Source organism: Dendrobates tinctorius, unplaced genomic scaffold (genome assembly GCF_039654945.1).
Source record: "Dendrobates tinctorius isolate UK_male_01 unplaced genomic scaffold, ASM3965494v1 ptg000163l, whole genome shotgun sequence".
NCBI lineage: Eukaryota > Metazoa > Chordata > Amphibia > Anura > Dendrobatidae > Dendrobates > Dendrobates tinctorius.
Window position 1 is genome coordinate 2728957 of NW_027361830.1, and position 144179 is coordinate 2873135.

The window sequence follows — 144179 nt, forward strand, 5'->3', positions numbered from 1 at the left end:
TAGATACTTCATGAATACTTAAGTGTGATCACCATACTGTGAATAGTTTTGTGGCTGATAAAGAGCACAGATGAGTTAATGCAGATAAAGGCATAATGAGAAAGATTTCTGCCAGACAAATTCAATGGATTAAAAGAGCAGCTGTTAAAATACTATTAGAAAGCAGCAAACAGGCATTTGATGCTGCTGGTGCCTATGGAGTCCCGCAAACCTGAATGCATAAAATGCTCCAGAGGCTTGCAGTTGTGAATATACCTACGTTTTGGCGACCCCTAAACAGCGCTTACAAGCAGAAATGGTTTCAGTGGGCTCAGACACACATGAAACCTAATTTTAAAAGAGTCTTGGATGTTTCAAATGGACAGAGTAGTGGATGGTGGGTGGATGGCCACAATGTCTCAACAAGGCTGTGATGTCAGCAAGGACGTGACAGAGTCATGTTTTGCCCTGGAATCATGGGGAGAGAGCTGGTAGGCCCCGTTTGGGTCACTACAGGTGTGACAATTGACTGCAGAAAAGTATATAGAGTTTTGATGGACCACCTTCTTCTATGGTACAAAAAGAATAACTGTGTCATCCGTAGTAAACTCATCTTCATTCATGACAGTCAACCATCTCATGCTGCAAATAATACCTCTGAGTCATTGGCTGCTATGTGCATAAAAGGAGAGAAACTAATCCTGTGGCCACCATCCTCCCCTGAACTCAACCCTAGAGAACTTTTAAGAATTCTCAAGCAAAAGATCTATGAGGGTGGGAGACAGTTCACTTCAAAGCAGCAGCTCAATGAATGTAAGAATTGAGAATGTGATATCAAGGAAGGGATCCCATGTTATTATATAACTTGGCCTATTAAGATGTTTATGATTGAAAAAGCTGTTGATTCCAGTAAACTTATTACCCTCACTCACAAAACACTCCATGGCTCAGCACCACCCTACATCTCCTCCCTCGTCTCAGTCAACCACCCTACCCGTGCCCTCCGTTCTGATAATGACCTGAGGTTAGCATCCTCAATAATCAGAACCTCCCACTACTGTCTCCAAGACTTTTCACACGTTGCGCCAATTCTTTGGAATGCACTACCCAGGCTAATATGATTAAACCTGGGATTGAAGCTTGAGGAAGATAATTTGCACATTCCCGGTGCCTTCTGGGAAAAGCGAAGAGTCTCCCTAAGCAAGAGGATCGTTGGATACAGCCGGGACCAGCTGCTTGGAAAGCATTGCCGAACCGCGCGCCTTACGGTATGCAAATTTTTACCTCTAGGACATTATTGCAAGAAAGCTTGCCTGATTGAGTAGATTACACAAGAAGGAAGACACGCAGCAAGTCAGCAGGATCTAGGAGCAGCATGGCAGATGTGACAACCTACATGCTGAGCTGCAACATGTGCTACATGTTCACAGATCGACCAGAAGAAGAATCCAACTTCACCTGCCAGAAGTGTAGATTAGTGGCCCTTTTAGAAGAAAAGGTGCGTGGTCTGGAAAAAAGAATTGCAACTTTGAAACTCAAAGAAAGTGAAGACTTCCTAGACAGAACAGAAGAATCTCTACTGGTCACAGAAGGTGAAGAAAGTGTCAGAGAACCTCCAAAAGCAGACGAGTGGAAGCATGTGACCAAAAGAAGCAAGAAGACCATAGAGACATCACCAACCACACAACTGACAAACCGATACCAAGGCCTTGTGGAGGATGACTATGGTATACCTAATGAGGCACAACCAGCAAGCAAAGAAGAAAAGGGCACATAGCAACACCCAGAAGTGACAACAAAAAGTACAGCCAAGAAGCAAAGAAGAGTGGTAGTGGTGGGAGACTCACTACTGAGAGGCACAGAAACAGCCATCTGGAGACCAGATACAGCCGCAAGAGAAGTATGCTGCCTCCCAGGTGCGAAGATCAAGTATGTGACCGATAGGATACCAAAGCTCATCAGTTCCAAGGACGTCCACCCATTTCTTCTGATACATGTTGGCACCAATGACACGGCAAGGAAGGACCTACCGACAATCTGCAAGGACTTTGAAGAGTTGGGGAAGAAAGTAAAGGAACTGGATGCACAGGTAGTTTTTTCTTCTATCCTTCCAGTAGACAGGCATGGCACCAGGAGATGGAACAGGATCCTTGATGCGAACAATTGGCTAAGACGATGGTGCAGACAACAAGGATTCAGATTCCTGGACCACGGTGTGAATTATCTGTACGATGGACTCCTCGCCAGAGACGGACTACACCTCAACAAACCTGGGAAACACAAATTCGCCAGAAGACTCACTACACTCAGAAGGAGAGCGTTAAACTAGAAGAAGAGGGGATGGGAAGAAAATCGTTAGACATGAACATGAAACCAGATATTATACTGATGAATGATATGAGGTGTGGCAAAGAAGATCCAAGACAACATACTCAGAAGGGAGGTAAGAAAATTTCTAAAACAATCAACAGGGAGGAAATTGGAACAAAGCAAAATTCTCTAAAATGCATGCTCGCAAATGCCAGAAGCCTGACAAACAAGATGGAAGAACTAGAAGCAGAAATATCTACAGGTAACTTTGACATAGTGGGAATAACCGAGACATGGTTAGATGAAAGCTATGACTGGGCAGTTAACTTACAGGGTTACAGTCTGTTTAGAAATGATCGTAAAAATCGGAGTGGAGGAGGGTTTTGTCTTTATGTAAAGTCTTGTCTAAAGTCCACTTTAAGGGAAGATATTAGCGAAGGGAATGAGGATGTCGAGTCCATATGGGTCGAAATACATGGAGGGAAAAATAGTAACAAAATTCTCTTTAGGGTCTGTTACAAACCCCCAAATATAACAGAAATCATGGAAAGCTTACTACTAAGGCAGATAGATGAACCTGCAACCCATAATGAGGTCCTTGTTATGGGGGACTTTAACTGCCCGGATATTAACTGGGAAACAGAGACCTGCGAAACCCATAAAGGCAATAGGTTTCTGCTAATAGTCAAGAATAATTATCTTTTACAACTGGTGCAGAATCCAACCAGAGGAGCAGCACTTTTAGACCTAATACTATCTAACAGACCTAACAGAATAACAAATCTGCAGGTTGTTGGGCATCAAGGAAATAGCGACCACAATATTGTACCGTTTCACTTGTCTTTCGCTAGTGGGACATGTCAGGGAGTCACAAAAACACTGAACTTTAGGAAGGCAAAGTTTGACCAGCTTAGAGATGCCCTTAATCTGGTTGACTGGGACAATGTCCTGAGAAATAAGAATACAGAAAATAAATGGGAAATGTTTAAGAACATCCTTAATAGGCACTGTAAGCGTTTTATACCTTGTGGGAATAAAAGGACAAGAAATAGGAAAAACCCAATGTGGCTAAACAAAAAAGTAAGAGGGGCAATTAACAGTAAAAAAGAAAGCATTTAAACTACTAAAGCAGGATGGCACCGTTGAAGCTCTAAAAAACTATAAGGAGAAAAATTATTTATCTAAAAAAATAATTAAAGCTGCCAAAAAGGAAACAGAGAAGCACATTGCTAAGGAGAGTAAAACTAATCCCAAGCTGTTCTTCAACTATATCAATAGTAAAAGAATCAAAAGTGAAAGTGTAGGCCCATTAAAAAATTGTGAGGAAAGTATGGTTGTAGATGATGAGGAAAAAGCTAATATATTAACACCTTCTTCTCCACGGTATTCACAGTGGAAAATGAAATGCTATAGTAAGGGTCACCAATCTAACCCAAGAAGAGGTGCAAAACCGGCTAAATATGGCTACTTTCACACTTACTTTTTTTGCGCTGTGTGTGCAGTGCAAACGCGCATAAAAAATGCATCATGCGTTTTTATGCATTTTCTTGTTTTTTTGCGCATGGTTTTTACAAACGAAGCATGCATTTTTTGCTCTGACGTGCGCATGACCATGCGCACGTCAGCGCACCCATAGACTATAATGTGTTTTTGGGTGAATTTTGTGCGCATTGCGTGCGCATGCATTTTTTTGAGACAGGTTGGACGCAGAAAAAATGCAACAGTATGCATTTTGTGCGCCCGAGCGCACACTACAAAAAAACGCATGCGCATACAAACACGTACAAATGCATGACTATGCGCATCCATGTTAGGTATAGGAGGAAAAACACATGCACATTTATGCGCAAAAACGCAGCGCAAAAAAACGCAAGTGTGAAACCAGCCTAAGATTAAAATAGATAAATCTCCGGGTCCGGGTGGCATACACCCACGAGTACTAAGAGAACTAAGTAATGTAATAGACAAACCATTATTTCTTATATTTAGAGACTCTATAGCGACGGGGTCTGTTCCACAGGACTGGCGCATAGCAAATGTGGTACCAATATTCAAAAAGGGCTCTAAAAGTGAAGCTGGAAATTATAGGCCAGTAAGTCTAACCTCTATTGTTGGTAAAATATTTGAAGGGTTAATGAGGGATGTTATTCTGGATTATCTCAATGAGAATAACTGTTTAACGCCATATCAGCATGGGTTTATAAGGAATCGCTCCTGTCAAACCAATCTAATACATTTTTATGAAGAGGTAAGCTATAGACTGGACCAAGGTGAGTCATTGGATGTGGTGTATCTTGATTTTTCCAAAGCGTTTGATACCGTGCCACACAAGAGGTTGGTACACAAAATGAGAATGCTGGGTCTGGGGGAAAATGTGTGTAAATGGGTAAGTAACTGGTTTAGTGATAGAAAGCAGAGGGTGGTTATAAATGGTATATTCTCTAACTGGGTCGCTGTGACTAGTGGAGTAACGCAGGGGTCGGTGATGGGACCTATTCTCTTCAACATATTTATTAACAATCTGTTAGAAGGTTTGCACAGTAAAATATTGATATTTGCAGATGATACAAAACTATGCAAAGCAGTCAATACAACAGAAGATAGAATTCTGCTACAGATGGATCTGGATAAGTTGGGAACTTGGGCCGAAAGGTGGCAGGTGCAGTTTAACAATGATAAATTTAAGGTTATACACATGGGAAGAAGGAATCAATATCACCATTACACACTGAACCGTAAACCACTGGGTAAATCTGACAAATGTGAAGGACTTGGGGATCCTAGTTAATGATAAACTTACCTGGAGCAACCAGTGCCAGGCAGCGGCTGCCAAGGCAAACAGGATCATGGGGTGCATTAAAAGAGGTCTGGATACACATGATGAGAGCATTATACTGCCTCTGTACAAATCTCTGGTTAGACGGCACATGGAATACTGTGTACAGTTTTGGGCACCGGTGCTCAGGAAGGATATAATGGAACTAGAGCAGGTACAAAGGAGGGCAACAAAATTAATGAAGGGGATGGGGGAATTACAATACCCAGAGAGATTAGCAAAATTAGGAATATTTAGTCTAGAGAAAAGACGACTGAGGGACGATCTAATAACCATGTATAAGTATATAAGGGGACAATACAAATATCTCTCTGATGATCTGTTTATACCAAGGAAGGTGACGGTCACAAGGGGGCATTCTCTATGTCTGGAGGAGAAAAGGTTTTTCCATCAACATAGAAGAGGATTCTTTACTGTTAGAGCAGGGAGAATCTGGAATTCCCTGCCTGAGGAGGTGGTGATGGCGAACTCAGTCGAAGGGGTCAAGAGAGGCCTGGATGTCTTCCTGGAGCATAACAATATTGTATCTTACAGTTAGTGTTAGGTTCTTTAGAAGGACGTAGATCTGGGGATTTATTCTGACAGAATTTTATAGGCTGAACTGGATTGACTAATGTCTTTTTTCGGCCTTACTAACTATGCTACTATGTAATCCCCAATCCCCACAGTTTTAAGCATGCCTTAAAAACGCATTTGTTCAGACAGGCCTACCATCTCAACGCATTAATCTAACTATCCCTGTGTTGCCCATTCAAAATCTTTTCCATAACTAGGTTCCTCGTATCATATTCTCACATGCTTTATGCATTTAATAGCCCTCTGTATCTGTATTGTTACATACTTAGGCTGATAACTGGTTCATGCAGCATTACATGAACACCCGATTCTTACACTTTGGCTGGTCCAAACAACGAAAGCAATTGTTACCATCTACCTTTCGTGTCTCCCCTTTTCTTCATAGACTGTAAGCTTGCGAGCAAGGTCCTCATTCCTCTTGGTATCTGTTTTGATCTATGTGTTTATTGTTATGCTGTAATGTCTATTGTATTAACAAGTCCCCTCTAAAATGTAAAGTGCTGTGGAATATGTAGATGCTATAGAAATAAAATTATTATTATTAATGTGACTTCTTAATACTGCAAATTCAACAAATTACCATTTTCAGTTTTTTTCTACAACCTATAAAATGTTTGGAAACTGTTGTGCATAATAATTAGGAACAGTGCATGTTACATTTTTTTAATACTGTTCTCACTGGGAGGTTTGTCCAATTAAATTTGTTTCATACTGTAGCAGTTGACTTGAACATTGTACTGACTCATTTGCATTGATCGATCATTTAAATGAATATAATTTATACAATGTGATTTTCTGGATTTTATTTTTGATATTCTATCTCTCAGTGTTAAAAATTAACCTACCCTTAAAATTATAGACTATTCATGTCTTTGTCAGTGGGCAAACTTACAAAATCAGCAAGGGATCAAATAATTATTTCCTTCACTGTATATGGAAAATGCTGTATATTGTTAATCTATATAACAAATTAAATTTTTAGTGGTCAAACAACTCTTTTGAAGGGAACCTATAGCCAGATCAGAAACCCTACCTGACGGCATCTATGGCTACTCGTTTGCTTAGCCGACATGGAATGACAGACATATGAAATCTTGCCAGGTTGGCTAATCAAAAAAAGAGCTGCGAATGCCAGAAGTTTGAAGGCGGTTCTTATGGCTTCCATCCAGGTCCTAGAGATTACTGACCTGTGACTCTATTTGCAGTAACTCTGCTATTTACTATACCATATATACAGACCTATTTAATATTTAAGTAGAACTATTTTATACAGACATGGAGAAATTTCAAATACTTCTTTGACATCCAGAGGTATAATTAATATAAGTATAAACATAAATGACACTGCAAATTAATAAAATATTCTCCAGTATTGAATCACCACTTTCCATTAATTATTTTTTCAATGCATTTCTATGAAAGCAATTACAATACTGTGAGATATTAAACTGGTATTTAATGGCATTGCTGTAAGAAATAATTAGTTGTATTGTATGCTATAGTTGGTGCTTTGATCCCAGCTATCACAAGCAAATTATATACAAGTCTGCCATGGACACCCATCATTAGCATTGTAGCTAAAGAAGTAATCTCAGATTCTCTGTAGATTTTTATTTTACAATATCATGTTCTAGATAATGGACAATTATTAGAAAATACAGTTCACCCGTATACTGATTGTATCCTGTAAAGAACATCCTAATATTTTTGGGATAGTACATTTCAAGAGACATTCCATGGCATGGTATAGCATGGTGCTATGGTGGTGGTTAAACGTCACAGAGCAGACAATGAGCTGTCAAAGGGACTGGTCGAATGGCATGTAGATTAGCAAGTACCAAGATAGCAGGGTATGCTCTATAGGGGGTTTTACACATAGCGATATCGCTATAACGTCACCGATTTTGTGATGTTATAGCGATATCGCTAGCGATATCGCTATGTGTGATACTTACCTCCGACCAGCTCCCCCACTGTCCATCGCTGAATATCCGGCTCTATTTCTCGTCGGGCGCTTCCTGCTGGGGCTTCCTGCTGGCGCCGACGAGCGACGCGTGGAGGCGGACGGGAGGACGTCAGGATCGCTGTGTGTGAAAGGTGAGTATCGTGCGCTGCGTCGCAGCTGCATCGCTGTAAGGTCTGCCTGTGTGACAGCTCACTAGCGATCATTTAGCGATGCACCAGTGATCCTGACCGGGTCGATCGCTGGTCGGATCGCTGGTGCATCGCTAAATGTAAAGGGGCCTTAAGACTGGTAGACAATTGGAGCAGGAAACACCAGAAGACACAGAGCCTGGAGTGTAGACAAATTGCTGTATAGACAATACAGGACTTCCATCAAACAAATGGTTATAAACAAAGTAATCCTATTACCAGATAAATGGGCCCTGGCTGGAATGTAAGCAGCAGTAAAGAAGAGGCAAGCTGAAAACTTGTTTATAGAGAAGATACATATTTTTATAGCAATGTTTGTATTGTGAAAAGCACCTGAGAATAGTTTCTTATGCTTACAGCAGATGAAGGGTTAATCAGCATGTCCAAACCAAAAGTAAATGCAATTAGTTAGAAAACAATATAACCAATTAACAGGCCTAGAATTCAGGCACTTCCAAATGACAAAATCCTACAAAAAATGGAAGCATATGCCAAGTTTTCAGAAAAAATTAAACACATTTTATTAAACATTCATGAAACAATACACTTAAAATGGTGGGGATACAAGACAAAAAAGCAGCGAGCACAGAATATAGCAATCTAGTCAAAAAATATTAGATAAATAAACATATGAGTTTAGACTCTATATAGAAAATTAATAGATCGAAAAAACAGTAATTAGTACTCAAAATATTCCAAGGGAAAATAAATTAGCTAGTAGCCATTATTATCTTATTTAAACTCATAGCGGACCCTTGACTCCTCTTAAGCCAACCTATTATTAATCATGCTGTTCATAAATCAATATTGGACTGCTCTATTTGACTGATTGGTGCAAAATGCAGAAAAAGTGCCAAAGTGCATATAATAGATTAAATGCCCCAATTATAAGAAAGTAAAACTGCAAAGTGCAAGTATGGGGTATTGACCACTCATATTCTCATAACCTAGTAAAGTGCTCAGTGCTTTAATTCAGATTCAAACAACAAAGTGAAAAACCTGTTAAATAATAAAGTGCTAGGAATGATGGTTATAGATATGAAGGCACGAAGGCTAATTTGCAGTTCATTATGTTCCAAGCCAGAAATGCAAGTGATACTGCGTTATGGTTAAATGCCCCAGCATGGAAACAGACAATGATTATAGCAGAGAGCAAGCGACCAATAAAAACTCCCTTAATGTAAATTACTAAAGTGCTATGTGCTTTGTTGTTTGAATCTGCATTAATGCACTAAGCACTTTACAAGGTTATAAGAATATGAGTGTTATGAGAATATGATTGCCATCTGAAAGAAATTACCGGTGTGACAAACTGTAAAGCACACGGCAACTGTTTACACAATTTTCTGAATACTCAGAAACACACAGCTATCTGGGTCAGCCTTTAAATGCCTAGGGTGGTGATGTCACAGGAGTTTGCCTGGCAACTTGAGAAACCCAATATGACCACACCAAATGTTTGTGGCCACAGGGGAAGAGATTAGGGCAGCACCGTGGCTCAGTGGTTAGCACTGCAGCGCTGGGGTCCTGGGTTCAATCCCACCAAGGACAACATCTGCAAGGAGTTTGTATGTTCTCCCCGTGTTTGGGTTGGTTTTCCTCCATGTTCTCTGGTTCCCTACCACACTCCAAAGACATACTGATAGGGAATTTAGATTGTGAGCCCCATCGGGGACAGCTATGATAATGTGTGCAAAACTGTAAAGCGCTGTGGAAAATGTTAGCGCTATATAAAAATAAAGATTATTATTGTTAGGTCTCCTTTGAGACGAGTCAGATGAGTCACAGAGTAAATATATAGAGGGCCTGAAGGGTGGCTGAACAGTCCATTAGTAACACTGCCAAGGAAACTTTGTACTAAATGTGTGTGGATCATACTCTTGAGTAGAGATGAGTGAATTTGTTCAGATTTTGTCCCCAAATCTGATTTTGAGATATTCAAGCCATATTTGAACACTGTTCATGCAGAATGTTTGTCTTATGATCGATTCCGAACATATTCAGTAATTTCTACTCCCATTGACTCTAATGGCGTTCGGCTGTGTTCAAAGAATATTGCAAAAACAAAATCCGAGTCCGATCGTATTCGGATCCGAATTCTAACAAATTCGCTCATCTCTACTCTTGAGAGCAGGGTCTGGTTCAAGAAGCAGAGCACTTGAGAGAAGATTCTCAGATAAAGAGACAGTCTCTTAATAGCGGGGCATGTGTTAGATAATGTTACAAAGAGCAAGAATATACAAATTTATATATGTTTGATTAGTTTGTTTTATTTTGCAATGTTAAAGCATTCCCCCATGAATATATTATGAAACTAAACAGCAAATTGTGTCTCTTAGAGTCAAATTAACTCAAATGCATTATAGACCACTGTATCTGCACATGTTCAGTCAAGTTGAACTACCTGAATTAAATTGGTCTACAATAATCTTCTATTTGCCCTAGACCTGCTATGTAGAGATGTCACCTTCTATTACTTAATAAAGAACGCCACCCATTCAGTCAATACAAGCAAAAAACATTGTTATAAAGTACATATTTTATAACAGTGTTCCTCTAATGTACAGCAGATTTTAAAAATAAGACAGTATACCTTAAAGCTGTTGTTCTGGCATGTGATATTGATGTATCACCCATCGATATTAGATAGGTGGGAATGAAATGCCTGACAAACCTAATGATCTCCAATCTACAGCTCCAATGGCAACTGGACATAAAAATTGTACTAGCCTGAATAACTCACCTCTGTTCAATGTGCAGTTGACAATAGCGGGGGCTCTACAGATCAGCTTCCCCACTGATCTCATGTAAATTGCCGTGTGTATCCTAAGGATAGCTCATCATTATAAACCCAGACAACAATTTTGAGGAAAATGTTTAAACTTAGCAGGATTACGTAAAATGAACATCCTTAAACTGCTAAGCGTGATTTTTTGTATTAGTTCAATTACGTGTTTGATACAATTCTATACATGTACTCTTTCTACAATCATGTACACTCCCACCGGCATTATGTGTTTTATGTTTATTTTTTAATCATACCAGTCTAAAAGAAAAAATATCAGAATATTAAACAACGTAAAACTTTTCAGATACCTGTAAGGTTCCTTCATTGTGAAAAACAATTAGCTAAGGTTAAGAGATATGGTGACAACCTTCCACAAGTCACACAGCTGTAACTTGCGGTGGCAGGTGTGTTCTCTATTATCTTGACACGTGCAGGACTACAAGGTAGGGCCAGTAGCTATTCAGTAAAGTCAGTAAATGTTGGGCTTCATTACTTCTTCATTATGTTTGCCTAGTCGTCAGGATTAACATCCCAGCGATGTGCAGCGTATTTGCAGCTATTCTTGAATGCATATCAACCATAAATGTTGTGTTTTGTTAGACTCATAAAGTCCTGAAATAGAAGCAAGATGATGTTAGAATAGAAACCCTAAAATCTCCAACCCTGAAATGCCAAGCAAATATTGTCATTATGTATTTGCAATGGCTGACAAAATGAAATCTACATTTGTTTTAACAAGTAACAATAAGCACAGTTTTATGGAAGTTGTGTAGCATGTATAGGAAACATTAGTTACTTGTTTAAAGAAAACCTGGTATCTATTTTTACCTTAATCTACTGGTATATAGGAAAAATTAATTTAATGCCAAGTAAATTCATACCTTTCTTGTAGAAATCCATTTTGCTGTTTTAGAGAAATCCATAGTTGAAAATGTATGCCAATGACTTTCATGCGCAGTGGGAGTGGGCGCTGCACTTACAGCTCTCCTGCTTCTGTCTGATAGGCCAGTCATGTTTCAGTGAGTTGCTAGTCAGGGATAGGAGACAAGTTGTGAGGAAGTAAAAAGCAGGGAAGCAGGAGAACTGCAAGTGCAGCGCCCACCCACTGCACATTTCAGCAGCCAAACGGATTTCAATAAGAAAGAAAAGGATTTAATCTCCATTAAAGTACCTTTGCACACATACCATTACTGTAGATTAGGGCATATAATCCTGGTAACGGATTCTCTTTAAAATGCAAGTCAATTTGCAATTCATAGTACAAAAAGAGCATTCACAGTCAGGGCCCAATTTATTGTACATACTGTCTGGGAACTAAACTGTAATACACCCCATTAGGGACCCTTAAACTTGCTAATAATCATCGTTTGCTTGTTTCTAAGCAATCTCCCTCCTATTCAGGGTTAAGAATCAAACTTGTTTATGTTTGATCATCAATTGTGATTTCATACCATTGTCATATTGTATGTATGTATTGTCTGTTGTGATGCTTAGTGCCACCAAATACTGCATGGTTATTAAAAAACAGTGTCTCTCTGTCACTGGGGTAGGTTATAGTTGGGGTTATAGCTAGGGTTAGGGTTGGGCTATAGTTAGATGTTGGGCTATTGTTAGGGTTGTGATGAGGTTAGGGTTGTGGTATTGGGGTTAGGGTGGTGTTGTGGTTAGGGTGATGGTTAGGACTGGGATTAGGGTTAGGGGTGTGTTAAGGATAGGGTTGGGGTTAGGGCGGTGTTAAGGTTGGAGTTAGAATTGGGGGTTTCCAATGTTTAGGTACATCAGGGGGTCTCCAAACGTGACATGGCGCCAGCCATTGATTCCAGTCAATTTTGCATTCAAAAAGTCAAATGGTGCTCCCTCCCTTCTGAGCCCTGGCTTTCCCCCATATACGGGGTATCGGCGTACTCAGGAGAAATTGCACAACAAATTTTTTGGTCCATTTTCTCCTGATACCCTTGTGAAAATAAAAAAAGTTTGGCTCCAAAGTAAATTTTTTGTGAAAAAAATAAAATGTTCATTTTTTCCTTCCACATTGCTTTAGTTCTCATGAAGCACCTGAAGGGTTAATAAACTTCTTGAATATGGTTTTGTGCACCTTGAGTGGTGAAGTTTTTAGAATGGTGTCACTTTTGGGTATTTTCTGTCAAATGAGCCCCTCAAACTCATTTCAAATGTGAGGTGATCCCTGAAAAAAATGGTTTTGAAAATTTTGTTGGAAAAAGTAGAAATCGCTGGTCAACTTTTAACCCTTATAACAATCTAACAAAAAAGTTATGTCTTTGAAATTGTGCTGATGTAAAGTAGAGAAGTGGGAAATACTATTTATTAACTATTTTGTGCGATATGACTCTCTGATTTAAGGGCATAAAAATTAAAAGTTTGAAAATTGAAAAATTTTCAAAATTATAGCCAAATTTCATTTTTTTTCTATAAATAAATGCAAGTTACATGGATGAAATTTTACCACTAACATGAAGTACAATATGTCACAAAAAAACAGTTGCAGAATCAGTGGGATCTGTTGAAGCGTCCTAGAGCTATAACCTTATAAAGTGACAGTGGTCAGAATTGTAAAAATTGGCCTGGTCACTAAGTACCAAATTGGCTCTGTCACTAAGGGGTTAAGGGTCACAAAGTCAATGATTTGGATTGGCAATCACAAATCCCTGATCTCAATCCTATTGAAAATGTATGGGCAAAGCTGAAAAGTCAGGTGAGAGCAAGGCGACCTACAAACCTGGATCAGTAACATCAGTTTTGTCAAGAGGAATGAGCCCATATTCCAACCAACTATTGTGAGAAGCTTGTGGAAGTATATCCCAAACATTTGACCCAAGTCATTCAGTTTAAGAGCAATGGTACCAAATACTAATGACTGTATATAAACTTTTGACTTTGCAGTAATTAATAAAGATGCTTTAAAACATTCTCTTTCTCATTGTTTTGGAATTTGACAAATATTAATAATTATCGTAATCCAAAATGACCTAAAATGGGTAAGGTTTATTCTGACTTCATGTCAAATATTGAGAAAAACATGCATATGTGTCTTTTTATATAGTGTATGTAAACTTCTGGTTTCAACAGTATCTATAGCGCCATTTAATATGACATGCTATCCTCTATTATGTATAGCAATGTATTATATATAGCACTGTACATAAGGCAAAAAAAATTGTACACAATGCTTTCTCTGTCTTTTTGTATCTGCAGATGTGCACCAGCGCACCTATGTGTTGATCACATGACCTATCACATGACCTTTCAAAAAACTAGTAATAATGTGACACATCACATGATGCATGGGTAGCAGGCACATTTTCACACATACAGGTTCATTTACACATGTGTAATGGAGCACACTGATAAACAGACATGCTTTCATACACAGGTGCAATCAATTACACTTTATCCGCGCACATACAGAAACACATATAAATACGTACCATATTTTTAAGACTATATGACACACTTTTGGGGTTGTGTCATATTGTCCGAATGCAGCTTACCAGGGGGTTGCGGTGGTGGAGTGAGATCACAGGAGGCAGGATTCCATCCTCAGGAAAGTTGGTGCCGCAGAAGTGGTGCAATGCTGCGGGCCCGGTGTCAGCAGTGAGGCAGAGTGGATAGCATTGCTTTCCCAGTGGCCATTTTCGTGAAGCAGTGTGCTGCCGGAGAGGGCACATGTGCAGACTTGAATCTTGGCATGTTCATCATCCTAAAGACAGACTGTTTGTGCTTCAGGGTGGCCTCTGGGCAGGTCTTTTCTTTGTTTCTCTGGCTTAGAGCAGGTAGATAAGACTCTGCTCACAGTCCTGCCCCAGAGCACAAGCATCTCATTAGCTGAAAACTTCTAACATTGATTACACAACACCCATAAGATGGATTTCTTGACCCAGGTATCATTTTAATCAGTATAACAGTGGCAACCTGACAGTGTCTGTAGTTTACTTAGCAATATCCTGCTGACAGGTTCTCTTTAAAGTCAATAAGTAGAAGTGTCTTCATAATGATGAGCGAGTATGCTGTTTGTTAGGAAATCCCCATATCTCCATATGAATTCAGGCTGCCTAGCAGCCGCAAATCATGCAGCTGCAGTGACACAAACTAAATCTCCGAGCACGCCCAAAATACTCAGAGAACACCTGAGCATGCTCGGAAAACTCGAGTAACGAGCATACTCGCTCATCACTAGTCTCATACTATGATTCTGGCAATTGATATCTCTCTCCATAATATATGTATAATAAATTATGATTAGTGATGAGTGAGTATGCTCGTTGCTCGGGTTTTCCCGAGCATGCTAGGGTGATCTCCGAGTATTTGGAAGTGCTCGGAGAATTAGTTTCTGTTGCCGCAGCTGCATGATTTGCAGCCACTTGACAGCCTGAATACATGTGGGAATTCCCTAACAAACAGGCAATCCACACATGTCATCCACAGGCTGTCAAGTGACTGCAAATCATGCAGCTGTGGCGACAGAAACTAGATCTTCGAGCACTTCCAAATACTCGGAGACCACCCGAGCATGCTCGGGAAAACCCGAGCAACAAGCATACTCGCTCATCACTAATTATGAAGAGTTGGTCTATAGATAATTGTGAGGAACATTTCACCAGATTATAGCATTTGCAAGCACCATTGCAACGTAAGACCATACAATTAGAGACTGATTGTGTTGTGAAGGACTGAATTATTTCAACTAGTCATTATGTTCATCTTAATATCCTAGGCAAGAAATGTGGTAATGTGAAGTCATCACAATCAAGTCAGTCAATACTTTTAGATTACAGTAATTGGTCCAATGGTGGCCATATACTTTTGTACTCCAAGAAAATGAAACTAGCTGCATCTTAGTAAAGCGGGAGTCACACATAGCAATCTCGCTAGCGATATCGCTGCTGAGTCACAACTTTTGTGACACAACAGCGATCTCGCCAGCGAGATCGCTGTGTGTGACAGCGATCAGCGACCGGCCCCCTGCCGGTATCGCTGATCGCTGCAAGAAACCTCTGGACATATTTTTCGTCGCTGGTCTCCCGCTGGCCAGCACGCATCGCTGCATGTGACAGGCGGGAGAACAGCGATCAGCTGCAAAAAATAATAAAAAACTAAAAAAAATATTGTTATTCTCACCTTCCGACGTCCCGCACAGCCATCCTGCCTCTCTCCACGCTCCGGTCCCAGTAATCCTTTGCACGAATGACCGCGAGACGTCGCGCTGCCGCAAGACCGTGGCATTCTCGCAGTCATTCTCGCAAAGGATTACTGGGACCGGAGCGTGGAGAGAGGCAGGATGGCTGCCTGGGACGTCAAAAGGTGAGAATAACAATATTTTTTATTTTAATTCTATTTTTTTATAGGGATATGGCATCAGCGCTAACGAACACAGCGATGCCGGGCGCTCGGCATCGCTGTGCTGATCGCTGGTGAAGCTGTCTGTTTGACAGCTCACCAGCGATCACATAGCGACTTACCAGCGATCCTGACACGTTGATAGCGTTGTCGGGATCGCTGGTAAGTTGCTATGTGTGACTCCAGCTTTACAAACTTAAGACAAGGAGGACTAGTATTTGCTTGATCTCTTCAAGTTAACATCTTCAATTGTTAAAATTTGAAATTAGCTACATGTGAAATTAGGAGAATCTCTACTGCACAGGGTATTCACTCCTGTCTCCTCATTATCAGTAATTGATGATTTGCCATTTCCTCTTTTCAGGGTGCTTTCACACTTGTATGGATCCATTTATAGAAGTCAATGCCTAGATTTGATGGTAAAGGGAATGAAATTATTAGTGGAAAATTCTTTCTGTCCTTTTAAAATCTACTCTTAGATTTGGCTTCAAAAACTGCTGAAACATTTAACTAAGGTTAGAATACTTACATGTGATTGCCAATTATTGTAGCATGTATGTCTTTTAATTCAGAAGTTTATGAGAAAATGTGCCTTTCCTTGAAGAATGATTTGGTCCTTTTCGCATTGCTTGTGCGCTACGCTATTCTGAACAACTATCAGTTAAGGATCACCGTAAACAGGTCTCCATCTAAATATACAACATTCACATCATTCATGCAGTATTCTCTTCCTTTCCTCTTTGAAGGGTACATTTTACTTGACCTCTCTCATCACATCACATCACTCTTGAGACAACATCCTCAATTACTAGTAAACTGCCCCGCAGTCATATCTGCCTTACTTGTGGAAGTAGTCTCCATTGTCTCCAGTGAGAAGTGTGATTTACTCTTAGATAGCATTTGTATTGTACTAACCAGTACCTCCTGTCTCCTTTCTAAGCTGTCCATGTTACAATAGATAGCAGAGGAACAAGCAGACAAAGGCGACTGTCTTCCGAAACATCCTTAGATAGTGACATTACCATTGACATAATTGTTGCATGGCAATAAAGGAAATCCGTGGCTTTACCCCAGCAACTCTTCACCTTATATAAGAATTACGGGGCATTTACACTGCAAGATAATTGTGAATGAGATGACTACTATATTATCTGTATGAACCGGCTGCCGATGGATGAGCGTTTTGCTTATTCATTGGGTGAAATTATCGTTTGTAAAGGTATATCGAATGGCAGTTGATTTGATCCTCTAGTCGGTCTGTATAAACAGACTCTTACTTTAGATTACATTTGTCTTGTGAGGAACAAATGTAATTCATACTTGTAAAGAATATTGCAAAAAGTGCATATATTGACGAAGAATCCATAATTTCTCTACAAAAATGTAAAATGGTTATCTAGGATCAATTAAAAAATATGCCATGTTGGAAAGAGTCATGAAATATTTTAAAAGTATTTTTTACCTGGTAATTCCTCTTTACTCTGTAGCTCCTTGGAAGACTGCTAATTTGACTGCATCAATAACATCTCTATGACACACATGACCCCCTTAGCCAATCATTGGCCTCATCTTTATCACATGGCTGAGGCCAGTGATTGGCTGCTGTCACCAAGGAAACTATGACAGACTAAAGAACCGAAGCAGCAGCACTATAATGATATGGGATTTAACAGGTAAGTAGAGGTTATTTCATTTAACATATTTAAAAACCATTGGCTAATTTTTGCCGAATTTGAAAAGCCACTTTAACTTGGTGAAAATGTAGCTACCAATAGGAGGACTAAGCCAGAAGGATAACTGTCTACCCCAAAACACCGAACCATGATCCCTTCCTATCATATAATGTTTGCTTATGTGGTGAAAAGGTCCACTGGACCCATTCAGACACCATAATAATAATAATAATAATAATACATTTTATTTTTATAGCGCCGACATATTCCGCAGCACTTTACATTTCAGAGGGGATTTGTACAGACAATAGACATTACAGCATAACAATAATCACATACAGTAGATTATAACAAATACCAAGAGGAGTGAGGGCCCTGCTCGCAAGCTTACAGTCTATGAGGAAAGAGGTAGACACGAAAGGTGGGTGGTAACAGTTGCCCTGATTGTATGGACCAGCCATAATGTTAAGTGTGTAACAGTACAGACACAGAGGGCTAATGGATGCATAAAGCATGTGGGAACATGATGCTGGGAACCTGGTTATGGTAAAATTTTTGGCTCTGCCACACAGGGATAGGTTAGGTTAATGTGTTGAGGCGATAGGCCAGTCTGAATAAATGCGTTTTCAGGACACGCTTAAAATTGTGGGGATTGGGGACTAATCGTATTGACCTGGGAAGTGCATTCCAAAGAATTGGCGCGGCACGTGTAAAGTCTTGGAGACGGGAGTGGGAGGTTCTGACTATTGAGGATACTAACCTCAGGTCATCAGCAGAACGGAGGGCGCGGGTAGGGTGGTATACTGAAACAAGGGAGGAGATGTAGGGTGGTGCTGAGCCATGGAGGGCTTTGTGGGTGAGGGTAATAAGTTTATACTGAATTCTGGAGTGGATGGGTAGCCAGTGTAATGACTGGCACAAGGTAGAGGCATCGGTGTAACGATTGGTGAGGAATATGATCCTGGCTGCAGCATTCAAGACAGATTGGAGAGGGGAGAGTTTTGTAAGAGGGAGACCGATTAGAAGAGAGTTACAATAGTCGAGACGAGAATGAATAAGAGAAACAGTAAGAGTTTTTGCAGAGTCAAAAGTAAGAAAAGGTCGAATTCTAGAAAATATGTGACGAACAGCCCACGGCCGTTCGTCCACTTACGGGCGACGACTAACGGGGGTCCCGCTGCCACCAAAACGCGACGGACAGCGGACCCTGTGTCACCACTATGTCACGATCCCACCACTGACACCGGTGTATCAGCGGACGGAGGGACGTGACACAATGCCGGCACACGGCTATCACAGGCGCAGTGGGGCTTATCTTAGTTATCCCACCACTGGCACCATGTGACAAAAATATCCAGCAAGCTAATCTCGCTCTACAATTTGCCGCAGGGGGAGTTTAATTTGGATGCCCCACCACTGCTATCAATCTTCCAAGTACTGCGGGGATTTGTGTATATCCCACTTTCTCAGTTCCACCTTGGAACTCGCAGCTCTCCGGCGCCCCCCTTACCCTCAGGTCAGTCAGGGAACTGCACCTAGGATAATTGGTCGCCGGACGGGCTGCCTGTTGTGAACCGGCAATTAGGCTTCTGCAGTAAGGGAATTATCAATGCTGTGGCCGCAGACCCTTATTCAGCAATATAAGACCCTTCTGTACTGCCAGCAAGCCGTAATAGCCGTACACAACGCGCTGCCACCAGTCACGGTTACTTAATTCACAGTGTTAAATTAAGAGGGTCCGTGGCAAACCCCTTGAATTAGTAGTGATTATCTATCAAAGGCGTATAGTTCGAGTCTTAGAGCATAGAGACAGATCTAAATAATTATTTCATTTATTTTCCGAAAGAGGACAGTGATTACAGATAAAAGTTGCTATAAAATTGAGACATAAAATATGTACAGTACAGGTATAAAATAAAAGTGGAGAAAACAAAGAGATTACACTCACAGTTCCATATTGTTCCTTAGGCAGACCATGCGGCTAAGGTGGGTGGAGGCGGAGCTGCACTTCTCCGCTCATCTGAGTTCTTGTCAGCACGGATTCTGCAGCTGTTCTGAGCTGGTTTGCCCAGGAAATGCCTTATAGACTTTCCTATGTGACATCACAGAGAGGTGCATTCTGGGTTGATCCCACCTCTCTTATCCAAGTTATGTTTTGGCTACAAAACTTAGATTAGCTATAACTTTATGGGAGAAGCTGGTATGGACTCATCAGTGGTATCATGTTTCCCAGCGTAATGAGCCTATCAAGAAAACATCAAACATCTATGCGATATGACCATCCATTTGGGAGCAAATCCTATCTCCTGTTCTGGACAGGGTAGAACTTCGAAACATACGCGGTCTCGAAGCTGGGACCGCTCAGGTTACAAAAATATGATTTTCATATCTCTAGGGTATTTGGTTCTTATGGTATAGTCTCTCATAGTTTTATTCGTTTCAAACAAAGAAGTTTAGTTCCCGCACTTTTTTCTCTTTCAGCTGAGAGAAGCCAAATGGTGTGAGGAAGATGGTCTAGCTAATTAACATTCCTGCTCTTCCAGAGGAAGTGGCAGGGTTGGTAAAACCTGGGGGGAAGGAATTCCTACTACTGACAGTTTACAATGTCCTAGGATGGAGGATTTGTTAGCACATTGCAACAGAAAACATATCTTCGGGCATTGTACATCACACCTCCCCCCTTAAGAGGGCGCTAAGGAGGCATTACCTCTCGGTAATCTGCCATGCGCACCTCAGCGTAGGTGGGTCATGGTTTGGTGGGATCCACTGAAGAACAAATATGTGTTGTCTCACCAATTATCCAGTATTGCTCAAACCAGTTTAATACAATATACTGTACAGTATATATATATATATATATATATATACTCTCCTCAATATTGAAATTGCAGTACTGAGAAGGAAAAAGTGGTGGAATTATTGAAAGCATGAGATTGATAGATATGTTAATGATATGTTAATGATATGCAAATACTTGAAAAATAGAGGCATTTTTGAAACTTTTTGATTTAGTCAATACTAACCGCTTAGTGACCGATAATTCTTCTTTTTACTGACCTGCGATATAAGAGACTAGCATTACCCGATGGCTGACAATCCAGCAGCTGTCAGCTGTACACTATACCTAAAAACTTGCTGCATCAGCCACGATCAGTGTTGGCACTGACTATGGTCATTTAACCCCTTAAATACTTCTGTCAATAGTGAATACAGTATCTAGATGGTTAACAGTGTGGGGCTTCCTCTTTAACCCCATTGGCTCCCTGAGATCTTGATCATGTGGTCCTCATGTTTACCATGGCATTCATGGCCAAATAAAGACTTTAGAGTCTGCCCGTTATAGCAGCCTGTTCAAAATGTATCAAAATTTAGGTAATAAAAATAAGCTATTAATTCCCATTATGCCACTTTGAATTAATTTCTTAAAAGCACCTGAAGGGTTAGTGAACTCACAGAAAGCAATTTTGAATACGTTGAGGGGTGTGATTTTTAAAATGGTATTACTTTTGGGGGTTTCCCATATATAGGACCCCCAAAGTGACTTCGAAACTGAACAGGTCCCTAAAAAAAGTTTTGGAAATTTCCTTGTGAAAATGAAAAAATACTGATACATTTTTAACCCCTTAGTGACAGAGCCAATTTGCAGCTTAATGATCAGGCCAATTTTTAATTTCTGACTACTGTCATTTTATGAGGTTATAACTCTGGAACGCTTTAACGGATGCCGCTGATTCTTAGATTTTTTTTGTGACATATTGAACTTCATGTTAGTGGTAAAATGTCCTCAATTTGACTTACAATTATTTATGAAAAAAATGGAAATATGGCAAAAAATTGTAAAATCTCACAATTTTCACATTTTTAAAGGGAATCTGTCACCACTAGTGTTGAGCTTTCCGATACTGCAATATCGGGTATCGGCCGATATTCGCGGTATCGGAATTCCGATACTGAGTTCCGATACTTTTAGTATATCAAATACCGGAATCGGAAGTTCTCATAATGCAATGAGCCAGTTTGATTTTATTCAGTCAATGAGGATCCTAAGAAGTGTGGGCACATCCTGTTAGAGCATGTTAGGCATGTAACTACTGGCATGGCTGTGATTGGCTGCTGAAATGATGTCATGATGCACTATAAAAGCCGCCGCCGCCATTTTGGGTTCACTATGCTGTGAATTCAGTTAGGGATAGGACTCTGCTGTTCTGAGGGACAGTGTGACCTAGCGATTAGCTATACTGTATTGTGCTTTACCCAGGCTACTTTATCAACCACTGTAGTTTTCTTTTGCCTTGCAGTGCTGTTCACGGCTGACTGCGAGGTCTCTGTGTTTGAGTGCAGCTCACGCTGTAGTGTGTTCTGCAGCCAGCCACCCCCAGTTGTAGTCCACTCAGAGTGCGTCACTGCCTCATACATTGTCCTTTTTTGCATTAGTGCTGCTCATTTTTCCAGATTTCTCCTATTAGTGTGGTTCCATCCGTATCCAGCTAGAATATTTGCAAACACTATATAGGAGTAGATAGAGGAGCCTTTCTGCTGGCTTGTGCCCTGCAGCCCCAGCCAGATTAGTATTAGCCTATTTTTTGGAGCCTCATCTATTGCATTGTAGGTTACCTTCCTGCATTGTAATAGCTACAAAAAGTTTGTGATACTATCGGTTTTACATCTTTGGGCACATCCAGTGTCTTTTTAGGAAAAAAAAAAGTTAATAAAGTTCACCAAAGAATCCACTTTACAGTTGTGTAGGCCACATTAGCTCATATTAAAGTCTAGTCCACACTTAATTAGTGTTTCTTATACCTGTTAGCAGCTGTTCAGGAATAAGCACACTAAGCCCTTAGTACTTTTCTGCCTATCTTTATCAGTCTACCAAGATGAAGAAGGCAGGGAGTAAGGCACGTTGGCGTGGAGTTTCTGCAGGGAGAGGACGTGGGGATTCTGTGCCTGCTGCGGGCTCCAGTGACTCAGCATCCCCCTGTTTTACCAGGGAACAGTCCTTTATGCGCAGCTTTGTAGGAGCTCGCCGTACCCCACTGCTGCGGGACGAACAAATTGAAGCCGTTGTCGGATGGATGGCAGCTAATGCATTGACTTCAATTAGTTCCAGAGCACTGAAGAGCACCCATCTGTCTCTTCACCACCTGCCAAATTGCCCAGGTAGTCAGAGAGCCCTGGACAGGAGCCATTTCTACTTCTGTTCTCTGAATCTGTTGGCTTGGAAAGAGGGGGCCAGCCAAGCAGCATTCGAGAATTTGAAGAAGAGGTAGTATGCAGTGATGCGCACAGCTTTGTCTCTCTGAATCTGAAGAGGCGGATGGGCCAGTGCCTATGGTCAGCACACCTCAGTACGCATCTGATGATGAGACTCAGGTGCCACTTTCTGGTGCGTACTGTTCTGTCGAGACTACCCAGGAGAAGCAGTCATTTGAAGAGGGTAGTGTAGATGGTGAGGTCCTTAACCCATCATGGCGTGAGGTACAGGAAGGTGGTGGGAGCAGCTCTGAGGAAGAGATTCCCCGAACTACCAAAAAAGGAGGGAGAGGGAGGGTGCAGACTCGGTTGCCTGTAGCCTCCACTTCAGCACCCATTAGGAGCATGCCTCTTCCAAAACCCAAAACGGGCGCTCCCAAGACTTGCAGTGCCTGTTCCTTTTTTGACACAGTTGCAGATGACATTTGCTTCGTCAAATGCAAGCTGTGTAATCAGAAAGTGAAAAGAGAGAAAAGTGTCAGCAACCTCAATACCACAAATATGTGGAAACATGTGCGGACCAAGCACATGGTGGAGTTACAAAGACACACTGAAGACCTAGGCCAACCTACACCGCCACCTACCACCTCTTCAGCTCATGTTGTAGCCTCTTCCTCCAGCTCACACACAGCTGGTTCGGCTTCCTCACAGGATCGCCATGGAAAAACCTCTGGCACTGTTGTACAGAGACACAGTGTCATTCCACCCACAGCACCAGGTTCCCTGTCATCCTCACACTCTCAGGCCAGTCTACAGCCATCGGTAGCACAGGCATGGGAGAAAAGGCGCCCATACTCGGCAAACCACCCCCGAGCACAGGCTCTGAATGCTGGCATTACAAAACTACTGTCCCTTGAAATGCTCTCATTCAGACTGGTGGAGACTGACACCTTCCGTAACTTCATGGCATTGGCAGTCCCACAATACAATGTGCCCAGCCGCTTTTATTTCAGCAGGCAAGCCGTCCCTGCCCTGCAAAAGCATGTGGAGGGAAAAATTAAACATGCGCTACTAAACGCCATCAGTAGCAAGGTCCACCTGACCACCGATGCGTGGACCAGTAACCATGGACAGGGACGATATCTTTCCCTCACTGCCCATTGGGTAAATGTTGTGGAGCAGGGTACAGATCTTGAGAGTGGCGCTGTACATGTTCTGCCAACTCCAAGGATTGCAGGAATCCTGTCTGTACACATTGACTCCTCCTCATACTCCAGTTCCTCTGAATCAGCGCTGCAGGAGCCGTCACAGTCCACCTCCTCATGGACCCGTGAACGCTTACCTGTTATGATCGATATGAGCACAGCCATGGCCAAACGTCAACAGGCCGTATTGAAATTAATTTCTTTGGGGAATCGAAGCCACACAGCGCAGGAGCTCTGGAATGCCATCAAGCAGGAGAGCAACATGTGGTTTGTGCCAGCGAATTTCCAGCCAGGCTTGGTAGTGTGTGACAATGGCCGAAATCTGGTGGCAGCTCTGGGCCTAGGCAACCTCACTCATATCCCAAGTCTGGCACATGTGCTCAACTTGGTTGTGCAGAGTTTTTTGAGGGACTATCCGGATCTTGATGTACTGCTGCACAAGGTTCGCATAGAGTGCACTCACTTGCGGCGTTCCAGCATGGCAAGATTGCGCATTGCAGCTCTGCAGCGTCGATTCTGCCATCCGGAACATCGCATCATATGTGACCTACCCACAAGGTGGAATTCAACGGTACATATGTTGGAGAGGTTGTGTGAGCAGCAGGCAGCAGTAATGGAGTACCAGCTGCATCAGGCGCAAACAAGTCGCACTGCGTGCCGTTCACACTTCACCACCACTGAGTGGGCCTCTATGAAGGACATCTGCCACGTTTTGCGTGCCTTCTAAGATTCCACGCGGATGGCGAGTGCAGATGATGCACTAGTCAGCATGACTATCCCCCTTATCTGCCTGCTTGAAAAAACACTGCAAGCACTAAGTGAGGAGGTTGTGGAAGAGGTGGAGGATGAGGAGTCACAAATGCCATCTGCTTCTGGACAGTCTGCGCAGCGTGGTTCCTCACAAAGGCCTAGGTAGGGGACACTTTGTGAGGAGGATGAGGAGGAGTCAATGGAGGAGGAAGACATCTGTCCAGAGGAGGGAGGTACATAATTCTCTAGTAGTCAGTATGTAGAGCGAGGGTGGGGTGATGCAGAGTAGGCAGAGATGATGCCTCAAGCAGGGGACAGCATTTCTTGGCCAGTTGGCAGTCTGCAGCACATGGTTGATTTCATGCTGCAGTGCCTGAGAAACGACCGCCGCATCGCCCACATTCTCAACACGGCTGATTATTGGGTGCACACCCTCCTAGATCCTCACTACCGGGACAACTTACAAAGCCTCATAACACCGTTGAACCGGGAGCGTAAAATACGGGAGTACCAAGACACACTGGTGCATTCCATCATGTTCTCCATTCCACCCGAGAGCAGTGCTGCTAGTGCTTTACAAAGCAGCTCATTGTGTCGAGGCAGTGGAGGAAGCTCTGCACAAAGAGGGAGCAGAAGCAGCGCCTCAGCACAAGGCAAGACCAGTATGGCCCAAATGTGGCAAAGTTTTGTGTCCCGCCACAAATGTCTACATCATCACAGACGGCTCCAGTCAGCAGGAGGCAACGTTTCGGTCAGATGGTGACAGACTACATGTCTTGCCCTCTCAGTGTTCTCCCACACGGCTCTTCCCCCTTCAAGTTTTGGGTCTCTAAGCTTAATACATGGCCAGAGCTTAACCAGTATGCATTGGAGGTGCTGGCTTGCCCTGCTGCTAGTGTATTATCGGAACGCGTCTTTAGTGCCGCAGGTGGTGTACTAACAGACCGTCGCATGCGACTATCTTTCGATAACGTTGACCGGCTTACTTTTCTGAAAATGAACAAGGCCTGGATCTCGAAGGAATTTGCCAGTCCTCTTCCATATTAAATAAATGGTTGGCAACAGTATCCAGGTCTCCTGTTGTGTTCATGTTTCTACCACCTGAACTGTAATCCCTGGGCTCCAACACCGCCAGTTGCTGCTCATAAGTGCAATCTGCACAGTCAACACATGCTCCAGTGTTATTGGGGTTCAGTAATGCCAGCTGATCCCCTGCTGTGTGTCCGGCAATTTCTCCTGCTCTGTCCACATTCACACTACTGCAGATATTAATCTTGCTCCAATTAGGCCTCTGCCTCCACTCTGTTTCTATTATTTACCCTGGGCTCCAACACCACCAGTTGCTGTTCAGAAGTGCCGTCTGCACAGTCAACACATGCTCCAGTGTTATTGGGGTTCAGTAACATCAGCTGATCCCCTGCTGTGTGTCCGGCAATTTCTCCTGCTCTGTCCACATTCACACTACTACAGATATTAAACTTGCTCCAATTAGGCCTCTGGCTACACTCTGTTTCTACTGTAATCCCTGGGCTCCAACACCGCCAGTTGCTGCTCAGAAGTGTCTTTGGCACGGGTACTCCCTCCTGCCCAGCCTGGTTCTGGGTAGTGTCAACGTCACTTTGCCTCCAATACATTGTACTGTCGTGTTGCATTCGGGTTAGCCGACTCTATGGTGCCTGCAGTTTAGGTGCTTCCTATATGGGCTGCGGGTTCTGGCAATGAAGACTGGTTCCGTAGTGCCAATAGTACAAACTCCCCCTGTAGGACTGTGGGTTTCGGTAACTCCGGCCAGCTCGCGGCCTTGCAACTTTTTTTTTTTCATGTGTACCTTCTGCTGCCTATCTGAGTTCCAGTACCATTAGCTGGTTCTTTGGAAGTCAATCTTGAATATGTCCCCCTGGGTTCCAGTTACGTCAGCTGGTTCCAGGCAGAGCCTTTGGCTTAGGTGCCTCCTTCTCGGTATCCGAGTTCCACCAACGTCGGCTGGTCCTTGGTAGTGCTTTCTGGCACACGTACCTCCTGCTTAGTAACCGGGTTCCAGTACCATCAGCTGGTCCTCGGTAGTTCCATTGGCTCTTGTACCTTTGGTTACCCATCCAGGCTCCAGTACCGTCAGCTGGTTCTCAGCAGTTCCTCAGCCTTCTTGTACCTTCTGCTACATTTCCAAGTTCAAGCTTTTTGAAATGGTTTTTGGTAATCACTCTGGATCTCCCTGAAGACCACCCCGAAGAAGACAAAGACCCTGAAGACGACCCCGAAGAAGACAACGACCCTGAAAACGACGACCCTGGAGACGACAACCCTGAAGACCACCCCGAAGAAGACCAAGAAGATGACCCTGAAGATGATGATGAAGGAGAAAGTGTGGGAGAAGTAAAAAAGAAGGTGAAGAGCATGGAAGTAGTGAAACATAAATATCTGACAAAATATAAAAAGCTTAACATAGTCAATATCTTTGTAACTCCGTACTTCTTAAAAAAAAATTAATTCCTGCTATTCCATTTGATTGGGCTAAACCTCTATGCCTAATGTCTCCTCCACCTCCCCCAATACATTCTACATTATTCTTAGTTGTTTTCCTTCATGTAGAATTAACCTACAAGGAAAGTAAGGGTTTATTTTCGTTCCAATATTTGTGTCCCATTGACTTGCATTGGTTTCCGGTATCGGAATCGGCGATATCCGATATTTTTGGAGTATCGGTCCGATCCAATCCGATCCGATATTTCCCGATATTGGAAGGTATCGCTCAACACTAGTCACCTCTTTTTTGGCATATCATGTAAAAATATCATTTAATTTAGTGTCAGCTCTGCATTAAACAAGTACTTTTTATACCCCTTGACTCCCCACCAATGATACATAAATACCCTTTTTATTCCTCCCGCGGTGTATGTAAATAAGCTTGGTCCAGTCCGATGGGCGGGACTTATTGTCCGTCTCCACACCCCCTCCTCATCTTGCTGTTGGTATTAGTTTCTGTGAATATCACAGATAGCATACAGTTACCGTGCGTGCACAGTCAAATAGGCTTTTGCCCGTTCCGGGCCATAGAACACCATGGCATATGCCGGCGCATGCGCAATACTGTTTTTTGGCTTTGCCCACAGGTGGGCAAAGCATACTGTGCGTGCGGGAGGGACCAGTTGTATGTTCATGCGTGGTAACTCTACACGAATGCAGGAATTACCTGAAAGGAATGCGTAGAGCAAGCCAGGAAGGGGGAGAGATGGAGAATAAGCCCCGCCCATCGGATCGGACCAAGCATATTTACATACACCGTGGGAGGAATAAAAACAGCATTAATGTATCATTGATGGGGAGTCAAGGGGTATAAAAAGAACTTGTATAATGCAGAGCTGACATTAAATTGAACAATATTTTTACATGATATGCCAAAAAAGTGGTGACAGATTCCCTTTAATTTTTATCCACTTAAATCGGAGAGATATGTCACACAAAATAGTTAATCCCAGCACACCCCTAACCCTAATCCCATCCCTAACAAAAAAAACACAAACTTAATCCTAACACATCCCTAACCCTAATCCCAACTGTAACCCTAATCCCAACCGAAACCCTAATCTCAACCCTAACTCTAATCCAAACCCTAGCCCCAACTCTGGCCCCAAACCTAACACTAACTTTAGCCCAAAACCTAACCCTGACTTTATCCCCAACCCTAACCCTAACTTTAGCCCAACTCACTTTAGCCCAACTCTAACCCTATTGGGAAAATGGAAATAAATACATTTTTTTAATTTTATTTTTCCCTAACTAAGGGGGTGAAAAGGGGGGGTTGATTTACTATTTTGTTTATTTTGATCACTGTGATAGGGTCTATCACAGTGATCAAAATGAACCAATAGGAAAAATCTCCTATTGTTGCAGGGTGCCAGCTGGCAGATCTCAGCAGGCACAATGTGCATACGCCTGCCATTTTCTTACCAGAAGAAGATGCTGGGTGCCATGGGGGGATGCAGGAGGACTCATGGACACTGGGAGGTACCAGGGGGATCGGGAACCCTATTTCTCTCTCCTCTGATGTGCGATCACATCAGAAAATAGAGAAATTAAATGGCAAATCGGATTTTTTTTGTGGTCATCGTTATACCGTTAATAACAGTGATCGCAACCCCAGGGTCAGTAAAAACCGACCCGAATCATATTCTATGGGGTCTCGGCTACCGCCGGCAGCCAAGACCCTGGAGAAATTCTGACTTGGGGGGGGTGCTATACACTTTTTCCTCAGTGGTTTAAGTTCCATTATACATATTTTTATAAATAAAGGCAAAACATATCAACCTAATCTTTCCATTATCATAAAGTATGATGTGTCACAAAAAAACCTTAAAGTCAATGGGATATGTTGAAGCATTCCATAGTTATTACTACATAAAGTGACACTGGTTAGATTTACAAAAAATTGACCCGGTCACTAAGGGGTTAAGTGTTGAGGATTGAGGATTGAGCACCACGCACAGAAATACACACGCTTAAGGCCCCTTTGCATTTAGCGATGCACCAGTGATCCGACCACGATACGACCCGGTCAGGATCGCTGATGCATCGCTAAATGGTCGCTAGTGAGCTGCCAAACAGGCAGATCTCACTAGCGATGTAGCAACGCAGCAGCGGTCGTTACTTACCTTTCACACGCAGCGATGCTGACGTCCTCCCGCCCGCGTCCACACGTCGCTCGTCGGTGCCAGCAGGAAGCGCCCGACGAGAAATGGACCCGGCCGATCTCGCGCGATCAGCGACAGACAGCGGGGGAGCCGGTTGGAGGTAAGTATCACACACAGTGATATCGCTAGCAATATCGCTGCTGCGTCACAAAATCGGTGATGCTTCAGTAATATTGCTAGCGATATCGCTATGTGTAAAACCCCCTTTACTCACCTTGACATGCTATCAATGAGATTATTAATGTCCAGTGATGATGCAGGTTATGGTAGGATATTTAGACCATGCAAGCTACAAGTGCATTCAGCATGGCAGAGCATTCCTCAGATAACCTCCTAATAACATTAATTAATAGAGTGTGAGAGAGAAAGAAAGAGATAAATAGAGAGCAAGAAAAGTGGATTTGCATGAATTTAGGATGTGCAGATATTTTCATCCCTTCCATAAATAACAAAGTGTAGCTAAACAATAATCAGTATATAGGTATGATGTTTATAGCATGTATTCCAATCATTGTCCACTCTCTATATACCTCTCTGAACATGACCAACTTTGTAAATATTTAGTATTGCTCAATACATCTGATAATAATCTGTGGGAGAGGTAACATCTATTAATTTAGAGCAGTAATTATCATGATTTGGCATTTCTGAGTAAGAGTAACACATTACACAGTCTAAATATGAAAACTTACTGTATGTTTGATTAAAATTGACTGAGCATACATTAACATTAACAATATCAATAGAGGTATCTGTAAATATACATTTTCATCTATAATAGATTTGACTACGATAGACTTGCGTTATATAAGAAATGGTATTTGTGATATTCATCAATAGTTCGTTGGTTTCAACAAATATAGATATTAATGGGCAAGGTTTCTGATTGAGATTCTTTGAAAATAACTGAGAGCACAACCTCCATCAATACAGAATATATTCATGGGCATGACCTTCTGGGGTCATCATACAACACAGAACCAGACCCCAATCAGAGGACAATAAAACATTCAGACTCCTTATCTATGAACTGTTCCAATATCTATGTTTATCCCTCTCCCATAATGACAATTCTGCCTCATGTCACTTGTCTTATCTGTTGCGTTATTGCTGTGCTGTTTTGTGTATAAATATGTGATTCTTCAGATGTTGTATTAGTCTAGCCTGATGAATAGACTTGAGTAGTCTCAAAAGCTTGCAATGTATTACCATTTTTTCAGTTAGCCATTAAAAGGTATCAACCACTGAGGACTCTCAATTCTAAATATTCTTCTATCTACTGGCAAACGTGGTACAAAAATATATATCTTTCCTGTACTGTGAGCATTATACATCATTACGATTCAGCAGTCTGCAGATAGTGACTGCAGACTTCTCTTGAGACCAAACAATCCCTTTAAAGCTTGCTGGCTATATACATTCAATATGTCAGCAGAATAGCTATCTCCCCAATAAACATATTCAACTATCCTCACAGACATTGGATTTTTACTGAAAAAGTAAAATGTCTGTTGCGGATTTTAGTGTTTCTTACATTAGTGCTGCTAAAGAATTTGCACAACTGAGCACTAAATCATACTTAAATGCAAATTTTTACAACAAATATTATATACTAGATTATGGCCCGATGCTATCGCATCGGGAGGATGCGATAGCATCACACCTCTTGCCATGTTAACCCTCAACACACACACTCCTCAACACACACTCCTCTCACCTTTCACCATCTCCACTCACGTCCACTCACTCCTTCACTCCACATACGACCCCTTCTCTCACTCCGTCTCTCATACTCACGCCGTCATCGCCGCTGCTCCACGATCCCCGACATCTTCTTCCGCCGGCGCCATCCTGGATCCAGACGTCCTTCCACGCCGGCGACATGTTCTTGCAGCGACGCCATCTTGAGTATCGTGAAATCCCGAACATATTCTAAACTGCATCTACAGGTAATCTTATACACAACTCCAACCGATCTGCATTTGATAAACTGTTGTATAGGAAACATGAACAACATTTTTGAAAGGTCATCTTTAAATACTATATTCCCACTTGCATGACATTGTTATTGCTTGTGCACACTGGAGTGTAGCTGTTAATGAGTTGCTTCGCTCACACTTCCTTTGGACAAACCATGGATGTCTGAATGAAGTGTGAGAACTGCAACCCTTTTGCAGCCACATTGGCTGCAGTGTTAACTTTTCATAATAATAACATCCAATTCCTGGAAGAACTATTGCCGACATCACTGGAACGGCAACAGAGGGGGGAGGTGAGTGTCTGTTATTATTCTACAGGAATCTAATATTTAAGAAAGGTTTGTCTAATTGGTGGACGGCCCTTTTATCCATATGGCAAACACTGTAGAGCAAAAAAAAAAATAATGAAAAGCAATCAATACATCATATGTTCATGAAAATGATACCAATGAAAACTATAACTTGGCATAAAAAGACACAAGCTCTCACAGAGGTTCATCAATGGAAAAATAAAAAGAACATGGATCTTAGAAGATGGTGACACAAACCAAAAATATTTTTTTAAGATATTTCTGATTTTTTTTAACTGCTAAAAGTTAATTTTTTTTACTAATTTAATATCACAGTAATCGAACATACCTGAAGAATCATATTGCCAAGCTATTTGCTAGACAAGTTTAAAAATGCTGTTGCGTGTTTTAATTTTTTTTCACCATCCTAACATTTTACTATTTTACCCCACTTGGAAATATTTTCATTTTTTTTCAGTAAACAATATGATAACTAGGGATGAGCGGACCCATTGATGTTCGGGTTCATCAAGTTTGGCCGAACTTGACACTGGACCCCGAAACACATATAAGTCAAAGGGACCCGTACTTCAGTGCTGTAAAATGGCTTTAAAATAGTCAGACTAAAGGTTAGGGGGCTGAAAAGCACAGTAAAATGTGGGTAAGAGAAGGACAATTGCCCTGCAAACAAAGGTGGATAGGGATATGATTTAAAGGGGTTGTATCACCATAGCAATCATGGTAAAATAGGAAGTACTTGAAAAACATAACAATTTTAACAGTGTCTCCACAGAGACTGAGGATTGCTACAGCTAGTTCAGTTAAAAATTTCACCCACAGAGTATAGGGCAGAATAGCCCCCACAGAAGCTGATTAAAAATTTCACCTACAGAGCATATCACCTTTTTCCAGCGACTCCAAAATTATAGCTTCAGTAGCGTACATTACAGCAGATGCTGATGAAAAGCTTTTAGCATGATTTTGTATTGAGCTGTCGGTCCACCCCGAGGCTTACTACCAGTATTTCATTTAAAAATGTCACCCACAGTGTAAGGATTCCCAAGGGTGAACCCACTGGACCGCGGCAACGATCCTCCCGTGGGTGAGTGGGCCAGGTGGACCACCCCCTTTACAGGGAGCATTAGGGACAGGCCCAGGGGAAACTATTACCGCAGCAGCCGGTACCCGGGGCGAACACAGGAGACACAGCTGGGTACTAGAGAGGCAGATGGAAGGGCGTGCAAGACAGAAACCATGGAAGACGGAGAGGACGGAGACAAAGGCTGGCATGACTGGAACACAGAAACATGGGCTGGAAGGAGACACAGGCTGGCATGGCTGGAACACAGAAACACGGGCTGGACGGAGGCACAGGCTGGACAGAGACACAGGCTGGAGGGAGAGGTGAGACACAGGAACTCAGGCTAGCGGTAGACATGGGCAGGGAAGCATTGGGAGAGACAAAAATGGAGAACGTTAATCAGAGCGGAGGTGATAGGAAGCAAGGAAGAGCGGCAGGAAGGACGGAGGTGACAGACAGGCGTGGGGCCAGGATCAATCACTTAGCACAAGTGACGATCAGGCAGAGCCAGGAGGAAAGGGCGGCCTGATAAGGGAAAGTGCGGCGGTGTTTCCAGGTAAGGGTCCTCCAGGTCATGGACTGAGCCGGGAGGAGCGGCCAGTCTCACAGAGTGCGGTGTGCGCGTGCGCGGTAAGGCCAGCTGTGTGTGTGCACCCCCGACAGGAAGCAGACGCTGCTGCAGGAGGTAGAGAGAGGACGGGGATGCGCTGGACCCGGTGAGTATGACGGGACATGGGTGGCAGTGGTGCGCGAGGCAGCGAGGCAGGCAGCGGCGTGACAGTACCCCCTTCCTTACGCGCCCCCCTCCCAAGACTGGAAAGAAATCTTGCCAAAACCCGAGGAGCCTGGATGTTTTCCCGAGGCTCCCAAGATCTCTCCTCCGGGCCAAAACCCTTCCAATCCACCAGGAAAAAGGTTTTCCCTCTTAGCCTTTTCATGGCGAGAATGTCTTTAACCTCAAAGATATCATCAGCGGAAATAGGCGTGGGGAACGAGTAGTAGAGGCATGGAATTGGTTGAGAACCACTGGTTTTAGAAGAGAAACATGGAACGAATTGGGGATCCAGAGCGAGGCAGGGAGCTTTAGCTTGTAAGAGACGTCATTGATGCGAGACAAGACCTCGAAGGGTCCAAAGTACCGGGGGCCCAATTTGTGCAGAGGAATCTTCAGGCGGATGAATTTCGAAGATAACCACACTCTGTCGCCAGGATGCTAGAGAGGTGGGTCCAAGCGCCTTTTGTCTTCGTGCTTTTTCATCCTTACATGTGCTTGTTCGAGAGCGGTCTTGGTCTCCTGTCAGATCCTGGAGAACTCCCTAGACAGAAGATCAGCGGCCAGCACCCCCGAGACAGGAGGGACCAGCAGAGGTACGCCTGGATGTTGCCCGTATACGATAAAGAAGGGAGACTTGGAAGAAGATTCGCTGGCGTGATTGTTATATGCGAATTCAGCCCATGGGAGTAAGTCTGACCAGTCATTCTGGTGAGTGTTGGAGAAGTGACGGAGGTAATTCACCAAAATTTGGTTAGTACGCTCTGCTTGGCCATTGGTCTGAGGGTGATAGGCGGAGAAGAAATCCAGCCTGATATTCATGGATCTGCAGAGTGCCCTCCAGAACCGGGATGTGAACTGAATTCCCCTGTCCTAGACGATATGTTGAGGGAGACCATGAAGACGAAAAATATGATGGATGAAAACCTTTGCCAGTTCGGGTGCAAAGGGTAAGCCGGGAAGAGAGATGAAATGAGCCATCTTGGAGAATCTATCCACAGCGACGAAGATGACGGTGCAGCCCGAAGAGCGAGGCAGATCAGTAATGAAATCCATAGCAACATGCTGCCAGGGAGCCGAAGGGACTGGAAGCAGATGCAAGAGACCAGAAGGTAACTGCCTGGAAACTTTGTTCTTGGCACAGGAGGGGCAAGAAGCTAAAAACTTCGAACATCTTGAAAAAGCATGGGCCACCAGTAGTAAAAGGACACGAGAAGGAGAGTCTTTTTGAAGCCAACATGACCTGCAATTTTGGAGGCATGACCCCAGCGCAAGGTCTTACCCGGAGGTAGAGTAGACAGACTGAGGGGTGCCACCGTGATGATCTTGGAAGGGTCCATGATGTGCATGGGCTCCTCCTCTGTATCACCAACAAGAAAGGATCTGGACAACGCATCAGCCTTGAGGTTCTTACTACCCGGATGGAAGTGAAGTTCAAAATCGAAACGGGTGAAAAATAGGGACCATCTAGCTTGCCGGGGATTAAGCCTCTGTGCCGATCGGATGTATGTTAAATTTTTATGGTCCGTGTAGATCTTAAAGGGGTGCACAGCTCCCTCCAATAGATACCGCCATTCCTCCAATGCCAGTTTGATGGCCAACAGCTTCCTGTCACCAATGGCATAATTCCATTCCGAGGTGGAGAATGTCTTTGAGAAAAAGCCGCAGGTGACAAGTCGCCAAGAGGAAGATCTCTGCGAGAGTACAGCTCCGGCCCCGATGGCAGAGGCATCCACTTCCAAAATAAAAGGTTTGTTAGTCTCTGGGCGATGGAGGACGGGAGCTGAGGCAAAGGCTTGTTTTAGGGTAAGGAAGGCTTTTTCGGCTTCCGAGGACCAGATGTGAGGGTTGGCCCCCTTACGAATCAGAGAGGAGATTGGAGCAGTCAAAGAAGAAAAGTGAGGGGTGAACTGCCGGTGAATTGCCTTGACTCCATGAGGTTGTGGCCAGTTGAGCACGGCGGACACCTTCTCTGGGTCCATACATAAGCTAGAATCCGAGATGATGTACCCCAGGAATGGAAGAGACGTCTGTTCAAAGGCGCACTTCTCGAGCTTAGTATACAGGCGGTTCTGCCGCAGGCACAACAAAACTTGACGGGCGTTCTTTCTATGGGTAGACAAGTTCGGGGAAAAGACTAGAATATCGTCCAGATACACCACCACACAGGAGTACAGAAGGTCTCGGAAAATATCATTCACAAATTCCTGGAATGCTGCGGGGGCATTGCACAAACCGAATGGCATGACCAAATATTCATAGTGACCGTCTCTGGTGTTAAAAGCAGTCTTCCACTCATCTTCGGAATCGATACGGCTGGGATTGTAGGCCCCACAGAGATCCAGTTTGGTGAAGATTCGTGTCCCCCGCAGCCGATCGAACAACTCCGGAATGATAGGGAGCGGATACTTGTTCTTGATTGTGATATCATTGAGGCCCCGGTAGTCGATGCAGAGACGAAGAGAATCGTCCTTCTTCTTGACGAAGAAGAAGCCCGCGCCTGCGGGTGAAGATTTCCGAATAAAGCCCCTGGCCAAATTCTCCTGGACGTACTCGGTCATGGCTTGGGACTCGAGAGGATTCAGAGGGTAAATTCAACCCCTGGGTGGAGTAGTGCCTGGATCGACTGGGCAATCATAGGGACGATGCGGGGGCAGGCACTCTGCCTCCTTCTTGTTGAAAACGTCCGCGAAGGACCAGTAGGCCGAAGGCAAGCTCTCAGGCACCACAGGAGACTGAGAAGATTCGACAGGCCGAACAGGAAGGAGGCACGTGGACTGACAGGTTTGACCCCATTGAAGAATGTCACCAGATTGCCCATCGAGTACGGGTTTGTGAGTCCTTAAACAAGGAAGACCTAAGAGAAGCATATGGGATAATGATGGCAGTACGAAGAAGGCTATCTTCTCCTGATGCAGGGCTTCGATCTGTAACTCCACCTCTTCGGTGACCAAGGTAACGGTCTCCCACAGGGGAGCGCTGTCGACCGAAGCTAACTGCTGAGGAGTCTCCAAGGACCTGACAGGTATCCACAATTTTTTGACCGCCTCGAGTTGGATGAAGTTCCCAGCTGCTCCAGAATCTATATAGGCCACCTCAGAGGAGCAGCTGGAACCTAGATTCAATAAGACAGAGAGGGTCAAGGGTGGAGAGGTATCACTAACACCTAGGGAGGCCTCTCTTACCTGTCCTAGGTGGAGGCGTTTCCCGGCCTCACTAGACAAGAGCGCAGAAGATGAGAGGAGCTGCCACAGTAGAGACAGAGACCTTGAGCGAGCCTCTCTTGACGGCGCTGCTCAGCCGGTTTAAGGCGGTCCACCTGCATAGGTTCAGATGCCGAGGTTGCGGAGGTAGAGGTGAATCGTGAGCGGGGGGGACTGCGTGTCGCTGGAGATGAGCAGAGAGGCCTTCGTTCCCTGGCGGCCTCGCGGGAGCGCTCCTGGAAACGCAAGTCAATGCGAGTTGCCAGGGAAATGAGATTCTCCAGGGACGCAGGTGTTCCATCCCATCTCGGAGGACAGGGTGCAGAACTGAATAGCATACTGGCCCACAGAAAGAGTACCCTGGTGGAGATTAAAGAGGGACTTAGTGGTGGAGGTTAGGCAGCCAGGTTCATCAAAAACCTTGCGAAAGGTCTCCAGAAAAGTGAAAAGCCGGGAGACCAAAGGATCGTCTCACTCCCAAAGAGGATTCACCCAGGCCAACGCTTCGCCCTCCAAATGGGATACCACAAAGGCCACCTTAGCCCGGTCGGTGGGGTACTGTTGAGGTAGCAACTCAAAATGCAACTGGCATTGGTTCAAGAACCCCCGACACAATTTGGGGTCTCCGCTATACCGCGGAGGTTTAGCTAAATGAAGCGGTGGGTGTGGAATGGAGGCCTGACCCGGAGCTGCGGCGGCGGACTGGAGAGAGAGAAGGCAGAAGCTTGTAGTATGATTTTGGATCAAGCTGGGGGTACGCCATGAGGATTGCAACTGTCAGTCCAGTTAAAAACTTCATCCACAGAACATGGTGAAGAGTACCCCCAGAAAAGTAGCCTACAAATTTCACCCACAGAGCATGAGGCAGAGTCCACTGCAGAATGTTATTAAAAATTTAACCCACAGAGCATGGGGCAGAGTGCACCCATAGAAGCAGCTTACCAAATTTCACCTACAGAGCATGGTGCAGAGCACCCCCACAGAATCCTATTAAAAATTTATCCCACAGAGCATGGGTCACACTACCCTCACAGAAGCAGCTTAACAATTTTACCCACAGAGCATGGGACAGAGTACCCCCACAGAATCTTATTAAACATTTTACCCACTGAGCATGGGACAACGTACCCCCACAGGAGCAGCTTACAGATTTCACCCACAGAGCATGGGGCACAATACCCCTACAAAATCTTATTAAAAATGTTACCCACAGACAATGGGGCACAATACCACCACAGAAGCAGCTTACAAATTTCACCCACAGAGTATGGGGCAGTGAACTTCCACAGAAGCTGATTAAAAATTTCACCCCCAAATAATGGGGCACTGTACCACCACAAGCAGGGTTGCAGAGTACACATAGCAGTTTAAAGGCCGAGTACTCCCATAGGCAAGGGTGCAGAGTACACACAGCAGCTTTTGGCACAGTACTCCTACAAGCAGGGTTGCAGAGTACACACAGCGGCTTTTGGCACAGTATTCCCACAGGTGAGGTTGTAGAGTACACTCAGCAACTTTTTGCAGAGTCCACAGTCAGATTCTGTCCCTCATTCCAGTTGCATCCTGTCCCTAACCTAATAAGAGTAGAATGGCGGCAGCACTCATGATCCTGCCTTTATACAGGCAGGGTCACGTGGGGCATCAGTTAATCACAGCCATGCCAAGCTTTGGAAGTGCCCACAGTCTAAAAGCTTGTTGATTGGCTGCACTACTGCAGCCTTTCAACAAGCTTTATTAGTCTGGCTAACCCGAACAGGAAACCAGACATTCATTAAAAAATACGTGTTCGGGGTCCAGTACCGGACACTAGAACTCTACCGTTTGGGTTTGCTCATCCCTAAGGATAACATATTATATGATAAAATTAATCAAATAATTCAAAATTAAGAGTTGTTACACAAAAAACAAGCCCTGATATGGCTATATCAACAGTAAAATAAAAATGTAGGGGAGGAAGACTGAAGCACAAAAATAAAAATTGGAAACTGGAACTACAGGAGATAATGGGGACTAATTATGCTTGTTAGCCTAAAAATGAGCAAGAAGAAGAATATATGCTTTTACATTCATGTGTTGCTATAATTTATACTTGCTAAGTGTAAATTATGATATAAACTATATGAAAAAATAGTGGCTAATCCTTTGCATTTGTGAAGGTGGAGCAGATAATGAATGAGATCAAGGGTGGAGATTTAATCAGGTCTACAAAATTTTAAAGGTTGTAAAAATACATGTTGAAAATGTATAAATTCTTGTGTGTATGGTAAAGTGGAATGGTTTTGGACCTTTTAATCATACAGATTATGGAAGTCTGGCTATTTGCTGACTAAGGATAATAAAAGGAACATAATGGCACTTCTCATACAATTCCCTGTGTTATGGCAAGGAATCTTCTCCACAGGTGAGGTAATCTGACTTACCTTTTATGATCCTGGGTAAAACATGCATTTATCTGGTCTGACAAGCAGCAAATACATTTAAAGCACTTAGGATATGTTTGTAAAACATGGACGAATCTCCTTGATAATAAAAGTATTCTTTACTGTGTGTACAGGATAAATGTGATCTGTATTACTAGCTTGTTAACTTCTGAGAATGGCATATGTTTATCTTCTTCTATTCCACCCAAAACTGAAAAAGTCAAGTAAAATTATTCAGAAATAAAAGTGTTGCTCATTCTATCACCAACGGATAATTCTTATATTATGGCACAAAGAAGAAACAAGAAATGGAAAAACCAGTTCCAATAATATAATGTCATAACAAATATGACCAAAAAAATGTAATGTTCTTATCTTATGACTACAATAGAAGACTACAAGGTTGACCATTGCTGTTGAATTATCCGGTATGGAGGCGAGCAAATCTTCAGCATTTTTAGGGGTTTACATGATCCTTAGAGTAACAGAACCTTTTGTTAGGACCAATCTCTTGCCTTATTATATTTTCTGAACATCATACTGTATAATTCAAACAGACTAAAGAACAAAGATATTGTCCCACAGCAATACCGAAATGTGTCATATAGCAAACCTGCTAGAAACACTAACACTTAGCAATATGTTGAAATATTACAAGATAAGACTACCACTTTAAGGCTTTTTATTGGTCATCCACTTTGACCATTTCACTCTTAAAGTGACCATTAAAATCATTATCAATATATTGTATATATACTGTATAAGTGTCACTAATTGTTGAGAACTTGAAGGTATTGCATGCCTAAATTATGACTCTGGCAATAGCTCTCCCTAGGCCACAATAACACGTCTCAACTGAGAGAATTATTTTGATTGAAATGTCCATCAGATCATTGTGAACAACTGTAAAGGACTCTGAAAGGTTTCAACTAATCAATGGCTGCTGATTGGCTGCAGCTGTCACAAGAAAAAGCATACCCCACACTGCCTGGAGACTCAGCGCCAACGACATCAATTATGATTTTATTTTTGTTTTACTGTTAGGAACAGCGGAACGCACTAAATAAAAATAAATAATAAAGTGCATTCGCCGCTCGGGGTCCACCGTGCAGTAGATGTAAACACTGCTGCTAAGTAGTAACAGACGAGCAATATGGCGGAAATGCGCACGCGGGTTGAACGTCACCCAAGTGCGCTAAGCAATCTCTGTTTGCTCACAGAGATGTCAGCAGACCCACAAAAGGCTGAGCCTGTTAGTGTCACAGGTCTCAGGTAAATGCACACACGGTATCTGGTCACAGGAGCAGGACCCAAGACAGAGGAGCTGCGTCCGTCTAGACCTACCGTGCATGCGGCATTGCTACTGCGGACGACAAAGAGGGCTGCAACTGCAGTGCGGCGTAGGACACTGCTGCTGGTTGACAAAGCAAGGAAGCAGGCGCAATGTCGGACGCTAGCACTGTGAATGATGCTGTAGTGGCTTGAGGCTTGCCACGTGCTGGCGCTGACTCTAATCTAAGTCCCTGTACACATTCGTAATATCAGAGGGAGGGGATCTTAATGAGTCATTCACAGGTTCATACATCCATCATCATTCACACAGTAGCAACTAGAGACTATACTAGCGCGTGGGCGAACGGTCATGCGCGCTTTTTATAGCCGGGACCTTCCGAAAGCTTCCAGATCTCGAAGATGGACCAATGAGATCTGGAGCAGGACTGGGGCACATGACTTCCGATCTCCAATGGGAGATCGTCTCGTGAGCATGCCCTGTAGGAGAACAGAGGGACTTAGTCTCTGGAGCAATCTGCTGCAAAGTAATCTCCTCTGCGGTAGATAAACAGCAGGAGACCGCAGAATGTGAGGCTCTGGATTCCTGCAGAGCAGATGCAGAAACCTGACGCCTAACATTACCCCCCCTCCTAGGGCCCCCTCCCCTCTGAGCCTTCCAATCCACCACCTTGTGCCCATCAGAGGCATAGGCCTCAGACTTGTCCGAAGGCAAGTCTGATGTCCCGGCAGGTGACACGGAAAACCGGAACTCGTGGAAGGTATCAGAGGCGGCAAGATTGCCAGGTTTAAGAAGGGACACGTGGGAGACAATGGGAGCGGAAAAATCGCCAGGAGCAGAAGTTGAAGTGGAACGCCGCAGTGTGTCGGCAGGAGTCATCACTCTCTGTTTAAGGAAGCTATTCGAGCACAAGAGGCACATGCCCGAATATACTTTTTAGTGTCCCGAGCCCTGTGTGGCCACCAATAAGACCCTGCCAGGAGTTTTGTGGTCTGCATGTAGCCACAGTGACCACCGGCCCAGTACGCGTATGCCCACGCGGGAACCTTCGGCCAAAGGAGAGGGGGCACAAAGGTCTTGCCCGGCGGCACCGAGTTTGGCCACTGCGGGGCCCCGTTATCCTGGGGAACAGAGTGCTGACAGTGGTGACCGTGAGTGGCGCTTAGTGCCGGACGCGCCTCGAGACTGGCGCGCAACACCTCCGTGGGCTCTGGGAGTAAACACTCTGGCTCGGGTAATTCCGGAGGTTCAAAAAAGTTGGGAGCTGACGTAACCTTCCGTCTGGTTTGAGCACGCTACAGCCCTCGCTCCGAAAAACGGAGATCAATGCAGGTGGCAATGGCAATCAGCTCCTCAATGTCAGAGACACCGCACTACACTTGCTCATAGAGCCAGTGCGCGTGTCCTGAGTACAGAAGCAGTGCTAAGAGTTACCTGGGGAGCAGGGCAGCAGAGGTGACAAGCTAATAGTGTCAGGGTCCAGTCAGCGCTGGAAAGTAAAGAGGCACGGGACCTGCGGACACTGACAATGAACAAGCTTGCACGGGACCTATGGTCACATGACTGCAAGGGGGCGTGGCTTAGCGTCCTGCTTTCAGATATGACAGTACAACTCAGAGTCAGGCAAAACGGAGGTCACAACAGTACGGGCAAACGGAGTACAGGAGGGACAAACAGACGGGAGGTCAGACAAAGCCAAAGGTCATACACAGGATTACAGTACAGTACCAGGGATGAGACAGAGCAGATAATCAGGGCCAAGCAGAGATCAAAACCAAACAGACATAGGAGGTACCAGGCAGAATCCAAAGCGATATCCAGGGAACAGACCGAGTCATACACAGAGAATCAAGCAACCAGAACACAGCACTAACACACTCAGGGGTCACCACACAATGCCAAGGGCGAAAGTATAACTGACAGGGATGGGAGCGTCCTGAAGCTATAAGAAGCCTCCCCAGAACCAGGGAGAGGCCACAATCATAGCCCCAGGTGTGCAGGTAAGCCTGCATCAGGATCACAACCTTTAACCCCAGAAATGCCAGTCATCAGCACTGGTTCCAAACATTAACCCCACGTGTGCGAGTCAAACCCGCACTGAGATCATGACAGTACCCCCCTCTCAACGGGGGGCCTCTGGACCCCCAGGCTTGCCCGGGTACTTAGCATGGAAAGCCCGTACCAGGCAATCAGCATGCATCAACCGGGCCGGTACCCAGGACCTGTCCTCCGGTCCATACCCCTTCCAATGAACCAGGTACTGTACCGACCGCCGTACCAACCTGGAATCTACGATATGACCAACCTCATACTCCACCTGCCCCTCGACCAAAACAGGAGAAGCAGCAGACTCTGAGTCTCCCCGGACTGCTTCAAAAGGTTTCAGTAGAGATTTGTGGAAGACGTTAGGGATCTTGAAAGAGGGTGGAAGGCACAGCCTATACGCCACTGGATTGATTTTTTCCACAATCTTGTACGGGCCAATGGTCACGTGACTGCAAGGGGGCGTGGCTTAGCGTCCTGCTTTCAGATATGACAGTACAACTCAGAGTCAGGCAAAACGGAGGTCACAACAGTACGGGCAAACGGAGTACAGGAGGGACAAACAGACGGGAGGTCAGACAAAGCCAAAGGTCATACACAGGATCACAGTACAGTACCAGGGATGAGACAGAGCGGATAATCAGGGCCAAGCAGAGATCAAAACCAAACAGACATAGGAGGTACCAGGCAGAATCCAAAGCGATATCCAGGGAACAGACCGAGTCATACACAGAGAATCAAGCAACCAGAACACAGCACTAACACACTCAGGGGTCACCACACAATGCCAAGGGCGAAAGTATAACTGACAGGGATGGGAGCGTCCTGAAGCTATAAGAAGCCTCCCCAGAACCAGGGAGAGGCCACAATCATAGCTCCAGGTGTGCAGGTAAGCCTGCATCAGGATCACAACCTTTAACCCCAGAAATGCCAGTCATCAGCACTGGTTCCAAACATTAACCCCACGTGTGCGAGTCAAACCCGCACTGAGATCATGACACTCCAGACTTACAGGCTCCTCTCTGGTAGACAGAGCATCCTTAACATGCTCCGCTAAACCTCTCCAAAACACAGGGATGAGGGCTTTATCAGACCACTCCAGCTCGGAAGCCAGTGTCCGAAAACGAACGGCATACTGGCTGCCCGAGAGAGATCCCTGAGTTAATGCAAGTAGCTGAAGAGAGGTATCGTGCGTGACCCGTGGTCCCAGGAAGACCAGCTTGATAGATGTTAAGAACTGAGCAGCAGTCCGAATCTCTGGGTCACCACGCTCCTATAGTGGCGTAGCCCACTCCAACGCCCTGCCCGACACAAGGGAAACAATAAACCCCACCTTTGCCCATTCCGTAGGGAATCGCGCAGCCAGTAACTCCAGCTGGATAGAGCACTGGCTCACGAAACCCTTACAAGAGGCAACATCGCCAGAACATCTATCGGGCAACGGGAGGCGGGAAACCGTCGGCAAAGGGGAGGACGTGGACATACGTGAAACCGCCTGTGCAATTGCCTGTATAGCAGCCTCAGTAGACTTCGCAGCTGAGATAGCACTCTCAAGAGTAGCCAACCAGCCCTCTAGCTGCTGAATGTACTGTAGGAGTTGCTGCTGATCTGCCATTACTAGCCAGACCCTGGCGCGAGTATAAAGTTAGGAACGGTGGAACGCACTAAATAAAGATAAATAATAAAGTGCGTTCGCCGCTCGGGGTCCACCATGCAGTAGGTGTAAACACTGCTGCTAAGTAGTGACAGATGAGCAATATGGCGGAAATGCGCACGTGGGTTGAACGTCACCCAAGTGCGCTAAGCAATCTCTGTTTGCTCACAGAGATATCAGCAGAGGTAAACACAAAAGGCTGAGCCTGTTAGTGTCACAGGTCTCAGGTAAATACACACACTGTTGTGAGTTCATTTTTCCCTTCACCAGTGAGGTCTGATGAACTCCCTCTTCTGGCGAAGGAAGGTAGTGAGGCTGATTACCAAACAGCTGAGCAGGTAGATGATGACTGGGTCACAGGAACTGATGACTGGATATAAGGCAGCCGACGCCCTGCTGCCTTGCTGGTGATCTTCCTGCTGGATTCTTGGAGACCAGTCTGATTTCTGCTTCTCAAAGCTAAGTTTTGCTCTGCCTTTTGTACACTTTAATTCTGCTTTTGTTTGCCTTGTTTTTTGGAGTTCAGCCAACCCCGGCCGGGGGTGAGCTGAATTCCATTTTTGTCTCTGATCTGTTGATCTTGTCACGCCGTGCTCACCTGGGGGCGGGACCTCGGTCCCGACGTCATCTCTTCCGGAGCTGCGGTCACTCCGGGGGTCCCGTAGGGTGCGCACACGCAGCTCTCGTCCCTGGGCCTCCTCCTACATGTCACGTTTGCGCTTGCGTGCTCCTGTCAGTGCTGTATAGGGCTCGGTCCTCTCTATGGTAATGGAGGACCTGACCCGGAACCTGTAGTGGTCATGTGCTTTCTGGCTAGGTCCTGACCCGGAACCAGTAGTAGTCATGTGCTATATCAGATGACCTCCCCCTAGGGGAGGCGCCTGATTATTGTTGTGCTTCCTGGCTTGGTCTGCCGTGTCCCTGCCTGGCTGTGCGCTGTACTCAGGTCCTCTGCCTTGCACTCTGTTGTGCCTCTTGGCACACGCTCTGAATCTGCACTCTGCTTTGTACTTGGTTGTGCCTCCTGGCACACGCTCTGACCCTGTGTTCTGTCTCGTACTCGGTTGTGCCTCCTGGCACATGCTCTGACACTGTACTCTGTCTCATACTCGGTTGTGCCTCCTGGCACACGCTCTTACCCTGTACTCTGTCTTATACTCAGTCGTGCCTCCTGGCACACACTCCGATTCCGTGCTCTGTCTTATACTCAGTTGTGCCTCCGGGCACACACTCTGATCCTGTACTCAGTCTCTTACTCTGTTACACCTCCTGGCACACCTGCTGCCTGACTCAGTGCTCTGACGTGCTCCTTGCACGCTTCCTGCTTCACTCACACCCGGACGAACGAAGTCTCTGTATACCACGTGTTCCCGTGTCCACACTTTACACATTCCTGCAGACATCCACACCCACTCGTGTCTCCTGTGAGCCGGCCGCCTGGTGCCAGCAGTCGTGGTGCCTCACCCCCTGGGGCTTGCCCCTGACACTCCCTGTAAAGGAAGGTAGTGAGGCTGATTACCAAACAGCTGAGCAGGTAGATGATGACTGGGTCACAGGAACTGATGACTGGATATAAGGCAGCCGACGCCCTGCTGCCTTGCTGGTGATCTTCCTGCTGGATTCTTGGAGACCAGTCTGATTTCTGCTTCTCAAAGCTAAGTTTTGCTCTGCCTTTTGTACACTTTAGTTCTGCTTTTGTTTGCCTTGTTTTTTGGAGTTCAGCCATCCCAGGCCGGGGGTGAGCCGAATTCCATTTTTGTCTCTGATCTGTTGACCTCTGGCTCTGTCTTCAGAATATACCTGAGTGCTGATATAGTCTTTTTGAAGCCTAGCGACTTCAGGGTCTGTTTTTCCTATCAGTCGGTTGGTTCATTTTTGGATAGGCTTTTTGCGGATTGCAGACAGCAGCTTTTCTATCCTGTCCTATTTAGTTAGCTTGGGCCCCATCATTTGCTTAACCTGTCTTTCTATCTGTGTTAGTGTTTTTCATCTTGCTTCACAGTCATTATATGTTGGGGGCTGCCTATTGCTTTGTGGTCTGCTCTGGGGCAGTTTAGATTTCCCCTTTCTGTCTTTAGGCTAATTTAGTTCTCCGGCTGTGATTGAGGGGTCTAGGGCACCGTAGGAACCCCCCACGGCTACTGCTAGTTGTTGTGGATAGGTTCAGGGGTCTGCAATCCGATAGCTTCCAACTTCTCTGGTTTTCTGGACTTAGCTATTATTTTTGTTTTTTCCTCCTTCGGTGACTCATCCATAACAACACACGGTATCTGGTCACAGGAGCAGGACCCAAGATAGAGGAGCTGCGTCCGTCTAGACCTACCGTGCGTGCGGCGTCGCTACTGTGGACGCCAAAGAGGGCTACAACTGCAGTGCGGCGTACGACACTGCCGCTGGTCGACAAAGCAAGGAAGCAGGCGCAATGTCGGACGCTAGCACTGTGGATGATGCTGTAGTGGCTTGAGGCTTGCCACACGCTGGCGCTGCCTCTAATCTAAGTCCCTGTACACATTCGTAATATCAGAGGGAGGGGATCTTAACCCTCCGTCAGGCGCAATATAGATTCTCCTCAGTTCATGCGCAATGTGCCTGACAAGCACAGGTCAGAAAACCACCTATAGTAGCTACATATTTCAATTTCAGGACTATAGAAGTAGTCAGTGACCTTCATAGGATGCAAAAAAAAACATTTATTAACCATAAACTTATTAAAACTAAAAGTACCACTTTTCGGTAGTACCGCCAAATAGGCTCCAGTTATCTTTACTTAACTATTGCTTAAATATAAAATTATGGAAAAAAACTTAAAGGATATTGCAGATGTTACTTAATTATTTTCTACTCATCTTCAGTGGTTTCAATTGCAGCAGAAGATCATCGAAACGGAGGCAACGGATCAGGACTTTGAATCGTTTCAGATTCATCACAAGGCTGAATTTTTCGAAGCCATCACCGTCTGTCCCCCACAGCTCCTCCAAACTTTGCCTATTTGCTCTGAAAGCACCAGCTAGGTATAACAAGCCAATAAATGCCTTGAGTTCAATCACATCAGTGTTTTTGATGTCCCTCTCTCTGGAGAATTGCTCTTTGATTGTGTCAATATACTGGTTAGTGAACCGAACAATAGTTTCCAACATGCTATCTGTAATTAGATTACTCCAACATTCCACTGCAGTTTTAGCTTTTCTAGCACTTCCAATAACTCCAGGAAGGTGTGTAATAATATTGTGGGATTCTCTGCGCTGTTTGTTCTTGGGTGCCTTTTTGTTCCACTTTGTATTTTTATCTTTGCCCAAATAATAAGCTAGATCTGTGTCTGTTTCCTCTGTATCAGTGTCATCACCATCCTGCTCTGTTCCAGAATCAGTGTTACATTCTGCTACCTCATCTTCAGATGAAATGTCACTAGATTCCTCTAAATCCTCAGTTACTGCTGGTTCTTCCTCATCATCTTCTAACAAAAAAATCTTCATTTCTTCTAAATGAAGGGGTTTAGATGAATCATACTATTTTCTGGCCATTGCAGCAGAAAATCTGAAGCAAGAGAGAAAGAGTATGTGTTAGGGCGCAATGTGCCTTAGAAGCCACCCTCCTTTTGTCTAAGAAAACAGTACTTATGTACACTAACTTAGCATTAATTCTTCATAAAACAAGCTAAATACACAATCGTGATGAATAAAAAAAGAAAATACTAACCTTTCAATTTGTGTTGAAATCAGGCGCAATGTGCCTGAGAAGCCAAAGTGTTGATATCTGCTCACTAGAAGGTCTGCTGAGTCACTGTGATATCAGGTTTCACAGAGCCTGAGATACAGTCATATGTAAAAGTTTGGGCACCCCTATTAATGTTAACCTTTTTTCTTTATAACAATTTTGTTTTTTGTAACAGCTATTTCAGTTTTATATATCTAATAACTGATGGACTCAGTTATATTTCTAGATTCAAATGAGGTTTATTGTACTAACAGAAAATGTGCAATCTGCATTTAAACAAAATTTGACCGGTGCAAAAGTATGGGCACCCTTATCATTTTCTTGATTTGAACACTCCTAACTACTTTTTACTGACTTCCTGAAGCACTAAATTGGTTTTGTAACCTCATTGAGCTTTGATCTTCATAGCCAGGTGTATCAAATCATGAGAAAAGGTATTTAAAGTGGCCACTTGCAAGTAGTTCTCCTATTTGATTCTCCTATGAAGAGTGGCATCATGGGCTCCTCAAAACAACTCTCAAATGATCTGAAAACAAAGATTATTCAACATAGCTTTTCAGGGGAAGGATACAAAAAGTTGTCTCAGAGATTTAACCTGTCAGTTTCCACTGTGAGGAACATAGTAAGGAAATGGAAGAACACAGGTACAGTTCTTGTTAAGCCCAGAAGTGGCAGGCCAAGAAAAATATCAGAAAGGCAGAGAAGAAGAATGGTGAGAACAGTCAAGGACAATCCACAGACCACCTCCAAAGACCTGCAGCATCATAATGCTGCAGATGGTGTCACTGTGCATCGGTCAACAATACAGCGCATGTATAACGCCTTTTTGTATGACCAAACAACTCAATCTTTGTTTCATCAGTCCACAGGACCTTCTTCCAAAATGTAACTGGCTTGTCCAAATGTGCTTTTGCATACCTCAGGCGACTCTGTTTGTGGCGTGCTTGCAGAAACGGCTTCTTTCGCATCACTCTCCGATACAGCTTCTCCTTGTGCAAAGTGCGCTGTATTGTTGACCGATGCACAGTGACACCATCTGCAGCAAGATGATGCTGCAGGTCTTTGGAGGTGGTCTGTGGATTGTCCTTGACTGTTCTCACCATTCTTCTTCTCTGCCTTTCTGATATTTTTCTTGGCCTGCCACTTCTGGGCTTAACAAGAACTGTACCTGTGTTCTTCCATTTCCTTACTATGTTCCTCACAGTGGAAACTGACAGGTTAAATCTCTGAGACAACTTTTTGTATCCTTCCCCTGAAAAGCTATGTTGAATAATCTTTGTTTTCAGATCATTTGAGAGTTGTTTTGAGGAGCCCATGATGCCACTCTTCATAGGAGAATTAAATAGGAGAACTACTTGCAAGTGGCCACTTTAAATACCTTTTCTCATGATTTGATACACCTGGCTATGAAGATCAAAGCTCAATGAGGTTACAAAACCAATTTAGTGCTTCAGGAAGTCAGTAAAAAGTAGTTAGGAGTGTTCAAATCAAGAAAATGATAAGGGTGCCCATACTTTTGCACCGGTGAAATTTTGTTTAAATGCAGATTGCACATTTTCTGTTAGTACAATAAACCTCATTTGAATCCAGAAATATAACTGAGTCCATCAGTTATTAGATATATGAAACTGAAATACCTGTTGCAAAAACCAAAATTGTTATAAAGAAAAAAGGTTAACATTAATAGGGGTGCCCAAACTTTTACATATGACTGTAACTAGGAGGGGTGGGGTTTTCTGATAAGTGGGCAAGGAGAGAGAAGTGAAACTAATTACTGTGTGCCTGTCAGATCTATTGCGCCTGACGGAGGGTTAATGAGTCATTCGCAGGTTCATACATCCATCATCATTCACACAGTAGCAACTAGAGATTATACTAGTGCATGGGCGAACGGTCATGCGCGCTTTTTATAGCCGGGACCTTCCGGAAGCTTCCAGATCTCGGAGGTGGACCAATGAGATCTGGAGCAGTACCTGGGCACATGACTCCCATTCTCCAATTGGAGATCGTCTCGTGAGCATGCCCAGTAGGAGAACAGAGGGACTTAAGGGCATGTCACTCTAAGAGATATCGCTAGCAATATCGCTATAACTAGTAACGTTATAGCGATATTGCTAGCGATATCGCTGTGTCTGATACTTACCTACGACCCGATCCCCCGCTGGTTATCGCTGATTGCGCGAGAACGTTCAGGACCGTTTCTCGTCGTCAGCTTCCTGCGGCGCTTCCTGCTGTGACGACGAGCGACGCGTGGAGCCGGGCGGGAGGACGCAGGATCGCCTGGTGTGACAGGTAAGTAGCGACCCCCGTCCCCAGCAATGTCGCTAGTGAGATCTGCCTATGTGGCAGCTCACTAGCGACCACTTAGCGATGTACCAGTGATCCTGACCGCATCATATCGCTGGTCGGGATCGCTGGTACATCGCTAAGTGTGACAGTACCTTTAGTCTCTGGAGCGATCTGCGGCAAAGTAATCTCCTCTGCGGTAGATAGACAGCAGGAGACCGCAGAATGTGAGGCTCTGGATTCCTGCAGAGTAGATGCAGAATCCTGACGCCTAACATTTACAATGAGCAATTTAACTGTTAAGAAAGGGTTTTCAATAGTGCACAACCCCATTAAATCCATAAAGCATTCCTCTATAGTTTAAAAGAATATTCAATATAATTGACACAGAAGCTTGCTCATTTCATAAAGCGGTTGTACATTACTCTGATAATCCCTTCTCAATCTCTGTTTCCCCCAGTAATATAATAACACTTCTCACCTCTGGCTCCAGCGTCATTCTACCAGTGTTGGCAATGGCTCTCTCGAGGATCATGTGACATCGCTATGTTACATGATCCCTGAGGCCGATCAACGGCTCCTTCACTATCTACGCCTTTGGACCAATGTCATATATCCAGAGGAAGGGAGAGGGCAGCAGCTCTGACTTCCAAGAGATGTATGTGATTTGTTGCTATATCACACAATCCCTGGGAGAACCAGTGCCAACACCACTGGAACGGTGCCAGAACCGTAGGTGAGGATAGGTCTTATTATTTTACTGGGGGAAACATAGGGATTGAAAGTGGTTAAGAACCCCTTTAAAAAGTTTGGTCTACTAAGAACAATTATCACTTATCCACACCATAAGTATTGGATATATGGTCACTAGCACTTCCACTGATCACAATAAATGGGGAGCAGTGAATTCTTTTTGAATGGATCCATGGTAAAGTTTGTGCACTCCATTCAATGGCTATGGGACTGATGGAGTTGGCTGGATACAGGGATTGGCTGTCTGCCAAAGAAAATGAATAGCGTAGCGCCAACTCCTTTAAGTGAGGGGAGCTTATAACTATGGTTCATTTATTGGATGACACAACTACATGCAGTAATTGAGCTTGGGTGAGGCATCGTAAAGATACCCTGATTTAATTAGATTTCCTAGTGGCACTGAATCTCTGCGTAGCATCCTGAATGTGTGTGTGGTCATACATGTGGTCAGCCATTTCCTCAGAGTGCTCACTACAGCATAGTTGAGAATGTTTCATAAAGTGATTGAATTACATAATATAATTATAACACTAAATTCCTAATTAAGAAAAAAAACAAACAGGGAAAATATTGCTTCGTAAACAATTGTTTCAGGCATGAGGAAGTATAATCCCTTATTACATGATGTAATGTTATGTAATTTACTTGTGACTAAGCAAAGAAAGATTGTAAATTATCTCGAGATCAACAAAAAGGTATTATTAGGGATTACTTACTTCCAACCGTATTGTTATGTGATTGAGTAATGCTGATTTTTGGTGTGTCTGCATCTGTTTTTTATGTGCTACAATTTTGAGATACATACCTTGAATTAACCACTATTGATGACACCGCATCGGTCTGCTCCGTACTGCACTCAAGATGAATAATCAACCAAATTTAATCTCCTGTATAATACTGTAATCATGAACCTTTATTATTAGGCACTGGAAAATAAAGAATGGACCATCTGCTGCTGTACTTTTAGAGAGCACATCGGCAAAGGAAGGGGATTCTTTACTGTAACTCTCTGGCAGAGGAAGATGTAATGGTTAATTCTTTGAAATACATAAATAGAGCTTCATTTAATATAATATTACACGATTTACAGTATGTATCAGATTATTAAAGACAAGTCATTGATCCAAGGATTTATTCCAAATTTCCATATTTACAGTAGAGTCCAGGGAATCATTTTTCTGTCCTAATTAGTGACAGTTGGTCACTTTTTTTTACTCCCTCTGGATCAACATTCCAGAATAGTTAAAGTATTATCTTATAATAATGAATAAAAGAATGATTTTGTATGGACAACCAATCTTCGTGTATTTTGTTAGGGAATACGAAGGCAATGGAAGAATAGAAATGGATTGCCCACACATTATATGAATGGTTTCTTCAGGAACTGCTGAGTTGTTCTTTTAGAGATCAGGATGATATAGAGCAGGAGGAGCTGATCAGATTGATATGCATTTTTTTGGAAACATTTGAGTTTTATTCATTTAAATCCTTAGTATGTGTATGCATATGAGTCCAGGGGGCGGTCCTAATCAGTGATTGACAGTTTTCCCTATATAGTTGTGCATCTAAAGATAAAATCATAAAAAAACAGGGATTTCAATGAATAAAATACAAGTTTGACTGAATATTCCAATAGTATTAATATTCCAGAAAGTTTTGGAAATCCAAATGTCCACCAGCTAGCATGTACCTCTCCTTTTGGCAGTTTGGGGACCTAGATTCTGCTTCCAGTTTCTTTTTATGTTATCTTCAAAATAATGGAGTGTCGATGATAATTAAAGGGTTAAACTACAAATCTGTTGTCATTCTGTGTGACTTGCGAATCCTCACAGCATGTGCGCTGCGCGCTGTGAGGATTCTTTGGTGCCGAGGCCAGGAATGGGCAGTCATGTGACCACAAATATGTGATCTGCATACTGCCAGCCACATTCTGACTAGACTGTTTCCAGCATCGCTCAATAAACTTTGCATTGAGCGAGGTCACACCCATGTAGTCGAAATGTAGTCGGGAGTATGTGTATTGCATAAAGTGACTGCCGACTGGTAGTTTAAGACCAGACAATCCCTTTAAGTAATATGGGTCATTCAATGTAATAAAGAACTAAAGTACAACTCCATTCAGTGAAACAGCTGGGGTCCCAGAAGATAAACCCCACTAATCATAATTAGAGTTGAGCGACTTGACACTATAAGCTGCACATAAAAGAATATTTCAGCTTTAAATTCTTAGGGTAAGCAAGTCAATGGGGAATAAAAGTCGGCATTGAGTGGATGAATGTCATCCGCTCAATGCCAACTTTTATTTCCCATTGACTTGCATTGGGGACGGGTTTTGGACGAAACTCCGACTTTTTTTGCCCTAGTCGGACCAGTTTCATCTGAAACAAATTTTGTTTCATGAAACCCGATCCGACCAAAGTCGCTCAACTCTAATCATAACTATGTGGCACATGAAAGTAATATACCCTAAGAATTTAAAGCTGAAATATTCTTTTATGTGCAGCTTATAGTGTCAAGTCAACCGCCAGTCATCAGTCAATTATGCATAATAACAAAATATCCAATACTAATTTCATGACAAATTAGGACCAGTTCGATAAGCAGAGTGTGGCTCTTGGCTTTATCATTGTACTCACTCCTTTGTTGGAAACAGTATGTTAAGCAGATGTGAGTGGCCTCTGGCTCTTTACACTTTCTTAATGAGCTGCTCGTCACATTAGTGTAGTAATGTAAGAGGATGTACTGTCTTTATGTGGAGGTGTAAAGTTATATTGGAGCTAATGAAGTACAGTTTTGCAATTTAACACACCATTAAACACAATTTGAAACCACAACTATACATAGTGTATTCAATAGCCATTTCAGAAGTGTCAGTGCACTGATAAATGTCACTCTGAGTAAATTAGACCTTTAGGGTATTTGTGTTTGTCTTCCCTTCCGTGTCCTCTAGGTCAGATTTCCTTAGTTTGGTAGTAAAAAAGAAATATTTATAAAGGCCATTTTATTTTCTCTGTTCTTGCATTGTAAAAACACAAACATGAGAACAAAAGGCCTATTCCTGGCACAATAAAAGCTGCTTACTATGTGTATCATTACATGTACAAATGCTCAGTGTTCTTATTTGCTTGCCATTTGTGAATTATTTTAAGTGTGGGTTTGAGTTTAAGTTTATAAAACTGGGTTTGCCACATTTTTCACCCCCAAAAATGGTACAAAAGCAAACATAGTACGTCAATTGCTGATCACAAAGCAAATATACATTCAAGTAATTTTTACTGAAAGTTTAAGATCAGACATGCTTAAAAACTTTTCCGTGCCCCTACATTCACAGATATTATGAGTAGAGATTAGAGGACCATTCCAATGCAAATCAACCTATACTTAAATTCCCTGAAATTTGCATGTCCCTGCAAATGTAATAAATTTGCAATTCTATTTGATAGGATTGCAAAAAAAATACCCGATGCTATTTCACCTTTTTGAGATTACAGCAGCCAGACAGCAGGCTAATTGTGTCTGGCGCAACTGTATATGCTTTCCCATAATGCTTTAAAGCTATTACATCACATGGTCTAGCGCGACCAATCAAGGGGACTATCAAAGGAACTATAAAAGATGACTGCAGGGAAATCAGTGGCCATTTTAGGATTTTTAAGCTTAAGATAGGAGGTCAGAGTAATGAACATATTGAATACGGGAATAGTTGTCTCAGTCTGTGAAAAATGATCAAACGTGATAAGGAGGTGCTGTACCTGTTGTTAGAATCTGTCCTGTTTGTGACTATCCTCCATTTTCTTGTAGTGTTCTGGCTGCTGGTCTTTTTCCTCTGGTGCTTGGTTTGTCTTGGGTCAGGTGATTGTTTCACCCTTTATTAACCTGCACCTGTCTCCCATTCCTTGCTGGACAACAGTGTTAATCAGCTTGAGTTCTGGCTTGGAGCTTTACTTTGCCTTCTGTGCTTTTAATAGGTGCAGTGCTGGGATCTCTGGTTCTGCTAGTCTTAGTTTTTGTTTTCAGGTTGTTTCTACAGCCTTCTCTTTGTTTTCTTCTAGGAGGAGACACGTTTTTGTACCCAGTCCTTAGATCTTTCAGGGACCCCTTTCCCCCTATCTATAGGTCTTCACTTGAGATTAACTTAGGATCGTCGGTGGGTCTATTCGCAGGAATGGGTCTCCCACACCATCATAGGGTATCAGCCTAGTCATAGTGCAGGGTCAGTTTTCCCCCTTCTACCCTATTCCTGTGATGCAGAAACGTAACAGTTTGTCCAGCCTGAGAAAGTATAAAAAAAAACCACCCTGCCGGATTTCTGCAAAATTAACAGTGTTCAGGATCTCGCTCAACACCTGCAACGGTTAACGTTGTAAGTTTCCAGCTTACTACAGCACGTGAGTAATTGCCCAGGAGTCCACCCTGAAGAGGCTAAGGAGGGTTTGCCTGAATGTTTTTCTGGTAAACGACAGGAATTTTTTAAATTTAAAAATGCATGTTTACTTTATTTTCGGCTTAGATCCAGGTCTTCAGGGGCTGAATTACAGCATGTGGGGATTATTATGTCCTTATTGTGAGGGGAGCTGCAAGTTTGGGCATTTTCATTGCATCCAGATGTTTGGTGTCAGTAGAAACATTTTTTTTCTGCTATGGGGTTAATATATGACTATCCGGATCGGGTCGCTACAGCCGAGGCTAAACTCAGACGGCTGAAACAGGGTTCTGGTGACATTGAGGGATATTGTACCCAGTTCAGACAATGATCTGCAGAAGTCAGCTGGAATGATCCAGCACTCAAAAGTTAGTTTTTAGCAGGTCTGAATTGCAGGGTTAAAGACTTACTCATTGCATATCCTGCACCTGCTACACTTGAGGCTGCCATGCAGTTAGCCATCAGGGTGGATAGAAGATTGAGAGAAAGGCAGAATGAGGAGAAGGCTTCAATTCTGCTGGGTCCTGTCTCTCAAGAGACCCCCGTGGACTATGGGGAACAGATGCAACTTGAGGCGATGTCCTCTCGTTCCCAGGAAAGGGAGAGAAGGTTCTCTGAGGGGTTATGACTTTATTGTGGTAAGACTGGCCATTTTATCAAGCAATGTGAAGGTCGCATAAATCAGGAAAAGAAAAAAAAAGGGGTCAGAATAACCCTCCTTCGTATTGCATTTTTACGCTCCGCAGGAGTTTCTTTTTCTGGTAGTTCTATGTGTCATGGTCATACTACGGATTTTCAAGTGATGGTGGACTGTTGGTCTGCACTGAATTTGATTGATCAACAATTTCTAGACAAGTATAAGATTGAGTCTGTACCTTTATCATCCCCTTTTTCAGTAGTGGCGATTGATAACACTTCGCTAGAGCATGTGTGTGAATTCACTTTCTGGCCTACCTCTGGTTACTAGTGAAGGTAGTGGAGCTGGTCATATTGACAGAGGGGTCGCGAGTTCTCTTTCTGGGCTCCCTCTAGTGGTTACAGGAGGTAATGGAGCTGATCTAATTAACAGAGGTCTGCCACCTGATAATGAGGAGGACGATTGGACATCTGGAGTTTCTGATTGGACTTAAGTCAGCCGACTCCCTCTATCCCTGCTGGTGATTTTTACTGCCACTTGAGGTCTTAGTTCGAGCTCAGTCCCTGCATGCTCAAACTAAGTTTTCTTTTGCTATTGTTCACCTTTGATTTGGTTTTGTCTATTCAGTTTTGTGTGGTCAGCCAGTCCCGGCTGGGGCTGTGCTGAATTTCCATCCTCATGTTACTGCTTGTGCCAGTTTGTTTTTGTCCCTTACTAGACTGGTCTCTTTTTTGCTATGCTCTCAGAATATGCAAGAGTGCTGATATAGTGGGCAAAGTCTAGTGACTTCAGTATTTTTCTATCAGACGTGTTGGGCATTTTTTGCAGGTTTTTTTGCATGATTGCAGACAGTGTCTTTCCTTTCCTGTCCTGTCTAGTTAGTGTGGGCCCCATCATTTGCTCAGCCTATTTTCCTACCTGTGTTTGTGTTTTCATCTTGTCTCACCGTCAATATATGTTTGGGGGCTATCTATTCCTTTGGGGTCTGCTCTGGGGCAGTTTAGATTTCCCCTTTCTTGCTTTAGGCTTATTTAGTTCTCCGGCTCTGTCGAGGCGTCTAGAATCATCGTAGGTACGCTCCACGGTTACTGCTAGTTGTGTGGATAGGATCAGGGGTCTGCAATCTGCTTAGTTACCAACCACTCTGGTTTTCTGTGGCTTAGCTTGGTCTTGCTTTCCTTCTCGGTGACCTAATCATAACAAGCATGGGTGCGTTTCTCAAAAGGTCACCCGGTTTCCACTCACTGTGAATATGGAGTACCAGGAATCTTTAGATTTGTTTGTACTTGATAAATTGCCTTTTCCAGTCGTCCTGGGGTTATCCTGGTTAAAAATGCAAAATCCTGTACTGGACTAGTCATCAAATACTATAAGATCCTGGGGTCAGGGGTGTTATGGGAAATGTTGTGATGTACACATCACTGCTGTGGTGAAAAATGAGCTACCTGAAGCCATTCAGGAGTTCTGGAAAGTATTTTCTGAAGTTGAGTCACAAGCTCTACCACTGCATAGAGATTACGATTGCGCTAAATCCCTAAGATTTGTTTATTTAATCTGACGATCCTCAAGAGGGAGGCCTTAAAGGAATACCTGCAGACTAGTCTTGCTGCAGGTCATTTAAGACCCTCCAAGTCCTCTGTGGCTGTGGGATTTTTTTTGTCAAAAAGAAAGATGGGGTCTTAGGCCGTGTCTGGATTTCAGGGAGATTAATAAGATAACTTTGTGCAATCCTTACCCCTTGCCACTAATTCCAGATTTGTTTAACCAATAAGTTGGAGCCAAGTGGTTCTCTAAGATTGATCTCTGTGGGGCATATAATTTGCTGCGGATTAAAGAAGGCGATAAATGGAAGGCAGCCTTTAATACCCCAGAAGGTCATTTTGAGTGTTTAGTAATGCCTTTCGGCCTTACAAATGCTCTGATGTTCTTTCAAAATTTCATCAATGACATTCTGAGGCCGTTGATCGGTAGGAGTGTTATCTTTTATTTGAATGATATTTTTATCTACTCGCCCGATCTGGAGTCGCATTGGCAGAGTCCGCGAGGTTCTGCAGATTCTGAGAGAAATCACACTCTTTGCTAAACTGGAGAAATGCGAGTTTGCGGTACAGAAAATTAGCTATTTGGGGTACATTGTTTCCAGTGATGGGTTTGAGATGAACCCGGTGAAGGGTCAGGTGGTATTGGAGTGGCCTAGACCTGAATACTTGAAGTCAATTCAGAGATTCTTGGGGTTTTGCTAATTATTACAGAAAATTCATAAACAATTTTTCTATTATCGCCAAACCCCTTACTGATCTGACAAGGAAGGGTGCCAATACTGTCCAATGGTCCCCTGAGGCTGTTAAGGCCTTGAGCATCTCAAGGAGAAGTTTAGCTCTGCTCCTGTTTTGATCCAGACAGACGAGACTAAGCCCTTTTTGGTAGAGGTGGATGCCTCGTCAGTAGGAGTGGGGGCTGTTCTGTCACAGGAGGGAGAGAATGGGGTACATCCCTGTGCATTCTTTTCTAAGAAATTTTCAGAGGTGGAGCTCAACTACGATGTTGGGAACAGAGAATTGCTGGCTGTTAAGCTTGCGTTTGAGCATTGGCAACATTTTTTGGAGGGCGCTAGACATCCTATACAAGTCTTTACTGATCATAAGAATCTGATCTATCTGGATGCTGGTAAACGCTTGAATGCTCGTCAAGCCAGGTGGGCATTGTTTTTTCCCGGTTCCATTTCTCTGTGACATATATCCCTGGGACAAAGAATGTTAAAGCTGATGCTTTGTCTCAAAGTTTCTCCCCAGCGGTTAATACTGAAAAGGAGGAATCTATTCTGCAGAAAGGGGTGGCAGTGGCAGCTTTAGGTTCTGAGTTGGAAAATAGCATTCTTAAAGCCCAGGATGCGGCACCAACTAACACTCCATATGGGAACTTATTTGTGCCTAAAGCCCTGAGGAGAGCTTTGCTTACGGAATGTCATGAGTCGTGTTTGGCGGGTCATCCAGGGATTGCCGAGACTAGAAAGGCGATCGGTCGGAGTTTCTGGTGGCCGGGGTAGTTAAGAGAAATTGTCAAGTGGGTGCGTCAGTGAACCATGTGCGCTAGGTCTAAGGCTTCTCATGCACCAGCGGCCAGGTTGCTGTGCCCTTTAGAGGTTCCTAGTTCCCCATGGATGCATCTTGCAATGGATTTTATCACTGACCTGCCAGTCTCTGAGGGTTTTTCTGTCATCTGGGTTGTGGTGGACCGGTTTAGTAAGATATGTCATCTGGTCCCGTTCAAAAAATTACCCTGCGCTAAGACACTTGCCAGGGCATTTGTGAAAGAGATTGTCAGACTCCATGGTGTCCCCACGGACATTGTCTCCGTTAGAGGACCACAGTTTGTGGCTCGATTTTGGTGTGCCTTTTGTGACAGACTTAAGGTTCATTTGTCGTTTTCGTCGGGTTATTATCCGGAGTCCAATGGACAGACCAAGAGGAAGAACCAGGACTTTGAGCAGCTTTTGAGATGTTTTGTAGCAGATAATCAGGAGATGTGGTCGGAATATCTACCATTAGTTTGCGCTCAATAATCATACGTCTTCTTCGGCTGGGTGTTCTCCTTTTTTTGTTGTACTGGGAAGCATCCATCTTTCAGTCCTTTTTCTAGGATTGGGGTAGCGATGCCTGAGGAGGAGAGTTTTTCTGGAGATTTGGAAAGGGTTTGGACCAGTGTGTGCCATAATCTGAATCAGGCTAATAGGAGGTCTAAGAAATATTTTGACAAGAGAAGAAGGGACGCAAGGTTTGTTGTTGAGGACATGGTTTGGTTGTCCTCTAGGAATCTGCTTTTAAAGATCACTTCTAAAAAATTGGGGCCTAAGTTTGTAGGACCCTTCAAAGTGGTTCAGATTGTCAATTCGGCAGCGGTCAGATTGGACATTAATTCGTCCTGGAAAATTAATTCAGTTTTTCATGTATCTTTGCTGAAGAAAATTGACACGTCGGATAAGGTGGCTATGCTGTCTGCTCCTCCAATTGATGAGGACTGTGAGTTTGAGATTTCACGCATTCTTGATTCCAGGTGGCACAGAGGAGGCTTACAGTATCTTGTGTCCTGGAAGGGTTTCCGTCCTGAGGACAACTCCTGGGTGAAAGCTGTGGATGTCTCAGCCTCAAGATTAATTAAGGCTTTTCACAGGAGATTTCCGAATAAGGGTCAGCCTAGAGGATCCGGGGGATCTTCGTTAAAGTGGAGGTACTGTTAGAATCTGTTCTGTTTGTGACTATCCGCCATTTTTTTGTACTGTTCTGGCTGCTGGTCTTTTTCCTATGGTGCTGGATTTGTCTGGGTCAGGTGATTGTATCACCCTTTATTAACCTGCACCTGTCTCCTATTCCTTGCTGGACAATAGTGTTAATCAGCATGAGTTCTGTCTTGGAGCTTGGCTTTGCCTTCTGTGTGGTTAATTAGTGCAGTGCTGGGATCTCTGGTTCTGCTAGTCTTAGTTTCTGTTTTCAGTTTGTTTCTGCAGCCTTCTCTTTGTTTTCTTCTAGGAGGTGACACGTTTTTGTACCCAGTCCTTAGATCTTTCAGGAATCCCCTTCCCCCTATCTATAGGTCTTCACTTGAGATTAACCTAGGATCATCGGTGGGTCTATTCGCAGGAATGGGTCGCCCACTCCATCGTTGGGTATCAGCCTAGATGTAGTGCAGGGTCAGTTTTCCCCCTTCTACCCTATTCCTGTGCTGCAGAAATGTAACACCTGTATAGTCAGTGTGACAGGACCCTAAAAACAGCTTTTTTTAACACACTGCAAACAAGGAGGGACATTTTAAATCCCCTCTGTACTAATTTTGTTTCTAAAGAACAATCTTAAAACCAATACTTGCATGTCAGAGAAAGTATACTTCCTGGATTGTGTAATGGACAAACCATTTTTGTTCCTTTTCTCTCTTTTTTAAAAGACAAAAGAAAAATCTCCACATTTCAAATATTTAAACACAACTGTCTAATCTCATAAAGAGTGCTTGTTGAAAAATGTATACATATATATATTTTGCACATTTAGGCTGGCTTCACATTTGCATTCAGGAGGGCTGCAGATGGCTGCCTACTTCCTCCATTCTTCCTCCCTGAAGCTCCGCTTATGCTCCACCTACTTCTGTATGAGTCCTGCATTTCCTTGCGTACCTATCGTTAACATTGGGTATGCAGGGACATATGGTGTATGCGGATGCGTCCGTATTCTGTGATTTGACGTGTGCGGCAATCGCACGAAAACGCAAAATTTTGCGTTGATCCTTCCCGTGTTTATTGCCACCTCTCCTTCAACAGGACAGGAGAAGTGGTACTGTGCAGTGTATATTTACAGAATAATACAGGTACTGAGAATTACACCTGGTATGCAGGACAGGAGAAGTGGTACTGTGCAGTGGATATATACAGAATAATAAAGATACTGAGAGTTACACCCAGTATGCAATACAGGTGAAGTGGTACTGTGCAGCGTATTTACTGTAAATGCAGAATAATACAGATAATGATAATTACACTCAGTATACAGCACAGGAGAGGTGATACTGTGCAGTACGTATACAGTATACAGAATAATAAAGATCTAGAGAATTACACCCAGTATACAGGACAGGAGAAGTGGTACTGTGCAGTGTACATATAAAAAATAATAAAGATACTGAGAGTTACACCCAGTACACAGGACAGGAGAAGTGGTACTGTGCAGTGTACATATAAAAAATAATAAAGATACTGAGAGTTACACCCAGTACACAGGACAGGAGAAGTGGTACTGTGCAGTGTATGTATACAAAATAATAAAGATACTGAGCGTTACATCCAGTATACAGGACAGGAGAAGTGGTACTGTGCAGTGTATATATGCAGAATAATAAAGATACTGAGCGTTACACCCAGTATACAGGACAGGAGAAGTGGTACTGTGCAGTGTATATACAGAATAATAAAGATACTGAGAGTTACACCCAGTATACAGTACAGGTGAAGTGGTACTGTGCAGCGTATTTACTGTATATGCAGAATAATACAGATAATGATAATTACACTCAGTGTACAGCACAGGAGAGGTGATACTGTGCAGTACATATACAGTATACAAAATAATAAAGATATAGATGATTACACCCAGTATGCAGGACAGGAGAAGTGGTACTGTGCAGTGTACATATAAAAAATTATAAAGATACTGAGAGTTACACCCAGTACACAGGACAGGAGAAGTGGTACTGTGCAGTGTACATATAAAAAATAAAGATACTGAGAGTTACACCCAGTATACAGGACAGGAGAAGTGGTACTGTGCAGTGGATATATACAGAATAATAAAGATACTGAGAGTTACACCCAGTATGCAATACAGGTGAAGTGGTACTGTGCAGCGTATTTACTGTAAATGCAGAATAATACAGATAATGATAATTACACTCAGTATACAGCACAGGAGAGGTGATACTGTGCAGTACGTATACAGTATACAGAATAATAAAGATCTAGAGAATTACACCCAGTATACAGGACAGGAGAAGTGGTACTGTGCAGTGTACATATAAAAAATAATAAAGATACTGAGAGTTACACCCAGTACACAGGACAGGAGAAGTGGTACTGTGCAGTGTACATATAAAAAATAATAAAGATACTGAGAGTTACACCCAGTACACAGGACAGGAGAAGTGGTACTGTGCAGTGTATGTATACAAAATAATAAAGATACTGAGCGTTACATCCAGTATACAGGACAGGAGAAGTGGTACTGTGCAGTGTATATATGCAGAATAATAAAGATACTGAGCGTTACACCCAGTATACAGGACAGGAGAAGTGGTACTGTGCAGTGTATATACAGAATAATAAAGATACTGAGAGTTACACCCAGTATACAGTACAGGTGAAGTGGTACTGTGCAGCGTATTTACTGTATATGCAGAATAATACAGATAATGATAATTACACTCAGTGTACAGCACAGGAGAGGTGATACTGTGCAGTACATATACAGTATACAAAATAATAAAGATATAGATGATTACACCCAGTATGCAGGACAGGAGAAGTGGTACTGTGCAGTGTACATATAAAAAATTATAAAGATACTGAGAGTTACACCCAGTACACAGGACAGGAGAAGTGGTACTGTGCAGTGTACATATAAAAAATAAAGATACTGAGAGTTACACCCAGTATACAGGACAGGAGAAGTGGTACTGTGCAGTGGATATATACAGAATAATAAAGATACTGAGAGTTACACCCAGTATGCAATACAGGTGAAGTGGTACTGTGCAGCGTATTTACTGTAAATGCAGAATAATACAGATAATGATAATTACACTCAGTATACAGCACAGGAGAGGTGATACTGTGCAGTACGTATACAGTATACAGAATAATAAAGATCTAGAGAATTACACCCAGTATACAGGACAGGAGAAGTGGTACTGTGCAGTGTACATATAAAAAATAATAAAGATACTGAGAGTTACACCCAGTACACAGGACAGGAGAAGTGGTACTGTGCAGTGTACATATAAAAAATAATAAAGATACTGAGAGTTACACCCAGTACACAGGACAGGAGAAGTGGTACTGTGCAGTGTATGTATACAAAATAATAAAGATACTGAGCGTTACATCCAGTATACAGGACAGAAGAAGTGGTACTGTGCAGTGTATATATGCAGAATAATAAAGATACTGAGCGTTACACCCAGTATACAGGACAGGAGAAGTGGTACTGTGTAGTGTATATACAGAATAATAAAGATACTGAGAGTTATACCCAGTATACAGTACAGGTGAAGTGGTACTGTGCAGCGCATTTACTGTATATGCAGAATAATACAGATAATGATAATTACACTCAGTATACAGCACAGGAGAGGTGATACTGTGCAGTACATATACAGTATACAAAATAATAAAGATATAGAGAATTACACCCAGTATGCAGGACAGGAGAAGTGGTACTGTGCAGTGTACATATAAAAAATTATAAAGATACTGAGAGTTACACCCAGTACACAGGACAGGAGAAGTGGTACTGTGCAGTGTACATATAAAAAATAAAGATACTGAGAGTTACACCCAGTATACAGGACAGGAGAAGTGGTACTGTGCGGTGTATGTATACAGAATAATAAAGATACTGAGCGTTACACCCAGTATACAGGACAGGAGAAGTGGTACTGTGCTGTGTATATACAGAATAATAAAGATACTGAGAATTGCACCCAGTTTACAGGACTGGAGAAGTGGTACTGTGCAGTGTGTGTGTATATATATACAATATATATATATATACATATATATATACAGTATATACACAGAATAATACAGGTAATGAGAATTAAACTCATTATGCCACCCAGGAGAAGTGGTACTGTGCAGTGTATAGATACAGAAAAATACAGATCTGAGAATTAGGCTGGAGTCACACACAACCATTAAAAAAACGGTCCCATTTTAATGGTCCGAAATCGCACAAAGGTATCTTAACCATTGATCCGTTTTTTATGCCATTTTTCTTAATTGATGCGATTTTAATCGCATGTAAGGATCCGTTTGACATCCGTCTGGCGAGATTTTCTCGCAGGGTAGCTAAATGGACATATAATGGAGCCCAATGACAGGTTTCCCCACACAAAGAATGAATAGATCTAGACACATATAATACATATATATATATACACATGTCATAGAGACACATTTATACATATATTTGACATTCATACAGTTCATCATAGCAGAATAGCTGCAGAAACATTTTCTGGCTTTTGTATAATTATTCTCTTGCCCGACATGAAATGACACATGGTTTACATATAGTTAACCATTTCATTTCATGTTTTTTTTTGGTATGTCTATCACTATTAATTAGATGAGGGTTTGTGGGTAAAATTTGGGACTTGTAGGGGTTAATTTAAGGGGTTAATTCGTTGTATGAAATTACGGGGACTCCCTGCAGCCTCAGTGACTCAGTAACTAGAGTTGAGCGACTTTTGGTTTTTTAGGGTTGCGTTTCGTTTCGCGAAACCCGACTTTTCCAAAAGTCGGGTCGAGCAAGATCGTCCGATTATAGGGAAAAGTCGGGGTCGTCCCAAAACACGAAACCCAATGTAAGTCAATGGGGAATAAAAGTCGGCAGTGAGAGGAGGACAGGAAACACACCTACAGTGCCCATTTGAATGCCAAAAGCATCAATTCTTCTTACTTAAGCTTGTCAACCTTAATTAACTTCATAATACAAGTTACGCACTGAAAAATGGGGGTTATTTGGCTAAAGTTGTGAGGGGGTAGGGCTGGCTCCAGGTTTTCATGTGCCCTGGGCGAAAGAGCGCCCCTTTAACACATACCACAACTCATCATGCTCCGATACGGCAGAGAAATAGCGGTATAGTACAATGAAAAATACTTCACTTTTTACATCTCATGACGAGGCCCATCTATTTCTCCATACAGAATCATTGGTCCCATATAATGTTTGAAACAGTATATGATGAGCTCCACATAATGCTACAGTATATGTTGGTCCCCATGGATGAAGCTCCACTGTCTTATGGGCCCAAATAATGCTCCAAACATAATGGGCCCCATTTCTACTGCTCTAGTGTATAATGGGCCCTGTAAATGCTGCTCCAGTGTCTGATGTCCACCTTTGGAATGTTCCAGTGTATGGTGGGCACCATCTATCATTCTCCAGAGTATAGTGCTCCCCAAAAATTGCTGTCCCAACATTGAAAACAATCAAATAAGTCTCCTCGCTAGGGAATCCCTGTACTTGTCTGGACTCCTCGTCGTCCCCATCTTCCATCTCACTGCACAGTATTTCAACTTTGCAAGTGATGTGATCCTGAGCAAGCAGGGGGGGGCCCACTCGTTGGCGACGGCACTGGCACAGGGCCCCTGATAGTACGGTGGTGTGTCTGATGGCGGGTGGGCCGAACCTGCACTTTCATCTGCAGCTTCCTCTTTGTCACCGTGTAAGATGGAACTGTATATGGGAAGGGTAACCTGAGTTTCATCAGGGTCAGATTCAGGCCGAGTAGCGTGCGAGGGGAATGTAGTGGTCTGGGTCAATGTACCAGCAGATTCATCGAGCAGTGGCTGGGCATCAGTGCACTTGTGTCGCCCCCAGGAGTACGGTCGCCACAGTGGCATTACCTTCTTCCTAGGGAGTGTGATGTCATGCTTGGGAGCAACGAACGATCTCTCTAGCAGGTTAACTGATTGGGCGGCGTTATTCCCACGAGTCATGACCCTCCAAACAGCGTTCATGAAGGCAAAGTGTTTGTTTTACGTGGGCAGTATGGTTGCAAAGCTGAACCTTAAAGGAATGTCCAGAAGGGCACCACCAGGAGTGGAGCCTACGGTTAAATTCGACTCCACCTGGGAAACCTCAACCATGCCAGCTACAGAACAGATGCACACATTGCAAGCTTAATTCCGTTAACGAACGAGACTCCGTCATGCCCCGCGGTCCGAGTCCGGCTTACTAGAGGGACACGTGAGGCTCTGGCACATGAGATTGGCCAATAACTGGTGTGTCATGCCATTACATGTCCGTGGCTGCATGTGCGCTACACTGAAAAGGCCAGCGTTTGTCGCTTACAGGTGCAGATAACCCGCTGAACAACGTTAGTGATGGGGATCACTGATGACAATTATTACCCGCGAACAATGATTTCCCAGTAAGTGCAGGTCAACCGCAGTTCCGGAATTAGGCCTAACCGTCATTCCTGAAAATATGAAAAACTTACGTGTCCAAACCACAGGTGCTGTAGCTTGCTTAACAGCTCGCCAGCCGTTCTCACGCTCAGTATGGATTGCACGTGATTGCACAAAGGTTAGAAAGGGTACAGTATCCCCGGATAACATGTATGGATAGCGTACACATTCAAAATATATGTCTATACATCAGGAGGCAGGCTCAGACGGTGTTAGGCCCAGTATGGCTTGCACGTGATTGCACAAAGGTTAGAAAGGGTACCGTATCCCCGGATAACATGTATGGATAGCGTACACATTCAAAATATATGTCTATACATCAGGAGGCAGGCTCAGACGGTGTTAGGCCCAGTATGGATTGCACGTGATTGCACAAAGGTTAGAAAGGGTACCGTATCCCTGGATAACATGTATGGATAGCATACACATTCAAAATATATGTCTGTACATCAGGAGGCAGGCTCAGACGGTGTTGGCCCAGTATGGATTGCACGTGATTGCACAAAGGTTAGAAAGGGTACCGTATCCCTGGATAACATGTATGGATAGCGTACACATTCAAAATATATGTCTGTACATCAGGAGGCAGGCTCAGACGGTGTTAGGCCCAGTATGGATTGCACGTGATTGCACAAAGGTTAGAAAGGGTACCGTATCCCTGGATAACATGTATGGATAGCGTACACATTCAAAATATATGTCTGTACATCAGGAGGCAGGCTCAGACGGTGTTAGGCCCAGTATGGATTGCACGTGATTGCACAGAGGTTAGAAAGGGTACCGTATCCCCGGATAACATGTATGGATAGCGTACACATTCAAAATATATGTCTATACATCAGGAGGCAGGCTCAGACGGTGTTAGGCCCAGTATGGATTGCACGTGATTGCACAAAGGTTAGAAAGGGTACCGTATCCCCGGATAACATGTATGGATAGCGTACACATTCAAAATATATGTCTATACATCAGGAGGCAGGCTCAGACGGTGTTAGGCCCAGTATGGATTGCACGTGATTGCACAAAGGTTAGAAAGGGTACCGTATCCCCGGATAACATGTATGGATAGCGTACACATTCAAAATATATGTCTATACATCAGGAGGCAGACTCAGATGGTGTTAGGCCCAGTATGGATTGCACGTGATTGCACAAAGGTTAGAAAGGGTACCGTATCCCCGGATAACATGTATGGATAGCGTACACATTCAAAATATATGTCTATACATCAGGAGGCAGGCTCAGATGGTGTTAGGCCCAGTATGGATTGCACGTGATTGCACAAAGGTTAGAAAGGGTACCGTATCCCCGGATAACATGTATGGATAGCGTACACATTCAAAATATATGTCTGTACATCAGGAGGCAGGCTCAGACGGTGTTAGGCCCAGTATGGATTGCACGTGATTGCACAAAGGTTAGAAAGGGTACCGTATCCCCGGATAACATGTATGGATAGCATACACATTCAAAATATATGTCTATACATCAGGAGGCAGGCTCAGACGGTGTTAGGCCCAGTATGGATTGCATGTGATTGCACAAAGGTTAGAAAGGGTACCGTATCCCTGGATAACATGTATGGATAGCGTACACATTCAAAATATATGTCTGTACATCAGGAGGCAGGCTCAGACGGTGTTAGGCCCAGTATGGATTGCACGTGATTGCACAAAGGTTAGAAAGGGTACCGTATCCCTGGATAACATGTATGGATAGCGTACACATTCAAAATATATGTCTATACATCAGGAGGCAGGCTCAGACGGTTGTTAGGCCCAGTATGGATTGCACGTGATTGCACAAAGGTTAGAAAGGGTACCGTATCCCCGGATAACATGTATGGATAGCGTACACATTCAAAATATATGTCTATACATCAGGAGGCAGACTCAGACGGTGTTAGGCCCAGTATGGATTGCACGTGATTGCACAAAGGTTAGAAAGGGTACCGTATCCCTGGATAACATGTATGGATAGCGTACACATTCAAAATATATGTCTGTTAATCAGGAGGCAGGCTCAGACGGTGTTAGGCCCAGTATGGATTGCACGTGATTGCACAAAGGTTAGAAAGGGTACCGTATCCCCGGATAACATGTATGGATAGCGTACACATTCAAAATATATGTCTGTACATCAGGAGGCAGGCTCAGACGGTGTTAGGCCCAGTATGGATTGCACGTGATTGCACAAAGGTTAGAAAGGGTACCGTATCCCCGGATAACATGTATGGATAGCGTACACATTCAAAATATATGTCTGTACATCAGGAGGCAGGCTCAGACGGTGTCAGGCACAGTATGGATTTGACGGCCCAGATTACACAGCGGAGGAGCAGGGAGAGATAAAGATTGCAAATGCTGGGGCCCTGCCCAAGCAAGGGGGGCCCACTCGTGGGCGTCGGTACTGGCACTGGGCCCCTCATAGTACGGCGGTGTGTCTGACGGCGGGTGTGCACCACCACCGTCAGAGACACTTGATTGCACTATGAGGGACCCTGTGCCAGTGCCCGCACCCAAGAGTCGGCCTACCCACCTGTCCAGGGCAACGGCACTCGCACGGTGTCGTGCGCTAGGTGGTGACCCCGGCCATGGGGGGGAAGCAGCACAGTTAGGGAGTTTTAGAAAGTGGCATATGTTGATGTTGGACATTCAGCTGATGCAAAAGGCGAAATAGGTGAAGTCCCAGGAAGAGGTGGACCAAAGCAAGCCATTTTTCTGTCACCCTATGTGTCATCAGGGGAAGGTGGGACAAAATCCTTGGAAACCCATGCGTGGTTCATTTTAATGAAGGTTAGAGCATCCACATTTTGGGTTGACAGACGGGTCCTTTTTTCTGTCAGGATTGATCCAGCTGCACTGAAGACTCTTTCCGATAGCACACTTGCAGCTGGGCAAGCGAGCTCCTGTAAGGCATATTGGGCCAATTCAGGCCAGGTGTCCAGTTTAGCGGCCCAATAGTCAAAGGGGAATGACTTGTGTGGGAGAACATCGATATGGGAGGAAAAGTAGTTTGTAACCATAGTTGACAACTGCTGTCTCTTGTCACTTTCTATCGATGCAGTATTACCAGTTGTGTGAGCGGTATTTGAAAAATCAGTCCACAACATTGTCATGAAACCCCTGTCTCCAACGCCACTTCTGCTGTGTGCACCACGAACACCTCTGCCAAGCTGCCCCCGGCCCGTACGGCTCGTGTGAGAACCATCACCGCTGCTGTGTGCTGGGAATGCCTCAAGCAACCGATTTACCAGAGTTGCTTGTTTATTAGCCAATATTAGGTCAAGGTTCTCCTGTGGCATGATGTTTTGTAATTTGCCTTTATAGCGTGGATCCAGGATGCTGGCCAACCAGTAGTCGTCATCGTTCATCATTTTGGCAATGCGTGGGTCCCTTTTTAGGATCTGCAAGGCATAATCTGACATGTGGGCCAATGTTCCCTGTGTCAATGATGCACTGCGAGTGCTGGGTGGAGGAGCTCTTTCTGGCAAATCTACATCCCTCCAGTCACGCACAAACTCTGTACCAGACCTTGCCACGCCAACATTTTCACTTGCCCCACGAGATGCATCCTCCTCCCCTAAGTAATCATCCCCATCATCCTCCTCCTCCTCTTCTTCCTCCACCTCTTCCTCCACCTCGTCCAGGAGAGGTCCCTGAGCAGACAATGGCTGAATGTCATCAAGGATTCCCTCCTCCTCTTCCTCCTCATCAACATTGGCTGCAGACGCCTGCTCCTTAAGGTGCGTCAAAGTTTGCATGCGCAGACGCATAAGTGGGATGCTCATGCTTAGGATGGCGTCGTCTGCGCTTACCAGCCGTGTGCATTCCTCAAAACACTGAAGGACTTTACAGAGGTCTTTCAGCTTCGACCACTGCACACCTGTCAACTCCATGTCTGCTCTCAAAGTGCCTGGCCGTGTATCCTCCCACAAATGCATTATGGCCTGCCTCTGCTTGCACAGCCGCTCCACCATGTGCAGGGTGGAGTTCCACCTTGTTGCAATGTCGATAATGAGGCGGTGGTTGGGAAGGTGGAGCAATCGCTGCAGCTTCTGCATACGAACGGAGTGTACAGGCGACCGGCGGATGTGCGCACACAGTCTTCGCACCTTCTGGAGCAGGGCTGTTAACTCCGGATAATTTTTGAGGAAGCACTGCACCACCAGGTTCAAGGTGTGAGCCAAGCAAGGTATATGGCTGAGTTTTGAAAGGGCTATGGCTGCCACAAAATTACGGCCGTTATCACTAACTACCTTGCCTGCCTCAAGATGTACACTGCCCAGCCATGACTCAGTTTGTCGCTTCAAGTACTCGGCCAGCACCTCGGCGGTGTGGCTGTTGCCCAAACACATCATCTGCAACACAGCCTGCTGACGCTTTCCACTAGCTGCTCGATAGGGGGACACATCGTGTGCAACAGTGGCAGCTGCAGATGGAGTGTTCGTACGACTGCGCTCTGTGGACGAGCTTTCGCTTCTGGAGGAGGAGGAGGAGGAGGAGGGTCGAACGCCTACAGCCAACTGTTTCCTATACCATGGGCTAGGCAGCACTGTCCCACCACCACTGTCCCCTGTGGACCCTGCATCCACCACATTAACCCAGTGCGCAGTGATGTACACGTAACGGCCCTGGCAATGCCGACTGGACCATGCATCAGTTGTGAGGTGCACCTTTCCGCTCACTGACTGCTTGAGTGCATGGACAATGTGGTCTTTCACATGATGGTGGAGGGCTGGGATGGCTTTGCGAGAGAAGAAGTGGTGACTGGGTAGGTCATAGCGTGGTATTGCATAGGCCATGAGTTCGCGGAAAGCTGTGCTTTCCACCAACCGAAAGGGCATCATCTCAAACGAGATTAGTTTGGCAATGTGGGCGTTCAAACCCAGTGTACGCGGATGAGAGACTGAGTACTTTCTTGACCTACTCATAGTGTCTGGGAGGGTGAACTGGACTTGAGAGCTGCATATGGTGGAAGTAGCGGTGGACAGGGCGGACTGATAGAGGGTTGATGATGGTGATGGAGTTGGTGTTCTTTCTGATGGCCTAGAATCAGTCTTTCGTTGATATAGCAGTGGGATTCCCTGACTGCTGTGGCCTTGCAACGACACCTCAACATTTGCTGCTGTGCTAACCGGTGGGCTTACAGTGGGGGAAACAATGTAGCGTTGCTGACTACCTTCGTTGTGATCAGTTGCACATGTGGCACTTGAGGTTTGGTGTTGTGTCCACGCTTGCAAGTGCATGCTGGTTAAATGTCTAAGCATGCAACTGGTATTCAAATTTTTCAGATTTTTCCCTCGGCTAAAGGTCTTTGCGCACTTCTTACAGATAACCTTGGCCTGATCATGAGGATTTCGGTCAAAAAAGTACCACACTGCACTCTTCCTACTTTGGCAGACATTTTGCGGCCTAGCACGCTGTGATCTTTTGACCCTCTGGACAAGCTGTCCAGCAACTCTTTTGATGTTTGGAACCTGTCTTTGGAGTGCTCCGGGCCTGCCAGATAACAGCTGTTGCGATGTCGATGTCTGCTGTGGATGCTCCTCATCTGAGCTATTGGAAGCAGCACCCTCATCCCCCAATGGATGCCAATCTGGGTCAACAACTGGGTCATCCATCACCTCCTCTTCTATGTCATGTGTACCTTCCTCTGTGTCACCGTGTATGGTGGTATAGTGTGCGGGAAGGGGCACCTGAGTCTCATCAGGGTCAGAATCTGGCTCTGTACACTGCGAGGACAATGTAGTGCTCTGAGTGAATGTACCAGCAGAATCATCCTTCAGCGGCTGTGCATCAGTGCACTCCATGTCAGATTCATCTTGGCCTGGGTAATTCACCATTTGACTTGATAATCCAGGCATGGTATGTGAAAACAGCTCCATGGAGTAATCAGTAGTATGGCCTGCGTCATCCTTCAATCTTGGTTGGGGTGAAGGACACAAGGAAAGATGTGGTTCATGAACATGAGCCTCCAATGACGACTCAGTGCTTTTACTTTTTACAACTGAAGAAGAGGAGGCGATAGAGCTGGAGGCTGAGTCAGCAATGTAAGACAAAACTTTTTCCTGATGCTCTGGCTTTAAAAGCGGTTTGCCAACTCCTAGAAAACTAAGCGTTCGAGGCCTTATGTAGCCAGACGATGACGCAGGCTCAACACCTCCTGCATTCGGTCCTATTTTGCTCTTGCCACTACCATCAGATCCACCACCAACACCATCATTACCAGCTGCCAACCCCCGCCCAATTCCACGGCCTCTTCCACCAGCTTTCCTCATTTTTGGTAGAAATGTAGACAAAATCCAACAAACTATATAGTAATGTAAAACAAGGTACAAGGTGTCTATAGGACAGGGGAGATTTTGAATTTCTGCAGACACTTGTGGACACTGGACACTTTTGGATTGTGTGAGGCCCACTGATATCTGAGCGCTATGTGACAGGCTCGATGGCACAGCTGTGACAAAAGTGACTAGAGGATAAGGGAGATTTTGAATTTCTGCACACACTTGTGGACACTGGACACTTTTGGATTGTGTGAGGCCCACTGATATCTGAGCGCTATGTGACAGGCTCGATGGCACAGCTGTGACCAAAGTGACTAGAGGATAAAGGAGATTTTGAATTTCTGCACACACTTGTGGACACTGGACACTTTTGGATTGTGTGAGGCCCAATGAATATCTGAGCGCTATGTGACAGGCTCGATGGCACAGCTGTGACCAAAGTGACTAGAGGATAAAGGAGATTTTGAATTTCTGCACACACTTGTGGACACTGGACACTTTTGGATTGTGTGAGGCCCAATGAATATCTGAGCGCTATGTGACAGGCTCGATGGCACAGCTGTGACAAAAGTGACGAGAGGATAAGGGAGATTTTGAATTTCTGCAGACACTTGTGGACACTGGACACTTTTGGATTGTGTGAGGCCCACTGATATCTGAGCGCTATGTGACAGGCTCGATGGCACAGCTGTGACCAAAGTGACTAGAGGATAAGGGAGATTTTGAATTTCTGCACACACTTGTGGACACTGGACACTTTTGGATTGTGTGAGGCCCAATGAATATCTGAGCGCTATGTGACAGGCTCGATGGCACAGCTGTGACCAAAGTGACTAGAGGATAAGGGAGATTTTGAATTTCTGCACACACTTGTGGACACTGGACACTTTTGGATTGTGTGAGGCCCACTGATATCTGAGCGCTATGTCACAGGCTCGATGGCACAGCTGTGACAAAAGTGACTAGAGGATAAGGGAGATTTTGAATTTCTGCACACACTTGTGGACACTGGACACTTTTGGATTGTGTGAGGCCCACTGATATCTGAGCGCTATGTGACAGGCTCGATGGCACAGCTGTGACCAAAGTGACTAGAGGATAAAGGAGATTTTGAATTTCTGCACACACTTGTGGACACTGGACACTTTTGGATTGTGTGAGGCCCAATGAATATCTGAGCGCTATGTGACAGGCTCGATAGCACAGCTGTGACCAAAGTGACTAGAGGATAAAGGAGATTTTGAATTTCTGCACACACTTGTGGACACTGGACACTTTTGGATTGTGTGAGGCCCAATGAATATCTGAGCGCTATGTAACAGGCTCGATGGCACAGCTGTGACCAAAGTGACTAGAGGATAAAGGAGATTTTGAATTTCTGCACACACTTGTGGACACTGGACACTTTTGGATTGTGTGAGGCCCACTGATATCTGAGCGCTATGTGACAGGCTCGATGGCACAGCTGTGACAAAAGTGACGAGAGGATAAGGGAGATTTTGAATTTCTGCACACACTTGTGGACACTGGACACTTTTGGATTGTGTGAGGCCCACTGATATCTGAGCGCTATGTCACAGGCTCGATGGCACAGCTGTGACAAAAGTGACTAGAGGATAAGGGAGATTGGATTGCTTTTAAAAAAGCAGTTTGCAGAGCAGTGGGTAAACAGCAATGCCAGCCTGTCAGGAAGCCTTAAAAGGCAGCCCAACAACCAACACCACTGATACACCACAATATAGCCTCCCCTTGCACTGCACACACAGTGACTGGTGTGTGGTGCAGGCCAAATCGCTAGCAGCAGAAGCAGTTTTTTTTTCTTCTCAGCAGGACAAAAAAAAAAAAATGGGATTGCTTTTAAAAAAGCAGTTTGCGGAGCAGTGGGTAAACAGCAATGCAGGAATGTCAGGAAGCCTTAGAAGGCAGCCAACAACCAACACCACTGATACACCACTATATAGCCTCCCCTTGCACTGCACACACAGTGACTGGTGTGTTGTACAGGCCAAATCGCTAGCAGCAGAAGCAGTTTTTTTTTCTTCTCAGCAGGACAAAAAAAAAATTGGGATTGCTTTTAAAAGAGCAGTTTGCGGAGCAGTGGGTAAACAGCAATGCAGGAATGTCAGGAAGCCTTAGAAGGCAGCCCAACAACCAACACCACTGATACACCACTATATAGCCTCCCCTTGCACTGCACACACAGTGACTGGTGTGTTGTGCAGGCCAAATCGCTAGCAGCAGAAGCAGTTTTTTTGTCTTCTTCCCTGCCTAACGCTCTCCCTACAAAATCAGCAGCAACCTCTCCCTATACTGATATCGGCAGAAGTAAGATGGCGGTCGGCGTGCACGCCCTTTTATACCCCCTGTGACGCCCACCAAAGCAAGCCAATCACTTGCATGCCCTTCTGAAAGATGGTGGTGACCCCTGCCTATGTCATCACGTTGCCCACAGTGTCCATGGATCCTGATTGGCTGAAAAAGAGCGCAAAACAAACTTTTGAAACGCGACTTTGGCGCGTAAGTCGCCGACCTCGTGGCCGACCTCATCCTAGGGTCGGGTTTCGTTTCATGAAACCCGACTTTGCCAAAAGTCGGCGACTTTTGAAATTTTTCGACCCGTTTCGCTCAACTCTATCAGTAACTATATGTAAACCATGTGTCATTTCATGTCGGGCAGGAGAATAATTATACAAAAGCCGGCAAATGTTTCTGCAGTTATTCTGCTATGATGAACTGTATGAATTTGTAATTTATATTAATGTGTCTCTATGACATGTATACAATATATATACTGTATATATATATATATGTGTGTCTAGATCTATTCATTCTTTATTTAACCGGTCTCTGTGATTTTACTGTATTGGAAGAATTGCCGGCTTTTGCTAGAGGACACCGGGTGCGATTTTATCGCAACTCACACGTCTAGTCCGTTTTTAGTCCCATTTTTTCTTGCCCCCATAGACTTGTATTGTCGAATCCGATCCGAAAATCGGTGACAATTGCAGCATGCTGCGATTGTCTCGGTCGGAGGATCGGATCCGATCAAAAATCGCATGATGGGAGCTGCCCCATAGAATAACATTGGAACGAATGCAATGCAATTTTTTATCGCATTGCTTTCGTCCGATTTAAACGCCAGTGTGACCCCGGCCTTACACTCAGTATACAGCACAGGAGAAGTGTTAGGGTATGTGCACACGTTGCGGATTCGTCTGCGGATCCACAGCGGATTTGGCCCTGCGGATCCGCAGCAGTTTTCCATGGGATGTACAGTTCCATGTTATGCTATGGAAAACAAAAACCGATGTGCACATGCTGCGGAAAATTCCACGCGGAAACGCAGCAATTTATTTTCCGCAGCATGTCAATGCTTTTACACCTATTCCATTATAGGAATAATTGGGCTCTAAAGCGAATTGTGAGAGAAGATCGCAAGACCACGGCTCCGAAAATCACTGCTGAGCTCAATGAACACCTATAGAACCCAGTTTCCATTTCCACGAAAACTGTTCGTCGGGAGCTGCACAAATCTGGATACCGTGGAAGAGCTCCAATTAGAAAACCGCTGCTCTCAATGACAAATGTTTCCAAGCATTTAGAGTGGTGTAGAAACCTCCAGAATTGGTCCCTCGAGCAGTGGAAGCATGTGATATTCTCAGACGAATCATCGTTTACCCTATTTCCAACCTCCGGCCAAGTGTACGTTTGGAGACAGCCGAAAGAAGCATTCCATCCAGACTGCCTTCTCCCAACCGTAAAACATGGTGGAGGTTCTGTGATTATCTGGGGTGCTATTTCGTTGAGATCCGCTGGGCCAATAATATCCCTTCATGGAAGAATTAACAGCCGAGATTATTTAGGCATTTTGGGCGACCAAGAGCATCCTATGGTTCAAGCACTGTTCCCGGAGGGGAACGCCATCTTTCAGGATGATAATGCACCAATTCATACAACTAGAATTGTTAAAGCATGGCAAGAGGAACATTCTTTTGAAGTTGAGCATCTCATCTGGCCCCCACAATCCCCAGACCTCAACATTATTGAGCATTTATGGTCGATTTTAGAGATTCAAGTTAGACGTCGCTCAAAGAACTGGAGGGTGTTTTAACTGTAGAATGGGCTAAAATTCCTTTGAAAACAATTCACACCTTGTATGAATCCATACCTTGGAGAATTGAGGCTGTAATAGCCGCAAAAGGTGGACCTACACCATATTAAACTAACTTTTGTTGATGTTTCCAGGTGTTTCCATTATTTTGTCCAACCCCTGTATATATATATATATTCTCATTATTTACATTTTAAAACTACAAAAAGGAAAATGGGCCAAGGCAAAAGTTTTGGCACCCTGCATGGTTTGGTTCTAGTAGCACCCTCTTTTGTAAGTATCGGACCTTGTAAATGCTTTTAGTAGCCAGTAGAGTTGAGCGATACCGTCCGATACTTCAAAGTATCGTATCGGATGGTATCGGCCGATCTTTAAAAAAAGTATCGGTATCGCCGATTCCGATACCGGAAGTCCCATTCAAGTCTATGGGACTTCCGGTATCGGAATAAGAAAAACCCTTTCCTGCCCTTGTACAGCCTCTCTGGGGTCTGTACGGGCCTTTCGGGGGGCTGTGCCGGCCTGCCAGGGGGTCTGTGCAGGCTCCGGTGGTCTGTGCCGGCCTGCCGGTGGTCTGTGCAGGCTCCGGGGGGCTGTGCCGGCCTGCCGGGGGGCTGTGCCGGCCTGCCGGGGGGCTGTGCCGGCCTGCCGGGGGGCTGTGCAGGCTCCGGGGGGCTGTGCCGGCCTGCCGGGGGGCTGTGCCGGCCTGCCGGTGGTCTGTGCAGGCTCCGGGGGTCTGTGCAGGCATCGTCCGATGGGACTACAAGTCCCATCGGGCGATGCCTGCTACCATGACAGTGATTGACACATTAGCCAATGATGGGACAGTAGTAGTCCCATCATCCGGCTAATGTGTTAAATGTAAAAAAAAAAAAAAAAAAAAAAAATTACATGCTACATACATACAACATGCATACTACATACATGCTACATTCATACTACATACTACATACATACTACATGCATGCTACATACATACTACATGCATGCTACATACATACTACATGCATGCTACATGCATGCTACATACATACTACATGCTACATACATACCACATATATACTACATACATACAATACATTCATACAATACATACATAGACATACAGTACATATAACATAGAGTAACATACTTACCAATACTTGTCACATTGTTCCCCGAAGCCATTGTCGTCTACGGAATAAATATTAACATAACAAACCACAAAAATACTCACCCACGATCCGAAGCAGTCCACGAGTGTGTCCCACGACGATCTTGGGTAGAGAACTGCAGCATCAGCTGTTGCTGCCGTTCTCTACGGGCTGCAGGAATCCAATGACGGAAGGTAGGTATCCTTCCGCACTGTATTCCTCCGCCACTTAAAAAAAAAAAAAGTCCCTAGTCTCACTTTATGCCACAGCAATGGCATAAAGTGAGACTAGGGACTTTTTTTTTTTTAAGTGGCGGAGGAATACAGTGCGGAAGGATACCTACCTTCCGTCATTGGATTCCTGCAGCCCGTAGAGAACGGCAGCATCATCTGATGCTGCAGTTCTCTACCCAAGATCGTCGTGGGACACACTCGTGGACTGCTTCGGATCGTGGGTGAGTATTTTTGTGGTTTGTTATGTTAATATTTATCCCGGAAAAGACAATGGCTTCGGGGAACAATGTGACAAGTATTGGTAAGTATGTTACTCTATGTTATATGTACTGTATGTCTATGTATGTATTGTATGAATGTATTGTATGTATGTAGTATATATGTGGTATGTATGTAGCATGTAGTATGTATGTAGCATGCATGTAGCATGCATGTAGTATGTATGTAGCATGCATGTAGTATGTATGTAGCATGCATGTAGTATGTATGTAGTATGTATGTAGCATGCAGCATGTATGTAGTATATATGTAGTATGTATGTAGCATGTAGTATGTATGTAGCATGCATGTAGTATATATGTAGTATGTATGTAGCATGCATGTAGTATGTATGTAGTATGTATGTAGCATGCATGTAGTATGTATGTAGTATGTATGTAGCATGCAGTATGTATGTAGCATGTATGTAGTATGTATGTAGTATATATGTAGTATGTATGTAGCATGCATGTAGTATGTATGTAGTATGTATGTAGTATGTATGTAGTATGTATGTAGCATGCATGTAGTATGTATGTAGTATGTATGTAGCATGCAGTATGTATGTAGCATGTATGTAGTATGTATGTAGTATGTATGTAGCATGCAGTATGTATGTAGCATGCATGTAGTATGTATGTAGTATGTATGTAGCATGCAGTATGTATGTAGCATGTATGTAGTATGTATGTAGTATGTATGTAGCATGCAGTATGTATGTAGCATGTATGTAGTATGTATGTAGTATGTATGTAGTATGTATGTAGCATGCATGTAGTATGTATGTAGTATGTATGTAGCATGCAGTATGTATGTAGCATGTATGTAGTATGTATGTAGTATATATGTAGTATGTATGTAGCATGCATGTAGTATGTATGTAGTATGTATGTAGCATGCAGTATGTATGTAGCATGTATGTAGTATGTATGTAGTATATATGTAGTATGTATGTAGCATGCATGTAGTATGTATGTAGCATGCATGTAGTATGTATGTAGTATTTTTTTTTTTTTTTTTTTTTTAACATTTAACACATTAGCCGGATGATGGGACTACTACTGTCCCATCATTGGCTAATGTGTCAATCACTGTCATGGTAGCAGGCATCGCCCGATGGGACTTGTAGTCCCATCGGACGATGCTTGCACAGACCCCCGGACATCAGCACAGCCCCCCGGCAGGCCGGCACAGCCCCCCGGCAGGCCGGTACAGACCCCCACAGGGTGCACAGACCACCGGCAGGCCGGCACAGCCCCCCGGCAGGCCGGTACAGACCCCGGACAGTCCACACAGCCCCCCGACAGGCCGGCACAGCCCCCCGGCAGGCCGGCAGAGACCCCCGGAAGGCCCGAAATGACGGCGCATCATGATGCGCACACACCGCGCATCATGATGACGTCAGGCCGTCAATCAACTGAACTTCCGATTCCGATGCCGAATTCCGATATTGAAAAAATATCGGAAGTCGGTATCGGAATTCCGATACAGCAAGTATCGGCCGATACCCGATACTTGCGGTATCGGAATGCTCAACACTAGTAGCCAGCCAAGAGGTTTTTTTTTAATTCTTGTTTGAGGGATTATAATCAATTCTTCCTGGGAAAATTATCCCAGTTCTGTGAGATTCCTGGGTTGTCTTGCATGCACTGCTATTTTGATGTCTAGCCACAGATGATGTTCAGATCGGGGACTGTGAGGGTCATTGTAAAACCTTCAGTTTGCGCCTTTTGAGGTAGACTATTGTGGATTTTGACATGTGTTTAAGATCATCATTAGAGATGAGCAAAATTGTTTGGAAAACGTTCGCCAATCTCAAATTCAGCACGAATGTGGCACATTCGGATTTGTGTTTAGTTCCTGGGGCATTTCTGCTTAAAGTTAGCAAACTTCGGTCAAAGATCGGTAAATGATCGCGTTCCCTCTAATGGTTTTGTTTTGACGCTGTCTGGGATAGTGGTGCTGTATGATGAGCATGAGGACGTGTTTTATGAGGGGAAGTGGTGTGTATAAGTCAGAGGAACGGCGGAGTGTAATTTTTTTAAATAACTGAATGTATGTACATTCCAGCCAATAAGGGCACAGAAACCATTCAAAACATCATGACACAAGAGCTTCTGTGATTGGCTGCCAAAATCAGATGTCCCTCTTCATATAAAAAGCGGACATCTTGTTTTGCTGGCACCATTTTCTCAGTGTAACAGCACAAAGAGGCCACTCCTGCTGTGCTGCAAGTGAACTTGTCATTTAGTTAGATAGGATCTTGTGTGAAATGTATCTTCCAGCATCTAACTAGTTTGTGCTGATAGTGTTGTGCAGGTGTGACACCCCAGAGTCTGGTTGTCACAGTGACATTACCTCCCTCTAATGGGTAAAGTCATGCTTGGAGGCAGAAAGGGACCCCCATGCCAGGCAGCATAAATTTAATCACAATTTCCTGCTGCAGGTCAGAAAAGGGAGATGCCTTATAAATTCTGGCCAGCAGAGGGGGTTGGTGAGTCACCTAGAAATCAGCTGAGGGAGTTGTCATGGAAACGAAGCAGCTGTGAGGAGAAATGATAATGACAGTTAAACGTGAGGACGTGAGGTAAAAGAGATCTTTCTGGAAGATCCTGTCAGTTCAAGACAGGCAGCTGATCTGTGAAAAGGGAAAGGACAAGAGCAGAGACAGAGAGACTCTGGGGAAGCTAAAATACTGCATATAGCAGACCCCTGAGCAAAACACTAATAAAGAGAAAAGGGACATCAGAGTCCTAGGCTGACAGAAACTGTACGCCCTGATAGCCGAATCTGAAAGTACAGGGGATTGTAAATTCCTGTGCACGTTGAACACCTGAGGGCACGTCAGCGGATAAGGAGCCCGGGGCCGACGATGAAGAGAACGGTACCCGTAGATTAGGCTCATGCTGACAGCCGTACAGGTTAGTGAAACCATCACGAATAGAGGGTCGCAGCATAGTTATATACAGCGGAGACCCACACACAAAGCGCAGAAAGGAAGGTCCTAAATCCCCACCTGGCAAGTTGGATCCCCTGAATGCCTCCAGGCGAGCCGAACTCATTCCATCACCTGTATGTGGTACTGCGGACTGCAATCTATTACCAGTAAAAGGTAAAGAAGCTGCACCTCTCTGTGTCTTTCTCTCATTTCTCTGCACCCCAACATTCACAGCCATTTTTACTATTTATTTAACATCTTTGCCCTGGGACTACAGCCCTACCTGTGGAGGGCTACAACATCATAGCTGTGCCCAACATCCATCCCAGAGAAGCAACACCGCAGCGCTGGTCACCTCTGACTAGAATACCACAGGTGGCATCACGTATTTCATCATCTATTAACTTTATTTTCATTTTTACCACATAAATACCACACAACTTTCCCCTATTTAATTACTGGATGCCTCTGGGCCACAGACCGGGTCGCCGCCGCCGTGACACAGTCCCCCATTGAAGTCAACGGGCCCGGTACCGAGTACCCCCAGACCCCGCGGGGTGCTCCACAGGCAGGAGGCCACATTTCCTACTCAAAATCGTTTGGGCTAAAACTGTGTTGCAGTCCAGAGTCAGTTGACCCCATTTGCTGATCAAAATTGTTAGGCCTAATATTGGAGTTCAGCCAGAAGGCCTTATTTGCAAATCTAACTCATTTGGAAAAACATTTAAGGATATGAAACTTCTTTATAAAGGGCTAAAAAATTTTTATTGTAAATTATTAAAAATACATATATATAAAACCAATATCATAATGCTCAGAAAGAATGGGAGAAACAAGTATAGGAAACAAAAGGGAGGTTACACCTGGATAGCATAGCATATGATACACTGTATAGTCCATAAGAAATCAGTTAAATACAAATAAGCATTGTGCCTGAAAAAAACATAGTGTCCATGTGGCAAATCAGTAGAGGTGCTAAGGAAAGCGTCAAAAAGTCATAGTGACAATCCTGAATAGCACCAACATATATACCACACATTTAGGACAAAAAGTAAAGGTAACGATACCCACAGTGTATTTAATCAGGGACTCACCACAGCTGACACGCGTTTCACAATTAAATACTTTGTCCAGGTTGGACTCCAAGTTGTGTCTCCTCTCCATCTGGTGGGTTGCCTGTTGTGGAAGGGGTGTTAGAGGCCCATTATACTATTTCTACTCTGTGTAAATTGATGTCACTTTAGTGGTATGTGACAATAATTTTTTGAAATGTGGAGACTCCAAGTTTGGTAACCATGTCGTGGGTTGCCTGTTGTGAAAGGGGTCCGATTGTACTGTTTCTACTTTGTGGAAATTGATGTCACTTTAGTGGTGTGTGACAATAATATTTTGAAATGTGGAGACTCCAAGTTGGGTCTTCATCTGGTTGGTTGCCTGTTGTGGAAGGTGTTAGAAATTGATGCCACTTTAGTGGTGTGTGGCAATAATTGGTTGCAATTTTTGCACTTCAAGTTCGGTCTCCTTCATGTGTATTGCCTGTAGGAGTAGGGCTCCCAGACTGGCAGGCCTGCACTTACTTTCAGCCAACTACCTGTGTTACTATCCTTATATACCAGCCTGATATTTGTGCCAATTAAATGTGGCTGGGAGAAAAAACAGTTTTAGCTGTTGCAAGAGGTAAGAGGGCTCCCAGCAAAGAAGGCTTATTCTGTACCACTCCCTTACCCACCTCATCTTTATTAAAAAGGTCTAAATGCTGGCCCAGACCCTGATATCTCATGCATGGCCTATGGCTGACTTCTTCTGTGCCATTATAAAATGTTCTACTGTGGGTGAATTGATCAGTCAACTACCTGTGTTACTGTCCTTAAATTTTTCTAAGATTATTGCTCTAACAAGCTGATATCTGGGCCACTTGAGTGTGGCTGAGCTAAAAAACAGTGTAAGGTGTTGCATGAGGTATCAAGGCTCCCAGGAAAGCAGGCTTACACAGGTCCCTCACCTACCTCCTCTTAATTGAAACTTCAATTCAAAGTTGTAAATACTGACCCAGAACCTGACGTTTGCCAAGCCAAACCGAACGGAACCTTGAAAGTTTCGTTCATCTCTAATCATCATTCATTTGTAGAAGCCATCCTCTTTTCAACTTCAGCTTTTTACAGATGGTGTTATGTTATCATCAAGAATTTGTTAAAATTTCATTGAATCCATTCTTTCCTCTTCCTGTAAAATATTCGCTGTGCCATGGGCTGCAACACAACCTCAAAGCATAATTAATCCACCCCCATGCTTAATGGTTGTCAAGATGTTCTTTTCCTGAATTTTATGGTAAGGACGCAGAAAAGGTTTTCTTCTGATGATTCTTCCATGAAGGCCATGCAAGTGGCTATGAACAGTAGGACAATGTACCACAACTCCAGAGTTTGCAAAATCTTTCTGAAGTTCTTTTGCAGTCAAGCAGGGGTTCTGATTTTCCTCTCTAGCAAACCTATGAGGAGATCTTGTAAGGGGAAGGAACTAACTAGGCATATGTCCTCCATGAAGGGTCCGGAACCGTCGGGGCTGTCACCTATATTGTGGGTTACATAGCTTGAGACTCCAGACCGTACTCTGTGTTTGAGAAAAGAGGGCGTGGTTAAGCGGACAGAGCTGCAGCGCGCGAGTGACCAGACAGTTTGGGCGGGAACTTCGGGTGCATGGGATGCCTGTGAGGTAAAATCAGCTGAGAGGCGTTTGGGCAGAGCTGATCAGAGCCTGGGATGGCAGAGTGCTTTGACAGGAGACCGTTGACTGAGTACTGCTCAGACACCGCTGTCCCAGCCGACATCACTGCCTTCGCTGACACTGCTGACACAGCCGACAATGCTGCCACAGCTGCTCCTGCTGACAGTACTGACCGTGAGAGACAAGGTCTGTGAACGGGACTTAGGCATTTGTTAATTCGGCACAGCAAACCAGGCCGCCCATTGTAAACTGTGTTTGGGCAGTTCTGCAAATCTCCGTAGTGTTGGGACACTCACCACTGAGGCTAAGGACGTATCCCTCTTCATCACTTCATCTGCTGGACCCAAGACCCGCATCAGGATCCTGAGGATTCGCCGCCATCATCAGGACCATGGGATGACAACGCCAACGTTAAAAGATACTACATTTACCTCAGGATTGTGACAGACCCCCATTGCGATGCAGTCTAGGCAGTGCCAGTCACAGACAGAAGTTCAACTGTGACAGGCGCCTGAGTGATAAGTTATATTTTATTGTATTAGTAGAAAACACCGTGTGCACTACTGTAGTGGTGCCAAGTTAGGTTCCCAAACCATATATGATAAAATGAAAACCTGGCACTCAACCTAATGCTTGGTGAGGCAGTTTATTGTAGTACCAGAAAACGTTTCGGTCAATATAGACCTTCATCAGTTACGTGCTAGTAAGTTTGAAAGTAGGGACAAGTAAAGCCGACAATACAATAAAATATGTTAAAATGAAAACCTGGCACTCAATCTAATGCTTGGTGAGGCAGTTTATTGTAGTACCAGAAAATGTTTCGGTCAATATAGACCTTCATCAGTTACGTGCTAGTATGTTTGAAAGTAGCTTGAAGGAGGACGCTTTTTATGCTATTCACTGGTAACACCAGTAATCAAATGGTCAGAATGCTGCTGTAACACAGAATAATCTTAATAGTTAAAAATATCAGCGCAGCCTGGTCCTCCTGGATGTGGGTATGGACAAGTGGTGTTTACCCATGTCCAGGAGGACCAGGTCCTGTATTTGGCTCCATCCATCTTCCCATCAATTTTAACCATCTTCCCTGTCCCTGCTGAAGAAAAGCAGGCCCGAACCATGATGCTGCCACCATCATGTTTGACAGTGAGTGTCAGTCAGGGACAGCGGATCAGCTACAGCAGCCGCTCTATATACTCAGAGCAATGACTGAACCCGTGGTGGGTGAAAATGAAAATGGTGGGAGGTCCACAAAGAGAAGTCTATAAGAAAATAGAAAAGCATTTTCCATTTGCCCTTTCCTCAGCTTGAAATGTAATTAAGAAATGGCAGTTAGCAGGAACAATGGAGGTCAAGATATGGTCTGGAAGAGCAAGCAAAATTTCAGTGAGAGTGTGAGGAGACTGCAGGCACGTAGGATGCAGTAACGGACTGTACACAGACCAAGGGTGAAACTGGTTTATTATTCGGTAGAAACTCCACGCAGGGAGAAAACGGAGGGATAATATTCTCTAATACAGCAAAAGGCTAATGGGGATAACTTAAGAAACAGGGACAAGTAAAGCCGACAATACAATAAAATATGATAAAATGAAAACCTGGCACTCAACTTAATGCTTGGTGAGGCGGTTTATTGTAGTACCAGAAAACGTTTTGGTCAATATAGACCTTCATCAGTTACGTGCTAATATGTTTGAAAGTAGCTTGAAAAAGGACGCTTTTTATGCTATTCACTGGTAACGCCAGTAATCAAGTGGTCAGAATGCTGCTGTAACGCAGGATAATCTTAATAGTTAAAAAGACTGATCAGAGATGCAGCCAAGAGGCCTATGATCATTCTGGATGAACTGCAGAGATCTACAGCTGAGGTGGGACAGTCTGTCCATAGGACAACAATTGGTCTTACACTGCAGAAATCTGGCCGTTTTGGAAGAGTGGCAAGAAGAAAGCCATTTCTCAAAGATATCCATAAAAAGTGTCATTTAAAGTTTGCAACAAGCCACCTGGGAGACACACCAAACATGTGGAAGAAGGTGCCCTGGTCAGATGAAACCAAAATCGAACTTTTTGGCAACAATGCCAAACGATATGTTTGGCGTAAAGACAACACAGCTCATCACCCTGAACACACCATCCCCACTGTCAAACATGATGGTGGCAGCATCATGGTTCAGGCCTGCTTTTCTTCAGCAGGGACAGGGAAGATGGTTAAAATTGATGGGAAGATGGATGGAGCCAAATACAGGACCCTTCTTGAAGAAAGCCTGTTGGAGTCTGCAAAAGACCTGAGACTGGGACAGAGATTTGTCTTCCAACAAGACAATGATCCCAAACATAAAGCAAAATCTACAATGGAAAGGTTCACAAATAAATGTATCCAGGTGTTAGAATGGCCAAATCAAAGTCCAGACCTGAATCCAATCGAGAATCTGTGGAAAGAGCTGAAAACTGCTGTTCACAAACGATCTCCATCAAACCTCACTGAGCTCGAGCTGTTTGCCAAGGAAGAATGGGCAAGAATTTCAGTCTCTCAATATACAAAACTGATAGAGACATACCCCAAGCGACTTGTAGCTGTAATCGCAGCAAAAGGTGGCGCAACAAAGTATTAAGTTAAAGGGGCCGAATAATATTGCACGCCCCACTTTTCAGTTTTTGACTTTCCACAAAAATTTAAAATAACCAATACATTTCGTTCAACTTCACAATTGTGTTCCACTTGTTGTTGACTCTTCACCAAAAATTTACATTTGGTATCTTTATGTTTGAAGCATGATATCTGCGAAAAGGTTGAAAAGTTCCAGGGGGCTGAATACTTTCGCAAGGCCTTGTACATGCGTACAAAAAAAACAATAAAACCTCCTACTCACCTTTCCCATGCTCATCTGCAGCGTGTCGTCTCCATTAAATATTTAAACAAAATGGCGCCAGAGGCAACGCATGCCCATACCTCACTGTCTGGCACCATTTTATTGTAAATTTGTCTTCAAGAAAATGGAGCCAGAGATCGAGCTATGTGAATTTGCTGACTCCGATGCCACACTCCTCCTCCAATATCGCCTGCCCACACAGCGATCTCTTGCGCCATATCCTTCTCCATCCTCGTCCTCCTCCCTGTCACCTCTGTTAATGCTGGCTGCATCATTCTGAATCTGACCAAACTGCACAAGCCACAGTGTGCAGGAGCAGTCTATACCAGCTTTGGACAGAAGAACACATAAAGGGTTATATTATACATGATGTAATCAAATTGAATAACTTGCAGTGTTAAGGTATATCTTTTAATATAGCATTGATATTGAATTTCTTTACCTTTTAAAGGTCTTTTTAAATATATATTAGATGGTCAACTACTATGAATCAAATAATCAGACAGAGCAGGTCGTCACCTAAAACACCACTGTTTAAAAAAATATATTTTGCAATAATATACAGTATCTTTGTACAGCAAATCAAATTTTGAGTTTATTGATCACTTCTTTGCTACTACATGTTCATTGATTTTGGGATAGTGTCTGCCATACGGCTATAGACAGCAGCCGATGGAAAAATAGGGCCTCCATATAGACGGGAACAGGCTTAAAATCCTCTGAGTTACCTGCCTTGAGCTCCTAGGAAGCTTGTCCACCTCCAGATGAAATTTAGGGGTATGTGCACATAATATCTTTTTCAATGCGTTTGAGTGGTGTTATCTCTGCACGCTAAGTCCCGATCACGTGACCCCCGGCTGCAGTCATTGCTGCCATCTGCTGATGTCATGTCAACTTCCGGACTGCCTTGCATCATCAAGGCATGGCCCAGTCATATGCACTCCCCCTGATTGACTGTGCTGCGGGCAGAGTTTCATCACACTTCACAGCCCAGTATCTAGCGCGCACTTGAAAGCAGTGTAGAGAGGGAAAGCACACGCTGGATACTGTGCTGTGATGCGCAGAGAAACTCAACTCACAGTTCAGTCAGGGGGACTTGGTCACGCTTTGGTGATCCAAGGGAGTTCGGATTTTGACGTGTAGCCAAGGGTTATGAGATCGTGAATAAGCGAGCAGCAATAGTGTCATTCAGAGGTTAATATGGCAACATAAGGTATTTACAAAAATACTTCTTTAAAAGGTTTAAATGGATCGGCGCATTATACATTGTAGTGGACCACCTCTTCAATTTACATAATGATTTAATGAGAAAAAAAATCTAAACGTTATAATTGTGGGGGGTTTTCGGAGCACAGTAGTGTAAAGGTTGGCCAGGGCCATAGTCATGGACTTGGACTCCGGGGCACTTGAGCCCTGGCCTCCCTTCACAGAAACGCTCCATTGCTCTTGTAGCTTACTTGCCTCTCCATTCCTGGTGCCAACGAGGTCCACCCTCCTGTTCAAAATAATTCAAAATACCAAACTTTACTCTCGGAACTTCGCAGTACATCCAGATCCAGCACATCAGTTACAACAGTATTCACATTGCACATCACTTCTTCTTTACTTTCCTCACTCACTCTGTTACATGGCTCGAGATCAGGTCATCCCGCACTGTACAGTTCCTCGGTAATCTCCCTGTGCAGCCTGGCTTCCTTTGAGAGTTTCCTCGGATGTTTCGCCCCGGCTCTGAGGGCATCTGCCCATGGTAAGAACTGCCACATGATGAGTAAGCGGCCCATCTGTCCTGCCGTATACTTCAATGTAGTTTCTTCACTAGAAACATGTGTAGCTATAGCTATGCTACTTGCACTTCAGCTGTAACTTTACTGCTTCTTGCCCTGGCTGTGGTGATGCTGTTTCTCACGTTCTGGATGACTGGGCTGTCACTTCCTTAATGTTGGGGGGGCTAGTAAGCTTTGGCATATTGCCCACCCGAGCATTAGGGCTGCGGCCCTGAGCTAACTCCTATCCAGGAAGCTTTCCTGCTTTATTCCCCAGCTAACCCCTCCTAAATTAACTATTTCCTGTACTGGTTTCTAATTACTACTATCTACATTCTATTGAACTCTGTTCCCCCACCTATTGGCAAACTATAAACTGCACTGTCCCTATTATATACATCATGCAGCAGAGTTATTACATTACACTAAACATTATATACACATATTAAAGCAGCATATATATATACATATGTCACATATAACATAAGACAATATACAGTAACCGGGACGTTAGGGAAACACATCATACTTTGTGACCCCTTACAGTAGCATGACACTCCTCTTCTGCTCGCAGCAGAGCAGGAAGCAGAGGGTCATTAGCATTTCACATCTGATGCGCTCGCATCAGATGCCATATGCTAGTCTGACCCCGGCTTAATTGTACTGATCTGGAAAGTTATTTTTACTATGCAATGAACGCTGTAAAAACCAAACTCGAAAAGCAATGGCTGAGTTGTATTTTTTTTTCTATGTCAACAGAAAATTAAAAAGTTATGGCTCTTGGAAGAAGGGTAGGAAAAAAATAAAACTGGAAGAACAGAATTTCACCCTTTGGGAACAGGTGGCAAAAAACATCTGATAAGCTTCAAAAAAGATTCTTCAAGGAACAACGCCATTGTCGTTTACCTGAAATGTTTTCTCCTTCAAAATTGATGTATACCATCGTCTTAAAGTCCCAGTGTGCACATACCCTAAGGAGCCTTAGCTCTGAGGATTTTGTTTGTATTGCCACATGAGTAAAATATAGCAAAGTCATCACTGCTGTTCAAAGTGAATTTTCTGTAAAATATCTATATTCACTGAGCTATATTTGCCTGAATATTGGATTGCTTTGGGAAGAATTGAGTGAAGAATACACGCGACATGTCATGACATTATTTTAAGATGCATATCCTTTACAAGAGTAAGCTGAAGGGCATTCTTTGCTGATTAAACACATACATTTTTCTATGTTTCTTTGATGATTTTTCAAAGTGCCTGTGCTCTATACATAAATAGCTTATGTAGGCCCAAATAATAGCTTAGCTGCTGCTGAAAGATATTTAAACTTTGTGTGCAGTGTCATTTCATGTATGTCTGCCTTGAGGCATGAAACATTAGAGTTGTATGAAATTTCACAGCCGTAGATGAACATACCATGGAGCACAGAAATAAAATAAATTCAGCAAAAAATCTTACAAACATTGTTGTATTTAACACAGAAAAAGTATGAAAACGTTAGTAAGTAATATGAATTAATATTCTAACAAAACAAATCTGATTAGTGTGAACACGAATTCATGTCACGGGTGGCTTTATGGGAAGGCAAAGTGTGCAATTGCCCAGGGTCTCCATCCCAAAAGAGGTCTCCAGTGCGACCCTACGTTTGAGGGCCCGAGTAGTCTGTGGCAGATGGCCATTGCAACTTTGGGAGGTGCAGCCCCTGTCGAGTGTCCGGGCCGGAACCAAGGGAGCCGTCATCTGGGTTCCGGGGGAATCTGTCACCGGGGGACAGAGTTCGGGGATGGACCGTTGTGACAGACAAATGGGCTGGAGGAGGGACCAGTATAAAAGAGGCGGTGAATTCCCGGGACGATGAGTCAGCAGACCGAGACAGAGGCAGCAGGAGACCGTGGGAGTGACTGCAAGCTAGAGCGATTTACCAGTGCCAGGGAAGACGCTCACTGAGGACTCCAGAGGAACAGCACCAAGGCGATCATCCTAGACTTGCTGCCCCGCTCCAGCCCGCGGCCACTGCAGCCCCAGTTCGACCCGCGGCCGCTGCCGCCTCACCTCAGCCCACGGCTGCGGCCTACCCGCAGTCGCCCATGGCCGCTGCCATCTTGCTCCAGCCCGCGGCTGCGGCCTGTTCCCCGCCACCCGCAGCCGCCCTGCTCTCACCAGTGGCCGCGGCAAGTACAGTGCCGTCAGCGGCCACCACTGTCCCGCTCCGGTCCACAGCAGGGGCCGAGCCTCTGCTGGCCGCGGACTCCCCGTCGCAGCCGTTAGCTGCGCTGGTGGTCTGTGATTCGCCACCCTACATCGCTGCCGCTTGCCCCAGTCCAGGGACTGCGGCCCATCCGTCCAAGGACTCCGTCGGGGCCTGTGGGGCTCCAGTATCATCAGCACGCCAGAGCGCACAAAGACTTCGTCAACGCCTCAGCAACTGGGCCCAGCGACTTCTACGCCGAAGGATCACCATCCCGAACGGCGAGGGACGTCTGGACAGCTAAGTTGACCCATAGTCGGCCATACCGTGGCCCTATAGAGACCGACTATCGCTGGAAGTAGTCATGTTCCACCCATTTGTGTTTGCTTGTATAGAGCCCCTGCGAGGGCAACCCGTGTTACCCCCTTTTGTGGATCAGGCCGTGACTGAGGAAAGTTCCCTCTAGTCTTATAAACGTTAATATAAAAAGCAACAAATTGTCTTGCGACTCGTCACTGCATCCTACATACCTGTAAACACCATATTTCGGCGTAGTCGGCAGGACGCAGTCTCCGAGCGCAGACGGCAGTGCGCCTGATCAGAGTGGAGCTGCTGGCACTGCTGATGGTGGGGGCCCCCGCTCCAGCATCTCCCTGGGGGCTATGCTAAGTAACTTGCCCCAGTTTTCTGGCTCTGATACGCTGTTGTGGAGCTGGACAGAACATATGCGATGCCTCTTCCGCATGCACCCCATGATCCCCGATTTAGAGGCAGAGTTGGCCCTTATTGTGCTAGATGGGGAAGCCCAGAAGTCGGTAATGTTGAGACCCCCGGGGCGTCGCAACACCTTCGCCAGGGTCTTGCAGCTCCTGGAAGAGACCCACGGGGATCCAACAGACATGGGGGAGTTGAGAACCCGGTTGTTTAGTCGGATGCAGGGGGAGGGGGAGACCATCTCCCAGTATATGAACGCCCTCCAGGAGCTATGCACCACCATAGAAAGGAAGGACGGAATAGGGGTAGGGCCCATCGACATCACCCTGCGTGACCTGCTAGTGACTGGACTCCGGGACCCACCAATCAAGCAGGCAATGTGGGAACAGGTTAGAGTGAACCCACGTTTAGCCTTCTCCGAAGTGGGGAGTCAGGCCCGGGTGCAAGAGCAAGAGCAGGGGATGACGGCTCCTGTGGGGAAGGCCCGGAGCATGGAGTCTTCCGTAAGAATTGTCGAAGAACCTCAATGGATTGAGGAAATGAGACAAGAACTGAAGAGTATCCGGGGTGAGCTGGCTGAAGTGAAGAAGAGATCGGAGCCCGCGCCCGGCCAACCTGGCTATAATTCCGGGGCCTGGGGGCCTCGCAATACCCCGGGTGGCCGAGCCTCACTGCCCCGGTGTTATGAGTGTGGAGAACTGGGCCACTTCGCACGGGAGTGGCGGCGGTGTGGGAAATACCCACCCCAGCGGACATTAAACTAGAGGGCTCCGGGCATGGGGGACGCCGCTCGGAGTCGGAAGCCACAACAAGGGGTGGTGGAAGTCCCGAAGAACTGATCGCTAAGTGCCCAATAGTATGGGCCGAAGTCGAGGGTCCTGCTGTGCGGTGCCTAATGAATACAGGGTTTCAAGTAACAACCATGCCAGCAACGTATTTCCGGCAGCATTTCCCGGAAGGGGCAAGGCCCCAGTGGGGGCCCATGATATGACTAGTGGCTGCAAACCAACTGCCGGTACCTGTCACCGGAGTAGTGTGGCTTCAGATGACTTTGTGTGGTAAATCCCTCGGCCGATGGGGAGTGGTCCTAACCCAAGGAGAGACTAACGACCGTCATCCGATCATCTTGGGCATGAACATACTGCGGGAGTTCGGCAATCTACTCCTCAACGATTCCACGTAGGAGACCCTAAGTCAGTGGGGTTCTCGCACAGTACAGGGGCAGGTCTTCCAGCGGTTGGTGTGGGAGGCGCGAGTGCTCCAGGAGTGTCAGGAGGGTGAGGCGCTGGGCAAGGTCATCGCGCCGGCGGCCTCCCCGCTCGTGCTTCCTCCGGGGCAGACGGTGGTGGCTCTGCCGATCCGTGCCCCGATGCCACTGGAGGGTGTGGAGGTGCAGGTGGAACCATGTTACTCGGAGTGCCTGCACCCTGGCATCCTGGTGGCCCGCTCCCTGGCCACAGTGCGGGAAGGGACTGTCTTGGTACGTTGTGTCAACCTGGAAGATCAGGACATCGCCCTGAAGCCCTGGGCCGAAATGGCCAAACTAGTGAGGCCATTGGAGGAGATGCTGCCGGACCCCGCAGTCCAGTTGAGGGTGCAACCCGAAGATCCCTGGGCAGTAACAGTACGAATGCAACAGACTGTCGCATCCTCGGCCAAGAAAAAGGTTGAGTCATCCTGGAGAGAATGCGGGCTGAACTTTCCGGCCTAACGCCAACCCAGCTTCTCCAGGTAGAGACACTTCTTGGACAATTTTCCAGTGTCTTCGCCAGCCACGAGGACGACTTCGGATGTACCACGGCCATCACGAATGGGATCCCCACGGCAGGAGCGGCCCCCATCCGGGAGCGATATCAGCAAATACCACCGCAGCTATACCAGGAGGTGAAAACTCTGTTAGCTCAAATGCTCTGGAAGGGGGTCATACGAGAAAGCCAGAGCCCTTGGGCGGCCCCTATTGTCCTGGTTCAGAAAAAAGATGGCACTCTGCGTTTCTGCGTGGATTATCGGAAGTTGAACGCCTGCACCATCAAGGATTTGTATCCATTGCCCCGCATAGAAGAGTCTCTGTCCGCCCTGGGGAACGCGACATACTTCTCAACCCTAGACCTGGCCAGTGGGTACTAGCAGGTGCCAATGTCGGAGAAAGACAGAGCCAAGACGGCATTCATCCTTCCCATGTGACTGTTCGAGCCGTTTGGGCTAGCCAATGCCCCAGGAACTTTTCAGCGGTTGATGGAGCGGTGTCTAGGAGACCTCAACTTTGAAGCCACGTTGATATACCTGGACGATATTATCATCTATTCCGCCACGTTCGATGACCACCTGAGGCGGTTGGGGCAGGTGCTCGGCCGGCTGCAGAAGTACGGGTTAAAGGTAAAGTCCCAGAAATGCCACCTGTTCCGCACCCAGATCGAATACCTGGGGCATACCGACTCGACAGAAGGCGTCTGACCATCCCTGGAAAAGGTCGCTGCCATCCAGGGGTGGCCTACCCCCGAAACAGTGAAGGACGTGCGGGCCTTCTTGGGGTTGGCCGGCTACTACCATTGGTTTGTGAAGAATTTTGCACGCCGAGCTTGAGCCCTGCAAGACCTGCTGAAGGGGGCTCTCACCAGGGCAAATGGACGGAAGATCCAGTGGCGGCAACCGCAAGAGTATGCATTTCAAGATCTCGAAGCTGCTCTCTCGGACGCCCCGGTATTGGCATATGCGGATCTCTCGCAACCATTCATCCTGCAACCGACGGGAGCCTCCAGGGACAAGGAGCTCTGTTGTCACAGGTGCAGGACGGCCGGGAGAAAGTGATCGCCTACGGTAGCTGGTCCCTGCACGACTCAGAACGCAACCCGGACAATTACAGCTCCTTTAAGCTCAAGCTCATCGCGGTAGTGTAGGCAATGGCGGAGCGATTCGCAGAGTACCTGGCGGGCTCCGAAGTAGTAGTGCAGACCGATAACAACCCATTAGCCCATTTGGAGAATGCCAAACTGGGGGCCCTAGAGCAGCGGTGGGTGGCTTGGATGGCCAAATTCAATTATAAGATCATCTACAAATGGGGAGCTGAAAATGTGCACGCCGACGCGCTCTCCAGAATCTGACACACCACCCCAGGAAGAAGTCGAGACGATGAATTAGAAGCAGACGAGATGCCGTTCGCCCTCACCACCGCCGCGCTTACAGTCAACACGCAAGAAGCACCTCATCCGGGACTCCTAGGAGGGATGTTGGAACAGCCCCGTGACAAATGGATTCAGCAGCAACAGGAAGATACAGCGTCAGGGAGCGTCTCTCATACCAGCAGCACATGCGTCCAGCCACAGACCAAGCGCTATTCCTCTGCACCCTCAGTGCTTCTCCTGAACAGCGTGTTCACTCTCCCTGTGACACACTTGCCTCCCTGGGCAGGACAGACCATTTGGAGAATCACAGCACCCAGTTGTGGACATTCATGCCTGTCGCAAACGATACAGGATAGTTTCCTGAATATATTACAGTACAAATTTCTGGACACCCACACCAATTATTGGATCTACCGGTCCCTGTATACCCCAAGGTGTCAATCCCGTGGGTCTGGTGATTTCCTACATGAATGGTGTCCTTTCATCCTCAGTAGCTGCTGCTTCCCTGACGTCTGTTTCTCCACATTATTAATGAATATACCCAGTACTGAATAGTGCCTACTTATGACAGCGGTACTTTAATAATAATATATGGAATTTTCAATTACAGTTCCTTTCAGTTAAAACCAACTGTGAAAAAATTCTGTTTCTGATGAAGGTCAATTGTATGACCGAAAACGTTTAAAGAAGTAAAAGAAGTATATTTAACTGGATGCCTTTTACAATAAAGTAACTGTCAAATCAATTTTTCTTTTGAGTGCCAAGTATTTGTACTACATTGTTAGTTGGCTGGATACCCGACTTGTGCACCTCCCTCCTCACTGAGTGCCGTGTTTTTTCTATTTTGCAATCTGAAGGAAACATCACGCCCCTCACTCTGGTTGTGCACCGTACCGATCCCCGGCGGCTCAAACCGACCCTCCAAGTCCCCGCCCACGGTCTGGGACCTGGATGACGAAGAGGTCTTCCCCGTCGCAGCCGCCGGTCGCCCCAGTAGTGGCACTACAGTAGACCCGGGAATCCCACCAGAACCAACTATTCAACCACCCTCCACCACCCCAGAAGACTCCACTACACCCGAGCTTCGACGCTCCGAGCGGTCAACAGCTGGCAAACCCCCTGAACATTACGAACAGGACCAGTTCGTATGGCGACAAGGACTGTTGTCCCAAAAAACTAACCTGAGTCTACGAAAACCCTCGACCGAGGACTGGCGAGCATACAGGGCGGGGGGAGTGTGGGAGGAGCGGCCCCCGTCGAGTGTCCGGACCGGAACCCAGGGAGCCGTCATCTGGGTTCCGGGGGAAACTGTCCCTGAGGGACAGAGTTCGGGGACGGACCGTTGTGACAGACAGATGGGCTGGGGGAGGGACCAGTATTAAAGAGGCGGGGAATTCCCGGGACGATGAGTCAGCAGACTGAGACAAAGGCAGCAGGAGACCATGGGAGCGACTGCAAGCTAGAGTGACTTACCAGTGCCAGGGAAGATGCTCACTGAGGACTCCAGAGGGACGGCGCCAAGGCGATCATCCGAGACTTGCTGCCCTGCTCCAGCCCGCGGCTGCGGCCTGCCCGCGGGCGGCCGCTGCCATCTCTCTCCAGCCCGCAGCTGCGGCCTGTTCCCCGCCACCCACAGCCACCCTGCCTCACCAGTGGCCGCGGCAAGTACAGTGCCGTCAGCGGCCACCACTGTCCCACTCCAGTCCGCAGCAGGGGCCGAGCCTCTGCTGGCCGCGGACTCCCCGTCGCAGCCGTTAGCTGCGCAGGTGACCTGTGATTCGCCACCCTACATCGCTGCCGCTTGCCCCAGTCCGGGGACTGCGGCCCATCTGTCCAAGGACTCCATCAGGGCCTGTGGGGCTCCAGTGTCATCAGCGACGGAGCGCGCGAAGACTTCGTCAACGCCTCAGCAACTGGGCCCAGCAACTTCTATGCCGAAGGACCACCATCCCGAACGGCGAGGGACGTCTGGATGGCTAAGTTGACTATATAATTAAGGACCCATAGTCGGCCATACCGCGGCCCTATATTGACCGGCTATCGCCGGAAGTAGTCGTGTTCTACCCGTTTGTGTTTGCTTGTATAGAGCCCCTGCGAGGGCAACCCGTGTTACCCCCTTTTGTTGATCAGGCCATAACTGAGGAAAGTTCCCTCTAGTCTTATAAACGTTAATATAGAAAGCACCAAATTGTCTCGTGACTCGACACTGCATCCTCCGTACCTGCAAACACCACACAACCCAGAAAATGTACTGATAATGCTAGTTCTACAAAATTAGGTATGGAGAAGAGCCTTTGGTGACATCATGGTCACATGATCCTAGATCCATCACTCTATGGATTGCTGAAGAACTGAAGAGGAAGAGAGTATGTCAACTACACTTATGTGTGTTGCATGGAGTCTGTGTTTCTAACATACAGTGGCTTGCAATAGTATTCACCCCCTTGGCTTTTTACCAAGGTTCATCTTCCAACAAGATAATGACCCAAAGCACACTGCTATAGCAACACTTGAGTGGTTTAAGGGGAAATGCATGGCCATACCCACCGTGGGGCACGGGAGCAGCTGCCCCCTAGAAGCAGGGGCGCACAATTAAAGAACACCTCCTGGCCACTGTAGTGGAGAGCAAGTTTACTTTTCCCGCCGCCATGCCTCCCCATGAACCCCATCCTCACACTCCCAGAGAGACCCCCCACAGCCCCTCACTGCTAATAAAACCCAGCATTGACATCGCTGGGCTGCTCTATGCACACAGGACCTGTGATGAGGTCACAGGAGGGGAGGAGTCAGGGGTCACATGATCAGGGGCCTCAGTGTGTGCAGGACTCTGCTGTGCTCGTTGTCGTGGTGCTGGATGAGGGAAGCCGCATGTGTATGGAGCGTAGCCGGGAATTTACAAGGTGTACGGAGTGGAGCCATGTGTGTATGAGGTGTATGGAGTGGAGCCGCATGAGTACAAGGTATACGGAGCGGAGCAGTGTGTGAACAAGATGTATGGAGCAGAGACGCATGTGAACGAGGTGTTTGGAGCAGAGCCGCATGTGTACCAGGTTTACGGAGTGGAGCCATATGTGTACGAGGTGTACGGAGCGTGGCCACGTGTGAACAAGGTGTATGGAGCAGAGCCGCATTTGTACGAGGTTTACCGAGTGGAGCCATGTGTGTATGAGGTGTACAGAGCGAGGCCACGTGTGAACAAGGTGTATGGAGCAGAGTCGCATTTGTACGAGGTTTACGGAGTGGAGCCATGTGTGTAATGAGTGGAGCCATGTGTGTGCGAGGTGTACGGAGCAGAGATGTGTGTTTATGAGGCATACAAAGTGGAACTGTGTGTGTATGAGGTGTGCGAAGCCGTGCATGTACAAGGTGTATGGTGGGGGACAGTCCCGATTTTGAGAGTCTGCCCCGCTGTCCCTATCGGGAGCTTACTTTTCCCGCTGATGCAGGAGTACACGGCTGAGCCTCAAGGAGCACTTTAAAACTCGCATTGGACATTCCATCAGAAGTGTCGTGCTGGAAGCTGACAGGAAATGAGGTAATTTCGGGAGGAGGTTGTGACAGAACCATGGAGGCACTTTAGGGAATGCTTCAGATCCATCAACATGTCCTCGTCCTACAGCACGGACAGCGGGAACGCCTTGGAATCGGCCATGTGAGTGGATAATGATATGTCCTGCATCAGGAGGCTCAGGTGGGCACTACAATGGGAGCCGGGCTGCTATAGTATCTTTATAGAATCTTTCTTTCTCTCTCTGTTTCTTTCTCTGTCGGTTCTTTCTTTCCCTCTCTAATCTTTCTTTCTCTCTCTGTTTCTTTCTCTCTCTGTTCTTTCTTTCCCTCTCTAATCTTTCTTTCTCTCTTTCTTTCTTTCTCTCTGATCTTTCTTTCTCTCTGTTCTTTCTTCCTTTCCCCTCTTTCTCTCTCTGTTCCTTCTTTCTCTCTGTCCTTTCTTTCTTTCTCTTTGTTCTTTCTTTCTCTCTCTGTTATTTCTTTCTCTCTCTGCTCTTTCTTTCACCTCTTTCTTTCATTCTTTCCCCTCTTTCTTTCTCTCTCTCTGTTCTTTCTTATTCCTCTCTCTGTTCTCATGCTTTCTTTCTCTGTTCTTTCTTTTTTCTTTCCCCTCTTTCTTTCTCTCTCTCTATTCTTTCTTTTCTTCTCTCTGTTCTTTCTTTTTTTCTCTGTTCTTTCTTTCTCTCTCTCTGTTCATTCTTTTTCTCTCTGTTCTTTTTTCCCCTCTTTCTTTCTTTCCCCTCTTTCTTTCTCTCTCTATGTTCTTTCTTACTTCTCTCTCTGTTCTTTCTTTCTCTCTTGCTGTTCTTTCTTTCTTTCTCTCTCTGTTCTCTCTTCCTTTCTTTCCCCTCTTTTTCTCTGTCTGTTCTTTCTTTCTCTCTGTTCTTTATTTCTCTTTGTTCTTTAATTCTTTCTTTTTCTCTTTCTCTCTGTTCTTTCTTTATCTCTCTGTTCTTTCTTCTTTCTCTCTCTGTTCTTTCTTTCTTTCTCTCTCTCTGTTCTTTCTTTCTCTCTCTGTTCTTTCTTTCTCTGTTCTTTCTTTCTCTCTGTTCTTTCTTTTTCTCATTGTTCTTTCTTTCTCTCTCTCTCTGTTCTTTATTTCCCCTCTTTCTTTTGTTCTTTCTTTATTTCATTCTTTCCCCTCTTTCTTTCTCTATCTCTGTTCTTTCTTCTTTCTCTCTCTGTTCTTTCTTTCTCTCTCTGTTATTTCTTTCTTTTTCTCTCTCCCTGTTCTTTCTTTCTTCCACTCTTTCTGTCTTTCTTTCTTTCTCTCTCTGCTCTTTCTTCCTTTCTTTCCCTCTTTCTTTCTCTCTGTTCTTTTTTCTTTCTCTCTCTGTTATTTCTTTCTTTCTCTCTCTATTTTTTCTTTCCTCTTTCTTTCTCCCTCTCTGTTCCTTTTTCTTTCCCCTCTTTCTCTCTCTCTCTGTTCTTTCTTTCCTTCTTTTTTCTCTTTCTGTTCTTTCTTTCCCCTCTTTCTGTCTCTCTCTGTTCTTTCTTTTGCTCTCTGTTCTTTTTTTCCCTCTTTCTCTCTCTCTCTCTCCTTTCTTCCTTTCTTTCTCTCTGTTCTTTCTTTCTTTCTTTCTCTCTCTCTGTTCTTTCTCTCTCTGTTTTTTCTTTCTATCTCTGTCTCTCCTTTCTTTGTTTCTCTCTCTCTGCTCTTTCATTTTTTTCTCTCTATCTGTTCTTTCTTTCTTTTCCTCAGTACCAGCCACTGTGCCCTCAGTACCAGTCAGTGTGATCAGCAGTGCTAAATGGGTGCTGTTGGGGCGTGGATATGGATGTGACTAGTTGTGAAATGGGTGTGGTTGGGGGAGTGGAATAATTTGCCTCACACCCGACCATGGCTTGACCTTGTCAAACCTTATTCCAATTGAGAATCTGGGGTCAGACATGAAGATTTCTGTTCACCAGAGAAAACTATCTAAGGCCTAATTCACACGTCAGTATTTTGTGTCGGCATGCAGTCCGTTTTTCAAGTATGGACACACAAACACCCATTGTATTCAATAGTGGTGCGTACATGTCAGGTTTTTCACACAGATCTTATGTCCTTGTGAAAAACCTGCAGACATATCACACGTGCACACTGATGACACACAGATCCCATTTGCACTGTGGCAATTGCAAATGGGGTAATAGCATTGGAGTTTATGTCATCTTTGTATTGTCAGGTGACATCAAGCCCATGGGTTAGCAATAGAGAAGCGTCTATAAGACGCCACCATTACTAAACCCATAGTAAGTATTGAAATAAACACACAGCCAGAATAAAGTCATTTATTTGAAATAAGACAAAACACCCTGTTTTACACATTTATATAAAAATAAAAAACATAGCTGAGGCGCTGCTATGTGTAGCACAATTGATCAGAAGATAGCAGCTACAAGTCTCCTAACGAGATTATTGAAGCAAGTAAAATGTTAAAAAAAGTTTTAAAAAAATAATTTTAAAAAAGTAAACATTCAGATCATCATATTTGGTATCACTGAAACGCCCGATCTATCAAAATATAAAAATAATTTATCTGCTTGGTAAACAGCGTAACGAGAGAAAAAAATCAATTTGTTTTTTTGGTCACTGCAACATTGCAATAAAATGCAATACCAGGCAATCAAAACATTGTTTCTACTCCAAAATGGTTTCACTAACGTCAGCTCATTGCACTAAAAATAAGCCCTCACCCAACCCTAGATCCCGAAAAATGGAGATGATGCAGGACTCAGAAAAAGGCGCCATTTATTTATTTATTGTTTTTACAAAATTTGTATTTTTTTTTACCTCTTAAACAAAAAAGAACCTACTGTATACATGTTTGCTATCTGCGAACTCATAATGATCTGGAAAATCATAATGGCACGTCAGTTTTAGCTTACAGTGAACATGATAAAAAAATAGTGGAATTGCACTTTTTTTGTAATTTCGCCGCACTTGGAATTTTTTTCCCTTTTCCCAGTACACTATATTGAAAAATCAATGCTGTTTTTTAAAAGTTCAACTCGTCCCACAAAACACAAGCCCTCACACTGCCATATTGACGGAAAAATAAAAAAGCTATGGCTCTGAAAAGAAGGGGAGCAAAAAATAAACATGCAAAAACAAAAAATCCCAAGGTCGTGAAGGGGTTAAAACCAGTGGAGCTAAAGCAGATATCTGCAGGCTTCTATTATCAGGTTGGAATGGTCCATGGTTATTGGCCCGTCAGGAGCCAAAAAATAGAAGCCTGCAATCTTCCCAGAATTGTCACATCACATTAGATGCGCCAATTCTCACGCTTTACCCGGCTCATTCCACTGGTGCGGTGGCAATCGGGTAATATATTGGTTTGATGACATCTGTGATTTGTCAAAAATACCAGCTGCCACCAAGCACTGGGGTTAGTAATGGAGAGGTGTCAGACACCCTTATTATGAAACTTGTAGTGAAAAGAAATAAAAATGCACACACACACAGAAAAGTCCGTTTAATTGTACAAAAATTTCTTTCACCCGTTTATGATAAAAAATAAAAGAAATCCACAAGGTTGAGTCTTAAATCTGCAACATCCAGAGGTTGAGGGGAATGATGACATCTTATTAAACTTTGTACTGTCTTATTTATCCTTAATGGTCTCTTTTTATTGCTTAACACTTTATTACTAGAGGGTATACGTTTTCTACAGGTTTATAGTAGTATTTCCTTAAACATGCCCCATTTATGTTCTTTGTGTCCCCAGTTACCATGACATGGTCCCAGTCTACTCAATTAAATTCTCTCCCTAATTTGTTGAAATCATCTTTCCTACAGTTCCAGGTTCTTGCATTTCGCCTTTTGAATGTCTGATTGAAAGTTACATTGATACTCATTGTATTATGGTCACTGCTTCCCAAATGCTCCCTGACCTGTAGATCTGAAACTGTATCTGGTCTTTTTGATAGATCCAGAAGCAGCAGATTACCTCCCCTGGTTGGTTTATCTACCAGCTGACATAGGTAATTTTCCTGAACTGTGGATACGAACTTGCAGCTTTTAGCACAACCAGAAGATTCTATGTCCCATTGAATGTCTCAATAATTAAAATCCCCCATAATAAGGACCCTGTTATTATTTGCTGCCTTTTTTATTTGTTGCAGCATTTCATCCCCTACCTGTTCAGCTATGATAGAAGGCTTGTAGCAAACTCCAATTAGCAGCTTTCCATTATAGCCATACCCATGTACGTTTACCCATACTGACTCTACATTGTTGCAGCTCCCCCCAATATTGTCATTGAGTACAGGTTTTAAGTTGGATTTTATGAAAATACACATCCCCCATTTTTTTTGCCTTCCCTTTTCTTCCTAAATTTAGTGCAACCCTCTATATTTGTCACCCGGTCATGGATTTCATCCAGCCAGGTTTACGTAATGCTCACCACATTATATCGTTTAAGTTTAGTGTACTTGTTTTTTTTTTTTTTGTTTTTTTTTAATTATGCATACCCCTTTTCACATGTAAAGCGCCATGGAATAAATGGCTCTATAATAATAATAAATAATAATAATTCTGGGACTGACATAAGAGTCTCTAGTTCATTAATTTTGTTTGCATTTGCCAGCAGACATTTAATACTATTAGCCCATTTGTTATTCCTACTCAGCTCCCTACTTTCCTTGTATATCCAAGCCCCCTTAAATCCTCATTGATCCCTATTGTCTCACTCTCTTTGTCTACTCTATCTATCCCCTTATTAGCACAACTACCCTCCCCCAGATCCTAGTTTAAAAGCTCCTCCATCCAACTGACCATTTTTTCCCCAAGAACAGCTGCATCCTCCCCATTGAGGTGCAGTCCATAGCTGCCATAGAGCCTGTAGCCAACAGAGAAGTCAGCCTAGTTCTCCTTGAACCCCAACCCTTCCATCCTGCACCTCTTTGTAAGTCATGTATTTATTTCCCTAAGTTCCTGCTGTCTTTCTAGTGATGCTCGTGACACCGGCATTTTTTTTCTTGGAGGTCCTGCTCTTCAGCTTCCTCAGCTGGTTAGTACAGTAAGAATTAGGTGAATGCACGGCCATTTTTCCAGTTATTTATTTATTTTTGTGCTAAATACAAGTACGGAAAATTACACACCCATTGCACTGATATCTCGCTGATATATTTCTATCTATTTATTTATCATCTATCTATACATTTATTCTCTATGTTTGCATATCTAACACCTAAACATCAGTCATTTCTATTTTGCATTCTGTTACCATACATGTCACACTGATAATGCACATGGATGGCACACACACAGCACACTGACAAGAACACACGGATGTTGCATAAAGACACGGACCACGGATCTCACCAGTACTGTTTTTTCCAGTGCCAGAAACATATAAAAATATAGTGTCAGCATCAAGCATAGATTGTGCTTTTTCATACAGTATGTGTAAAGGTACTGTCACACTTAGCGAAGTACCAGCGATCCCGACCAGCGATATGACGCGGTCAGGATCGCTGGTACATCGCTAAGTGGTCGCTAGTGAGCTGCCACACAGGCAGATCTCACCAGCGACATCGCTGGGGACGGGGGTCGCTACTTACCTGTCACACCAGGCAATCCTGCGTCCTCCCCCCTGGCTCCACGCTCATCGCTCGTCTCTCCACAGGAAGCGCTGCAGGAAGCTGACGACGAGAAACAGTCCAGCCTGTTCTCGTGCGATCAGCGATAAGCAGCGGGGGAGCCGGTCGTAGGTAAGTATCACACACAGCGATATCGCTAGCAATATCGCTATAACGTCACAAGTTATAGCGACATCGCTTAGTGTGACAGTACCTTTAGTGTGTATGAGTATAATATGCAGTGTATGTGTGTTATAGCGTGTGTATGACATACATATGTTTTATTTAATGAAAAAGGCTCTATATGATCTTCATAATCCATGTTTATGGAAGTGTATCATGGCATCAGCACAGGAGATTTCTGATGACTTCCAGAGAAGAGTTGTTGATGCTCAACAGGTTGGAAAAGGTAACAAAACTACCTCTAAAGAATTTAGTCTCCACCAATCCACAGTCAGTCAGTTTGTGTGCAATGAAGTACATTCATTACCATTTTTTACCCTCCCCAGGAAGGGTCAACAAACAAAAATCTCTCCAAGAGCAAAGTGTACAATAATCTGTGAGGTCACAAAGGAACCCAAAGTAACTTCTAAACAACTAAAGGGCTCTGTCACTTTAATTAATGTTAATGAGTCCACCATCAGGAGAATTATTAGACAAAAGTAGAATTTTCTGGTTTAAATCAGAAGTGTTATAATTGGAGAAAGTAAAACACAAAATTACAGAATAAAAACCTCATGATATCTGTGAAACGCAGCGGGGATAAGTATCATGGTTTTAGCCTGTTTTGCTGCATAACTGCCAGAATGGCTTTCCATCCTTTATTAAGCAATTCTGAATTTTAGCAGAAAATTCGAACGGGAATGTCAAGACATCTGTTTTAGAAGGGTCAAATTATATTCCTGACTAGTAATGAGTGAGTCCTGACAAGTGAGTGACGAGCAAGTCCTGACTAGTGACAATCGAATATCACAGGTGCTCAATTGCCATGCTCGAGTTCCCACCCCGCATGTTTCGAGCCTTTTAGACAGCCAATGAACAAGCAGGGGTTGCCCACCATACACGGTAATGAAGTAGCCATGTTGGCTACTGGCATTACTGTGATTGGCAGGCCACATTACATCATTGGATCTTACATAAGACCCGTTGATGCTCAGCACACTGTCCTCAGAAAGCAGTTCAAGGAAAGTTAGTTTAGGAGGGAGAGATTATTTTAGTGCAGGCATACAGTGGGGCAAAAAAGTATTTAGTCAGTCAGCAATAGTGCAAGTTCCACCACTTAAAAAGATGAGAGGCGTCTGTAATTTACATCATAGGTAGACCTCAACTATGGGAGGCAAACTGAGAAAAAAAAATCCAGAAAATCACATTGTCTGTTTTTTTTTCATTTTATTTGCATATTATGGTGGAAAATAAGTATTTGGTCAGAAACAAGCAATCAAGATTTCTGGCTCTCACAGACCTGTAACTTCTTCTTTAAGAGTCTCCTCTTTCCTCCACTCATTACCTGTAGTAATGGCACCTGTTTAAACTTGTTATCAGTATAAAAAGACACCTGTGCACACCCTCAAACAGTCTGACTCCAAACTCCACTATGGTGAAGACCAAAGAGCTGTCAAAGGACACCAGAAACAAAATTGTAGCCCTGCACCAGGCTGGGAAGACTGAATCTGCAATAGCCAACCAGCTTGGAGTGAAGAAATCAACTGTGGGAGCAATAATTAGAAAATGGAAGAAATACAAGACCACTGATAATCTCCCTCGATCTGGTGCTCCACGCAAAATCCCACCCCGTGAGGTCAGAATGATCACAAGAACGGTGAGCAAAAATCCCAGAACCACGCGGGGGGACCTAGTGAATGAACTGCAGAGAGCTGGGATCAATGTAACAAGGCCTACCATAAGTAACACACTACGCCACCATGGACTCAGATCCTGCAGTGCCAGACGTGTCCCACTGCTTAAGCCTGTACATGTCCAGGCCCGTCTGAAGTTTGCTAGAGAGCATTTGGATGATCCAGAGGAGTTTTGGGAGAATGTCCTATGGTCTGATGAAACCAAACTGGAACTGTTTGGTAGAAACACAACTTGTCGTGTTTGGAGGAAAAAGAATACTGAGTTGCATCCATCAAACACCATACCTACTGTAAAGCATGGTGGTGGAAACATCATGCTTTGGGGCTGTTTCTCTGCAAAGGGGCCAGGACGACTGATCCGGGTACATGAAAGAATGAATGGGGCTATGTATCGTGAGATTTTGAGTGCAAACCTCCTTCCATCAGCAAGGGCATTGATGATGAAACGTGGCTGGGTCTTTCAACATGACAATGATCCAAAGCACACCGCCAGAGCAGCAAAGGAGTGGCTTCGGAAGAAGCATTTCAAGGTCCTGGAGTGGCCTAGCCAGTCTCCAGATCTCAACCCTATAGAAAACCTTTGGAGGGAGTTGAAAGTCTGTGTTGCCAAGCGAAAAGCCAAAAACATCACTGCTCTAGAGGAGATCTGCATGGAGGAATGGGCCAACATACCAACAACAGTGTGTGGCAACCTTGTGAAGACTTACAGAAAACGTTTGACCTCTGTCATTGCCAACAAAGGATATATCACAAAGTATTGAGATGAAATTTTGTTTCTGACCAAATACTTATTGTCCACCATAATATGCAAATAAAATGAAAAAAAAACAGACAATGTGATTTTCTGGATTTTTTTTTCTCAGTTTGTCTCCCATAGTTGAGGTCTACCTATGATGTAAATTACAGACGCCTCTCATCTTTTTAAGTGGTGGAACTTGCACTATTGCTGACTGACTAAATACTTTTTTGCCCCACTGTATAGGCCATGTTTAAGAATGATATTGCCATACTGGTAGAGTATACCGCTGTTGCACCATTAAAAGATAAGTCCTTTTCAGGGCTACATACCATCCTTTCACTAGTAAAACTGCTGTTACCTGCATTCAGCGTGGGGATAGCTGGTTGCAGAGGGATAATTTTGGATTCGAGGCATATAGCCCCTGTCTAATATTGCTATTGTAGTGCTTTTATTCAGGTTTTGCAACTGATTTCAGCATGGGGATAGCTGGTTGCGGAGGGATAGTTTTGTATTAGAGGCATATAGGCCGTGATTAATTTTGCTATTGTAGTACTTGTATACCACTGCTGCACCATTAAAAGAAAAGTCCTCTACAGAGCTACATACTGTCCTTTCTGTTGTAAAACCACTGTTACCAGTATTCAGTGTAGGGAATTCTGGTTACAGAGGGATAGTTTTGGATTAGAGGCATTTAAGCCGTGATTAATATTGCTATTGTAGTACTTGTATACCACTGCTACACCATTAAAAGAAAAGTCCTCTTCAGAGCTACAGTATACTGTCCTTTTGCTAGTAAAACCACTGGTACATGCATTTAGTGTAGGCATAGCTGGTTTGGGACTGATAGTTTTGGATTAGAGGCATATAGGCCGTGTTTAATATTGTTATTGCAGTACTTTTATAAAGCTGCTGCACCATTACAAGAAAAGTCTTTGCAGAGTTGCATATTGTCCTTTCTCTAGTAAATCCGGTATTACCTACATTCAGAGAAGGGAGAGCTGGTGGAGGAAATATAGTTTTGGATTAAAGGCCATGTTTAATATTGCTATTGCAGTACTTGTATACTGCTGCATCATTAAAAGATAAATCCTTTTTAGGGCTACATATTTTCTTTTCCTATAATGTAATGTGTAATGGTTAAGTGCATATGGGTCACCCTCCCAGGGCTGTGGGGTACTTGGTACCGGCCCGGTATCAGTGGGATGTGTCACAGCAGCGGTGACCCGGACCGTGGCCCTGGGCGCCCAAGTAATAGGAAGATGTGAATGGTGGAATGTAGTTAGATGAATAGTTTGTGACGCCACCTGTGGTGTTCGGCAAGGGAGGTGTTAAGCCGACGCTGCATGCAGATCCACTGGGACTGATGGTGTGGTGCAGCAATGATGGTATAGCCCTCCACAGGCAGGGCTGTTGTCCCAGGGCAGTGTAGATGTGGAGACACTTAGGTGATGTAGTGTGTGGCGCAGGGGATGTAGCAGTGTCAGGCAGGCGGACGCAGGAAGGAATGGAGGACACCTGGGCATGTAGTTCCAAAACTTTACTCACAGTCTGTAGTGTCCACTTCTGTGCCATGTCCTCCGGGTCAGGGACTCAGTCAACCTTCAGGCAAGATGGAAAGCTCCCTTCCACACTCCGCCAACTTACGTGCCTTTCCTGAACATCTCCTCTATAGCGCCTTTAAGTGTGAAGATCTCCAGTACGTGTTACACTGGAGTTCCTCCTGACAGATGTTCCCAAGAACTCTACTTGCACGGCAGACAGCTGTAGCCTGCTTCGGGGACTCTCTACTCCTAAGTCCCGGCTCTCTATCTGTATTGCTGTTGTGCCCTCAAGTCTTAGATGGGAGTAGTGCATTTACAGACAACTACTCCACCGGTGTCTGCTGCAGAACCATTAGCGTTCGTACAACCTCGGGGACTGGGCCCCAGCCTTGCGCTTAGAACTTCTAGGCAGGGTTCTTCCTCTAACCCACGTCCTCTATGTTGCCTTTTACTCCTACATGCCATACTTGTCCTTTCCCCTCTATGGAAGCTCAGGCTTCAGGACAAAGTCCTTCTCCTTCTTTCCTTTCCTTTCCCGTGCCAGCTGGCTCAGGTCACTGAGGCAGCTGCAGCACTCCTTCCTCCATCCCTTCTTCCACGGATCCCCACTCCTCCCGAGTGGCATCCTTCCTCACTGACCTCCTGTTAGACTGACCTGTCATCCTAAGCCATCCCACGCATATATATATTCTGAACTCCACCCACCTCACAGCACGTCTAGTGTTCCAAGCAGGGAGCCACCAAAGGTGCTCTGCTTCTCTCTAAGCAAGGAGCCGCAATGTGGTTGTGCTGAACTACTCTATTGTGTGGGGTACGAGTGTTGGAGTGTGGTCAGGAGCCTCCAACTTACCTGGATGGTGGGGCACCACACCTTAGGAGAGAGGAAGGTGCAGTACCTCTGTGGCGACTGAGCCTCAGGGGCGCCACACATGGCCTACAACATGGGAAACTGGGGTTTCAGTTGTTATCTGGAAGCACTGCCTCGTTGAAGCAGTATCAGGTTGTGCTAAAACAAATTTGTTTAAGTGACAAACAGCACACCGCTGCAGAGTTGTAGAAAGACATAACAGACCAGACAGATCTGTGACTCTCACTGCTGAACCTTCACCCAGGCATGCTCATGTGTGATAATGGCCGTAACCTGGTGGCGGCTCTGATGCTTGGCAAGCTCACACACATACCACTCCTGGCCCATGTGTTCAAGTTAGTGGTTCAGCAGTTATTGAAAATCTACCCAGAGGTGCCTGAGCTACTTGAAAAGGTATACTGGGTGTGTGCACATTTCTGGAAGTCAGCTACCGCTGGCTCCGGCCTGGTAGTGCTGCAGTGCTTCCAAGTGCCAGCTCACTGACTGGTGTCCAATGTGGTCACATGCTGAAACTCCCCATTACATGTATTGGAAAGGCCTTGTGAACAGGAGAGGGTAGTAGTTGAACACCAGCTACAACATGCCCATCGATTTTCCGGTCAGCCTCTGCACATAAACGACAAATGGGCATGGATGTCTGACATCTTTGAGGTTCTCAAAAACTCTGAGGAATCAACCAAGATGGTGAGTGGCAATGACGACATAATCAGCATAACCATCCCTCTTCTGTCTACTCACTCAATGCTCACAATTAAAGATAATAAGGTGATAATAAGGAGAAGGAGGCTGAGGAGGAGGGGGAACAGGAGTTGGTTGCTTATGCTACAGACGGTATTACACAGCTTCATCCCATCTGTTTCGTGCAGATGGGCTAAAGGAGGAGGAGATGCAGAATCATCCCTCTGGTGGGGACATGGAAGTCTTTCCTGTTGAAGTCTGGCACACATGGCTGACTTTACGTCCTGCTGCTTTTCCCATGACCCTTGCATTATACGCATTTGACCAACACTGATTACTGGTTGTTCACCCTTCTCAACCCATGCTACAAGGAGAAATTTGCATCTCAATTTCCTTTGGCAGAGAGGGCTAGCAAAATGGTGCAATACCAGAAGACCCTAGTCAAACAATTAGTACAAAAATTCCCATCTGACATCGCTGGCTGCAGAGGTCATAGATCCTTAGGTGGCAAACTAGGTTGAGAGATGAGGTAAACACATATCAGGTCCAAGAGAGGCAGAGGAACACTATCAAAGGTCTTGGACAGGTTCATTAGACCCTCCCAGCTCCCATGTCTTGATGTGCAGGGATAAGGAAGGAAAAATTTTGGAAGATGGTGAAGGAGTACCTAGCCAACCATACTAGAGTGCTCTGTGATTCCTATGCATCGTACAATAATTGAGTATACAAGTGTGGCGCCCCTGAGGCTTCAGTCACCACAGAGGTACTGCACCTTCTCCTAAGGTGTGGTACCCCACCATCCAGGTAGGGTGGGAACTCCCTTTCACATTCCAACACCTGCACCCCACACACAGGATAGTTCAGCAGGGACCCATCCATGCTTTATGCTGGAAAGGTCATAGGGTGCCTTTTGTGGTCCCTGGCTTCATAACATGAGAGGTGCTGGGGAGGCGGGTGGAGTTAGATATAAAAGAGAGGGAAGGTGTAGGATTTCAGGTCAGTCAGTCAGTCGAGCAGTCCGCAGAAGAAGGCAGGCGGAGTAGGAGAGGACAGCCACTGGGTGAGAAGTGGGGATCCCTGGAAGAAGGGATGGAGGAAGGAGTTCTGCAGCTGCCCCAGTGAACTGGGCAAGCTGGCACGGGAAGGAAGAGAAGGAGAAAGAGACGTAGACTGGAGACTACAGATTCCATAAGAGAGATAGAACAGATCGGAACGAAGGAGAATAGAAGGACGGTGGGAAGCAGGTTGAGAAAGAGAGAGAACCCTTCCAGTCCAGAGCGCAAAGGCCGGGGCCCGGTCCCAGAGGTTAATTGGATCTTTATGTCCAGCAACAGACACCGGAGGAGTAGTGAGCCACTAACGCCTTACTCCCATCATAGACTTGGGACACAACAGCACTTGGATAGTGAGCCGGGACGCAGAAAGGAGTCCCTGAAGCAGGCTACAGCTGTCTGTCATACAAGTAGAGACTAGGAACACCTAGAGAGAGGCATTCCAGGGTAACTAAGTACTGGATTGCTTCGCACCTAAAGGCGCATTGGAGGAGTCGTTCAGTAAGGTACATATTGGCGGAGTGTGAAGGGGAGAATCCTATCCTGCCTGGAGGTTGGCTGGGGCCCTGACCTGAAGAACACAGTGCGGAGGCAGGCAGTTGTGTGAACTGCAAACAGTGAGTAAAGCTTTGGAACCGCATACTCTGGTGTCCTCCAGTTATTCCAGCACCGCTACACCTGGGTACCAGCGTCTATACCATTCTGCGTCTCTCCTCATCCATTGCACCTATACTGCCCTGGGACTACAGCTCCACCTGTGGGGAGCTACACCATCTTTGCTGCACCACACCATCAGTCCCAGTGGATCTGCATGCAGCGTTGGCTTAACATCTTGCTTGCCAAACACCACAGGTGGCGTCACGAACTATCTAAATAAACTTTAACACCATTAACATCACCGCCATTGATATTGGGCGCCCAGGGCCACGGACCGGGTCACCGCTGCTGTGACACATTCCCCTTGACACCGGCCCGATACCGAGTACCCCGCTGCCCTGGGTGTGAGGGACGACCCACAAGCTCAACGTGTGGCATGAACTGTCCCCCTATGCCTTGAAGGTGCTGGCCTGTCCTACCACTAGCATTTTGTCAGAGCAGGTTTTTAGTGTGCTAATGCATCAAGTAAGCACATATATGTGTGAATACAGGCCATATAGCGCATTTGTGCACCTGCGCATTAATTCAATACTAAAGGTTAAGGGGCCCTATACTTCTTTTGATCTTGTCTGTTTTGCCATACTTGCTATATCGATTATTTTATCAATGAATCATTTTGTTCATATTTGTAATTTATCATTTGTATCAGTCACACTCCTTATGAAAATAAACGTTCTATAACCAAGTTTGAAAGTTATTTATCATGGTCACACTGGCGCCTCACATGTCTTCTCAGCGCCACCCTACTCACTGCATTGAGCTCTGCTTTCTCAGCAACAGACCATCTTTCTGTGCTGTCTTGTGCTCTCTGCCAGCTCAGCTTTTGGAGAATCTCCACCTGGCTATAGGGTGGCACAGCCACATCCTATAGGAATTTAACCCTGCTGTGTCCTTTAGGGTTTGCCTCCCCATCCTATTCCTAGGCAGCAGTGGGTTTCACAGGCAACGTCTCACACCACTCCTTGCCCAATCGTTGGTTACCAGATGCTTGTCTCTGGATCCTGTGGGTTCATGTTTGTTCTGTCTCTCCTGCTATTGACCTGGCTCATTTACCGTTTATCCTGACCTCTCAGCTCCTGACCATGGCTACGTATACTGACCTATGCTGTCTGCTCTGACTCTAGACTGTCTTACCACATCTTTGCCTCTGTCCTCCTGTACATTGTATCCTTGTCTCTGACCCTCCAATCAGCTGCTGCAGACCCGGGGACTACCCTGGAGTGCTACCTGATGTTAACTGGAGGCTCAGCCTATCTTCACCATCAGGGGCTGTGGTGAGAACCGGGTAGATACTAAGCCATTCTCCACCAGGGTACCAACTAGCGTTACATTCATAATCTCTTTTTGTTTTTGTGCACTACATCCTGTATTTCTACCATATCAGTAACTAGTCCTGCATGCGCTTCATCATTTTTGTTTTCAATGCTGAATATGAAGACTAATGAAAAAGTAATGAAACTTTATCAATGTGTTATTAAGAATAACAATAATGTATTAGTTTATAAGAAACATCTACATTTGTGGTTTAGTTTTATTGTTTTTACGTCTGCCCTTCCTTGTTTCCATTTTGTCATTCGATGTGTCACTGCAATGTCAACACCAGAAACAGAAGAGAGCTGCTTAAGAATCTCATGACAGTTGTGTAGGTGTTTTGATGGAATTTAGTTTGCTTCCTAAAGCAACCAAATAGGGACACCACACCCATGCTTCCAACTGGTACAGTGTGTGCCTTTTCTTATCATAAGAAACCTTTCAATAGCTGATTGAGATACAGTAACTGACCATAACTGATATTTTGTGATCTAATATCTCCTTATGTTTTTTTATTGCTCCCGTGTTTTCAGAGAATAAGGAACTGGCGTTTTTTTATTCAAGTGATTGCACTTCTTGAGTAGATTAGTGTAAATGTGCTTAAAATGTAAAAAATGTTACAGTGATGTTCTTTTTCTTAAAGTCACTGCGTGAAGTTCACACTATAATTGTGGTAATGTATATTAGAAAATAGTTTGATTAAAGTTATTAAATCATTGAATATTTAACAAACAAAGTTGCACTTTTTAGTGCTATAGCATATAAACATGAAATATATTGAATATGATTTGCATTACTGCTCTAGAAAATAGGAAACAAAGGAGACACTTAGCACATAATTTGGCCAATTTATGCATGTCCAGCAGCCATCGACAAGGCGTTCTCCTGTTCTGGGGACCTATCCTAATGTGAATGATCTCCTAGGCTGAAGCCTGTATTTATATTGGTAGGAAGGACACTGCTGCAATTAAAACCACCACAGCCTTATGGGTGCAGTGGTCAGTTAGAGGGCCTATACAGTCCTGCTCATCGTTACTGGCACTCATGAAGTTTAAGCATATAATGTGGAATATCTTCTGAAAAAAAAGAGTGAAGTGAAACAATTTTTTTGTATAAGTGCATTCTTATGATATACAAAAGTGAAAATGATAAGAAATAATTTAAAACAAAAACAATAGGAGGTAAAAATAGAAAAAGCTAAAGCTTGTTGTGACACTGGTACACTTTCTTTAAATTAGTTTGGAATCACATGTTGACTCACTTGTGGTAAATCACAAATGAGAATCACATGTGATTAATTGTCAGTGCCCATGTGACATGAATTAGCCAATGAATGATGACTTCAGTGTTTTAAAAAGCCACATGGTAGGCCCTGTTCCTTTGTCACAATGGTGAAGATAAAGGAGCTGTGTGAGAACCTCAGAACTGCTATTACTAGCAAACACACACAAGGCTTCCAAAGGGTATAAGGCTCCAAAGACCTTGGCATCCCAATTTCAACAGTGCGCATTGTTATTAAGAAGTTTGCCTAGCATGGTATGTCAAGAATCTCCCTGGACATAGTGTAAAGAGGAAAATTGACAAGACGTCTTCAAAGGTTGGTGCAAAGGGTGGAAAAAACACCACATCAAACATCCAAAGACCCGAAGGCCAACCAGAACAGTCTTGGGTCATGGTTTCAACAAGTACCATACTCACTAAACCAAGCAGAGCTTTATGGGTGAAGGTCAAGGATGAAACCATTGCTGCAGAAAAGACATAAAAAGGATCAACTGATCTTTGCCAAAGAGTATCTTGACAAACCACAATCCTTCTGGGAAAATGTTCTGTGCACAGATGAAACAAAAATGGAGCATCTTGACAATGCAAAACAACAGTTTGTTTACAGACAACGCAATGAAGCATATAAGGAAAAGAATTCCCTACCAACAGTTAAACATGTTGGAGGATCCATAATGCTGCGTCTGGTACTGAAGACCCTAACCGTATCATAGGAATCACAAAATCAGAGAAGTATCAAGAGATTTTAGAGCAAAATGTCCTACCCAGGATAAGAAAACTTGGTTTGAGTTGAAGATCATGGGTCCTCCAGCAAGAAAATGACCCAAAGCATACAGTATATCCAAAAGTACATAGGAATGGTTGAAAAAGAAAAAATGGACTGTTTTAAAATGGCCAGCAATGAGTCCTGACCTCAATCCCTTTGAAAATATTTGGGGTGAGCTAAAATCTGACATTGAGAAAAAGAACCCTTCAAAAATTCAAGAGCTTGAACAAACTGCAAAGGAAGAGTGGGAGAAAATAACAACTGAGAAGTACAAGAAGCTTATACATGGCTACAAGAAATGTTTGGAGGCTGTCATCAATGCTAATGGGTTTGCATCTGTGTATTAATTAGGGGTGCCTTTATTGCTAAACATGCTGTTTATTCTGTTTCTTCTTTGAAATTTCCACAAAAATACTGATGATATAACTTTGGCACATTTTCATTTATTTCTGAAGATACTGTATAGCGTATGAAAAAATGAAGGGGTGCTAATAATATTGAGCAGCACTGTATATAAATAACAAAAGACTGACTGTGACTTACAAACAGAAAACTGGTGTGTACAGGTGCAAACTAAAAGTAGCCAACTCTATACATAATTAAAATTAAAGTTGCACTATGTGGTGCTATAGCATTTAAACATGAAATATGAAATATGAATTGCATTACTTTCATGAATTGCTTTCTCTTTACTGGGACCTATGCTAATGAGATTTCTCTCATGGGCTGATGGTTGGAGTGCTCAGTCAGAAAAGTCAGAAAGCCTTTGTGCACAAATATCAAATGATTGCCTGTCACTTCCAAACAAAAAACAGACGTGAACAAGTGTTTACTAAGACTAGCCATTTTCATATATAACTAACAAATAACGTTGTACTTTGTAGCGCTATAGTATGCAAAGATGAAATATATGAAACTTGAATTACATTGCTGCTCTAGAATATAGAATATGCTCAGCATGGTTTGGGAGACCCCACCCCTCTCGTGTGACATGCCCATAAATGAGCTGTCTTACACCACAAGCCCATATACTAGGAGGTGCCTGTCTGTATCCTGTTCATTTAGACACTGTTCACATGTTCAGGTTTTAAATACATTAGATAGGGACTGCTTCGTGAAGGGTTACCGTGACGTGGTGAAGCAGCTTGGTATACATTTTTTGCAAAAAATGTATCGACTAAATACCCTGTATTTGTTATACAGCACTTGCTGATTACTGTCATGTTTTTTACTGCAGAGTATTTTTGCAAATTTGTTATTTTGTGCTTTCTTGTTGTGTTTCAGCCAATGGGTGGTGTGAGCATTGTCTTACCGACTTGTTCACACTTGTGCATGTCACATATGTTTTTAATCCATTTTTTCCGTGCTCAGCATGGTTTGGGAGACACCACCCCTCTCGTGTGACATGCACATAAATGAGCTGTCTTACACCACAAGCCCATATACTAGGAGGCGCCTGTCTGTATCCTGTTCATTCAGACACTGTTCACATGTTCAGGTTTTAAATACATTAGATAGGGACTGCTTCGTGAAGGGTTACCGTGACGTGGTGAAGCGGCTTGGTATACATTTTTTGCAAAAAACGTATCGACTAAATACCCTGTATTTGTTATACAGCACTTGCTGATTACTGTCATGTTTTTTACTGCAGAGTATTTTTGCAAATTTGTTATTTTGTGCTTTCTTGTTGTGTTTCAGCCATTGGGTGGTGTGAGCATTGTCTTACCGACTTGTTCACACTTGTGCATGTCACATATGTTTTTAATCCGTTTTTTCCGTGCTCAGCATGGTTTGGGAGACCCCACCCCTCTCCTGTGTGACATGCGCATAAATGAGCTGTCTTACACCACAAGCCCATATACTAGGAGGCGCCTGTCCGTATCCTGTTCATTTAGACACTGTTCACATGTTCAGGCTTTAAATACATTAGCTAGGGACTGCTTTGTGAAGGGTTATCGTGACGTGGTGAAGCGGCTTGGTATACATTTTTTGCAAAAAATTTATCGACTAAAGGGTGACTAAGGGTCACAATTGCAAGTGCTATGCGAGAAACTCGCTCGAGTCTCTCGCATCAATACCAGGCACTGCCACCGGTGGTTCGGACCGGAGCATTCAGCTGCATAAAAAGACATGCAGCCACTCACTCGGGTCCCGAGTGCAGGTGGCAGTGCCGGGTAATGATGTGAGACTTGCGCAAGTTTCTCGCATTGCACTTGCAAGTGTAAGCCCAGCCTAATGTGAATCCTCTCCAAGGCTGATGCCTACAATTATATGAGTAAGTATGATCTTACTGTGACTAAAACCACCAGAGGCTGATGGGTGGAGTGCTCAGTCAGAGAGCCTATGTATACAAATATCAACGACATGCCACACATCATCTCGAGGTGGTTTTAATTGCAGCAGGATCCTTCCTACCCATATAAATGCAGGCTTTAACCAAGGAGAGGAATCACATTACGATAGATCCCCAGCAACAGGAGAATGCCTTGTCATGTCTGCCGGGTACACATGAATTGGCCAAAATATGTGCTAAATTATTCCATTTCTTCCTATTTTATAGAGCATTAATGCAATTCATATTTCTTATATTTCATGTTTACATGCTATAGCGCTACAGAGCCTAACTTTGTTTGTTAATTATGTACAGAGATGGCTACTAGTTTGCACCTGTTCACACCAGTTTTCTGTTTAGAAGAGACAGTCAGTCTTTTGCTATGTAAACCATTGAATAAATAATCATCTGGTGATTGATAGTAAAGCTGATGCAACATAAATATTTTAATTGATATTCAACTCTACACTTGTTCAAAGTGGCCATACAGGTTCAATGACATTAGACGAAGCACGAATAGTCGTTTATTAAACATGTACATCCATCTGCACTCCTCCCTTGTATGTCTTTGCTTTCACGGACGCCTTGAAGCTTCCTTAATGTAAAAGTTCACTACTGAGAGCAATGTTGTTTTCTAACCTAAGCTATGTTTATTAATTTCTTAATATATCTTTATAGCATGCAGGATTTTATAAGAAGAACTAATTTCTTGACATAGCATAAAAACCATAAAAACTAAACCTGTTAATCCAGATAAAAGAGATTCCCTATATCTTACTACAATGTGATAAAAGGACAAAAGACTATACTCACTCGACATTTCCCCATTCGGTCCAGTGCCACTACTCTATTGCTTCTCGATGCTCTTCATTTGCTTGGCTGCAGCAATCACGGGCTATTTATACATACATGACCACTGCAACCAATCTCTGGCTTGAACATTGTGCTATACATAGGCCAGTGATTAGCTGCAGTGGTCACATGGGAAGATAGTATGTCATTGCTGCAGTAAGTGAACAAAGACCAGGAGAAAGCACTAAAACAATAAGAACTTAGCATTTCTATGACTAAGGACTCTTAGGGGTCCGAAACTTGTAAGACTATTACATATGCTTATTTCCTTTATCCATTTTACCTATTTCTCATGAAGATATTGAATCAATAAAGACAAAGTTTGTATTCTGTTTCTCATTGTGGTGGTGACCCTAAGCACACAGCCAAAATAACAAAGGAGTGGCTTCAGAATGTAGCAGAGTGTATCTTTTGAGAATCCACTGGTACACAGGAGAACTTCACTGAGCAAGTTATCTTGAGTATTCAGCATTTACTTCTTATGGGTAAACATGAGAAAAGAATTCAGAAGCACACAGCCCGTGCTGCTGGCATAATTATACAGTCAAAAGCGAAAGTAAAACTAACAATAACAAGAGAACTTTCCTCCCCACAATACAGCAAACATTTAACTTCACATTATCGCCATCTGCTGTCAGGCTAGTGTAAAGTCCTCCTTTATGTAAACAATAAGTCCATTTCTGTTGCATATGCCAACACCCTTTCTCAACAGTAAGGACTTATTCAATGAAAGCCAACTTTTTTATTAGTCTCTGGTGTTTACCAGCATTCAACGCCTTTGTGAAGATGTCTGCTGTCTTTTCTTCAGTAGGACAATATTCTAACTTCAAGACTCCCTGTTCCTGATGATCTCTCAAGAAATGATACTTCACATCAATATGCTTGGTTCTTGGATTGACTCTTTCCATCTGAGCAAGAACAAGACATCATTGATTGTCCTCTTTCAATTTTGTCAGTTCTAACTGTGGTTGTCCTAAGTCTGTCAACAATTGTCTTAACCACAGAACTTCTTGACTTGCATGTGCTGCGGCAACATACTCTGCTTCTGTTGAAGACAGTGTCACAATTGACTGTTTCTTACTTGTCCAACTTATTGGTCCACCTGAGAGGAAAAGAATATGTTCACTGGTAGATCTTCTGTCAGTTGGATCTCCAGCCCAAACTGCATCAACGTATCCTGTTAAAATGCAATTATCACTTGTGGGTAGTTTGAGCTTAACGTTGCTGGTTCCTTTCAAATAACTCATTACTCTCTTTACAGCATTCCAGTCAGCTTTATTTGGTTTTAATAATAAAGTAACTTGGCACTCAACTGAATTGTCCTTTTTAAGTGAAGTTTTTATTTATGTGCAGTCCTACAAAAACACGTTTCGGCCTACACTTGGCCTTCGTCAGTCCGACTGCTTTCTATATAGTATGAACAAATGTATGTCCAATAGCAAAATCATTTATTTTGTAAGTTTCTGCTTCCAAATATGGTGTAGGCATATAGCAGGCTTCCAGCTACCCTTAAGGTGTGCTGTGCTGGTAATTCAATTAGATGTAATATATTCCATAAGGAAATGAGGAGAGGTTCCCGCTGGATTGCTGAAGCAATTTGCCTGTGGAAGATGTCTGTACTAAGACCGGTGTAAAATATACCTGTATAAAATTTCTGTACTGAGACTGGTAGCAAAAGGCCCGTATGGGGCATATAATAGTAGCTTGCAGGTGTGCAGGTGAGACCGGCAGCCTAAGGCTAATATGGGGCTTATAGAAGTAGGTTGCAAGTGTGCAGGGCTGAACGCGGTATCCACCGCCATTTGGAAGGCTTCTCTGCCGGCCTGCCGGGGGGCTGTGTGGACTGCCCGGGGTCTGTACCGGCCTGCCGGGGGGCTGTGCCGGCCTGCCGGTGGTCTGTGCACCCTGTGGGGGTCTGTACCGGCCTGCCGGGGGGCTGTGCCGGCCTGCCGGTGGTCTGTGCACCCTGTGGGGGTCTGTACCGGCCTGCCGGGGGGCTGTGCCGGCCTGCCGGGGGGCTGTGCTGATGTCCGGGGGTCTGTGCAAGCATCGTCCGATGGGACTATAAGTCCCATCAGGTGATGCCTGCTACCATGACAGTGATTGACACATTAGCCAATGATGGGACAGTAGTAGTCCCATCATCCGGCTAATGTGTTAAATGTTAAAAAAAAAAAAAAAATACTACATACATACTACATACATACTACATGCATGCTACATACATACTGCATGCTACATACATACTACATACATACTACATGCATGCTACATACATACTGCATGCTACATACATACTACATACATACTACATACATACCACATATATACTACATACATACTACATGCATGCTACATACATACTACATACATACTACATACATACTACATACATACTACATACATACCACATATATACTACATACATACTACATGCATGCTACATACATACTACATACATACTACATACATACTACATGCATGCTACATACATAACACATATATACTACATGCATGCTACATACATACTACATGCTACATACATACTACATATATACTACATACATACTACATACATACTACATGCATGCTACATACATACTACATGCTACATACATACTACATATATACTACATGCATGCTACATACATACTACATGCTACATACATACTACATATATACTACATACATACTACATACATACTACATGCATGCTACATACATACTACATATATACTACATGCATGCTACATACATACTACATGCTACATACATACTACATATATACTACATACATACTACATACATGCTACATACATACTGCATGCTACATACATACTACATACATACTACATACATACCACATATATACTACATACATACTACATGCATGCTACATACATACCACATACATACTACATACATACTACATACATACTACATGCATGCTACATACATAACACATATATACTACATGCATGCTACATACATACTACATGCTACATACATACCACATACATACTACATACATACTACATACATACTACATGCATGCTACATGCATACTACATGCTACATACATACTACATATATACTACATGCATGCTACATACATACTACATGCTACATACATACTACATATATACTACAAACATACTACATACATACTACATGCATGCTACATACATACTACATGCTACATACATACCACATACATACTACATACATACTACATGCTACATGCTACATACATACTACATATATACTACATGCATGCTACATACATACTGCATGCTACATGCATGCTACATACATACTACATACATACTACATGCTACATACATACCACATATATACTACATAAATACTACATACAATACATTCATACAATACATACATAGACATACAGTACATATAACATAGAGTAACATACTTACCAATACTTGTCACATTGTTCCCCGAAGCCATTGTCTTTTACGGAATAAATATTAACATAACAAACCACAAAAATACTCACCCACGATCCGAAGCAGTCCACGAGTGTGTCCCACGACGATCTTGGGTAGAGAACTACAGCATCAGCTGATGCTGCCGTTCTCTACGGGCTGCAGGAATCCAATGAAATTCCCACACAGCTTTTACCATAAAGTGAGACTAGGGACTTTTTTTTTTTTAAGTGGCGGAGGAATACAGTGCGGAAGGATACCTACCTTCCGTCATTGGATTCCTGCAGCCCGTAGAGAACGGCAGCATCAGCTGATGCTGCAGTTCTCTACCCAAGATCGTCGTGGGACACACTCGTGGACTGCTTCGGATCGTGGTTGAGTATTTTTGTGGTTTGTTATGTTAATATTTATTCCGTAAAAGACAATGGCTTCGGGGAACAATGTGACAAGTATTGGTAAGTATGTTACTCTATGTTATATGTACTGTATGTCTATGTATGTATTGTATGAATGTATTGTATGTAGCATGTATGTAGTATATATGTGGTATGTATGTAGCATGTAGTATGTATGTAGTATGTATGTAGCATGCATGTAGCATGCAGTATGTATGTAGCATGCATGTAGTATATATGTAGTATGTATGTGGCATGTATGTAGCATGTAGTATGTATGTAGCATGCATGTAGTATATATGTAGTATGTATGTGGTATGTATGTAGCATGTAGTATGTATGTAGCATGCATGTAGTATGTATGTACTATGTATGTAGCATGCATGTAGTATATATGTAGTATGTATGTAGCATGTAGTATGTATGTAGCATGCATGTAGTATATATGTAGTATGTATGTAGCATGTAGTATGTATGTAGCATGCATGTAGTATGTATGTAGTATGTATGTAGTATGTATGTGGTATGTATGTAGCATGTAGTATGTATGTAGCATGCATGTAGTATATATGTGTTATGTATGTAGCATGCATGTAGCATGCATGTAGTATGTATGTAGTATGTATGTGGTATGTATGTAGCATGTAGCATGCATGTAGTATGTATGTAGTATATATGTGGTATGTATGTAGCATGTAGTATGTATGTAGCATGCAGTATGTATGTAGCATGCATGTAGTATATATGTAGTATGTATGTAGCATACATGTAGTATGTATGTAGCATGTAGTATGTATGTAGCATGCAGTATGTATGTAGCATGCATGTAGTATATATGTAGTATGTATGTAGCATATATGTAGTATGTATGTAGCATGTAGTATATATGTAGTATGCATGTTGCATGCATGTAGTATATATGTAGTATGTATGTTGCATGTAGTATATATGTAGTATGCATGTCCAACTTATTGGTCCACCTGAGAGGAAAAGAATATGTTCACTGGTAGATCTTCTGTCAGTTGGATCTCCAGCCCAAACTGCATCAACGTATCCTGTTAAAATGCAATTATCACTTGTGGGTAGTTTGAGCTTAACGTTGCTGGTTCCTTTCAAATAACTCATTACTCTCTTTACAGCATTCCAGTCAGCTTTATTTGGTTTTAATAATAAAGTAACTTGGCACTCAACTGAATTGTCCTTTTTAAGTGAAGTTTTTATTTATGTGCAGTCCTACAAAAACACGTTTCGGCCTACACTTGGCCTTCGTCAGTCCGACTGCTTTCTATATAGTATGAACAAATGTATGTCCAATAGCAAAATCATTTATTTTGTAAGTTTCTGCTTCCAAATATGGTGTAGGCATATAGCAGGCTTCCAGCTACCCTTAAGGTGTGCTGTGCTGGTAATTCAATTAGATGTAATATATTCCATAAGGAAATGAGGAGAGGTTCCCGCTGGATTGCTGAAGCAATTTGCCTGTGGAAGATGTCTGTACTAAGACCGGTGTAAAATATACCTGTATAAAATTTCTGTACTGAGACTGGTAGCAAAAGGCCTGTATGGGGCATATAATAGTAGCTTGCAGGTGTGCAGGTGAGACCGGCAGCCTAAGGCTAATATGGGGCTTATAGAAGTAGGTTGCAAGAGTGCAGGGCTGAACGCGGTATCCACCGCCATTTGGAAGGCTTCTCTGCCGGCCTGCCGGGGGGCTGTGTGGACTGCCCGGGGTCTGTACCGGCCTGCCGGGGGGCTGTGCCGGCCTGCCGGTGGTCTGTGCACCCTGTGGGGGTCTGTACCGGCCTGCCGGGGGGCTGTGCCGGCCTGCCAGTGGTCTGTGCACCCTGTGGGGGTCTGTACCGGCCTGCCGGGGGGCTGTGCCGGCCTGCCGGGGGGCTGTGCTGATGTCCGGGGGTCTGTGCAAGCATCGTCCGATGGGACTATAAGTCCCATCAGGTGATGCCTGCTACCATGACAGTGATTGACACATTAGCCAATGATGGGACAGTAGTAGTCCCATCATCCGGCTAATGTGTTAAATGTTAAAAAAAAAAAAAAAATACTACATACATACTACATACATACTACATGCATGCTACATACATACTGCATGCTACATACATACTACATACATACTACATGCATGCTACATACATACTGCATGCTACATACATACTACATACATACTACATACATACCACATATATACTACATACATACTACATGCATGCTACATACATACTACATACATACTACATACATACTACATACATACTACATACATACCACATATATACTACATACATACTACATGCATGCTACATACATACTACATACATACTACATACATACTACATGCATGCTACATACATAACACATATATACTACATGCATGCTACATACATACTACATGCTACATACATACTACATATATACTACATACATACTACATACATACTACATGCATGCTACATACATACTACATGCTACATACATACTACATATATACTACATGCATGCTACATACATACTACATGCTACATACATACTACATATATACTACATACATACTACATACATACTACATGCATGCTACATACATACTACATGCTACATACATACTACATATATACTACATGCATGCTACATACATACTACATGCTACATACATACTACATATATACTACATACATACTACATACATGCTACATACATACTGCATGCTACATACATACTACATACATACTACATACATACCACATATATACTACATACATACTACATGCATGCTACATACATACCACATACATACTACATACATACTACATACATACTACATGCATGCTACATACATAACACATATATACTACATGCATGCTACATACATACTACATGCTACATACATACCACATACATACTACATACATACTACATACATACTACATGCATGCTACATGCATACTACATGCTACATACATACTACATATATACTACATGCATGCTACATACATACTACATGCTACATACATACTACATATATACTACAAACATACTACATACATACTACATGCATGCTACATACATACTACATGCTACATACATACCACATACATACTACATACATACTACATGCTACATGCTACATACATACTACATATATACTACATGCATGCTACATACATACTGCATGCTACATGCATGCTACATACATACTACATACATACTACATGCTACATACATACCACATATATACTACATAAATACTACATACAATACATTCATACAATACATACATAGACATACAGTACATATAACATAGAGTAACATACTTACCAATACTTGTCACATTGTTCCCCGAAGCCATTGTCTTTTACGGAATAAATATTAACATAACAAACCACAAAAATACTCACCCACGATCCGAAGCAGTCCATGAGTGTGTCCCACGACGATCTTGGGTAGAGAACTACAGCATCAGCTGATGCTGCCGTTCTCTACGGGCTGCAGGAATCCAATGAAATTCCCACACAGCTTTTACCATAAAGTGAGACTAGGGACTTTTTTTTTTTTAAGTGGCGGAGGAATACAGTGCGGAAGGATACCTACCTTCCGTCATTGGATTCCTGCAGCCCGTAGAGAACGGCAGCATCAGCTGATGCTGCAGTTCTCTACCCAAGATCGTCGTGGGACACACTCGTGGACTGCTTCGGATCGTGGTTGAGTATTTTTGTGGTTTGTTATGTTAATATTTATTCCGTAAAAGACAATGGCTTCGGGGAACAATGTGACAAGTATTGGTAAGTATGTTACTCTATGTTATATGTACTGTATGCCTATGTATGTATTGTATGAATGTATTGTATGTAGCATGTATGTAGTATATATGTGGTATGTATGTAGCATGTAGTATGTATGTAGTATGTATGTAGCATGCATGTAGCATGCAGTATGTATGTAGCATGCATGTAGTATATATGTAGTATGTATGTGGCATGTATGTAGCATGTAGTATGTATGTAGCATGCATGTAGTATATATGTAGTATGTATGTGGTATGTATGTAGCATGTAGTATGTATGTAGCATGCATGTAGTATGTATGTACTATGTATGTAGCATGCATGTAGTATATATGTAGTATGTATGTAGCATGTAGTATGTATGTAGCATGCATGTAGTATATATGTAGTATGTATGTAGCATGTAGTATGTATGTAGCATGCATGTAGTATGTATGTAGTATGTATGTAGTATGTATGTGGTATGTATGTAGCATGTAGTATGTATGTAGCATGCATGTAGTATATATGTGTTATGTATGTAGCATGTAGCATGCATGTAGCATGCATGTAGTATGTATGTAGTATGTATGTGGTATGTATGTAGCATGTAGCATGCATGTAGTATGTATGTAGTATATATGTGGTATGTATGTAGCATGTAGTATGTATGTAGCATGCAGTATGTATGTAGCATGCATGTAGTATATATGTAGTATGTATGTAGCATACATGTAGTATGTATGTAGCATGTAGTATGTATGTAGCATGCAGTATGTATGTAGCATGCATGTAGTATATATGTAGTATGTATGTAGCATATATGTAGTATGTATGTAGCATGTAGTATATATGTAGTATGCATGTTGCATGCATGTAGTATATATGTAGTATGTATGTTGCATGTAGTATATATGTAGTATGCATGTTGAATGCATGTAGTATATATGTAGTATGTATGTTGCATGTAGTATATATGTAGTATGAATGTAGCATGTATGTAGTATGTAGTATGAATGTAGCATGTATGTAGTATGCATGTTGTATGTATGTAGCATGTATGTAGCATGTCATTTTTTTTTTTTTTTTTTTTTTTACATTCAACACATTAGCCGGATGATGGGACTACTACTGTCCCATCATTGGCTAATGTGTCATTCACTGTCATGGTAGCAGGCATCGCCCGATGGGACTTGTAGTCCCATCGGACGATGCCTGCACAGACCCCTGAAGCCTGCACAGACCACCGGCAGGCCGGCACAGCCCCCCGGCAGGCCGGCACAGCCCACCGGAGCCTGCACAGACCACCGGCAGGCCGGCACAGCCCCCCCGGCAGGCCGGCACAGACCACCGGAGCCTGCACAGACCCCCTGGCAGGCCGGCACAGCCCCCCGAAAGGCCCGTACAGACCCCAGAGAGGCTGTACAAGGCAAAAACAGGGTTTTTCCTATTCCGATACCGGAAGTCCCATAGACTTGAATGGGACTTCCGGTATCGGAATCGGCGATACCGATACTTTTTTTTAAGATCGGCCGATCCATTCCGATCTGATACTTTGAAGTATCGGACGGTATCGCTCAACTCTACTCGTGGACATATGTTTGTTCATACTATATAGACAGCAGTCGGACTGACGAAGGCCAAGTGTAGGCCGAAACGTCTTTTTGTAGGACTGCACATAAATAAAAGCGTCACTTAAAAAGGATAATTCAGTTGAGTGCCAAGTTACTTTATTATTTTTCACTTGGGTCTGGGTAACCTACTTGTGCACCTTATGGTAGTGCCACGCTATACTTGACACAGCTTTATTTGGTTTTGACACCTTTCTGCTCAGGATTCCTACTGCTGCTGCGATGTCTGGTCTTGTAACAGTCGCTAGATACAGTAGTTTTCCTATTGCTGTTCTGTACTCTTCATTATTTGGTAACACATTTTTCTCTCTATTCATCTCTTTAAGATAATTAGTTTCCATTGGAGACTTTACTGTTTTTGCATCCTTCAATCCAAATTTTTCTGTTATGTCTTGAATAGTGTTGAGCATTCCGATACCGCAAGTATCGGGTATCGGCCGATACTTGCTGTATCGGAATTCCGATACCGACTTCCGATATTTTTTCAATATCGGAATTCGGCATCGGAATCGGAAGTTCAAAGTTGTGGTGTGTGCGCATCATGATGCGCCGTCATTTCGGGCCTTCCGGGGGTCTCTGCCGGCCTGCCGGGGGGCTGTGCCGACCTGCCGGGGGGCTGTGTGGACTGCCCGGGGTCTGTACCGGCCTGCCGGGGGGCTGTGCCGGCCTGCCGGTGGTCTGTGCACCCTGTGGGGGTCTGTACCGGCCTGCCGGGGGGCTGTGCCGGCCTGCCGGGGGGCTGTGCACCCTGTGGGGGTCTGTACCGGCCTGCCGGGGGGCTGTGCCGGCCTGCCGGGGGGCTGTGCTGATGTCCGGGGGTCTGTGCAAGCATCGTCCGATGGGACTACAAGTCCCATCGGGCAATGCCTGCTACCATGACAGTGATTGACACATTAGCCAATGATGGGACAGTAGTAGTCCCATCATCCGGCTAATGTGTTAAATATTAAAAAAAAAAAAAAAAAAAAATACTACATACATACTACATGCATGCTACATACATACTACATGCTACATACATACTACATATATACTACATACATACTACATACATGCTACATACATACTACATGCATGCTACATACATACTACATGCATGCTACATACATGCTTCATACATACTACATGCTACATACATACCACATACATACTACATACATACTACATATATACTACATACATACTACATGCTACATACATACCACATACATACATGCTACATACTACATACATACTACATACATACTACATACATACTACATGCATGCTACATACATACTACATACATACTACATGCATGCTACATACATACTACATGCATGCTACATACATACTACATGCATGCTACATACATACTACATGCTACATACATACCACATACATACTACATACATACTACATATATACTACATGCATGCTACATACATACTGCATGCTACATGCATGCTACATACATACTACATACATACTACATGCTACATACATACCACATATATACTACATACATACAAAGTCCCTAGTCTCACTTTATGCCATTGCTGCGTGGGAAATTCCCACACAGCAATGGCATAAAGTGAGACTAGGGACTTTTTTTTTTTTAAGTGGAGGAGGAATACAGTGCGGAAGGATACCTACCTTCCGTCATTGGATTCCTGCAGCCCGTAGAGAACGGCAGCATCAGCTGATGCTGCAGTTCTCTACCCAAGATCGTCGTGGGACACACTCGTGGACTGCTTCGGATCGTGGGTGAGTATTTTTGTGGTTTGTTATGTTAATATTTATTCCGGAAAAGACAATGGCTTCGGGGAACAATGTGACAAGTATTGGTAAGTATGTTACTCTATGTTATATGTACTGTATGTCTATGTATGTATTGTATGAATGTATTGTATGTAGTATGTATGTAGTATATATGTGGTATGTATGTAGCATGTAGTATGTATGTAGTATGTATGTAGCATGCAGTATGTATGTAGCATGCATGTAGTATGTATGTAGTATGTATGTAGCATGTAGTATGTATGTAGTATGTATGTAGCATGCATGTAGTATATATGTAGTATGTATGTAGCATGTAGTATGTATGTAGCATGCATGTAGTATATATGTAGTATGTATCATGTAGTATGTATGTAGCATGCATGTAGTATATATGTAGTATGTAGCATGTAGTATGTATGTAGCATGCATGTAGTATGTATGTAGTATGTATGTAGCATGTAGTATGTATGTAGCATGCATGTAGTATATATGTAGTATGTATGTAGCATGTAGTATGTATGTAGCATGCATGTAGTATATATGTAGTATGTATCATGTAGTATGTATGTAGCATGCATGTAGTATATATGTAGTATGTAGCATGTAGTATGTATGTAGCATGCATGTAGTATGTATGTAGCATGCATGTAGTATGTATGTAGCATGCATGTAGTATGTATGTGGTATGTATGTAGCATGTAGTATGTATGTAGCATGCATGTAGTATATATGTGTTATGTATGTAGCATGTAGCATGCATGTAGCATGCATGTAGTATGTAGTATGTATGTAGTATATATGTGGTATGTATGTAGCATGTAGTATGTATGTAGCATGCAGTATGTATGTAGCATGCATGTAGTATATATGTAGTATGTATGTAGTATATATGTAGTATGTATGTTGCATGTAGTATTTATGTAGTATGAATGTAGCATGTATGTAGTATGTAGTATGAATGTAGCATGTATGTAGTATGCATGTTGTATGTATGTAGCATGTAATTTTTTTTTTTTTTTTTTACATTTAACACATTAGCCGGATGATGGGACTACTACTGTCCCATCATTGGCTAATGTGTCAATCACTGTCATGGTAGCAGGCATCGCCCGATGGGACTTGTAGTCCCATCGGACAATGCCTGCACAGACCCCCGAAGCCTGCACAGACCACCGGCAGGCCGGCACAGCCCCCCGGCAGGCCGGCACAGCCCCCCGGAGCCTGCACAGCCCCCCGGCAGGCCGGCACAGCCCCCCGGCAGGCCGGCAGAGCCCCCCGGAGCCTGCACAGCCCCCCGGCAGGCCGGCACAGCCCCCCGGAGCCTGCACAGCCCCCCGGCAGGCCGGCACAGCCCCCCGGCAGGCCGGCACAGCCCACCGGAGCCTGCACAGACCACCGGAGCCTGCACAGACCCCCTGGCAGGCCGGCACAGCCCCCCGAAAGGCCCGTACAGACCCCAGAGAGGCTGTACAAGGGCAGGAAAGGGTTTTTCTTATTCCGATACCGGAAGTCCCATAGACTTGAATGGGACTTCCGGTATCGGAATCGGCGATACCGATACTTTTTTTAAAGATCGGCCGATACCATCCGATACGATACTTTGAAGTATCGGACGGTATCGCTCAACTCTAGTCTTGAATCATGTGATTTTGATTCAGTAGGAAACTTCCATCTTCTTCTCTTTCTATCTGTATTTCTAGGTACTGTTTCACATTTCCCAAGTCTTTGATTTCGAAATGTCGCTTCAGGACTTTTAGAATGTTTTCTTTACCCCTTTCTTGTTCATAACAAATCAAAATGTCATCTACATATATGAGTACATAAACCCATCTATTCATCAGCCTTTTTTATGTACAAGCATGGATCGGCTTTGCTTCTTTGAAATTTTTCATTTGTAAGCACCTCCGTGATTTTGTCACTCCGTGCTTTCCTGTAGTTTGCAAACTTTGTTTGGTGTTATGACTGAGTCACCGTAGGAGGCAAAAACAGAAATGCTAGCTAAGTCCAGAAAACCAGAGAAGTTGGCAACTATCAGATTGCAGACCCCTGAACCTATCAACACAACTAGCAGTAGCCGTGGGGGGTTCCTACGATGACCTAGACCCCTCGATCACAGCCAGAGAGATACATAGGCCTAAAGAAGGAAAGGGGAAATCTAACTGCCCCAGAGCAGACCCCAAAGCAATAGGCAGCCCCCCACATATAATGATGGTGAAGCAAGATGAAAACACTTACACAGACAGAAAGACAGGCTGAGCAAAGACGGGGCCCGAAAACTACCTAGATAGGAACGGATAGGAAGGCTGCTGTCTGCAATCTGCAAAAACCCTATCAGAGACAAAAGCCAACAAGCTGATATAAAAATGGCCCTGAAGCAACTAAGCTTCAAAAACTAAATCAGCACTCAGGTACTTTCAGAAGACAGAGCTAACGGAACACTGCACACTCCAGCAGGGAGTGGCAGAATCCAAAAAGCAAGAAAAACAAAAACAAATCTTAAATGCAAAAAGGCAAAACAGAAAACTTAGCTTTAGGAGAGCAGGAATCAGACTGGTGTCCAAGAGTCCACAGAGAAATCACCCGCAGGGCAGAAAGGGCGTAGGCTGCCTTAAATCCAGTCAGTGACTCCACTCAGCCAATCGTCCTCATCAGTCCCAGGTGCCTGATAATCAGGCTCACTACCTTCCTTCACTAGAATAGGGAGTTCACCAGGCCTCAGTGACGGAGGGGAAAATGAACTCACAACAGTACCCCCCCCTTGAGGAGGGGTCAACGAACCCTCAACAACGCTACCAGGGCGATCAGGGTGAGCCCGATGAAAGGCACACATCAATCTTTTGGCATGAATATCAGAGGCAGAGACCCAGGAATTATCCTCCTGACCATAACCCTTCCACTTAACCAAATACTGGAGTCTCCGTCTAGCCAGTCGGGAATCCAGAATTTTCTCTACCTCATATTCCACGTTACCTTCAACCAATACAGGGTCCGGAGGTGCCACCTCAGGCACAACTGGCTCAACAAACCTCTTCAACAAGGACTTATGGAACACATTATGGATCTTAAATGTGACAGGAAGAGCCAAACGAAAAGAGACCGGATTAATAATCTCCAAAATCTTGTAAGGTCCAATAAATCTAGGCTTAAACTTAGGAGAAGCCACCTTCATAGCAATATTTTTTGATGATAACCACACCATATCACCAATCTTAAACTGGGGACCAATGGTCCTATGTCGATTGGAAAACCGCTGGGCCTTTTCCTGGGAGAGAGATAACTTATCCACCACTTGGTCCCAGATCTGGTGCATTCTCTGCACCACAGTGTCAACACCTGGGCAGGCAGAGGGCTCCACCTGCCCTGAAGAATATCGAGGATGAAACCCAAAGTTACAAAAAAAAGGTGACATCAAAGTGGCAGAACTAGCTCTATTATTTAAAGCAAATTCGGCCAAGGGCAAAAATGAAACCCAATCATCCTGATCAGTGGAAATAAAACATCTCAAATACGACTCCAAGGTCTGGTTTGTTCTCTCTGTCTGCCCATTGGTCTGAGGGTGAAAAGCAGAGGAGAAGGACAACTGAATTCCCAACTTGGAACAGAACGTCCTCCAAAATTTAGACACAAATTGAACTCCTCTGTTAGATACAATGTTCTCAGGAATCCCGTGCAAGCGAACCACCTGTTGCAAAAACAGGGGCACCAACTCTGAGGAAGATGGCAACTTAGGGAGTGGTACAAGATGAACCATCTTAGAGAACCTATCACAAATCACCCAAATAACAGTCATTCTTTGAGAGACCGGCATATCAGAGATGAAATCCATTGAAATATGGGTCCATGGCCTCCTGGGGACCGGCAAAGGCATCAACAACCCACTAGAGCGAGAACAAGATTTAGACCGGGAGCAAGTCCCACAGGACTGCACAAAATTCCTGACATCATGAGACAAGGTGGGCCACCAAAAAGAGCGACTCACCAGATCTCTAGTACCAAAAATACCCGGATGACCAGCCAATGCAGAGCAATGAACTTCAGACATCACCCTCTTCTTCCACTGGTCAGGAACATACAACTATCCACTGGGACAATGCTCAGGTTTGTCCTCCTGGAACTCTTGCAGAGCATGTCTCAAATCGGGCGAGATGGCAGAAAGAACTACCCCTTCGCCTAAGATGGTAGCAGGCTTGGTCACCACAGGAGAATCAGCAAAGAAACTCCTAGAGAGGGCGTCTGCCTTGACATTCTTAGTTCCAGGAAGGAAAGAGACCACAAAATCAAAACGTGTAAAAAACAAGGCCCACCTAGCCTGTCTAGGGTTCAAGCGTTTAGCCGACTCTAGGTAAATCAAATTTTTGTGGTCAGTGAGGACCACAACTTGATGTTTGGCTCCCTCCAACCAATGTCTCCACTCCTCAAATGCCCATTTCATGGCCAACAGTTCCCGATTCCCCACATCATAGTTACGTTCAGATGAAGAGAACTTTCGGGAAAAGAAAGCACAGGGATTCATTTTAGATGTTACCGGATCCTTTTGGGACAACACTGCTCCTGCACCAATCTCAGAAGCATCCACCTCTACCTGAAACGGGAGTGAGACATCAGGTTGCCGCAGAACCGGGGCGGAGGTAAATCTACGCTTCAGCTCCTGAAAGGAAGCAACCGCCTCCGGAGACCAATTCAACACATCCGCACCCTTCCTGGTCAGGTCAGTCAATGGTTTGGCAATACTAGAAAATTTTGCTATAAATTACCGATAAAAATTAGCAAAACCCAAAAACTTCTGGAGGGCCTTCAAAGAAGTGGGCTGAACCCAATCATAAATGGCCTGTACCTTGGCCGGGTCCATTTCAATAGTTGACGGAGACAAAATAAATCCCAAAAAAGAAATCCTCTGTACTCCAAAAAGGCATTTTGATCCTTTGACATACAGAGAATTCTCTCTCAAGATCCGGAACACAGTCCGAATATGTTCCACATGAGCATCCCAATCCTTGGAGAAGATCAAAATATCGTCCAGATAGATAATCAAAAATTTATCAACAAAGTCTCGGAAAATATCGTTCATGAAGCACTGGAAGACAGAAGGGGCATTAGTGAGCCCAGAAGGCATCACCAGGTACTCAAAATGTCCCTCTGGAGTATTAAACGCCGTCTTCCATTCATCCCCCTGCTTAATGCGGATAAGATTATACGCCCCCCTGAGGTCAAGCTTGGTAAACCAGCAAGCACCTCTGACTCTAGAGAATAGATCCGAAATCAGGGGTAACGGATACTGATATTTAACAGTAATTTTATTGAGGGCACGATAATCAATACAAGGCCTTAAAGAACCATCCTTCTTGGCCACAAAAAAAAAACGGCACCTAAGGGTGAAGAGGATGGTCTAATATGACCCTTCTCCAACGCCTCCTTAATATAGGACCGCATAGCCTCGTGCTCGGGTACAGATAAATTGAAGAGCCGACCCTTAGGAAATTTACACCCCGGGCTTAGTTCAATTGCACAGTCATAACTCCTATGAGGAGGCAAGGACGCAGACTCATTCTCACTAAATAAATCAAAGAAGTCCGCCAAATAGTCAGGAACCTCATGCGACTGAGGAGAGGTGGAAAAACCGGAGCCTCACTAAAGGTACACCGGCAACCCCAACTCACCACAGACACAGACTTCCAATCCAAAACTGGATTATGAATCTGCAACCAGGGAAACCCCAGAACAACGGCATCATGCAGACCATGCAACACCAAAAATCTGCAATTTTCTTGGTGGTCTGGGGCGACCCGCATGACCAACTGGGTCCAAAACTGAGGTTTATTTTTAGCCAGAGGGGTAGCATCAATCCCCCTCAAAGGGATAGGCGTCTGCAGAGGTGTCAATGGAAATCCACAACGTTTAGCAAAATCCAAGTCCATTAGGTTTAGCGCTGCTCCCGAATCCACAAAAGCCTTGGCGGAAAATGTGGACAGGGAACAGATCAGAGTAATCGCCAAAAGAAACTTAGGCTGAACCCCACCAACAGAAAATGTGTGTGCAAAGCGTTTCTCACGTTTAGGACAAACAGAAATAATATGTGAGGCATCTCCACAGAAAAAACACAGCTTATTGCGCCTTCTGAATTCCTGACGTTGCACCTTAGACAAAACTCTATCACATTGCATAGGTTCAGACGTCTGTTCAACCGGTGGCAACACCTCTCGTGTAATCCTGCGTTCACGTAAACGCCGATCAACCTGAATGGCTAAAGACTAGAGTTGAGCGATACCGTCCGATACTTCAAAGTATCGGATCGGAATGGATCGGCCGATCTTTAAAAAAAGTATCGGTATCGCCGATTCCGATACCGGAAGTCCCATTCAAGTCTATGGGACTTCCGGTATCGGAATAAGAAAAACCCTGTTTTTGCCTTGTACAGCCTCTCTGGGGTCTGTACGGGCCTTTCGGGGGGCTGTGCCGGCCTGCCAGGGGGTCTGTGCAGGCTCCGGTGGTCTGTGCCGGCCTGCCGGGGGGCTGTGCCGGCCTGCCGGTGGTCTGTGCAGGCTCCGGTGGGCTGTGCCGGCCTGCCGGGGGGCTGTGCAGGCTCCGGTGGGCTGTGCCGGCCTGCCGGGGGGCTGTGCAGGCTCCGGGGGGCTGTGCCGGCCTGCCGGGGGGCTGTGCCGGCCTGCCGGTGGTCTGTGCAGGCTTCGGGGGTCTGTGCAGGCATCGTCCGATGGGACTACAAGTCCCATCGGGCGATGCCTGCTACCATGACAGTGATTGACACATTAGCCAATGATGGGACAGTAGTAGTCCCATCATCCGGCTAATGTGTTGAATGTAAAAAAAAAAAAAAAAAAAAAAAAAATTACATGCTACATACATGCTACATACATACAACATGCATACTACATACATGCTACATTCATACTACATACTACATACATGCTACATTCATACTACATAAATACTACATGCAACATACATACTACATATATACTACATACATACTACATGCATGCTACATACAAACTGCATGCTACATACATACTACATGCTACATACATACCACATATATACTACATACATACTACATGCATGCTACATACATACCACATACATACTACATACATACTACATACATACTACATGCATGCTACATACATACTACATGCTACATACATACTACATATATACTACATGCATGCTACATACATACTACATGCTACATACATACTACATATATACTACATGCATGCTACATACTACATGCTACATACATACTACATATATACTACATGCATGCTACATACATACTACATACATACTACATGCATGCTACATACATACTACATGCTACATACATACCACATACATACTACATATATACTACATGCATGCTACATACATACTGCATGCTACATGCATGCTACATACATACTACATACATACTACATGCTACATACATACCACATACATACTACATACATACTACATACATACTACATGCATGCTACATACATACTACATGCTACATACATACTACATATATACTACATGCATGCTACATACATACTACATGCTACATACATACTACATATATACTACATGCATGCTACATACTACATGCTACATACATACTACATATATACTACATGCATGCTACATACATACTACATACATACTACATGCATGCTACATACATACTACATGCTACATACATACCACATACATACTACATATATACTACATGCATGCTACATACATACTGCATGCTACATGCATGCTACATACATACTACATACATACTACATGCTACATACATACCACATATATACTACATACATACAATACATTCATACAATACATACATAGACATACAGTACATATAACATAGAGTAACATACTTACCAATACTTGTCACATTGTTCCCCGAAGCCATTGTCTTTTCCGGAATAAATATTAACATAACAAACCACAAAAATACTCACCCACGATCCGAAGCAGTCCACGAGTGTGTCCCACGACGATCTTGGGTAGAGAACTGCAGCATCAGCTGATGCTGCCGTTCTCTACGGGCTGTAGGAATCCAATGACGGAAGGTAGGTATCCTTCCGCACTGTATTCCTCCGCCACTTAAAAAAAAAAAGTCCCTAGTCTCACTTTATGCCATTGCAGTATGTATGTAGCATGCATGTAGTATATATGTAGTATGTATGTAGCATGCATGTAGTATATATGTAGTATGTATGTAGCATGTAGCATGTATGTAGTATGTATGTAGTATGTATGTAGCATGTAGCATGTATGTAGTATATATGTGGTATGTATGTAGCATGTAGTATGTATGTAGTATGTATGTAGTATGCATGTAGCATGCAGTATGTATGTAGCATGCATGTAGTATATATGTAGTATGTATGTAGCATGCATGTAGTATATATGTAGTATGTATGTAGCATGTAGCATGTATGTAGTATATATGTAGTATGTATGTAGTATGTATGTAGCATGTATGTAGTATGTATGTAGCATGCATGTAGCATGCATGTAGTATGTATGTAGTATTTATGTAGTATGTATGTAGCATGCAGTATGTAGCATGTATGTAGCATGTATGTAGTATGTATGTAGTATATATGTAGTATGTATGTAGCATGTAGTATGTATGTAGCATGTAGTATGTATGTAGCATGCATGTAGTATATATGTAGTATGTATGTAGCATGTAGTATGTATGTAGCATGCATGTAGTATGTATGTAGTATGTATGTAGTATTTTTTTTTTTTTTTTTTTTTTTTTAACATTTAACACATTAGCCGGATGATGGGACTACTACTGTCCCATCATTGGCTAATGTGTCAATCACTGTCATGGTAGCAGGCATCGCCAGATGGGACTTGTAGTCCCATCGGACGATGCTTGCACAGACCCCCGGACATCAGCACAGCCCCCCGGCAGGCCGGCACAGCCCCCCGGCAGGCCGGTACAGACCCCCACAGGGTGCACAGACCACCGGCAGGCCGGCACAGCCCCCCGGCAGGCCGGTACAGACCCCCACAGGGTGCACAGACCACCGGCAGGCCGGCACAGCCCCCCGGCAGGCCGGTACAGACCCCCACAGGGTGCACAGACCACCGGCAGGCCGGCACAGCCCCCCGGCAGGCCGGTACAGACCTCGGGCAGTCCACACAGCCCCCGGCAGGCCGGCAGAGACCCCCGGAAGGCCCGAAATGACGGCGCATCATGATGCGCACACACCGCGCATCATGATGACGTCAGGCTGTCAATCAACTTTGAACTTCCGATTCCGATGCCGAATTCCGATATTGAAAAAATATCGGAAGTCGGTATCGGAATTCCGATACAGCAAGTATTGGCCGATACCCGATACTTGCGGTATCGGAATGCTCAACACTACTAAAGACATAGAATCGTCCAGAACAGAGGGAACAGGAAATCCCACCATAGTATCTTTTACGGCTTTTGACAAACCCTTCCGAAAGAGAGCAGCCAAGGCACTATCATTCCAGGTAGTAAGGACCGCCCACTTTCGGAACTTTTGACAGTACAACTCTGCAGATTCTCGACCCTGGTTCAATGCTAACAGGGTCTTTTCAGCCTGATCAATAGCATTAGGTTCGTCGTACAGCAACCCCAAGGCTTGAAAAAATGCGTTCACATTAGTCAGAATAGGGTCATCTGGTTTCAAAGAAAACGCCCAATCCTGGGGATCGCCGCGCAGCAAAGAGATGACAATTTTAACCTGCTGCGCGGGGCTCCCTGACGAGTTAGGCTTCAAAGCAAAAAATAATTTACAATTATTTTTGAAACTCAAAAATTTAGATCGATCCCCAAAAAATACATCAGGTGTGGGGATCTTTGGTTCCACAGCATGTGAACGAGCAAGATAGGCGGAAATTCCTCGCACTTCAGCAGCGAGCTGCTCCACACGATCAGACACTTGCTTTATCTCCATTGAGAGGAAAAAAAATTCCCCCTACGGCCTCAGAGATATAGAGGAAAGAATATACACACTCTTTTTTTTTTTTTTTTTAAACACAATTCTTTCCTGCTATTGAGTACCCCAGGATCTGCGGTTAGGCAGGTGATTCTGTTATGATTGAGTTACCGTAGGAGGCAAAAACAGAAATGCTAGCTAAGTCCAGAAAACCAGAGAAGTTGGCAACTATCAGATTGCAGACCCCTGAACCTATCAACACAACTAGCAGTAGCAGGGGGGGGTTCCTACGATGACCTAAACCCCTCGATCACAGCCGGAGAGATACATAGGCCTAAAGAAGGAAAGGGGAAATCTAACTGCCCCAGAGCAGACCCCAAAGCAATAGGCAGCCCCCCACATATAATGACGGTGAAGCAAGATGAAAACACTTACACAGACAGAAAGACAGGCTGAGCAAAGACGGGGCCCGAAAACTACCTAGATAGGAACGGATAGGAAGGCTGCTGTCTGCAATCTGCCAAAACCCTATCAGAGACAAAAGCCAACAAGCTGATATAAAAATGGCCCTGAAGCAACTAAGCTTCAAAAACTAAATCAGCACTCAGGTACTTTCAGAAGACAGAGCTAACGGAACACTGCACACTCCAGCAGGGAGTGGCAGAATCCAAAAAGCAAGAAAAACAAAAACAAATCTTAAATGCAAAAAGGCAAAATAGAAAACTTAGCTTTAGGAGAGCAGGAATCAGACTGGTGTCCAAGAGTCCACAGAGAAATCACTTGCAGGGCAGAAAGGGCGTAGGCTGCCTTAAATCCAATCAGTGACTCCACTCAGCCAATCGTCCTCATCAGTCCCAGGTGCCTGATAATCAGGCTCACTACCTTCCTTCACTAGAATAGGGAGTTCACCAGGCCTCAGTGACGGAGGGGAAAATGAACTCACAACAGTTTGGGTTTCTTTCATCTTTGAATCCTGGAGGTTGTTCCATGTAAATGTCATTCAAAAATGCTTTCTTTACATCCAAATGTATCAGTTCCATCTGTTTCATTGCTGCAACTGTAAGTAAAGTTCTTATTGTAGTATGTTTGACAACTGGAGCAAATGTCTCATCATTGTCTTCTCCATATTTTTGAGAATACCCTTTAGCTATGAGTCTTGCTTGGTATCTTTCAGGTGTGCCATCAGTTTGGTATTTTACTTTAAAAATCCATTTACATCCTATGGCTTTTCTTCCTTCTGGTAAATCTGTCAGTGTCCATGTATTTGACTCATGCATGGATTTAATTTCTGTTTCTGTTGCTTCTATACATTTATTAGTTTCTTCTTCAGGGAGTCTAGATATATCTTCCCAAGAAGTAGGTTCATAAATTTTACTTGTGCTTGTCTTGTATGAGAGACTTTTTGGTGGTTTACCTTTGTTTTCTCTCATTGAACATCTTAGTTTTGTGTCTGTTTGTAGTTGTATTTCTTCATTTTCAGTATTCTGTTCTTCATCAATTTCAACTACTTTCTCATCAGATACCTCTTCAGCTATGTCACTGCTGTTTTTCTCATTTTTTGTGTCAATTGAAATCATAGTGTCTTCATTTAGCACCTCAATGAAGTCACACTGTTATTCACCGTGACTCTGTCCATTTTGGGATCTAGGATTCTGTATCCCTTGCAATTTTCACTATATCCAACAAATATTCCCTCCATGGATCTGTTTTGAAGTTTCGAACGTTTTTCTGTTGGAATGAATATAAAAACTTTACATCCAGAAACTTTTAAATGATTGACACTTGGTTTCATACCTTGCCACAGTTCATATGGAGTTTTGTTCAGTTTTCTGGAAAAAAGTCTGTTTTGTAGATATGTAGCTGTCATTGCTGCATCACCCCAATATTTCTTTGGTAGTTTGGAACCTGTCAGCATACATCTCATCATTTCTGTCAGAGTTCTGTTTTTCCTTTCTGCTACTCCATTTTGTTCAGGTGTGTACGGAACAGTTTTCTGGTGCTCTATACCATTTTGTCTTAAGTAGTTTTCTATTTTGTGACCTGTAACTTTACCTCCATTATCACTTCTGATGACAATTTGCTTCCTTTGAAATTTGTTACTCGACCTTGTTACGTAGTCTACAAGTTTATTGAAAACTTCACATTTGTTCTTAATTAAGTATGTGACTGTGTATCTGAGTAGTCATCTATGAAAGTCACCATGTATCTATTTTCTCCTGATGTAGTCACTTGCATGGGTCCACATACGTCAGTATGCACCAAAGCAAGTGGTCTTTTGCTTTTCATATCACTTTCTTTTGGAATAGATATTCTTATGGCTTTAGATTTTATACAACATTCACATCTTACAGTAATTGAGCAATCTGATATCTTTAGATCTTTTGTCAATTCTTTTCTTTGTAGTTCCCTTATACTGCCAGGGTGTCTGTGTCCTAGATGTCTATGCCACACGTGAATACAGTTCTTGTGATCATGTGTACATACCTTCATCTGTTCCTTTGGTGTATCAAGATGATATAATTGTTCATCTGCCTTGACATTTGATATCACCTTGTTTCCTGCTAGAATTGCACACTCATTGTCTTCGAATTTTACATTGAGTCCATTGACTGTTAAACGCTTCACAGATCACAATCCGCCTTCCAATTTGGGAACATACAACACATTCTGTACAAGAATCTTTGAATTTTGTCTGAACTTGTTTGAACAGTTTAGCATACCTTGTCCTATACCTTCTGCGGTTATTTTGTTTCCATCTGCAAGATAAATGGCTTCTTTCTTATCTAAATCAAGATCAGTGAAGAAATTCTTGTCACTTGTCATATGACTCGTTACTCCTGAATCAATAAACCAACCAATTGATGATTTCTTGTCTGTTACTTTAAATGTGCTATTCCAATTATTCTCACATGAATCAGAAATTGTGTTTTCACTTTCTGTGTATGCTCTTTATGTTGTAATTTTTGTTGTTCTGCTTTCCATATGGTACAGTCTTTCTTTAAATGACCTTTTTTCTTACATCTGAAACATTCTCTTGTCTCTTTATTATAGGGTTTTTTAAATTCTGTAGCTTTAAGAGCATTTCCACTGTCCTTTTCAGTAGAAGAATCATTTGTTTGTTCTTTTCTTCTCTGATATTGATCTATTAGTCTGGTTTTCACAAAATCTAATGTGATGTCTTTTTCTGGTCTTGTCTCTAGGGCATTTATTAAGGCTGTATACGAATCTGGTAAACTGCACAATAATATTGCTGCTACATGACTTTCCTTAATGTCTTCACCAATAGACCTTAGCTGTGATATTACTTCCATCATTGAGAATATGTGCATCTGCATATCGTCATTTGCATGCAATCTCATACTGTAAAGCTTTCTTAATATAAATAACTTGTGATTTAAACTGGGTCTTTCATGTAATTTTCTTAATGCGTCCCACATTCCTTTCACTGTTTCTTCATTTCTTATGTGTATTAATTGAGTATCATCCACTAATAAGCTAATGGTGGCTCTAGCTTCTCTATTCTTTCTATCCCGTCTGATTATCTTCATCAGGTCTATCTGTAGTAATTGCTTCCCATAGATCATCTTTTGATAACAACATCTCCACTTTGAATTTCCATAACTGATAATTTTCACTGTTCAGCTTAGCTACTGTGAGTTTCAGCTCAGTGCTGCACATCATTTTTATAAAATCTTACTTGTTTTATGAAGATATTCTTCTTTCTTCTTGAGAGTTCCTGTATATCCTGTGTGTGGTGAATCTCTGTAATTATCTCCAGTGTGCAGTCATCCAGTTCCTGGAACATAAATTCCTTTGTCCCTCTGTATCTGGATTTTTTTTTCAGTCTCCGTTCACTGGGTTTTATCTCCTTCTGTTAACAGAGCTTATCTGCTTCTCCATGTCTGAGGTTATTGCTTGGGGTTTTCAATGCGTCTGGGATTCTGTGTTCTGGGACTATCTCCTGGGTGTCTCTGTCCTGGGCGTTTGACACTATCGCTTGCTCTGGGCCCACAACCTGTAGCAGAGTGTATCTTTTGAGAATCCACTGGTACACAGAAGAACTTCACTGAGCAAGTTATCTTGAGTAAACAACATTTACTTCTTATTGGTAAACATGAGAAAAGAATTCAGAAGCACACAGCCCGTGCTGCTGGCATAATAATACAGTCAAAAGGGAAAGTAAAACTAACAATAACAAGAGAGCTTCCTTCCACACAATACAGCAAACATTTAACTTCACACTATCGCCATCTGCTGTAAGGCTAGTGTAAAGTACTCCTTTACATAAACAATAAGTCCATTTCTGTTGCATATGCCAACATAGAACAAATCTGTGACCATTCTTGACTGGCCCAGGCAGAGCCATGACCTAAACCCAATTGAGATGAATGTGTTCACCATCCAACCTGACAGAGCTGGAAAGGATCTGCAAGGAATAATGGCAGAGGATCCCCAAATCCAGGTGTGAAAAACTTGTTGCATCATTCCCAAGAAGACTCATGGCTGTACTAGCTCAAAAGGGTGCTTCTACTCAATACTGAGCAAAGGGTCTGAATACTCATGACCATGTGATATTTAAGTTTTTCTTTTTTAATAAATTTGCAAAAATTTCTACATTTCTGATTTTTTTTTCAGTCAAGATGGGGTGCAGAGTGTACATTAATGAGAAAAAAAATGAACTTTTTTGAATTTACCAAATGGCTGCAATGAAACAAAGAGTGAAAAATTGAAAGGGGTCTGAATACTTACTGTACCCACTGTAAGATCACTGCCCCTAGCATTGTACTCACCAGTGGCTGTCTTCTTCTCTTCTTCTGTTATTGGTGCCGTACCAGTTGTCTTCTGCTGGTTGTTACTTGCTGGATCACGCCAGTGTTTGATGGCCGAGCAGGAAGTCAATTCTCAAAGTATATGAGAACCAGAGTGAGGGCAGAACTAGACTCTCTCAGACTTGCATTGAGAGTTTGTGACCGCTACCTCTGATTTCTGGTCAGTCAGAAGTTGCGGTCACAAGATGGGGATGGAGGATCGGTACCAGAAACAGATGAAGATGGCGGCTGGTAAGGGGCTAGGGGCAGGTTACTTACATTAGTAGCA